We start from the raw sequence: 128,690 nt of genomic DNA on the forward strand, positions 1-128,690 counted from the left end.
ACTGTCTTCCATCCTACTGTGTTTATGTGTGTGTGTGTGTGTGTATGGGGTGCATTCTTATTAGGGAGAAATTTCCTAAACCTGGTCACACTAGCCACCAACCTACATGCGAGGCCACCTCCTCTCCACTTTTATGAAAGAGCTAGTGAACATCTCAGAAATGAATCTGTGGTCACGAAGGTCCAGTATGGCTTCACCAAGAAGTCATGCAGACTAACCTTATTTTCTTTTTTGACAGTTACTTAACTGATAGATCAGTGTCATGCTGCAAAAATAATTCACCTAGATTTTGGCAAAGCATTTCATAAAATTCCTTGTGATAATCTTACAGATAAGATGAAGAGACAAGGGCTATATAATAATATGACTACATGATCTTGGAACAAGATGAATGGCTGGACCCAGAGAGTTGTCATTATCCAATGTCATGTTGGAAGAAAGTCTCCAGGGGAGTGCCCCAAATCATCTCCTCATTGCACTTTTAGCAAAGCAGATGACCCCTTGGATAGGGGATTCTTGTTCTGGTTTAAGTTGGACTAGATGACCACTGAATTTCCTTCTAACTCTGAAATTCTATAATTCTATGAAATGTTCTTGATGAAATCATATAGGTTTTTGTGATCACTACTTCCCTTTCTAAATAGTCACCAGCCATCCCTTTCATAATCTATGCTAGAATTTTCCCAGCGAAGTCAAGCTCACTGTCCTATAGTTTGCAGACTCTATTCTTTTCCCTTTAGAAAATCATGTTTTCCTTTTATCAGTTGTACAGAACTTCACTAACTCTCTGTAGCATTTCAGAAATCACTTTTTATGATCATCTCTGCATGTCCTTCTGTACCCCACACTGTATAGAGAGACAGTGTAAAGGGTACTGGCTCTGTCGTCAGAAAACCTGTTCAAATCCTACCTCTGACACTATCTTTGTGACCTTGAGCAAGTCACTTGATTTTCCTAGGCCTTTGTTTCCTCTGTAAAATGAAGGGGTTGGACCAGATGGCCTCTGAGGTCCTTTTCAACTCTAAATCTGTGATTGGCAAAGATGGGTCATCTGGACTGGTGACTTGAGTTTATGAAGGGTTCTTTCGCCATATCCCTACTTGTCCTGGGCACCAATGCCGTATTAATTATTTTTATAATCCAAAGATCATTCTTCTTGGCAGAGAAAACAAGCAAAATAAGAGTAAATCTGTTCTGTCTTCTTACTTTTATCTGTTCTCACCATCCTATTTGCCCCAAGCAACAGCCCTAATTCTTCTTTGATTCCCACCTTTCCCCCAATATATCTAAAAATCCCTTTTTGCCCTTATCCTTACCTTCCATCCTCATCCTTATATCATGTTGAGCTTTAGCACTCCTGATACTATCTTACCCTAACATCCCATAACTTTCTATTCATCTACTATTACCTGCTCTTGATTCCACCTTCTGCCTTTTTTTAACCTAATTGGGGTTAAGTGACTTGCTCAAGGTCACACAGCTAGTGTGTCAAGTGTCTGAGGTTGGATTTGAACTCAGGTCCTCCTGACTCCAGAGTGGGTGCTCTATACCACCTAGCTGCCCTGCATTGTTCTTTTTTCAAATGTATGTATATAACACATACATATATAATAAGGGAAAAACCAAATTTAAGTATTACTGAATTCAAGGCACCTTTTTATCATTATGTATTTTCTCAATCATCAGATAGTAATAACACAACTACCATCAGCTAGGCAGAGCCATAACATTTTTTATGTTAAAAGAGGGCTATCGTCATATGTCATAGGTTCTAGACCGTAGATTCGGGGAGTTTAGGGACACCTAGTGTGGGAGTGAGGAATTCTCTTTGATCCACAAGTCTGATGACTTTCACCTGATGTGTTACTTCTGACCTGTTTGTTCTTTTCTGTCATAAATGAACCCTAGGAAGCACATTCATATAGCTTGGTATGCTGACCAGGGGAGAAGAAACAGGGCTGGGAAACCATCAAAGAAGCAGTAATTACAGATCAAGCGTAGGTCTAAACCTATGGGAAGGGGATAGGATTGGGGATGGGTTGAGGGGGTTTTGCTCCTTAGGTTGGGATCTAGGGATTAAGAAGTAATAAAAGATGAAAACCTTAGGGCTGGGGGACAAGGATGTCCTGAACCAGACTGAGTCTTTGTTCATGGAATTGGGGGCATCACAGCTTACTCCTGCAGAGTAGCTCATAGTCTACCAGGGATCAAGAATACAGCAAAGACTGAAACTGATCCGTGCATTTAAGAAATACTGACAAAGTATAAGGGGTTTGAAAATTTCAGAAAAGGACAAAATCACTTAATGATTGGAAGAGATCAGGAGGGCTTGGGGGAGGAGGTGGAGACTGAAATGAACTTTAAAGAATAAGTAAGACTTCCCGGACAAAGACAGTGAGGGATAAGGTGCAGCCTGAGCAAAGGTAGTAAGGCTGGAAAGCATAAGGTGTGTTCTGTTCAGTGAGCAGAAGGAAGCTCTGTGTTTTGCTTTGTTTTGTTTAGAGTGTAAAGTCTAATTTACTACAGTGAGATATCTCTGAATACACACTAGCACTGTTTAGTTACAGTCCAGCTTAAGAAGTGAGGTTTCTTTCTTAATACTTAGCTTAATCCCCAGGTCAGTTTGGTTCTTTCTCAGACCCCTGATTGTTGACAAAAGCAAAGTCTTTTAACAACTTAAAAAGACTGCCTCAATGCAATGACCAGCTGTAATTCCCAAGAACTGGTCCTCCCCACCTCCTGACAGAATGGTGATGGCTTCAAGATGTAGAATGAAACATACATTTCTGGACCTGGCCAACAAACAGGAATTTGTTTGGCTCGACTATGCTGTTTGTTGCAAGGGTTTTTTTTTTCTTTTAAATGGGGTCAAGAGGGTGGGAACAAAAACAGAAAGAGAGAAAGGGAATGCTTGTTAATCGAAAAGTAGAAGTGAAAAAAAAGTAAGGTCATTGAAGGCTGATTTTCCAGAAATAACCCCTGAGGGTGAGGCTAAAACAAGAATAATCCAGTTTGGCAGGTCCAAAGAGGATTGAACAACATGTGAATGATAACAATGTGGGTTAAGCCTGGAAAAGTTGGTTGGAACCAGACAAAGGAAGCAACATAGCATTTCCTGCCTTTCCTACATAGAGAGGCTGAGTTTCAATCCTTCATCTGATTCTTAAGAACTGTGTGACCTTAGGCAAGAAATTACTTAACTTCTCAACCTCCATTTCCTCATCAGTAAAATGGAGATAATATAGCACTTACCCGTGGGCTGCTGGGAGGATCAAAAGATTTATCTTTGACATATGTACAGCCTTTGTAAACCTTAAATATAAATGTTAACTTCGACTATTATTTAGGAGGCCAAGGGAGCCACTGAAAGCTTTTAGGGTGGGGGAGTGAAGGAACCAGATCTGTGCACAAAAGATGCATGAGAAGGGTGAAGGGTCCTAGGGCATCGTCTGCTCCAAATCACTAAGCTTGGACCACATCCCTATGCCGCTGGCGGGAGTATCAACGGTTTCTGTGTCTATCTCAGCCTCCTTCTAAGCTCTGAGCTCCATGAGGACGGCTCTCATTTACAAATGTTCCCCTAGCCCAGGGCCCTGTCCACAGCAGGTGCTTAAGTGAATGAAATCTTAAATCTTAAATGAATGAATGAATGAATGAGGTTGACGGGACTAGTTGGGAAGGCTCGAGCCACAGACACTGACACACGTGGTGGTGACGTGAAGGCTTTAATCCAGGTCCTGCCTGTGAGAGCCCCCAGGTCAGCGTCCTGCGCCACGGCCCCGCAGGCGGTCCAGCCGCCGCCTTAGGTCGGGGGGCACCTTAGCACCTGAAGCCAGGAGCTCTCGAAGCCGCTGCTTGGGCGTCTTGCTGAGACGGAAATGGCAGGGAGCGGGTCCCTCCTCAAAAGAGACTCGGCAGGGCTTGGTGGCCGAGTGGTATCCCTCCGCGCTGGCTGTCACCATGTAATCACCCGGTGTTAGCATCCGCCAGTAATCCCCTCCTGGGGCTGGGGAGGGGAACAGAGGCATATAAAATTCTAGAGCTGAAATAGAGTTAATGACTGCCAGAACTGATCCTCTCTCTCCCTGAGACACCTGTGACACCCCCCTCTTACACACCCAGAATCCTACCTGCCCTCCTGAGTCTTTCAGGGTTCCACCAAATCATTCCAAGTCACTCTCTTACTTCTCCAAGGCTCTCCTCAAGATCCCACTGAGCTAGCCCCATCTGCCCTTGCCATATTCCGAAAGACTACTCTCAGATTTGGAACTTCCTCTGGTGAAAAGCGACACTCACCCTATTCTGGGGGCCTTCCAATAACTAGTCAAGGTCCTTCCTTCCAAACTTTGGAGTCTTAGCTCCCCCTCAATGCTGGAACACTCCAGCCCTAGCTACTCTCAGGCTCCCAGCTCCACAAGTCCGGCCCAAGCCTAAGTGACTCCTTCAAACCCAAAGTTTGATCCACATTCTAGAATTCCTTAGTCATTCCTTAGGGTCTCTCCCCACCCCCACCCCCAATCAGTCTCTTACATCTTTCCAATTCCACCTCCCCTCCCCCATTCCACAGGATTCTACTCCAAACTAAAGTTCTCCCAACCTAGACCCCTTTATTCCCTGGAAACCCTCAATTCAGCTAATTACCTTCCGCAACCCTCAGGACCTCCCCTAACTCCCCAAGGTCCCCACAACTTCAAGGATGGGAGATCCTTTTTGGCTTGGGTTAGGGTGAGAAGGAGGCTCCTAGTCTTGACTTACCTGTGGTGATATCATGGTTGATGCCGTCCACTGCGATGACAGCATCTGGGATGCCTTGCTCTGTGTCTTTGTCTAACACAAGCCCTGAAATGCCCATTCGCACCTGGGATAGGCACAGACACAAGAAAGGGCTCAAGTCCCACTACTCTTGCCCTTTTACCCCCTAAATTTTTCCAGTCTTCAATAGGGAGTGGAAAGAGAGGCCACAGCTGCCCCAAAACCCAAGCCCCTCTGTGGTGGGTGGGGATCAGAGATGGTGACTGGGTGTGACCAATCCCTGCTCACAAGTAGGGGTCAGAGATTAGAGTGAAACCTGCTCCAGGTAGGTGATGAGGGCATCTTTGTTGTTCTCCCACTCCTGGGGCAGCTCACTCTCGTGTGGGAACTTGTCACAGGAGAGTTCCACTGTAACCTCAAAGCAGTTTGTGTGGAGGTAGCTGAAGTCATTCATACCTGAGGGTCAAGGGTGATGTTACTCGGGGGCTTCACACTCCAGAGATCCAATAACACCAAGGACAGAGGTGTGTCATGGAGAGCCAGTGACTCACATGGTTAGGAACACCAACCAGTTACAGGGGGAGGGGGCTTCTCAGGGCAAGCCCTGGTACACTTTAGGGAGCACAGTTGCATGGGAAAGGCTGTTGTGGAGTAGAGTTGGAGGCTTAAAGGATTCTGGGGTACAGGCACAAGGTTATATAACTCTGGGAAGGAGAATTCACAGGCCAGAGGCTTGCACACTGCTGGGGATACAGGGTATCTGGGGTAGGGGTGGGGCTCACGCACTCCCTGCGACTGAGTGCCATTGGGCACCATTGATGATGTGGCCGTGGTGTGAGAAATCCTCGCTGTGGCACGGCCGGCGGCCTGGTTCATTCATGGCTCGGCTGGTCCCTGCATAGACAGTGCTGAGCCAGCGGAATACAGGGTCATCAGGTGTGGGAGTGAGCTCACGGGCTTCCCAGGGTGTCCGAGTCATATCAAAGGGATAGGATACCACTAGCTCTCCGCCATGTAAGTTGGCACTCAGCACAAATGGAATCCTCTGCATCCAGTCAATCACAGCACGAGTCTCTGGGGCCACCTACAGATAGAGGTCAGAGCAAGGTGAGAGGCACTTCCCAGGAGCGTGGAGGTGGCTGCTGGAGTGTTTCTGGGTTGTTACTGAACATCTTTAGGTGGTCATTGTGGGGTGTCCCTGCTTATTACTGAGCTGTTTCTGAGTATCCCGTGGGGTAACTGTCACTCACTGTGGCATTGGGCATTGTGTAGTAAGCCGGCAGTGGCAGGTGGTGGTTGGGGAAGGTATGGGGTACCAATCCATCATCCTCAGCTTCCCATAAGGGTGTGTTGAGGTCAGCAAAATTATGGTTCAGGTCAATGAACTGGCGGGTCCATCGTCCCTCCGCCCACCCAACCAGCTCTGAGCCCTGTGAGATAAAACAGAATCAGAACACTCAAAAAAGCATAGGTGACCTTGGAGACTCACAGACCAGGGCAGGAGCCTGGTGCTCTAGGCTTAAATATGACAGTCAAGCCACAAATGTGGCTACTGGGGGTCACATAGGATAATCAGGACCTGGAAGTCAGGAGTTAGGGGTAAGACTCTGGTGGATGGGTTACCCTGTAGTTTAGATGGCTCATGGAGAATAATGGGGGTCAGGGGACTAGGGGACCAGGAGTGAGACATTGACAACCACCCCTGGTGATTTCATGGTTATCAGGGCTTATGGAAGGGGATTGGAATCTAGGAGTTGGGGCTCAGGAATTACATATGGCCTTAGGATAACTTGAAGATGTTAGTACACTTGAAGGTGAGCATGATTTCAGAGTCAGAGTCACACCTAGGGATCAATTGTCTTGGAGTCATCAGGGAAGCCTGGGATTTGGAGGTTAAAGGTAGGGGGCATACCCGTTGGTAAGCTATTTCATAGCCATCGGGGTTCATAGAGGGCAGCAGGTGGATGCGAGTCTCAGTGAGAAGCCGAGTCACCCGAGGGTTCCCACGGAGGAATTCAAGACACAAATATTGCATGAGCAGCAAAAGCAGTTCCCTGCCAAGTGCCTCATTCCCATGCATGCCAGCTACATACCGCACCTCTGGTTCTCCTAGAGAAGGTACAATCCATGAGGAGACCCCTAGGCTCTCAGAGTGGGGATGAGAAATCACAGCTCCTGCTTACCTCAGGCAACCCTCAGGGAGAGATAGGATGCAGAGCCCTCCCATTCACCTCAGAAACCCCTGGGAATCTGATGTGAGCTCCCAGACTCCCATTCACCTCTAACTTCCCCTGGGAAAACAGATTCACCTGCCTGCTCTCACTCTTTCATCTCTGATATCATCTGATGTCTCCATCAGACTGCTTTTTACACACATATCCCATGCCCCTCTATCACTCCCTCAGTCCCTTCCATACCTCTCTTCCCCTGCCTCCCCACTTTCCTTTGACCTTGATTTCATAACCACTGGAGCTTTGGGGACCTTGGCTTGTTTGATCCTCATCTTAGTATTCTCCCTTTGACTCTGATCCCCTCCCTACTCATTCCCAGGGTCAAGTAGATGCTGACTCACCAGCATCTCTATTATCTGTTCCACAGTTCTTGTGCAATCCAAACTTAAGGGTGGGATTATAAAAAGGGCTCTTGTCTGGTAGTCATATGATCAAAGAATTTGAACTGAAAGGGATTTAAGGGCTTCATCTAGTCACCCAGAGTTCTGGAACTTGTTTTTGAAAAAACAGATGATAGATAGAAAGATAGACAGATAGACAGACAGATGATACATAGATAGATGGGTAGATAGACAGATAGATGATACATAGACAGATAGATAGATGATCCACAGATAGATACGTAGAGAGATGATACATAGATAAATAGAAAGATAGATAGATAGATAACTGTATTGCAGCACAATTCATTTCCTTTGTAATTTATCTTGTCTATTTTATTTTATGCATTTAAAAAGATTATTCTGAGAAGGGGAGCATAGGCTTTACCAAAGGGGACCATGACTCAAAAAAAGATCGAGAACCCCTGATCTAGCCACCTCTCTCATTTTATTGAGGAAGCTCAGACTGAGAGAGAGAGAGAACTGAATTGTACAGTCACATGGGTGGTAGCAGAACCAGGCTCCAAATCTGGAGCTCTTCACCTCCCTACTTCAGGTGTTTGAATCCTGACTCAGTCAGTTTCCTCTCTCAGGGTCTCGGTTTCCTCCTCTATAAAATGGGCACAGTAATCCATGCTCTGCCTGTCTTCCACGTCTGTACCAAATACAAAGTTTGGACTGGTCACTTTCCTAGAAAGGCAGATTCAAGGACTGAGGCAAAGCATCCCTGCTTTCCAGGTTACCAGGGAGAAGAGCCCTGAAAAAGGTGTTTAATAAAGGAGAAGAAATAACGAGTAGGAAACATTGTTGTTGTGAAGTGCAAATGGGTTAATAAACGTCAGGTGCTTTGCAAAGCTTAAAGCCCTATGTAAATGCCATGTGTTTTTATTTCCTTTTTCAAAAAGAGAAATGAAACTGCTATATCATAGCCAGAGATACATAATATAACTAGATTTCAAAGGCCCAGATGCTATCTTTGTGCATAAAATGGAGTGACATGGGCTAGTAGAATTTGGTGACTGGTAAATGATTGACCCAAAGTGTAACCATTCATATAGCGATGTGGATTTGGAGGGAGGTCTCCAGTAAAGTGCCACAGGGATCTGTGCTGGGGCCTGTCCTGTCTTAGCTTTTTATCAATGACTTGGATGAAGATATAAATGGCACGATTTTCAGAATTGTAGATGACACAGAGCTGGGAGTCATGATCCCTAAAGAGCTTGCCAGACTAGAATGATGGTCTAGATCTGACAAGATTAAATTTAATAGGGACCGATATAAAGTGCTATACTTGGGTTCAAATAGTCAACTTCAGAAGGATAGCAGAGATTTCTGTATGAAAAAGATCTTGGTGTTTAGTAGATTACAAGCCCAAAATGAGCCAGCAGAATGATATGGAAGGCAAAAAAAAAAAGCCTACAGACTTGGGGAATGGGGTTCAAGGGGCAAAAATATGGCAGCTTGGACTAGAGGGATGCAACTAGAAACAACGGAGCAAGATCACAGAGATGTTTTGCCTTGACATCAGGAAAGATTACTACTCTCCAAAAGTGGAATAGTTGGCTACATGTTAGGAGGGCAAGCAAAACCCCTCATCCTAAAGCTGGCTGACATGTTTAGATGTTCAGATGTGGGTAGATCTAGACATCATCTGAGGTCTCTTTCAGCTTTGCTATTCTGTAAAGCTCCCTCTAGAAGGTTGTCATGGGGATTATTTCCCTGAGCCCTGTGTCCATACCTAGCTCATGTTCACCAGGCTGGTCGGACATTTCCATCACATAGAGCTTCAGGCCCTGGTGACTTTTCCCAATGCTGTAGACACGAGTGATATTGGGACACTGCTCATTCACCTCCTTCATTAGCTGTGGGGGTGGTGGAATAGAGGAAATGAGGTATGTTAAAGGAAGAATCTGGGAAGGGGAGAGGGAGGATCAGGGTTCAGGGGAGTCTCTGACCTTTCTCATAGCCTTGTAGTTGTGATGGCGGAAGTCCAGGGGGTCTGAGGATCCAAGCTGAGGCTCCCGAGGGAAGAGCCCGTTGGGGTCTGAGTAAGCAGGGGAGACCTTGTCACCAATATCCTACCTGGCTTTCCTCCACCATTAATCCCAATGATCTCCAGGACTCACTGTCCTGGCCCCATAGCCCCCAGCCACAACTTTCCCCTTCCTCTATTTCCCCCAACCACTGCTTCTTGGACCTCCCATTCTGCTTTGTGTCCACTCCCTGGGTCTTCACCTGGGAGCAGACAGGCTAGCACCTCAAGGCGGAGGCAGGCTGCACCTCCATCTAGCCAGGTCTGGGGTAGTAGCCTTATGTATCGGGCCACCTGAGGCTGAGACAGCAGTGCCAGCACTGGTGTGTCAGGGTCCGAATTCCCAGGGAACACCTGAGAAGGAGAAGAGTCATAATCCATTCCCAGGGAACTCCCACTTTAGAGACCTCTGGGACCAGAACAACACTTTGCCCAACACTACCCACACCCAAAAGAGCCTAGGACCTCAGCACTGGTCTCTGAATTGATCTGTTTCTGTCTTTCCATCTCCCTGTCTCCCTTTAGGTCTTCATAGCTGTTTTTATCTCACCATCTTCCTGCTTCTCTCAGTCTTAGCACCTCCCTCTGTCTAGCTTTGTGTCATCTCTCTCTCTCTCTCTCTCTCTCCCCCCCACCCCCCACATCTCTCTTCCTGTCTCAGCAGGTGAAGAACAGGGTCTGTCTGGTGCGCATGAAGGACAGCTCTATCCTAAAGGAATGAGAGAGTTGGAAGCCACAGAGGCCTGAGCTCGGGAATGCTGGTGACAGGCTGGCCTCCTCCCATGTCCTTCCCATGCTCACCCCCTCTCGCTCCCATTCACCTCATCCAGTCCACTGCTTCGGTTCTTGGTCCCCCACCAGGTGAGAGTGTCATTGCTGAACTGGACCTTGTAGGAAGTGACCCATTCATACCTTCAGTGGAAGAGAGGAGAAGAAGAAATCCTGAGGCAGCATTCTACGATGCTGTGCCCCAGCTACAGCCAATCCTCCAGAATGCCATCCTCTAGAGATCATTGAATATGGTTTCCCCATATTGAGCCCCAAAGAGAGGCAAAGTCCCACATCTGGGACAGAGCCAGGAGAAGGAACAAAGTGTCCTCGTTCCCAGGCCCAAGCTCTTTCCCAGTTGTAGATCCTAACCTTGAGGCCCAGGCCCCCATAAGTCCTTCTAAAATCATTGCCTGGGACAAAGGTTCCAATGTGGATGTTCTGGCCTGAGTCTGGCCTGCGCAGTCCACCCACTCTTCCACCCCCAGTTCATCACAGCCCAACTAGGCCTGGCCAGTCCTTAGCACCTCCAGATGGAGTTCCGGCCCTGGATGATGACACCGGTGAATCGGGCTGTCCGACCAGCATCCACTTGTAGCCAAGGCCTATCATCCTCTGGCTCTGGGCACCAGGCTCCATCAAATAGATCCCCATCCTCTAAGCCTGACTGCAGGACAGACATCAAGAGAAAGACAAGGCATGAGGGGAGGGGGCAAGAGACTTTGGGAGAGAGGAGTTTCCTTTTAGGGGGAAGGTGTCTGAGAGGGCATTCTCCATGATATTTTTGCTAAGAGGTTCTTTCTCTCTGGGGAGCTCTCTCTGTCTTTGCAGAAGGGTTTACATAGGGCCATCTCTTGGGTGGGCTGCAATCTGTTGGTGGAGGTATCTCTGACAGGGGGGTGAGCTAGGGAGGAGGAGTTTCTGACCTGGATGTTGAGCCTTCCACGATGGGCTCCCAGGCCATATGATTGGCTACTAGAAGCCTGGAGCTGTTCATCAGAGACTCGAAGAGATTCCAGCCCCAGGGGTGGGCAGCCTGTGTAAGGGGAATAAATAAGGAGGGAACACAGGAAGATGGGATCGATAATGCATGTGTTTCTGTCTGTCTTGGCATGAGTCCTTCCCTGTGCTTGGATGTGATAGTGTGCTTGTATCGACCTGTGTATCCAAACACATCCGTATCTGCATGTATGTGTCAGTGTATCTGTGTCTCAATGTTTCCATGTCCTTGAACTGAATGTCCCTCAATTACCAGCTACCTGGCTTGGGATCCTGAGTGATCTCTTGGTTTCCTGGGCTAGGGTGGGTTGGATTCAGCTTCTTCCTCTTCTTCACAACAACTTTTTTCTTCTTGACAACCCGAACCTTGACTCGAAGCACTGGCTTTACTGAGGGAGGAAAGGCAGGAAGGTTGGAAGAGATCCAAGCAGGGCAAAAGCTGAAGTAGATCCCTGGAGACAGACATTCCTCATTCATGATCTTGGTGGGAGAAGGGGGAGGATGAACAATGTATGATATTGTGTCCTCCCTTCCTCCCCTCATACAGAGTTTCGATTCAATTTACCAAACATTTGTTGTTTCTGCCTCAATTCCTTTTCTCTAGTCATTTTTATTCCTCCCTCCCTCTCACCCACCCCTTTTCTGCCTCTATCTCTATCCTACCCTTCTTTTCTCCTTTTTTCTCTACTTCCTCTCTCTCTCTCTGTCTCTCTCTCTCTCTCTCTGTCTCTCTCTCCTGTGTTTTTCTGTCTCCATTTTTCTCTGTGTTTCTGTTTCTCTCCTTATCTCTTCCTCTTTATCTCCTAATCTTCCTTTCCCTCCTCCTTTGTCTGTTTCTCTCACTCTCTCCATGTTTAGATTCCCACGAGAATTTCATGTTTCTCTCCCTCTATCTCTTTCTCTCCCCATCTGCATCTGTTTATTTCCTCTTTGCCTGCCATGCTGAGTCTTAAATCTCTCCTGTGCAAGAGACCCCATCTCTCACCAGTTTTAGGTCTCTTCTCTTTTCAGAGCTTATCTAAGTCCGAGATCCCCAGGAGAGGCAGGGGAGCCAGGTCCAGATGGAATCTCCGATGTCCAGAACGTGGGAGTGTGAATAAGCAAGTATGTGTATGTTGGAGAGAGAGGGGGTGAGAGAGAGAGAGAGAGAGAGAGAGAGAGAGAGAGAGAGAGAGAGAGAGAGAGAGAGAGAGAGAGGGAGAGGGAGAGCATGTGTGTTTAAGAGTTGGGGGAGGGAGTGTGGAAGGTTTGAGTGAGTGGAGGGGGAAGGGGCTGAACCACAGAAGGCTGGATTCCTACAAAGGTCCCTGGAAGTACCAACTGGGCTCAGACTCAGATCTTGAGACAATTGAATTCAATTCAATAAAGAGCTATGGAACTGACCCGACCTCGGAAAAGACCGACCTGAGAGGGGGTCGGGAGTCTCACCTTTCTCCTTCTTCGCCTCCTCTTTGGACCCCCCAGGCCTCGGGGTGTTGCCGTGAGGAGCTCGGAAAGCCGGGGTGCCGGGTCTTGGGGTTCGAGGAACCGGAGTCGTCTGCGTTCCGGTTCGTGAGGTCGGGGTAGCAAGAGCTGGGGAAGTTGAGGACCAAGGGATTCTAGGGGTCAGGGACTCAGAGGTCCGGGGATGAGGGGTAAGGATATTGGGGATAGAGGAAGTTGCGGGCCGGGAGGTTCGGGGAACCTGGAATTTCGGTGGCCTGGACCATGGGGCAGAGGTGGTAGGGTTCGGGGAAATCGCAGGCCTGGGGGTTAGGGGGCCCTGGGACTCCGAGGTCCGGCGGTGGGAAGTTAGGCTGGCAAAGGCTGGAATTGCTCCCAGACCGGGGCTGAGGCGAGAGGTCTGTGCCAGGACGGTCAGGGTAAGCAGGAGCCCCCGCATGGCCAGGGCATGGAGGAGGTAGACAAGGGGATGGGTTGGGGGAAAAGCTGTGTGTTGTCTGTCCGTCGGTCAGTCTGTCCGTCTGAGTCTCCCTGCTGGTCTTGGCTGCTTCCTCAGCCCTGCCCCTCCCCCTTACCCCTGGCCTCCGCCCCTTCCTCCTGTTCTCCCCTTCCCTCTAAGTTGTCCCAACCCAGAAAGTGAGGGGAGGTTGTTGCTGATCCACTTCAAGCTCAGGTCCCTCCCCCGACCAGCGCCCCTGCGAAACGGAGTCAAAAGCCGGGAAACCGAGGCCCAGAACTCGGGGCGGTTCCTCGTGTATTCCTCTACCTTCCCCTACCCCAGCACTGCCAGGAACCTATGGACCGTGAAATCCAGGAGGCTGAGAGTTGGAGGAGGGCGGGGAAGATACGAGGAGGAGAGAAGCTCATCCACGTGCCTGACTGCTATCTACAACTTCCCCACTCCCTCTTTCTCAGGCAGTCCAGCATCTCCCCCCCCCCATATCCAGAGGAGCTGAAAGGGGTGCATAGCCGAGGAATCTCCGTTTCCATCTCCCCGGAGGCTCTATCAGTGGGCGGGACTGTGGGAGGAGTGTGACCCTGTGGGGCCTTGAAGAGGGGGATCTGAGGGATGGGGGAAGGGACTTTGCTTGGGAAAAGACCCTAGGAGCTGAGAAGCACAGTAGGAGAGGCCAAACTGCGGATCCAGACTTGCTGGCTCATAGCCCGACAGTACCCTCCGCCATTTCTGAGAGAATGTTGAGGAGGAAAGAAACTGAGGCTGAGGTGGGAGTGTGGGAGGTGAGGAGCGGAGAGTTCCATCTTTGCTCAGTGAGGGTCGAGGACTGGCGGCGAACACTGGCATCGGAGCTCCCCGGTCCGCTTTTCTTCTCTCCGCCCCCACCATCTGCCACGTTCCCCGTTATGTAACTACAGCTGAGGCTGCAGATGCGGCTGGGAGGGGACCGGGACTGGGCAGATGTGGGAGGGGGCGGGGCAGATGTGGAGGCTGGGGGTCGGCCGTCTAGCTCTGAAAGATCTAAATCCCTCCGCTTTAAAAGTCTACCTGAGCCCAAAGGAATTGTCGGTTTCGGTCACTCTTCCTCCTTTGCCAACCCCGCACGGGTTCCCGTCCGATTCCATAGACATCTATTAAATAGCTATTATGCTAGCGGCTCAGAATACACGCACGGAAACGGAACAGTATCCACCCTCAAGGAACTTAATATTCTATAGTACTTGGGGTGAGTGTGGGGGGCTACCCCCAGTATCTCAAAACTCGGTCTCCTACATCAGACCAGAGACTGAGTCTCCCCACCCAGTTCCGGCCCTTGGGATGCCCCCCACCCCCACCCAATGGGTCACAATAGGGCCAGGGTCGCCCCCCAGGAGCTGGGACCGGACTGGACTGGAGAAGAGGGGCCCGGGCAACTCCAACAGCAGGGGTGAGACTTTGGCCCCTGGAGCGGGGTTGGTTGAGGCTGAGCTCGAGCTCCTGGAGGGTGGAGGCGGCCGATGTGGAAGCCTCTGGGAAGTGGGGGACAAGGCTGAAGATGGAGAGGCTGAACTTAAAGCCTAGAGGAAGGAACTAAGATGGGAGAAAATGAACTAAGACTAGGGGCGGAGAGGAGATTTAGGTTCGGGGTAGAGAAGAGAGGCGGAGTGGAGCTGATCTTGGAGGAACGGGGCTTTATGGATCTCCTCTCCACCCTCCACCCTCCAGCCCCCAGCCCCCAGCTCCTCTATTCCATCTGGGGCTGGCTGAGTCCCGGGCCCCATGGGATCATCAACGGCGGGAATGAACTACAGGAACAACTTAGATTGGGACAAATCGCCGGCGTCCAGCAACACCGATAACTCCCAGGTTTCTCTGCTCCGGAATCTGTGAGTGACGGAAGCCGGTGGTCCGCAGCTCTCCCAGAAGTTCCCGCCCCTACCACCGCCCTCTCCCAGGAGCCCACTTGCCTTTCTAGACCCCCTACCTTGCTCTCTACACCCCCCCCCGCCCCTCAGCTCGCCCATTCCCGCGTGCCCCACCCCTAGTCCTTTAGACTCCTATGGCCCAGCTCCGGAGCCCCCGGCAAGGTTTGCGCCCAGAATCTGGGGACAGAGGAGTAGTTTTAAGAGGGGTCTGGTGGGTAGGTGGGTGAGAGGAGCTCTGGGAGGGGGAAAACTTCGGGGAGAGATTTGGGAGTGGGATTTGAGAAGGGAAGCGTCTCCCTGTCCCCGCTACTGCCCTCTGTCCCGCCCATAACCCACGGCCCCACTCCTAGTGCCTCTTGTCCTGTGTCCCCTCCAGGGATTTGCCGTTGGGGTGCGTGCGGGGTGTGCAATGCCCCCGGTGCCGGGACAGGAGGAGGAATGCTCGGTGCCGGAGATGGATTGAGGAGTGTGCGAACGCGTACGCGATCGCGCAGGAGGACAGAGCCCGAGACCTGGACCAGAACCAAGACTGGGACAGGGACCTGGACGGGGACGGGGACGGGGACGGAGACGGGGACGGAGACGGAGACGTGGACGCGGACGGGGACGGGGACGGGAACAGCTCCACGTGGTGCATTCAGTACCCAAGCCGAGACGGCCACTGCTATATCCAGAGAAGCTCCCTTTCCTCCGAACCCCCTCGGACGAGGCAGCGTGAGGCCTTCGGTTTGCAGTGGCTTGATCCTCTGGAGCTGACCCTGGACGTGACCGCCGGGCTGGCCCTGCTGTCCTTGCTAGGAGGAGAGAACTTCGAAGTGCTGCTGCCGCCCTTGTTCCTCTTCATGATTTACCTGCTGCTCACAAAGCCCCTGGCGATGGTACTGGGCTGCAGGAGGCGATCTCGAAGCCAGACTTGGGGATCGTTTTAAAGTGGAGCTAGTGCACTCTCAGCCCCGAATGCAGGGAAGGTCTCCTCGGAATACAGACCATATCTTCGAATATTGAAGCCCACATCTGGAATACAGGGCCCCGACCAGAATACAGATCCCATCTCCTTAATCTCTGTCCAAACTCCAACAGGAATCTTGGACTGGAAAGCAAACACAGGAGCCCAAAAGACAGCCCAAGTACAAAGGACCCCAGCCCCAAACAAGACCCAGCCTGGAAAACATCTGAACAAAGTAATAAAGGGGCCCTGACTCAGCCATCTCTTGTGTTGCATCTTGCTGGATTGGGCGTGGGAAGAAGAGGGGGGATATCACGTTGTTCTGCTCTGTTGACCTCCAAAGATGGAAAATGGGCATGTGTGATGCTAGGTCTAACTAACCATGTGGATGATACTGATAGTTTCAAGGTTTTCAAAGTACTTTTCTCAAATCAATCCTGAGGCAGGAATTTCACCCAATTTACAGTTGGGGAAACTGAGGTTCACCTATATTAAGTGACTTACCCAGGTGACAAATCTAGTGTTTGAGCTAGGATTTAAATTGCAATCTCCCCAAACTATAGCATACTTTCCATTTAGCTGCCCTGGCATTTTAGGCCTTGTTCCATTCAACTGAAAGGGCAACAGGGAACAAGATCCGAGGAGACAGACATACTGGGTTTAATTTGGCTCTGAGGATCTGGGTGAGGGGAGATATGAATGGGGAAACAACACTCAGATTTGAAGTAAACCACACCCTTTGAGACAGTACACACACTCAGAAGACCCAGAGATGGAAATAAACTGATAGTGTTGGGCAGGTGGAATTGTGTTCATGGCCATTGGGAGGGAGGGAAATCTAGGAAAGCTTAGAAGGAGGAGCATAGCGTGGAAAGAAAAGGACTCTGGTGTGGAATGGAAAAGGGGATGGCAGCAATGGGAGCCAGCAGAGGGAGCAATGGACTAGAAAGAGATTTAGGTAGGTGTATGCAGTACCCACCGAACCCACAAAGTGTTCAGGGAGCTAGCCCTTTGGTCTCAATGGACCCAGCTTAGAGGCCTGAACCCAGAGCCTCAACTCAGTTCCCCTGTATTCTTGCCCCTCTTATTTTTAGTTCCCCAACACAAACAGGAAAGGATCTCAGAGGTCACCTAGAACAACCTTTATCTGAAAACAGACCTTTATCTGGTCAGCCAGCCTTCCATTGATGGAAAACTCACTGCCTTCCGTTTGGGTGTGTATGTATATATATATATATATATATACATGTGTGTATATATATATACATATATATATTTGTATGTATATTCCCTTCAGCTACCTTAATACTGAGGTCTCATGAATCTTACACATCATTTTTCCATGTAGGAATGTAAACAAAACAGTTCAACTTTAGTAGTCACTTGTGATTTCTCTTTCTTGTTTACCTTTTCATGTTTCTCTTGATTCTTGTATTTGAAAGTCAAATTTTCTGTTCAGCTCTGGTCTTTTCATTGAGAAAGCTTGAAAGTCCTCTATTTTATTGAAAATCCATATTTTGCCTTGGAGCATGATACCCAGTTTTGCTGGGTAGGTGATTCTTGGTTTTAATCCTAGCTCCTTTGGAATTGTTTCTTTCTGGCTGCTTGCAATATTTTCTCCTTGATCTGGGAGCTCTGGAATTTGGTGACAATATTCCTAGGAGTTTTCTTTTTGGGATATTTTTGAGGAGGCAATCTGTGGATTCTTTCAATTTCTATTTTACCCTCTGGCTCTAGAATATCAGGGCAGTTCTCCTTGATAATTTCTTGAAAGATGATATCTAGGCTCTTTTTTTGATCATGGCTTTCAGGTAGTCCAATAATTTTTAAATTCTCTCTCCTGGATCTATTCTCCAGGTCAGTGGTTTTTCCAATGAGATATTTCACATTGTCTTCCACTTTTTCATTCCTTTGGTTCTGTTTTATAATATCTTGATTTCTCATCAAGTCACTAGCTTCCACTTGCTCCAATCTAATTTTTAAGGTAGTATTTTCTTCAGTGGTCTTTTGGACCTCCTTTTCCGTTTGGCTAATTCTGCCTTTCAAGGCATTCTTCTCCTCATTGGCTTTTTGGAGCTCTCTTCCCCTTTGAGTTAGTCTATTTTTTAAGGTGTTGTTTTCTTCAATATTTTTTTCAGTATTTTTTTGGGTCTCCTTTAGCAAGTCATTGACTTGTTTTTCATGGTTTTCTTGCATCATTCTCATTTCTCTTCCCAATTTTTCCTCTACTTCTCTAACTTGCCTTTCCAAATCCTTTTTGAGCTCTTCCATGGCCTGAGACCAGTTCATGTTTTTCCTGAAGGCTTTTGATGTAGGTTCTTGGACTTTGTTGACTTCTTCTGGCTGTATGTTTTGGTCTTCTTTGTCCCCAAAGAAAGATTCCAAAGTCTGAAACTGAGTCTGAGTCCATTTTCACTGCCTGGCCATGTTCCCAGCCAACTTACTTGACCCTTGAGTTTTTTGTCAAGGTATGACTGCTTGTAGAGTAAAGAGTGCTTTGTTCCAAGCTTTAGGGGATGTGCTGTTGTTTTCAGAGCTATTTCTATACAGCCAGCTCTGCTACACCAGCATTCCTCCTCCCCCAAGAACCACCAGCCTGGACCTGACTCAGATCTTAAGCAGGTTCTGCATTCCTGCTCTGATCCATCACTTAATTCCTCCCACCAGGTGGGCCTGGGGCCAGAAACAACTGCAGCTGTAGTTCTGTAGCTGCACCACCTCTGCTGCCCCCAGGGTGATGGCTGAACCTCGAACTTTCACTCTGTCCCCCGCAGCTTTTCCCACTAACCTTCTCTGTTGTCTTTGATGTTTGTAGAAGTCTGGTAACTGCCACAGCTCACTGATTCAGGGCGCTAGGGCCTGTTCTGCTGGCTCCTAGTCTGGTTGGTCCTGCCGCCACCCACACTGGGCTCCGCTCCCCTCTGCTCCCAGCTCTGTGCGCAATAGATCTCACCCAGTGACCATCCAGGCTGTCCTGGGCTGGAGCCCTGCTTCCCTCTGCTATTTTGTGGGTTCTGCAGCTCTAGAATTTGTTCAGAGCCATTTTTTATAGGTTTTTAGAGGGACCTGGTGGGGAGCTCATGCAAGTCCCTGCTTTCCAGCCGCCATCTTGGCTCTGCCCCACTGATAAAAAAAATTTTAATTAAAAATAATTGAGATTAGCTGCTACATGCAATAATCCTTGTTACCTTCACTGTTTGTACCTAGTTTGAATTCATATTTATATAAATGACTATTCTAACCCCTTATCTTCACTCTCTGAGTCATCTCAGACTAGCTAATATATACTTCTTACATTGTAGTAATACAAAAGAGGACAATTTACTCAAAAAAGACATGCAGGGTAAATAATTGGATAATACGTTAAATGGACAATACTCAACAGTTAGTACCCAAACCACTGTGTCTCCCAATCACTGAAGATAGAAGTTTGCACATTCAACCTGACTCCAACCCAAAAGCCAAGCAAACAATGCCCAATTTTAGGAATCAGGAAAAAGCAGGTTAATAACTTTGTGTATCTGATGACCAGGAAAGGTGCTTGATTTTGTTGTCTTGGCCACAATCACCCCTCACCTGGATCAGTAAATTTTCAGGGTTCTTAATGGCAACCATGCATGAAATCTATGATGACCAATGGTCACATTAAGGAAGTAGAAAGAAGCATTGAGTCCAGTGTCTGGCATTAGCAGAAAGTGGGGAAAATCTCAGTATCTACAACTGAACTGCCACATTAATTCCCTAAAGTCTGTCATCTGAAGAGTTGCAACAACAGTGGTACTTGTCGCTACTGTGGGTGTGTAAGGCCAATAACACCAGCACACAGTAGGGCTATTAGCACAGGTTTGTTGATCTGCTTTTCTAAGGAAAGCAACTTTAAGGGGTTAACAATCTTATAGTAATTAAACATACATTTATCATTCACTTAGTTCAGGGGGAAAAGTTAGCATCCTGAACTTCAGAGAAAACACAAACAGAAATTATAAGCAGAAATCATATTAGCAGAGCAAAATAACACAAATCAGCAGACAGAGCTTCTAGCTGTCTGACCAAGATATTACATACATAGTTACCAGAGAGAGAGGCATCAACATCTGGGTTTTCAAAGCCAGGAGGATCTTTCATGGCTACCCAGAGTCTTTGTCAGGTCAAATCACAGGACACTCTTCCAGTGAGTGAGCCCCAAGCAAAATGCTAAACTCAGAGTATATATACACTTCTTCAGGGTCAGAGGGCTTCACACCTCTTGTGACCTAATTAGCAAAAAGTGTAGGCCTTCCTACAAACAAAGGCAACACTTAATCAAAGGCACTTGATTGCCTTACTGCTGGGAAGCACTCCAAAACAAAAGACAACAAAAAGTCCCACTTTGCTTGCCATTATAAGAGTAAAAGCTGGAATGTCCGCAAACTTTGGCAGATAAGGCACAGCATCCTGGTAATCTCCTGGCTCCATTACCATTTTCTTTGCCTTCCTTCCTTCCTTCTTCCTCTTCCTTTTCCCTTCCACTCCCTGCTTCAAACTTTGCCCTTCTTATCTCTTTGTCTCATTGTGCAAGTCTGATCTGGGAGCATGGCTAGTCAACCAGAATCCTTCTGGGTGACTTCATGTGGATGGTGGGTTCATTTAATTTGACTGCCACAATTCATTTCATAATGTCTGGAATATGACTGCTATGACTATTTTCCATAACACGTATAAGGATGTTTGCTCTTCCAGATGTTTACAATTGCAAGTGCCATCTTTCTTTTGTGAATTGCTTGTTAGAAAATGTATGTATGGTCACATATATTTGTGATTCCCTTCTGGCCCATTTCATAGACATTCCAATATATGAAGTACTAAATTAAAAGCCCTGAGTGAATATTAGACTAGAGCCTATAACTAGAGCATGCTTTTGTGTCTAGACACAGGCTCAGGAGAGTTAAGAGCTATAATAAATGTTATCTATTTTGATGGATTGTATATGAAATATACTAAAATGGAATAAAAATATATAAAATATAAAAAAATTCAGGCTGGGAACAAATTGAATGTCATATTTTGTTGTTTTTGTTTTTGTTTTACCATGAGACCTGTTGTGAGTTAATGGTTACCTGAGTGAGGTAGGAGTTCTGAGGCTCTGAGAAAGTTTTTCAGAGCCTAGCTAAGACTACAAAAGCAGGTCCTCTGTTTCCATGAGAATGAATCAAACAAACAAAGAAACAAGCAAGCAAACACCAATCATCTGTGAGTTTAAGTCAGACTCTCTCGCTTTCCTTTTCTCTCTCCTTCACCTCTTTAACTAATTACAAAACTCAAAAAAACCTGGGAAAAGAGGTGACAGATAATTCCTTAATGCTTTGTATTTCCTTCAAACAATTCCCTAGAAGGCCTAAGATTCGAGAAAAATGAACACATATCAGATATGGACCTTTCCTGTATAAAAAGAGAATACTAAAAAGCCATTTTTCTCCAGTCCCCTCCAACCAAACATATACCCAGGTCAGCCTGTATATGACAGCAATTGGAAGTCTACTTCAAGAAGCAGGCTAGAGAAATTCTATTATCCCTTATCTCTAGCTTTCATGAGGCCTTGTGTTTACAGTAAAGAATAATCTTCAACACATTTCTTTCAGATATTTAAGGCCATGTTCCTTTTTCTTTTTAAAGTATGGATATTGATATGTCACAAAAATAATTTATTTGAAAAGGTTTTAATGTAGGAATTAAAATGGGTAGGGGAACTTGATAAATTCTCCTTTTCATTTTAAGAAAAATAAATCTTTGCATCATAAACAATGAATATGAAAAATTTGGAGACGCATGGGAAGACTTATATGAATTGATGCAGAGTGAAGCAAGCAGAAACAAGAAAACAGTGTACACAATGACTATAAAAATGTAAATAGAAAGAATAGAAAAAAGTTAAACTGAATGCAGTGCTGTTACATTGATGAAGCTCGATCCAGGAGAAGACATAAGAAAATGCACATCCCCCTTCTCTTCTTTCCAGGGGTAGAGGGCTATGGGTGTGAAAAATCGCATATACTAACAGAATCTGTTGGTCTGTTGCTTAGTTTTGCTAAACTTCTTTTTCTTCTCTTTATTTTTTATTCTTTGTTAATAGGGTTGGCTCCAAAGGCTGAGGGAGTGGGGAAGAATATATTGAAAGTGAATGAGATGTCTATATGTGTGTGTTTTACTGTAGCAGGGATGAACTGTAGTACTTCCCACAGAGTTGGGCATGTGCTCTGGCCTCTTTGTGTGGGGATTTGTCCGCAAGGTTAAATGTGACCCAACAGTTCCTGATTGCTCCCTTGATCTTTATAACTGGGGTTACATCAAAGATAACTGTTCTCAGAGTTAGTGGAATCCTTGATCTCTCTCCCATTCCTAGCAGGCTATAAGAGTTGTAGAAAGGTACCAATCTTCTTTTTAGTTGGCTCCTGTAGGACTTCCTGCATTTCTCTTTTTAGGATTTTCAGTAATTGGGAAGTAGAGAATTCCTTTCTTCTACCTAGTGGCAATTGTAGCTGTAGCCACACAGTGAACAATTTGTGCTTACCTAGGTGAACCCAAGTTCCTGGCTGGTTTCCTCTGTCTCTGTGTTTCTTCCTTGAAAAGAGATCTATATCCAGAAACCAGCAAACCTGGGGGGAAAAGAACATTTCCAACCTTGATGACTATTTTATGAATTTAAGAGCTCTTCTGCCCCTGAATCGGTGCTGGCTGGTCACAATAATCCTTGTAACTGCATAACTTCTGGAGGAGGAGATGACCACCAACAAGAGAATGCTGCAGCTGAAAAGTTTGTTAAAGCTTAAGGTAAGCTTGGACTGGCCAGGAGATCTGAATCTTGCGAGTTACCTAGCGTAGGTCTGAGGTGAAAGCGAAATAATTTTTTTTTTAGCAATCTCACAATATTGTCTTTACCTTTCAGGAGAATATAATGATGGTAACAGGTCTTTCTTTTTTAATGTTTTAAGTTAATGCATACTTTGTGTATGTGCATATATGTGTATTTAAAGCATTTCTTTTGTGGTGAAGGAAATAAATAGCTGTCCTATATCTTACATCTGTTTTGAACATTGTGTATCTTTTCTGAAAAGAGATACTGTTGGGATGGAGCCAAGATGGTAGCTGGAAAGCAGGGACTAGCATGAGCTCCCCGCCGAGTCCCTCCAAAAACCTATAAAAAATGGCTCTGAACCAATTCTAGAACTGCAGAACCCACAAAACAGCAGAAGGAAGCAGGGCTCCAGCCCAGGACAGCCTGGATGGTCTCTGGGTGAGGTCTATCCCGCATGGAGCTGGGAGCAGAGCGGAGCAGAGCAGAGCCCAGCGTGAGCGGCACAGACCAACCAGACCAGGAGCTGGGCGGAGTGTGCCCTAGCTCCCTGAATCAGTGAGCTGTGGCAGTTACCAGACTTCTCAACCCACAAACACCAAAGACAACAAAGGAGGTTAATGGGAAAAGCTGCGGGAGTGGAAGGAGTTCGAGATTCGGCTACCGCCCTGGGGGCAGTGGAGGTGGGGCTACAGAAGTACAGCTGCAGTTGCTTCCAGCCTCAGGCCCACCTGGTGGGAGGAATTAAGTGGCGAATCAGAGCAGGAGTGAAGAGCCTGCTGAAGATCTAAGTCCAGTCCTGGTTGGGGGTTCTTGGAGAAGGAGGAGTGCTGGTGTGGCAGAGCTGGCGCATCCCCCCAGGCTTGGAACATAGTTCTCTAAACTCTACAAGCAGTCATACCCCGATGAAAAACTCAAGGGTCAAGTAAGTTGGCTGGGAACATGGCCAGGCAGCAAAAACGCACCCAGATTCAGTCTCAGACTTTGGATTCTTTCTTTGCTGACAAAGAAGACCAAAACATACAGCCTGAAGAAGTTAACAAAGTCAAAGAGCCTACAACAAAAGCCTCCAAGAAAAACATGAACTGGTCTCAGGCCATGGAAGAGCTCAAAAAGGATTTGGAAAAGCAAGTTAGAGAAGTAGAGGAAAAATTGGGAAGAGAAATGAGAAGGATGCAAGAAAACCATGAAAAAAAAGTCAATGACTTGCTAAAGGAGACCCAAAAAAATACTGAAAAAAATATTGAAGAAAACAACACCTTAAAAAATAGACTAACTCAAATGGCAAAAGAGCTCCAAAAAGCCAATGAGGAGAAGAATGCCTTGAAAGGCAGAATTAGCCAAACGGAAAAGGAGGTCCAAAAGACCACTGAAGAAATACTACCTTAAAGATTAAAGATTAAAGGAGCAAGTGGAAGTGGACTTGATGAGAAATCAAGATATTATAAAACAGAACCAAAGGAATGAAAAAGTGGAAGACAATGTGAAATATCTCATTGGAAAAACCATTGACCTGGAGAATAGATCCAGGAGAGAGAATCTAAAAATTAGTGGACTACCTGAAAGCCATGATCAAAAAAAGAGCCTAGATATCATCTTTCAAGAAATTATCAAGGAGAACTGCCCTGATATTCTAGAGCCAGAGGGCAAAATAGAAACTGAAAGAATCCATCAATCACCTCAAATAGACCCCAAAAAGAAATCTCCTAGGAATATTGTCACCAAATTCCAGAACTCCCAGATCAAGGAGAAAATACTGCAAGCAGCCAGAAAGAAACAATTTGAGTATTGTGGAAACACATTTAGAACAACCCAAGATCTGGCAGCTTCTACATTAAGAGATCAAAGGGCTTGGAATACGATATTCCAGAGGTCAATGGAGCTAGGATTAAAACCAAGAATCACCTACCCAGCAAAACTGAGTATCATGCTCCAAGGCAAAATGTGGATTTTCAATAAAATAGAGGACTTTCAAGCTTTCTTAGTGAAAAGACCAGAGCTGAATAGAAAATTTGACTTTCAAACACAAGAATCAAGAGAAGCATGAAAAGGTAATCAAGAAAAAAAACAAGAAAATGAAAAGAGATACTGTTAATCGATTTGGGGAGGGAACACAGATGTATATTTTCTGAGAGAAGGTTCTATTAATCCTTTTTATAGAGATCTGAGACATGAGACATACTTAGCCTTTGTGTTAGAGGTTTTTTCCCCATGGTCTTATTCTACAAGCCAAAGAGATAGGGAGAAACTTGATTTCCTGACTTTGCAGTTAAGCAACCTCCAAGATGAATCCAGGATCTGTTTGAGTACAGAGTCTGAGCACTTTCTGTGTAAGGACCTCCCCATGCTGTAGGTCATAGAGAAAGGAGAAGAAAATCTTATAAACTTAGAAAAATAACTCTCTTTCCACATTCTGTGGAGCTCATGACACACCAATGGCAAAGGCCATTCAGAGTTTCTCCATAGTGATTAGAACTCTTTTCCCCCAAATTTTTTGGGAGGTATAAACCATAGAGAAACATATGGTCCATGCCTACTTGGATGTAGGTCTCTTACATGTGCTTTGAGAATATTAATTTGGCATCCCTGCAGAGAATAGATTGAAGAATGATGAGTCTGAAAGTAGGAAAGCCAGTTAGAATAATATTGAAATAATCTAAGGAAGAGGTGATGAGGACCCCAAATAATGGGTGGATCTGACTCCAACTGGTCCCCATGACATTAGGTTTGGTATTGGAACAAACTGAGACACTCATAGGTTACCCAACAGTTAACAAAATGTTTAGTTACCATAATATAGAAAGGATATTCAACAAAGACACTGCCACATTTGGCTTAGGTAGACAAGGTCCCCTTGGAAATGTGTCTGGTTGAGGGGAGTGAGGGGACCCTGATAAATATCAGTCCTATCATAAAGCCGTATGAGTAGAGAGAAGGGGAAATAAATTAGAGATGTTGGGGATTAGGACCTGATTGAATATGGGAGTGAGAATGACCAGAATCAAGACTGACTCTGAAATTGTTAAGGAAGATGGAAATGCCCTCAATAGAAACACAGAGGTTTGGAGAAGGGCTAAGATTGAGGGAATTTTTAGTTGTGTTTAACTTATTGAGTTTAAGGTGCTAATAGGACATCCACATAATGCCAGCTATGATGATGTAGAACAAGGTTCAGGAGGGAGACGAGACCGCTGTAAGTAGGTTTGGGAATCATCTGTATAGAGGTGATTCAAAGAGGCAGAATTGGGATTGATATAAAGAAAAATCTTCTGAATAATTGGAACTCTACCAGAGTGGGATGGATTCCCTCCAGAGGGAGCAGAGGCCTTCAAGAAAAGGCCAGATGGCCAAATATGTGACCCAGAGTGGAGGGAATTCTTGTCTGGGCACAGGTAGAGCTAGATAGACCTGGAGGTCCTTTCCAATTCCAATATTCTGAGACTCATATATTGATCCTACTATTTGATAAAGGCCCTAGGATTTTTAAAAATTGATACCTTTTGTCTTTTATCAGTTATATTTTCCAATTATATCCCATTCCTGTCCCCTCCTAGAGAGCCATCCCCTGTAGCAAAGAATTTTAAAAGATGGGGGAAAAATTCACAATTCAGCAAAGCTAACCCACATAGCACCCAAGTATGACATTATGTATAATGTTCTGAATCCACAGTTCACTCCCCCTCCCAAGAAGAGAAGCACTGCATTTTCATCTCTTCTTTGGGAACAAGCTTGGCCATTATAATTTCATAGTATTCATTTTTTCCTTTGTTTTTTCCTTCGTTTCTTATTTCCTTGTTTCTCCTTTCCATTTCCACTGTTGCAGTCCCTGCCTATACTGTTTTCCTTCTGCAGGATTTTTTTTTTAAATTTGAACTGTCTCATTCATATAAAAGCACCAGCCCTGTCCCTTAAACCTGAGATCTCTTCTATCCTGATCCCAGCGTGGTTGCCTTGCTGGAGCTGCCCAGGCTGAGGGAACCATCAAACCATTTCCAATTTAGCAAAGGCTGAGGATCAGGAAGGCTGTGCAGGCTTGGGAGGATGTGGGTGGTGTTCCAGATGGTCCTGGTGTGAGCATGGTGGGGGGAGGGGAGGAGGTTCTAGTGATCTTGGTACGTCCTGCCCAGTTACTATTTTCCTGGCTCTTGTTGTGTCCATGTAGGTTATGTGTGTCCATGTGGGTCTGTCTAGATGTGACTTAGGCAAGAATAGATATCTCTAGAGTCTGTACCCACTGTTCCCCGAGGGAGACTGTTCTTATGAGGAGGAGGAGAAACAGAAGGTTGAGGCCAGAGGCTGGCCGCACAATCTGCCTCACTTAAATCCAATTGAGGTGCAAGTCAAGACATCTCCTGTGGTGTCATGAAACAAAGGCTGAACAGCAGCACCTCTGCTCTCCTTGGAGATGGGGTTAACTATGCTAAAATTATATCTATCTTCTCCCTTAAATATTCTTAGTCTAGGGGAAATAATTTTCAAGTTCAAGATGCAGTCCTGATCACTCTATTCTAATGGGGACAGAGTGCCCCAAGCTACATATCCAAGACTTGACTACCTTGCTGATAAATACCAGTTCAAAATGAATTCACATAGCAAATAGCAAATAAACCCATTGATCCAATGCATAGCAAAATGGAAATCAGAGAAAATATGCAAAGGACAATAGATACCAGACAACCTAGAGCAAATGAGTTCTCCTTTTGGGAGGGAGATAACTCAGCTCAACTAAGAGAGAAGAGGGCCAGATCTCAGCCAGGAAGAAATTCCCTGAAATTTCCAGTATAGTTAAGCTGGGAATTGGGACATGATCCTTTAAGGGTCAGCTTCTCTACATGCTGACTTCCTCCTAGAGCCTTTCCCCCTTCAGAGACCTGAAGAGAGTCTGACATGAGAATTTTCTCCTTTGAAGCTAGAAGCCAGAAGACCAGGTTCTCTCTTCTCTCCAGCTCTCACCAACTCCATCCTTATGCAGGTGAGTAGCACCAAGCAATTAGACTCTAGCAATGAGGATAGTCCCATGCAATGACCCTTTGAACTAGGGGTTACAAATGGAACCAGGGAAATCTTCTTTCTCTATACGTCCCCCCTGCCTCACTGCCCAGGGCTGGGCATGATTGTGGACCAAGCTGGTCCAAAGAGAAATTGGTCACAGCTATTATGTGTTTGTGGGGTGGGGTGGGGGAGGGAGGATGACCTCTGGAGTAGCCCCTGCTCTATAGGTCATAATGCCTTCCCTCTCCTGTGGCAGTGTATGTCCCCAGAATGGCAGGCCCGATAGGGAGGAGGTGAGGAGTGGGAAGGTTGGGGAGGGAGAAAAGGAGCACAGGACTCCACAGTAATGTCCATGTTCCATCAGACCTGGCCCAGAATGATGCTTGCTCCCTGTACTTGGCAAGGAGCTAATCTGGGGTCTCCAGGGCTGCCTGTACCTCGGGTCCTAGCTGTCTTCCTCATAACTTTAGGTCCTACCCTACTTGGGTTCTGACACTGACACCTCTGTCACCAGGGTTCTTGTCTCCCCATCTCTGGTTACCTCCTTCAGGACACCCTATTTCCTCCTATATTCCCAACCCCTTCTATCCCTGACTCTCCCCAGAGATACTCCTCACAAGGTCTCCCATCTCTTTCTTGGGTCTCCAGTTTCTCATTTTTCTCTCCCCCATCTCTGCTTCCCCATCCCTGTGTCTCTATCCCTCTCTCCTAACCCTGTCTCCTCCATCTCTGCCTCTCTACCCCTGCCTCCCCAGCCTCATTTGTCCATCTCTTCTCCAACCCTGTCTCCCTCATTCCTTCCACATCTGCCCCCGGAATCATTTCTTCTTTTGTTATCTTCTCATCTCCGAGGCAGCGTCCTATAATGGGCAAGACCCTGGACTTAAGATTCAAAAGGCCCTGGGTTCAAATCCTGCCTCAAACACTTACTAGTTGTATGACCTTGGGCAAGGCATTATGCCTCATTTTCCTCATCTATAAAATAAGGGATTAGACTCAATGACCTTTAAGGTCCCTTTCAGCTATGAACCTATGATCAATGATCTTCCCATCTCTGCCTTACTCTCCCCCTCATCCATCTCCCCTCCTTCCTCAGGTCACTATTTCTATCTCTTCAATATCTTCGTCATCCTCTTGGGCTTCTCAGCCATGTTTTACATTATTATCTATCCCCCTCCTTCCAGATACCCTTTTCTCTCTTGTCGTCCATGCTGCTGCTTCCTCCTGTCTTTTCTCCTATCTCTCTAACCATTCCTCTGTCTCAGGCTTCAGAAATAGGGGCTTAGTATCCAGGACCCGGGAGGCAAAAGCCCTTTGGACAGCACCCTGGCCATTATCATATCTGGAGTATTGGAGACAATTTTGAACAACACATTTTGGGAAATGAGTCATTCACTGGCTCTTCATCTTTCTCCTCTTACACTCAAGTTTTCCCCAAGATTCTATCCTTAGCTCTCATCTTTCTCTGTCTCTTCCTAGACAATTTCATCCACTTGTATGGTTCCGTTACTGTTATCTCTGCATAGATAACATATATTTGTGCAGACGATACCCATATGTATGCAGTCATCCCTGATCCCTTGAGCTCTAGTCCTGCTGGCAGAGATATTACTAGCAATTTTTGCCTTGAGAAAGTGTTACAAAATAACATAACATCGAATCAACTTTCTAAGACAAATTTGGTTGTTGGGGGGACAGACCTAGGATACTAAGAACTTGTTGCTGAGTAGACCTCTGCCTGAAGGGAAGGTTCATCTGAGATACAATAAGATCTAGCAAACTGGAGAAAGGGGCCACCTGGTAACTTACTATTTTAAATCATGATTCTTACTAACAAGATCCTAAGTGCCATCGTTTCTATGCTCCTAAATGACTATAAATGCTGTCATTGCCCTCTAAATATTGGTACCCTGGTGCAGAACCTCGGTCACCCTGCCCTAGTTACATGTCTCTTCCTGTTGGACATCTTCCACGAGGTTGTTCTTGCAGCAGATCAAGCTCAACCTTAATTCTAACGTTTTCCTCAAACCTTGTCCCAGCTCATTCCTCTATTAGTGCACCATTGTTCCCCAGACAGAGTCAGAAAATGCAGGCAAAGACGTGATGGTGGCCTATCAGGAGCAGCCAAGCTCTTGGCCACAAATCCTCCATACAGACTTAGAAAATGCACCTGACTGAATCCTGATGGAGAAAAATCTTTGCCTAGAGTAGCTCCTCCTTCCAACCCACACCCCTCCCCCCATTATTTCCTTCCTTCAAGACCCAACTCATGGGGCCTTCTCCTTCAGGAAGCCTTCCTTCATAATCTCTTCCCCCTCATCCCCAGGAAAATGATTTCTTTCTCATCAAATTTCTCATGTCCCTTTGCCTGGACTTCTTATAGCTTCTTGGACCCAGGATGAAAAATTCTCCCCACCTCCAGAGAGAGAGCTGATGAGCTCTGAGTGCAGATTGAAGCACATTTTTTTCACTTTCTTTATGATTTTTGCTTTGCTCTTCTTTTTTCAACATGGCTAATATGGAAATAGGTTTTGTGTGACTTCACATGTATGATTGACGTCATATTGCTTGCCTTCTTAATGGGTGGGGGAGCAACAAAAGAGAGGGAGAGAATTTGAAAATAAATGTTAAAAATAAATTTAAAAAAAGATTATAAACTTCCTGAGGGCAGGGCATATGTCTTTGAACATAGTGGGTGCTCTATCAGTATTTTTCTGCTGCATTGAGTTGTTTCTCATTTTCTCTCTCCTCCATTTCTCTCTCCCCATCTCTGTATTCCTGTTTCTACTCCCCTACCTTGGCCTGTTCTGTTCCAAAGGTCATTCTTTCTTGGTAGGGAAAAAAGAAGCAAAATAAGAATCAAAAGTTCTTCTTCTCCTCTCTTGTCTGTTATTGCCTCATTCCTGCTTTGAATGCCTTATTTTTTCACCTCAGAATTTTCCCTAGTTCTTTGCTCTTTTGGGTTTTCAACTTCCTCACGTTTAAAAAAAAAAAGGAATTCTTTTGTGTTCATCCTGTCTTACCCATCCCTATCTCCTATTTCTATTTCCCCAGGATCCCTGTTATTACAGATCGAATGGGTCAAATTGGGGGCCGGGGCCTAGAAGCTGGAGAGGGTCCTGAACTTTTGGAGGGCCATGGTGTGCCTTTGAGGAATTCACTCAAACTCTTGGATGGGGCCCTGGGCCTTGGTATACTAGGACTTGGTGCTCGCCTTGTCCTGGCCCTGGCTGGACCAGGCATGATGCTCCTGCTGCTGTTTCTAATGTTGAGTTTCCTGACCTTCGACCTTATGCTTGGGTAAGGGGGCTGGATTCCTGGGTGTCTCTGTCCCAGAGAGGGTCTCTTTGGCCTATTTCACCTTGGGTTCTCCTTTCCTTGTAGGACCCAGCAGTTGCCTCTGCCTCAAAGACCAATGTTTAGACCTGTTGGCCCAGGAGCAGGGGGTGAAGGCCCCCACCTGCAAGAACCACTGCTCCCACCTGCCCTGAGCCAAGCCCTGGATGGATTCCTGCTCTTCACTGGCCTAGGGCTCCTCTTTGGGGCCCTGATGCCATTCAGTATCTTCAGCCTTATAGTCACCCTACAGGCTCTGGCCTGAAGCAAAGCCTTTGTTCTCCAGCAATCAGCAGGCTAAAAGAGCCTCCTCACAGAAAATACATGAGGATTGACACAGCCTCTGCCTCTGAATTTCCTTTCCAGTGCCTCTAGGCCACCCTGGGATGAGTGGCCTGGAAAGAAGGCCCCGAACTAGTTTTAGGTCCCAGGGTTTGAAAAGCAAAACAGAAGCCTCTTGAGTCAGTGGTCTCTATTATGTTCAGTAGCCTAAACTTTAGACCCTTAGACAGGCATCTAACATCAAAAGTGCTGTAAGGAAGCTGTTGGATCCCTTCTGCCACACAATTAGAATCTTAGTATTTATAGTTCAAGAGGACCTTTAGAGATCATTTGGTCCAAACCTTCTTATTTTATAGGGGAACAAATTGAGAATCAGGGAGGTAAAGGGATTTATTTACCAGGACATGGGGAAGAAGTAGCAAAATTCCATGAATTTTAAGAGTCCAAGAGTTTGGGGTCATGGGTCATGGGGCAGAAGGTATAGCACCTCCCCCCAACTTGGGGGAGGAATAGGAGGTTAGGGAGAACAAGGAGATGCAGAAGCCTGAGGCAGCACTGGCCCTGGCTTATGATCTCTGAGTAGGGAGAATCTGGAGAGAATTCTGTGGCAGGTTCATGGTCAGCCTGCTGACTAAATTAAGAAGGATGTAGGTCAGACCCCAGGCAGGCTTTTCAGCCAGGAAGTGTTTAGAAACCAGGGAATAGGGGAGAGAGGGAAAGAGGGGTGAAATTCCCTTCCTCGGAGAACACAAAAATCACGGAGCAACGAAGGAGCTTAGAGTTCATCTAGTCCAAACCTTTCATTTTACTACGGGAGAAACTGAGGCCCAGAGTAGTCATGACAGTAATAAGCTAGATCTTGGCTCAGAGAACCCCTTCTGTCTGGAGGTTCCTGACAGTTTGTGCTTTCAGTCGACAAAAGACTTTAACTCTTTTTTTTTTTTAAGATATTCTGTCTTTGTTTTGTTTTGCCAAAGAATGCTGGTCCCTGGGCCCTAGACAAGGAAAGAAAAAAAAAAAGACAGAGAGGAGAGCCTGGACTCCAGGGGTCCAATGGCCTCTGTTCTCTGTGGCCCTGTCCTACCCCTCCCCCAAAGCCCGGGTCACAATGGGGCCCCTGGGATAGGGTGGAGATGGGGAGACCCGGAGCCAGGTTGCAGGGGTTCCTTCCCAGCTCTGTATAGGGAGCTGTAGGTGGCGACATGACCAAGGCTGCTCTGCTGGGAGGTAAGTCTAGCCCCACAATGGCTCTGGTGTATTTCTCCCTTTCCATCCCCTCTATAGTCTACCCCCTCTCCTCTCTCTTCACCCTTGTCACCTTTTCTGTTTCTCTTTTCTGTTTCCTCCCTTGTCTTCTCTGTTGTGTCTTCCTGTCCCTTGCCTTGTTTTGACTTTTGTCCCTTCCCATCTGGACCAGAGGAATGCAGTAGATATGTAGATAAGTCTAGATTCCAGCAAAGCATTTGACAAAGTCCCTTATGTGATGCCGGGGGGGAGGGGGGGGGGCGGGGGACCAACATGGAAAGATGTGAGCAACATGATAAAACAGATGGATTTGAGAAGGGGGAGACTCCAGTCATTAAGCAGTCATTGTTGAGTTGGGTTTATATCTCTAGCCAAGTGCCCCAGGGTTCCGTGCTATTTAACATTTTTATCAAGTATGATGATATGAAGTTCAGAGAGATAGCTAACACTGGATGACAGAATTAGGACCCAAAGGGCTCTAAGCAGGCCAAAATGTTGGCCCAGATCTAAGCACATGAAATTTAATAAGAATAAACATAAAGTTCTCTTCTTTAGGTTCAAAACATTAGTTTCTTTAGCGTAAGATAGGTGAGTAATGGCTAGATAGCTAATGTTCCATTGAATCCATTCTTATTTGTTGGGACTCCACTGAGATCCATTCTCATCAATGTGTAGGTCACAAGTCATCCATGCATGCTTATCCTTGCCCATGCCTGTGCAACTCTTATCCCATGTCCTCACAAAGAGCCAATACAGCAAAACCATCCAACGTCCTGGGAGTCCTCTGAGCCCTCATTCTCTTGACATAGAGCTCATCAGTTGACCATATGTCATCCCTTATCTTTACTATGCAATAGGCTCATCTTTTCTTCCAATTATACATTTCTCTTTTATGTAAAATTTTACTTAGTTAGTCTTCAGCAATATACTGGACTCTGGAGGGATAAAGGGATTAGAGCAATCCCATGTCTAACAGCACTTGTAGGAAGATTGCCATGGAACTTGGACTTGAACCATGCCACTGTTTCCATGAGCCTTTCTGTCATCTTTGCCCAGATCAACTCGGTTCTGTTCAGTTTGTCACCAGCCAATCAGCCAGTAAGCAAATATTTAGCATGTACTATGTGTCAGGCTCTGTGCTATCTACAGATACTAAGAAAGGCAAAAAAACAGTCCATCCCCTTAAGGAGTGCACAGTTTAACAGGGGAGATCACAAGCAAACAAGTAGGTACAAACAAGCTATGGACAGGAAAAATAGAAAATAACTAAAATAGGAAGGCATTAACATTAATGGGGATCTGGAAAGTTTTCCTGTAGAAGCTGAGATTTTAGTTGGGACTTAAAGGAAGCCAGGGAAGCCAGGATATGAGGAGGGAGACTATCCCAGAGATGGGATACAGTCAGAGGAATATGCCTGGAGCCAAGAAGTGGAGTGTCTTTTTTGTGGAACAGCCAGAAGGCCAGTGTCTGGATCAAAGGGTAAAGGGCAGGATGTAGGTTGTAAGAAGACTGGAAAGGTAGGAGGGGGCTAGGTTATAAAGGGATTTGAACGCCCAACAGAGGATTTTGTGTTTGATTCTAGAGTGATAGGAAGCCATTGGAGTTTATTGAGCAGGTGAAGGTGTATTCTAGGAAAATCACTTTGGCAGCTGAATTGAGGATGGACCAGAATGGAGAGAAATTTGTGGAAGGCAGACCAACTGGCAGGTTATTGCAAAAATCCAGGCATGAGGTGATGAGGGCCTGCACCAGGGTGGTGGCAATGTCAGAGAAGAGAAGAAGGTGATGACTATGTTGTTCTCTGCCCTGTGATTGGGCCCATCTCTCACCAAAATGGCCTCCAGGCTCACCCCCAAGCCTAAAGTCCACTCTTCAAAACAGCTGATACATATCAGTCTGCAAAAATGGCCTTAGGCCACGGCCTTGCAGGCATTTTGATATTCTTGGAGTCCTGTCTCCAACAGACCTCTCCAGGCTCCACGTCTAATTGCACATTTCTCTTATGACATCTTTTTTTTTTTATTGCAGGGGGGAAGGCAGGACAATTGGGGTTAAGTGACTTGCCCAAGGTCACACAGTTAGTAAGTGTTTCAAGTGTTTGAGGCGGGATTTGAACTCAGGTCCTCCTGACTCCAAGGCTGGTGCTCTACTCACTGCACCACCTAGCTGCCCCTCTTATGACATCTTTAATGCAGCTTCTCTTTTGTAATGGCATGTCACCTTGTTTGTGCCAACCATGTACTCCAAAGACTGGATAGCCCCTTGTGTGGAAAATCCCTTAGTGGCTTCACAATCAAAAGTGTGTCAGAAGTGTGATATGGCAACAAAACAAAACATATGAATACCTTAATGTTCAATTCAACCAACAAATACTTATATTAAGTGCCTACTATGTGCCAAGGCATTGTGCAAAGTGATGGGGAAACCTAGCCAGAAATCAAATAGTTGTTACTACCGTGGGGTAAGGGGTGGATACAGTATGTTAATGCAAAGAACGAAGAGAAAGAGAGCACTCATAGCCTGAAGAAGCAGCCAAGGTTATATGTAGCATGTGGCTCCTGAAATGAATCTTCCTTTGAAGAGGAAGCTAAGGATTCTAAGAGATGGTGATGAGGAGGGAGTGTATTCTAGACATGAATGACAATCCATGAGTGACAAAGGGCCCAGAGGAAGGAGATAGATCAGAGAACAGTTAGGCTGCCCCAGACTGCATTTAGAGAAGGGAGGAATGAGTTATTCCTGTTTTCATTCATCACAGTCAGACCACCTCTGTGATGCCGCATTCAGTTCTGGGTACCACATCATATGAATTGTATTGACGAACAATGTGGTTTTGAGCAATAATTTACAATATATATTATTACCAATGGGATATTGCTTAGAAGTGGCAGAAAATAAAAACACAACTCTTGAGTTTTCACCTCATATCCATCAGTATGATTGTGCCATCAAACATGATATGAAGATTGGCATAATTCGGAGCAAAGTAAATAGAACTAGGAAAACAATGTACATGATCATCAGAATAATGTAATGGAAAACAACATCAAGAGACTTCAGAACAATGATCAATGAAGTGGCCAATTGTGACTTTAGATGACTGACTGCAAAGTATGCCACCTGTCTCCCAATGGACAAAAGAAAGATAATATAGGTCCAGGACATCCACATTTCCAGACATTGCCAATGCATTGATTTCTTTTGCATGATTGTAAATTCTTTTTTTACAACAGAGGTTTCTGTGGGGGAGGTAGAGTCATTAAGAAGTAATAGGGATAAAAAGAAGGAAAAAGTGCATCAATAAAAGTTTAAAAAACAATTAAAAATGAGAAGTGATATAAAGGATATCATAAGAGAGATGTATGAATGGAAAGGGAGGTGGGCTGGTCCTATAGTGAAAATGGGTAGTCTATATACTCCATTGCTATGCGCACAATGTCACAATAGCTAAAGGAAGGCCCCCGCCCAATATATTGAGTGGACCTCCTGGGAAGAACTATTGGGAAGGCACACACAAGTCACATAGGGTAAAAAGATGTAGATAGATTGCAATATGGACAATTGGAGGGAGGACTACATCAAAGTGATCAGAGATCCATCCAATATGGACAAGTTTAGAGAGTATGCAGTTGAGGGTGACTGGTATGATAAAGCCTCTTAAACCAAACCATACGAAACTGGTTGAAGGAAATGGGGAAGACAGAAGAAGCCAGGACCTAGGGAGAATGTAATAGCTGCCTTTGTCTTTGAATTTGCAATGCGGTCATGTAGAGTTAGCATTAGATTTGTTAAAGACTTCCTAAAATCAGGGCTATCCAAATGTGGCATTGACTGCCTCTGGAGGTAGTGAGTTCTAATCTGAAGTCTTCAAGCAAAGTTTGAATGGATGGCCACTTGTCAGAGGTGTTGTAGAGAGAATTACCATTCAGGTACAGTTTGGATTAGGCCCATTGAAGCCCCTTTTAACTCTTATAGTCTATGATCCTGTCCTTTCTCCAACCTCATCTTCTGTCTCCTTCTCAGGTTCATGCTTCTTTTCTCTTGATTCATCTCCCTTCTTCTCCTCTCCCTTCTCTTGCTCACTCCCCTGATATCTATCTCTGCTATCCCCTCCTGGGCCCACTTCTCTACTCTCCTGACTCCTCCCTTTCCCTTCTATGTCTTTGGTCCCTCATTTGGTCCACCCTCTCCTGTCTCCCATCTTTTCCCTTGTCTCCTTCCTTATTCTTTTCTGTTTCAACTTCTGTAATGAAATGCTGGGATCCAGAACCCACCAGCTTTCTTTGAGCAGTTTAGTCAATTTCTAGGAGCCCAACACCCCACAATCCCTGGAGGAACAGCTAGTGGGAGGCTTCTCCTGGTCCTTGGATTTTCCCTACATTCTGGTCTTTCAGGGAACAAAGCCCAGTCAGAATCTGACAAGTCTTCAAGGAAAGATGTACCAGAGCAAACCTAGATTGAGAAGCAAAGTCAATGACTAGACATTAGGTCTAGTCTACACTTGCTTCCTCCCCCTAGCCTCTGTCTCTGACTTCCTTTCCCATTATCTACTTTCCCAGTTGCTTGGGAGCTGGTTCCAAGCTTCTGCCAATGCTTTAAGCATCTGTAGCTACCTCCTCTGCTGATGTAGCTGATACAGACCACAACCCTTCCATACCTTAGTAGTTAGTGCCTTTAGACTGCTGTGTTCCCAAACATTCAAGCACTGGCCAACCTTCTCAGGTGATGAGCCTCTCCACAGTTTGCTAAGGAGGCCTTGCTTTCTTCTGTGCTATCCCTCCCTGATGGGACATTGGAGGAAAACTTTTGAACTCTCAACTAACCCCAGCAGCAACAGGGATCTGGGGTGGTGGTTCTAGGTTAGAAGCCTACAAAAGATGAAGAATCTCAGCCTTCAGCCTTGGCTTCTCAGGCTTCATAGGCTCCTGCCTCAGAGGAAGAACCAGGGAACCTTTGCCCTAGGCCCTAAAGCTTTCACTTTTCCCTCCTTTTCAAACCCCACTGAGCCTTAATCCTCTCTAAGCACTCTGATTCTCGTCTGTACACACAGACACACACATACACACTCACTCACACTACAGATTACATTTTAGATTTGCCTCCAAGACTCTCCACTGACCAGATGTTCCTGAAGGTCTCCAAGTTAGAGATCTTGGACTAAGGGCTGGGTGGTTGGAGGCAGGCAAGGCTCCCAGAAAGACCTTTGGGATTTATCATTCCTGGCTTCTAATGCCAACTGTTCCCAGGCGAGGATCCTGAGAAGAGGACACATGCAGGCCCTTTCTCCAAGCTCCCAGCCGCAGGCCAAATCATGACTTCCTCTTCACACCTGGGCTTGGCAACTGGAACCTCTGCCCCAAGGGGTCCTGGCTCTCTCAGCCTCCTCTACCATGGTGTGTCCAAAAAACTAACGAAACTGCTCCCCCTCCTACTCCTTCAAGTAAGCAAGGGTATTTCATTACCAGAAACTTCTCTCCCCTTCCCCTTTCTTATCTTCTCCTTTCTCTCTCTTCTTCTTCTCCCGGAACCTCACTACTTTGGAATCACTTCCTGTCGCTCCCCAGATACTTTGGGACCATAAACCTCTCTCCAGGGGGATCATTCCCTATGACTTAGAATCAGCCCTTTCCACCCCTTATTCCCATAGGCTTTAGAATCAACCCTCCTCGAATTTAGCGACTCGGATATCACTCAGTTCTCCCTCAAGTTCTTTCAGACACACCTCGTTCTTTACCATTCCCTCCCGGTAGACGCTTTGGGATCCCTCCTCCCTCGGTACTTCGGCCTCCTAACCTGCTCGTCATAGTTTCATTCAGTTCCTCGCTCCTTGGGATCTCTTCCTTTAGATACCTTCGGAACACCGGTCTTCCACTCTAGGAGTTTGGGGATCACAGCCCCTCCCTTTACCCCTCCCCCGCAGGTGCACCAGGTCGATGCAGCGGGCCAGAACCGAGGCGTCAACGGACGAGGCGGGGGCGGGAGAAGGCTTGAGGAATAACTGGCGAAGCTGGGCCCTGTGGCGAACTTGGGAGCAGTGGTGGGAGGGCCCAGGTGGAATTCGACGACGCTGGTCATCCTGGTGCTCTTCGTCCTGCTGGTGGGGGCCCTTGCAGCGGGGCCTGTGGCTGCTTGAATCCGGCCTCTACCTCCTGCTGTCCCTGGGCCTGTGCCACGCTCTCTTTACCACAGGATGCCACCTGCTGCGCTCACTCTGGCCCGTAGTGGCCGCGATGTGGAAGCATCTACTGCCAGCCCTGCTGCTCATGGCCTTGAGTGCGCTGCCCGCCCTGCTTTTTGCTGCTTCCTTCCTACTGCTCCTCTCCACCCTATTCAGCCTGCTGGGGCTGCTGATCGGCATGTCCCGGCCTGGACCTGTCATCAGCCTCAATACCAGCATCGACCCTGGCACCAGGCCCATCTAAGATAAGAGATCACCATCTGCCCCCTAACTGCCCCCAATCCAGCCTTGGCCTTGAACCCGTCCTCCACCCCATCCAATACAAGGGTCGGGCTTTGCCCCCTGCCACCGCCCCTGGCCTGACCTGTCTGCTCTGTCTAGGTTGGATTCAGGAGTCCCGTCGCTCCCTTTCCTTCAGTTTCCTGCCTACTCTGGCCCAATCAAACCCAGGAATGCCCACCCTGCCCAGCCTCTAAGCCCAGGACCTATGCTGTCTTCCTGGTCTTTTGGGTCTCAGAAGTCTTGACTTGCCTCAGTTCCCACCCAATAACCCCATAGCACTTTCACTGAACCCAGGAATCCAGAGCCCTGAATTTGAAGTCAGAACACCTTGGTTTAAACCCTCTGTTCCTTACCTGTGTGACTTTGGACAGGTCACTATATCTCCCTAGGCCAACCTTATCAGTGAAATAAGAAGGTTGGCCTAGGTGATCTCTAACACCCCTTCCAACTCTTAAGTTGTATGACACAATGACCTTTTCCCTTTCCCATGGTCTCAGCCCATCTCAATTCGATTCAGGAATTCACACCCCTCAGCTTATGGTCCATGGCCTCCCATCTGAGCTATACTCAGAAGCCTTAGCCTGGAGGGGCCAGTGAGCTCTGGGTTGGATGGGAGAAAAGCTATTGCTGCCAAGGCACCTTCTTCTTCCCAGAGGCAACAGTGAGGGAAAGGGAAGCTTTAAGGAGGCATAGACAAGATTCTGGGGCTCTAAGAAATCTGGACAGAATTGTGGCATGCCATATCGTGTGCACAGGACCTCCCCATTTAGAGTGAGAAGTGGCAGCAACACCTTCAGGGCCCAATCCAGAGCCCAGTCTAGGACCCAACACTGCAGAATTGAGTGTGAAGGGCTGTGCATAATAGCTAGTATGAGAAATGGAATGTGATGGCCTGGGTAAGATAGACTGGGATGGGGATACATTGGGTGGGGTGGGGATGTTGTTTATGAGGAATTAGGTGTGAGGGTTTGTATACAATGGGAATGGTCATGAGGAGCCAAATTTAAGGAACTGGCAGAACCAAGTGGAAACATGTCCTCCTCCTGTTTCCTTTTGCCAGCCTCCAGGTTGAGGTTATCCTCACCTCTATTTCCTTTCCATGGCTCTCTCTTCCGTAACTTAATTCCCAATGGTCTTCAATCCCATAGATATTCCAGCTTTTGCCCTCATATTCCCAGCCCTATCTACACCAACTCCAATGTAAGCTTAAACCTGAGCTCGCTCTCCTGTTGGTTACTGGGGAGATGGAGGTAACAGAAACAAAGATAAACACAAGATGAAAAGGGGTGAACCTGAGCTGGGGATGGGGGGGCAGGCAGTGAGGAGAGGGGCTAGGAGGGGAAGATACATACATACAGAATGGCTGGATATACCAGATTTCACTGAGTTGCCCCAGAAAACTGATTTTAAAAAGGCAGCTCTAAGAGGTACTCCCCCCATGCAAGAAAAGGGAGGGAGACCCCTAGGTATTTTCCCCCTAGTGCCTTACATTTTCTTAGAAATTTCAAGGTCATGATTACTCCAAGGCCCAGCCCTTACCAGAATATGTGGTGTTGGCCTTGGCCATGTGAGAACAAAGAAGTTCCACTTCTCTGTGTGATTAAACTCTTGGAAGCTATAATAAAATATAGGATCAGTGAATATAGAAATAAATGGTCCCATAGAGCAGGATGCTTATTGGCCTTTGAGGACTTACTTGGTGTTTTAATTTGGGTTTGAGCCAAGGAAGGCATCCATATTGGAGAGAATACTATAAACACCTCAGTCTGTAATCACCCCTGGTTCCTAGAACTCTCAAACACTGAAGCATATTGTAGGGTACAACCTCTGCTTTGGACAGGAGCTAACAGCCTTCAGCTAAGTTGCAAAGCACACACACACACACACACACACACACACACACACACACACACTGCCACCATCACTGGACCATATATGGACCAGAAAGAGGGTGCAAACACAAAACAATTCTAGAAATGTAAAGTGCAGGTAGAGTACCTTAAAGTATATTCCTAGGAATTGGCCATATCTGTGCCTTTGGGTGGAGAGGCATCAAGTCAAGAAACAATCTGTCCAAAGCGACTTCCAAAAGGTCTTTGTGGTTTGTGTCAGTCCAGTCCTCTAGACCAGTGATCTGCAAGCTTATTTGATCACAGATCAGAATCGTCCCCAAAAATGAAGAGGGAAGGGTGTGTGTGTGTGTGTGTGTGTGTGTGTGTGTGTGTGTGTGTGAGAGAGAGAGAGAGAGAGAGAGAAAGAGAGAGAGAGAGAGAGTGCCATTACTGTTCTGGATCTCAAGACTCCAGCATGCCACAGCCAACAGATGATCTAGGGATCCCAGGGTGAGGAAACTAGGTTTGGGGAGGGAGGGCATGGGGAATTTTGCGTGTATAGCTGCTGTGGGCACCTGGGTCCCCGTTAGGTTATAACTGCCCTGAGAGGAGTCCAACCACACAGCCCAGGAAGCCCTGGAGGAACAAATAAGGAACGGTGTTGAGAAGAGTGATGGTTTGTTATAGTTATGTTTGGAGACAAGCTCATGACAAAGTGGAGGGGAAGATGAGATGCAATCCATCTTCTTATCCATTGGTTACTCTCACATCCCTTGGGGTCATGCCATGGTCTCCCACATTGTAAACAATGTGTTTCAATCAAGAATGCATTTCTCCATGGTCTATAAGAGCTTTGGGATGGATCAGTGATCACAGGGACAGAATAGAACCTATGGACATCATGGACTTTGAACTTCCAACATTTCTTCAGGGAGGTACAGAAGAGTTTGGTCCTGTACAGAGAATGTTATCTTCTGGATTTTATTGGTAGGCAGTAGAATGGGGCAGACCTGGCTGATCCAAGGACCAGAAGGATGTGCACAGCAAGAAATCATTTTAGGTCCTGGTCAAAGAAAACGAAGTCCATGCAAGTGGCTTCAGGTTCCTTTATACTTATTAACCACCTGTTTTATGAAGAGGACTATGTTAGACCCTGAGGGTGATACAAAGTTTAGATAAAACATTTCTACCGAGTCTAATGAGAGAATGACACCAAATTTAATTATAAATTATAATACACAATATTAAATGACAAGAGCATGAGGGGGAATGCTGGGAAATGCTATGGAAAGGCCACCAGTGGGAAATCAGGGTGGAGGATCAGGTCTAGTAACAGGAAAACAGCAAAGTATCCCAGCAGGTGGGAGACACAGGGTACTGGGCTATAGGCCTTAGATGGGGTAGAGTAGCAGCCAGTGAGCGTCCAGAACAGAACAGGGCATAGTGCCAGAGTTTTGTCAGAAGCCAAGAGGGGACGTCATAGAGACACCAAATCATAGAATCTAAGAACTGGAAGGGACCTCAGAAAGCACTGGTCATCCAACCTTTACTCAATCGGGAATCTACAATATCCCAGACAAGAAGTCATTCAGTACCTGGTTGAGGATTTCTAGTGGTGGAGAGCTATCTTCTGAAGTAGATTGTTGGGAAGTTTGTTCTTATGTTTAGTTTAAGCTCCTATATGTCTTCCTCTTTTACCCATTGCTAATTAAATCAGATTTGGAAGAGACATCAGAGATCATCCCCTCCTGAAGCATCAATTCCCTCTCTAACATGTGGCCAAAGTGGTGGTTCAGACTCAGTTTAAAGGCCTCCAGTGACAGGGAATTCACTCCCTCCTAGATCATTCCATTGGTGAACAGACCTAATTATTAGGGAGTTTTCCATATAAGTCAAATTCCACGTCCCTTTAATTTCCTCCCATTGATCCTAGTCGTGCCTTATAGGGCCAAGCATAATGAGTCCAATTCTGTTTCCCTATGACAACCCTTCAGATATTTGATCACAGCAATTCGATCTCCTCTAAGTGGCTAAACATCCTCAGGTCCTTCAACTTTGTGGACATCATAATTTCACATTATTCTCCTCTGGGTACCCCACAGCTTGAAAATGTTCTTTATAAAATGTGTTCACTGCGGGGCAGTTAGGTGGCACAGTAGATAGAGCACTGGCCCTGGAACCAGGAGGACCTGAGTTCAAATCTGACCCCAGAAACTTGAGACTATGTGACCCTGGGCAAGTCACTTAACCCTGATTGCCTTGCCCCACCCCCCAAAAAAAAATCCAAGTCATGAACAACACAAAAGTCACTATGACTAATATGGAAATACTTTTCACATGATAGCACATGCATAAGCTATATCAAACTGCCTACCATTTTCAGAAGAGGGGAGGGGAGGGAGAAAAATTTAGAACTAAATCTTGTAAAAATGAATGCTAAAAATTTTCTTGCCGTGTAACTGGGGAAAAATAAAATACTACTAAAAATAAAAAATAAAATGTTGTGTTCAGTGACAAACTCCCTATTCCAAAAGTGTCATGATCAGGACCGAGTGAGGTAGAAGTTCTGTATTCCACTTCCCACCCCAAACCTTGTTCAAGATACTAGTTCTGTTGATGTAGACAATCTCTCTCTTTCTCTCTCTCTCTCTCTCTCTCTCTCACACACACACACACACAATTAACCTTTTCTGGCATCACTGTTGATTCATGTTGAACTTTTTTACATGTGACAATGGTACTTATGAACTTGCTGAGTGTCCCAGGTGATATTTGAGGGGCTACAGTATCAGTAACCTACACCTGACTCGTTTTTTGATTTGTACAAGCCTATAGAAAAGCAGGCTGTCACTTAATTCATTAATTAACCTTTGAGGGAGTGTAGTATATAATTTGGCCACTGGATTGTGCTACAGTCAAACCACAGGCAAGCAGACACATCAGAAGGCATCCAGTGAACATGTGGGGACTTCCCCAAAGGCTGTAATATCTCCATTACTCACCAGAGGGCATTTGCCTACAAGCTCATAGACTCCTTCCTTTTCATAATGTTTTATGACTCCTGGCCTCCAATCTGTATTGATCTAGGCATATGAAAACGAAATATCTCAGTGAATTATGAGAATTATGGAAATCTCTATATGGCTCTGCTCCAATCCCCAAGTGTCTGGAAAAGTTCCCTTTCTGTCTAACCAGCCTCATTCATAAGCCTCAGACAATTGCCTTTTAAATGGTCACATGGCTTATTAAAACCCAGTAAAGTAAAAAAAAAATGGTCAAGAAAGAGACAAGCCCGATCATCTTCCTCCAATCCTCCTTCAGGCTGGTAGATAATGGGAAAGAATAAGAGAAGTGATTGCCTGCTTGGAACCTGCTAGAAACAGTTTTGCAAACAGAGAAGAAAGCAAGGGAAGGGGTATGGAATGTGAGAGCCGAATCTCCTGGCCCCAGTGGTTAAGGTTTCCTAGGAGCTGCTGGTTCAACCTGTTTTGTCTCTGCCACTAAGGCTGGCAATCTCTCTTGCCACCCTTTTGTCTTATGCTTTGGCTCTAGCTGCCTCAGTCATCTCTGCTCTCCTGAATCTGTTCCTGCTCTGCCTTCCTCATGCAGCATTTCGGTGATGGTGACAGCTGTAAACAGGATTTGGGCTCCACCAAGAGTTCTCTGTTTCATCTTATTGGCTCAAAAGTCCAAAGGATGCTTACAAGACTGCCATTTTAATCCAGGCTCTTATGATCTCTCAGGTACACCTCTGCATTAGCCTCCTACTTGGTCTTCCTGCTTCCAGGTCTTTTCCTCTCTAATCCATTTTCCATGCAGATGCCAAAAGAAAGAGAACAGAAGAAGAAAACAAAGGAATTTAATGTTGATAGAGGACCTGAGTTCAAATTTGAAAAAGTTATTTAACTTCCTTAGGCAGTGAGGTATCACAGTGGATAGAGCGGCCAATTTGGAGTCAGGAAGATCTGAGTTCAAATCCTGATTCAAATATTTACTTGCTGTGTAAGCCTGAGTCACTTTAACTCTCTCAGCCTCAGTTTCCTCATCTGTAATAATAGCATCTAACTCCAGGGCTGTTGTGAGGATCAAATGAGATAATATTTGTAAAGTGCTTTGCAATCTTTAAAGCCTTATTTAAATGCTTGCTATTATTAGTTTCCTTATCTGTAAAATGAGGGAGTTGGACTAATTGGTCTCGGAGGTTGCTTCAGTAAGGTCCCTCCAGCTCTGTGATTGCATAACAGCTCCATTGAAGCCCCCACTCAAAAACCTTCATGGTGTCCCATTGCCTGCAAGAAAAAATCTTCTGTGGCAGTCAGAAAAATCTCTGGATTTGGGGGCTTAGCCATTGTTGCAACCAGATGTCTCTGCTCTGGACATGCCCTTTCCTCTTGCCTGGCACATTTGTCCTCCTTCTTTGGAATTCTCCTTTATTAGGAATCTTCCTTGCTTCCTAGCACTATTATGCATATGACATCAGAAGTAGATAACTAATCAGATGAGCCTAAGGGAGACCATGCTCCTGCCTATCAGCTCCTGCCCTTTGTGGAAAATATTATACTATTTTATATCATTTTTAATTTCAACCAGACCCAGAGCCTGAATTAATGAGTAACTGGATGAAGATCCAGGACGTGGGCTTCTTTGTTCTCTCTAAAAGTTTGCTCAGGAAATACCCTTACCTCTGTCAACATGGCCAGATTAGACTGACCCTTGTTAGTCATTAAGGATGAGACCCTAATCCCAAGAGAGATCACCTTGCTTAATATTCTACAGGTATATACTATGTTATGGAATGTAATGAGACACAGAGACGCTGGGCTGTAGTTTCAACCGACTTTTGTCAACATCCTTTACAACTCTGTTCAATTAAGGAAAATCCTCTTGTTGTATCATGGTTAAACTTACATGGGGGTCACAAAAAATGAGGTAATACAGGCTTGCTAGCTCTGCTAAAATAACGTATATAAGTTTTCTCATTGCTTTGTTCAGATAGCCAGAGCCTATGCTCTGACTCCTTGTACGTACAAGTAAGCTAGCCTAGCTATGCTTTAAGGGAAAATAATAAACAATATGGATTTTTCTATCAAATAGCTCTGTTGTTTCCTTCAACCAAATTTTCAGGTTTAACACCTTGCACATCAAAGAGCTACCATGGAGGGAGAGGGAGGGAGAACCCAAGTGGACCTACACCCAACTGGATGAGGGGCTGGAGCCTGGCCCAAGCTGAATTGGGAGGAAAACTCTTATATGATCATTGGTCCCCCTCCTATCCTGCTGTTGTCTCAAGATGGTTCCACCCAAGCCCCAAAATCCCTCCTTGACTAAGCTAAGCATCTCGTGTGAGTGAGTGACATCCTCCTGGACTTTCCTGGGCTGCTGCCTGGTGCTTCTGGCCCAGTATCTTAGTGGTTTCCCCCTCCTCCTCTGGTCTGATCAGAGGCTCAGGCCAGCAAATTTCCTGCCAAGCCTTATTCCTGGATCTCTTCAAAGGCAATGGGCCCCTTGCCAGGAGTCCACCCCACTAGCATCATCAGCCCTGATCCAGCTGACTAAGCACTATCTGTATTCTGTGATCGCTTCGTGAACTTTTGTGGGTGGAAGTGAGGGAGGGGATTTCAGCATCGAGTTGAATTTTTCTTTTTCTTTTTTTCTGGATCATGGAAAAACTATGAGATGCTCTCTTCTGGGAACCATTTAGTCTTCTCCCCCTTGGGAGGGAAAAGAAGTACAGCAGTTACTTAGTGATTAATGAGAATGTGGGAGGATCATTGCCAAAAACCAGAACAGAATTTAATTCAGCATTTATTATACTGCTGCTAACAATAAGAGGATCTCATGCTTGCCTAGCATTTTCCTTACTATTCTTCAAAGGAAGCAGTACAAGCATTATTATTTCCAGATGAGGAAATTATGGCTCAAACCGGTGACTTGTCTAGGGTCCCAGCAACAACAAGTGTCAGCACTACTCCTGACTGAGTCCAGAGCTCTCTCCACCAAAGATGCCAGTGATGGTGGCTTAGTAATATGAGCACCATAGTTCCTATCACCCTATCAGGAGACATCCTGCTTGGCCAAGAAGGATCCTGGGATTGTGGAATAGATTTATAAACTTGGGTGAGAAAGGGGAGGGAGGCAAATCCCTAAATGTGTGGGTGGGGAAAGGTTGGAGTCCTTGTCTCTTCTGCTTCAAGCACTTTCCTTTTAAAGTGATAGTGCATTTTACCAATGAGAGAGAGAACTCTAGAGCTAATGGAGAAACTTATGAGTTAGGGCATTTTGCCAATTTGAGAGGCAACTAGGTTGCTCAGTGGCTAGAGTACCAGGCCTGGAGTCAGGAAGACCTGAGTTCCCATCCTCAAATATTTAATAGCTGTGTGACCCTGGGCAAGTCAATAAACCCTGTTTGCCTCAGTTTCCTCATCTGTAAAATGAGCTGGAGAAGGGAATGGCAAATCATTCCAGTATCTTTGCCAAGAAAACCCCACATGGGATCACAAAGAGTTGGACACAAATGAATAACAACAAAACAAATGAGGGAAAGAGCTCTGGAGTGAATAGAGAACCTTATGAGTTAGACAGGGCATTTTAATAAATGGGCTCAGTGAGATGAAATGATTTCCTAAATGAGGGCAGCTACTTAGTGACAGAATGAGGACTCATACCTTTTTCTCTTGACTCTTAGACCACATGCCTAGGAAAGGTTGTATTGTTAGTGTATTTTTGTTTAATTTGAAGATATTCCCATCCATTAATAGGCCCAGATGACCTGCTTAAATCACATGGAAGCTTCAGTTACATGAAACCTGTGGCGGGGAGGAGCGTGCTGAATGAGTGGAACAAGAGGGGGTGGAGCAGAAAATTAGAGCAGTTAGAGCTGGAGGGTTGTGATGCCCTCTGACCCTGAAGAAGGGTATATATTCTCTGAGGTTGGAATTTTGCTTTGGGGGCTCACTCATGGGAAGAGTGTTCATGGGATGTAGCTAGATGAGATTCTGGGTAGCCGTTGTAAGGAGCCCCACAGCTTGAAAAACTCAGATATCGGTGCTTCTCTCCTGGTGACTATGTGTATATAGCTTTGGTCAGACAATTGGAAGCCCTGTCTGTTGATTTGTGTTAATTTCTGCTTGTAATTCTTGCTTGTAATATCTGTTTGTGTTTTCTCTGAAATTCAGGGTGCTGACTTTCCCCCTGAACTAAGTAAATGATGTATGTATGCTTAATTAAAGTGAGATTGTAAACCCTTTAAGTTGCTTTCCTTCAGAAAGCAGATCAAAAACCTGTGCTAGACTTCGTAACAACCTGGAAAACCTACACAACATAATGATGAGTGAGTGGAGCAGAGCCAGGAAAACGTTGTGCACAGCCACAGATATACTAGATTCCGTGAGGACCAACCCTGACATACTTCGCTCTTTCTCAGCAACCTAAGGTGCAGGGACAACTCCAGGGGACTCACGATTTGGAGAATGCTATCTCATCCAGAGAAAGAACTGTGAAGTTTGAATACAGATTGAGGCGCACTACATGCTCACCTTTTTTGGCTTCTCTTTTGTTTTTGTTTTTGGGTTGTTTTTTTTTTGGTTCTGTTTCTTCATTCTCATGATTCATTCCATTGGTCATAATTCTTCTCCACAACTTGACTAGTGTATAAATTAATTCAATGCGAAGTTATACATGATAGTTATATGAGATTCCATGCCGTCTTGGGGAGGGGAGGGGGGAGGGAGGGGAGAAGGAAAATCTTAACTCAAAATTATGTAGAACCATGTGTGGTAAACTAAAAATAAATAAATAAAATTAAAAAAACCTGTGCTAGCAGCCCTCCTGTGTGCTGGTGTTGTTGGTCTTACACCCCCACAGCAGCTGCTAGTAACATTGGTATTACAGAGGTCTGCAACCAGGCCCATCTCCAGTCATCCTGATCCATATCTTGCTTCTGGATCCATGTGGCCCTGGAGAAGAAAGTGAGACTGGTGACTTTGCACAGCCCTCCCTCACTGAAATACCACTCACTTTTGTTGATCCCAACTTTTGTTGATGATTCAACCATTCTCCCAAATCACCTGGGGCCTGAACTTCAGAATCTTTTGAAAATCATCAGGAAACACTATAAGTGTTAGTTAAATGGCTCTGTCCCCTCAATCAAGACTCTAGAGGTAGCTAGTTGTCAATCACCCATGAGTCCTGCCTACTACATCTGGTTACAGTGGGTTCTGACCTCAGCCTAAAGGTAAGGATCACCACCAATCAAATATCTCAGTTCATGGCCCCACTTATTGGCTGCTCCCCTTTCTTCACAGTGTGTAGCCAAGCCTACACGTATTTTAGCAGTTTAATTTAATTAGAAGGGTAATAAAAGCAAAAGTATTACTTGTGAAACAATGCTGGAGCTCCCCAAGTGGAGATGATAGGAGGGTAGAACATACTCCACCTGTCAAATAGAGGGGGTGACCCAAGGGGTAGCCAAGCCTCCATAAGTAGTACAGGGGGGTGGATTAGATATTCTCTCTCAGTAAGCAACTAATACTGTAGCTTCAGATAGCAGATAGCACTTTAGGAAGTTGTGTTAATCAGAGCAAACACCTTCCCTGCACCCCTCCTTGGCCTTGGTTCCTCAGGGCTCAGTCTAGGATTTAAAATGTAAAAGTCTTATTTGCATACAATATTTCATAAATTTTTCACAAAATTGGCTCATTACTTTGCCCCCACCCAGGACTCTGGGAAAATCTCCAAAAACATACTCATACTTTATTTCCCATTAATACTCTTATCTCCTTCCCCACTTTTCATAACTCAAAAGGAAACACACTCCCATTCTAATTTAGAATACCTTTACTGCAAGAAACTACAATAGCAAAATGAAACTGTAAGGGGAGGCTCAGCATGCTGGTAATTCTGGCTAGCCAGAATCTCCAAGGCCTGCAGCAGCTGATGCTGCTTTAATGTCTAAGTTTGAAGATTTGCTTTTCCCAAAGGAATGACTCCAAAAAGCAGTTGAGAGAGGAGGTGTATAGAGTAGAAGGAGGAGGTTGTGTTTGTCCTTCATTTTTGAAGAGGACCATGACATCAGGGAAATGATGACATGACTTGCAGTTGACTTTGATTTGAGTGAGGGAGGGCTGTGCAAGGTCACCAGCCTCACTTTCTCCTCCAGAGCCATCTGGGTCCGGTGGCCTGATATTCACCAGGATGACTGGAAATGGACAAGGGGGAAGGAGAAGAAGAGTCTTTCTGTCCATCCCCCACCCCCAGCATCATAGATATAGAATAATTGACTATACTTTCACTGCATCCTGAGTGGCTTATTAAGCACTCATCAGAGAATTCAAGATTCAAGCCCTCCCTTCCCCAGGGACACAGTGTGTTGTACCTAGCACCTACTAGTCCCCTGATCTCCAGTGAGCATCTTGCTAACAGGTGTCTCCAGTGTCCCAGCAGCCTCAGCCTCCAATCTCCAGATGCCTGAAAGTGAGAGAGAGAGTACTCCACTCTCAACAGTCAAGTGACTCCCTCCTAGCAGTCTCTCAAGTGGTATAGAATAATGTGATGTACAGTTGCCGAGCAGTCCAATCTGTTTTTTAAAAGTCTCACTCAATGCTACAATTAATGACATTCTTGTCACTTTATAGTGTTGCTTACTTCCTTTCAGCATCTTTCTGCTCCTTTCTGACCTAAGTGGAAACCAGAGCAATAGAAAGAAAGATGTGCATGTATAAACACAGGGCTCTATGCTCACATGTGACATATATGTACATTCCATTGCATTCTTAGACCCAATCCCTCTGAAGGCAGATTGTCCTTTAGGCTGGACTGCCCCTCACCCTTTCTCTCTCTTTCTCTTCTTCTCTCCCTCTCTTTTTCTCTCTCTCCTCATCTCCCTGTGGAAGGGAAGAAGAAATATGGAATTAATTTACAACTAGTTGAAAAAGTGCTGTAGAAATTGCAGTGATTCTCCGAGTTTCACAAGCGAGCAGCACAACAGAATGCCAGCTTTGGGGTCTGAAGAACATGACTCCTCAATATCCTTAACTTTGCTAGGCTTCAATCCATCCCTGGATCCACCAAATTGAAATGGAGTACAGACCAAGTGCACCTAGAGATGGATGCCCATGTAAGTTAGGCATCATCTAACTTACAAATCTAATGCTAACAGTAGTTGTGTGCATGTGTATGGGGGGAGGGGGGAGACACAAATATAGCTTCAACTGCCATTATGTTTTTCAATCTTTTGCTTGCAATTATTTGTATTTGAGAATGTGCATCTGACCTCCTGATTGCCTCGCAAATTCATCTGCCCTGAGGATTAAATATTTGACAACTACCTTGCACCTATGTGGATCATTCCAGCTGGGAAATGTAGCCACAACCCTGACTAATGTGAAAATATGCTTAATAAGATTGTACACGTATAGCCTATACCTGATTGCTTGCCATCTTGGGGAGGGAGGAGGAGAGGGAAAAAAATTTGGAACTCAAAATCTTATAAAAGTAAATGCTGAAAACTAAAATATTCTTAAGTAGAAAAAATATTGGTACCCAAAATTCAACACAATGCTCCTGATGTGGTCTAGCCAGGGCAGAATTCACAGGGACTATCTTCATCTGTTTGGTAGCTATACTTCTCTTGACTAAGCCTAAGGTCATATCAGGTTTTTTTGGCTGTCACCTCACACTGCTGATTCATATTGTGCTTGTAGTCCACTAAAGGTCTCATGTATTTTTCAGAACAGCTGTCTAATCATGCCTCTCCCATCCTGTACTTGTGAAGTTAATTTTTTTGAACCAAAATGTAGGAATTTACATTTATCACTATTTAATTAGTGAGGCAGTGGTACAGAGGAAAGTATATTGTCTCTATGATGGCAAGATACCTCAAATTGATTCAGCCGATCACCTGGAAGGATAAGGTACCAGACACTGAGGTCCTTACTCAAACTAAACTGCCAAACATTCAAACTCTGCTTCAGAAAACACAACTCCAATCGGCTGGCCAAGTTGAATGCAAAACATATGCTTGCCAAAAAGAGTATTTTATGAAGAACACACACGGGACAAGTGTTCACATGGTGGTCAGAAGCAATACAAGGATACTCTCAAGGTCTCTCTCAAGAACCTTGGAATTGATTGTGTGACATGGGAGACATTGGCATAGGACTGCTCAGCAGGGCATTCCCACATCAGAGAAGGTGCTGTGCTCTATGAGCAAAGCAGAACTGAAACAGCTCAAAGGAAACACAAGATGCACCAGTTTAGAGTATCCATCCCAAATGTTCACACAGACTATTCATGCCCAACCTGTGGTAGAGCATTCCAAGCTCGTATTAGCCTGATCAGATACATTCAATCTTGACTCAAGCATAGTGATGCCGTTTTGGTTCTCTTCGAGAATGAAGGACAATTGCTCCTATCACAAATGGGATCTCTTGGCAAAAGAATATGGAAAATTTAGTCATTTTAAAAGAACAATTCTAAATTACTTTCCAGAATGGTTAAACCAATTCAAAACTTCTCTAACAGAGGATTTGCTTATCTTTCCACAACCCATACAACATGAACTTTTCCCATCATTTATCATTTTTGTCAATTTGTTGGTTATGAGATAAACCTTTAGAGTTGATTTGATTCACACTGCTTTAATTATAATTATTTTTGAGAAATATTCCATATAGGTATTAATATTTTATAATTCTTAGTCATTGCATCATATATTTAGAGGTGGAAGGGACCTTAGAGCTCTGTCATTGAGTCCAACTCCCTTATTTTACAAATGATGGAACTAAGTGTAGTAGCAATTTAGATTTGAAGATCTTTCCCACCCATTAATAGGCCATGTGACCTGTGTATGTCACAGAAAGCCGAAGTCATATGTGGTGGGGGGAGCTTCCTGACAGGAAAAAGAAGTTATGTCACAGGAAATGCAGTATGGCTGCTAATGGCTGCTAATGGCCACCCTCATAATGGTTAGAACTTAACAGACTGACTTAGCTGTACTGTGAGTTTGTCTTTGGGAAGACCACAGCAGGGGGTCTGAGAGGTTTTGGGATGGTGAGTTTCCAGGCTGTGATATGATGTTTGAAGTTCCTTGCTGTTATGATAAAGTAGGCTAACTGGCTATGGGAGCTGACCATTTGGTTATGGGATATGATTCTCTGTTGTCTGAATAAATGTTATACTTCTTCCACTTTCTTTATGAAGTCTCTCATACTTTGTGATACAGAAACACATAGGTATTTTGATAATTATCATCTACATTGTTATTATTGCCTTACTGATATACTAATGCACAGTGAGGTTAAGTGATTTGTCTAAGGTAAGACAAGTAGTAAATGTCAGAAGTGGTATCTGCACCCAGGTCTCTCTGAGTTCCAGACCAGCATGCTACAGGATGCTGTGTAGCTGCTGCTTCTTTTGAGAACTGTTTGTTCATATGTTTTAACTGTTTATCCATGACTTTTAGTCTTTGTGTTAGTTTCCTGGATATCTTGGGTATCTGAACTTTGTCAAAGATATTTGATGTAAAGATTTTTTTCTCCAATTAACTGCTTGCTACCTTCTTTTTACTTGTATTGGTGTGGTTTAATTGCTACAGTTGGACTTAATAGACCAGAGTTCAATGAACTTGAGAATAGAAATTGCTTAGGACAGAAGTTCTTCTTTGATAAGAATTGCTAGGAAAGGGGCAGGTACGTGGCGCAGCAGATGAAGCACCAGCCCTGGAATCAGGAGGACCTGAGTTCAAGTGTTGTTTCAGACACTTGACACTTACTAGCTGTGTGACCCTGGGTGAGTCACTTAACCCAATTGCCTCACCAAAAAAAAAAAAAAGAATTACTAAGAAAACTGAAAAGTAGTTAGATAGAAATTAGGTTGAGACCAGTATCTTACTCAATTTGGATCCATAACTTTAATATTAAAGGTCATAGTATAAAAATACATGAGAACCAGACCAAGTACTTTTCTTTTTTTAAAGAAGTTTTTCAATTTCATATAATCAAAATTATCTTTAAAAAAAATCTTCTGAGATCTCTTATTCCTTATTTGATTAAGAATTCTCTCCCTAGCCATACATATGGAAAGGTACCTGGTATGTGTTAACCCTGAAAATACCAAGGAGATCACAGAGATTATAGCAAAAGCTTCATACCAACTATCAACTCTGAAAAGTAAAATAAGATACCAAAGAGCTCATAGAGATTATAGGCAAAAAGCCTTCTTTATTCTGTTGGAGGAGGGAAACAAGACACACTGGAATTTCCTTGATTTCTTCATAATGCAGCAAACATCAGCAATTTAGTTTCTAATTCCTTTGCTTCTTCAAAAACCAGCCTGTTCTTAAAATTCTTGGTTCACATATTGCTGAAGGCTAGTTTGCAAAACTTGCTGGCATGTGAAATGAGTGTAATTGTTCAGCAATTTGAAGATTCCTTGGCATTGTCTTTCTTTAAGATTGGGGCATAAACTGATCTTTCTCAATCCAGTGGCTACTGTTGAGTTTTCCAAATTTTCCGGCATATTGAGTGCAACACTTTAACAGCATCGTTTTTTAGGATTTTAAATAGTTCAGCTGGAATTCTATCACCCCCATTAGTTTTATTGTTAGCAATACTTCCTAAGGCCCACTTATTTTCATTCTCTAGGATGTCTGGCTCTAGATCAGTAACCGTATCATCATGATTATCGGTGATGTCGAGATCTTTCTTGTACAGTTCTTCTGTATATTCTTGCTACTTCTTCTCAATCTCTTCTGCTTTCAAGTCCCAACCATTTTTGTCTTTTATCATGCCCATTTTTGTATGAAATGTTCCCTTGATATCTCTAATTTTCTTGAATAAATCTTTTGTCTTTCCCACTCTATTATTTTCTTCTATTTCTTTGCATAGCTGATTTAAGAAAAACTTCTTATCTTTCCTTGCTGCTCTGGAATTCTCCATTCAATTTGATATATCTTTCCCTTTCTCCTTCCTCTTTCGCTTCCCTTCTTTTCTCAGCTATTTGTAAAGTCTCAGTCAGATAGTCATTTTGCTTTCTTGCTCTTCTTTTTCTTTGGGATATTTTTTGTTGCTGCCTCCTGTATGATAACCTCTGTCCTTAGTTCTTCAGGGACTTTACCTATCAGATCTAATTCCTCAAGTCTTCTCATCACTTCTACTTCAATTTTGTAAAGGATGTTATTTAGGTCATACATGGTCTGATGGTTTTCCCTACTTTCTTCAATTTAAGTCTGAATTTTGCAATAAGAAGCTCATAACCTGAGCCATAGTCAACTCCAGGTCTTGTTTTAACTTACTGTGTAGAACATCTTCCCCTTTGGCTGTAAAGTATATAATCAATCTGATTTTGATATTGACCATCTGATGATGTCCATGTGTAGAGGTGCCTTTCAGGTTGTTGAAAAGAGTGCTTGCTATGACCAGAGAGTTATCTTGACAAAACTCTGTTAATCTCTACCTTGCTTCATTTTTATTCCAAGGTCAAACTTGCCTGTTATTCCAATTATCTTTTGATTTCCTACTTTAACATTCCAATCCCCTATGAAAAAAAAGTGACACTTTTTCTTGGTGTTATTTCTAGAAGATTTTGTAGTTCTTCATTGAACTGATCAACTTTGGCCTTATTAGCATCAGTGGTTGGAGCATAGACTGGTGTACTGCGATGTTGAAAGGTTTGCCTTGAATTCAAACAGATACCATTCTTGTCATTTTTGAGATTATGCCCCAGTACTGCTTTTGTCTCCCTTTTATTGACTATGAAGGCTACTTACTCCATTTCTTCTAAGATGTTCTTGCCCATGTTAGTTTATGCATTGATCACTTGAATTAAATTCATTCATTCCTATCCATTTAAGTTCGTTGATATCCAAGATGTCTACGTTTAATCATTCCATCTTGTGTTTGACCATATCCACCTTACTTTGGTTCATAAATCTTATATTACAGGTTCATATGCATTCTAGATCTCTACAACATAGGGCTTTCCTTTTGCCACCAGACACGTCTGCAACTAAGCTTCCTTTTGACTTTGGCCCGGCTGCTTCATTAATACTGGAGCTGCTTGTAGTTGTCCTTTACTCTTCCTGCGTCGTATATTGGACACCTTCTGACCTGAAGGGCTCATCTTCCAGTGCCACATCCTTTATCATTTTAAAACTGTCTGTAGGGTTTTCTTGGCAAAGATACTGAAGAGGTTTGCCATTTCCTTCTCCAGTGAATCACCTTTTGTCAGAACTCTCCACAAGACCTGCCATCTTGGGTAACACTGCATGGCACAGCTCACAGTTTCATTGAGCTACACAAGCCCCTCCACCATGACAAGGCAGTGATCCAGAAGGGGATATGGAGTTGTGGGGTGGGGTAATTAAAAGATCGAGCTCTCAAATTATGGTAAAATACGTAAAAAGTAGAAATGGGTCCCAAAAATGGCCTGAAGAAAGGACTTTTAATCATGGCAAATTAAAGGCTTTGAGATTAGACTTTCAGTAGGAGATAAGGAGGTTAGCAAATATATTTGCCTTTTTTTTATTTTGGTCTGCTTTTATTTTTGTTTTTTTGTTTGTTTGTTTTTGTTTCTTTGTAAAATGATCAGAAAAATCTTTGTCTTAAGTCCTGTTTAGTGTTGTTTGTAGCTTCTGCTACCTTGAAAGATTTCTAAGGGGAATATGCAGCCAGTCAGAAAGATTGCTAAATGCTGCAGCCAAAGAGTTTAGAATGCTGGGGAAGATTAATGAAGTTTCATAGTTACATTCTTGAAACATGCCAAACTCTCTGTCCCAGTAATCAGGTACTAACTCCCACTTCAGGCTTTCAGCAGGAGATTAGGTTAAAAAAAAAACTGAACTGCTAAAAAAATCTTAGTAGATTTTGGAGGTTTGGAGTTTAAGGAGATTGGAGATTAATCATTAAAGAATTTGAGGATTAATCATTTTAATATTGCAGGGGAGAACTACTGGGACTTTGTGTAATTCCAGGAACTCACTCCCTTCTCTTAGTCCTATCTGATAAGGAACATAGCAGAAGCTTAGCATATCTTAGTGAGTTTGGGGTACCACTCTGTAGAATTTTTTGCAAAGAAAAATAAGAATTAAATTCTTCAAAAGTTTTAGGGTAAATAGCATTTAGAGCACTCTACGCCCCCTCTCCCAGATTGATAGAGCTACTATTTTAGTGTAATGAAAGAAGGCAGGTATTTTGAAAATAATCCCAGAGTGAAGAAGAAAAAAAGGCAAGTGGTTTGCATTTTAAATTTATTGGAAACTTAAAGAGCTGCCTCATGTTAACCCTTTCTTGACCATGAGAGAAAAGCTTGTTTAAATTGGAGTGACTTTAAAAGGAGTAATATTTAATTAAGGATTGGGAAGAGTGATTTAAACTGAAAAGGAGCCCATGAGGAGTGACCCCCCTATCCTACCCCCAATATTGCCTGGGCATATACCCTAGAAAGATATTCCTGATGATGGGATGGGAGGAGGGGAGGGAAAAAGAAACTAGAAATGTCTTTTGGTAAGACTGAAGTAGAACTTCCAAACCTTTATATAACAAACTTAATTGTTTAGGTAAAATAGAAGGTCACCAAAAAAAATTTAGAAAGGAACTGCATTTGTAAGTTCTTAGGAACCCAAAAACAATATTATAATTAATCAGGGTTAGATAATATTTTGTGCTAAATTGCAAAAGAGTAACTCTATGGAATAAAGATTAATTATTTAGATCAGGGGTGGGGAACATGTGGCAGGTTCCCTACCCCTGATTTAGCCAGTTCGAGATATGATTAGGAAATACAGTACCCTGTCCCTGAATGACCATGGGGTGGGGGAGTGGGAGGGGGAACATATTCCCCAGTCTTTAGAATCTCAGGAGCTCCAAAGCAAGAGGATGGGAATGGGAGGCTGCTACTTGGAGCAGCTGCCTACGTTTGATCTGGAGTTAAAATTGAAAAGCCTCAAGGAAATAGAGGGTGGGGCTAGGTTATGAACATGAAAAGAATTGATTTGGCTCTTTGGGTGATGTTTGAAAAAAATTAATAAAAAGTTTGTGGAAAGGTGAAAGAGCTACCAGGAACTTTTAAAAACAAGCTAATTTCTTTTTGTGGTGGCAAAGAACTGGAAATTGAGGCACTGCCCATCAATTGCGGAACAACTGAACAATCTGTGGTATATGAATGTAATAGAATACTATTGTGGTATAAGAAATGATTAGCAGGCATATTTCAGAAAAACCTGGAAAGATTTACATGAACTGATGCTGAGTGAAGTGAGCAGAACCAGAACATTGTACACAGTAATAGCAACATTGTGTGATGATTAACTATGATAGACTTGGCTCTTCTCAGCAATACAGTGATCAGAGACAGTTCCAAAAGACTCATGATGGAAAATGCTGTCCACATCCAGAAAAAGAACTATGGAATCTGAATGCATACTATTTTCACTTTTTTTTGTTTTTCATTTTTTCTTTCTCATGGTTTTCCCCTTTTGTTCTGATTCTTCTTTCACAACATGACTAATGTGGAAATATGTTTAATATGATACATATATAGCCTATACTGAGGGAAGGGAGTGGGGAGAAAAATTTGGAACTCAAAATTTTACCAAAATGAATGTTGAAAACTATCTTTATGTGTAATTGGGGGGGAAATACTATTAAGGAAAAAAATGAGCTAATTGTTCACTTCAGGCTCTAAATTTTAAAGTATATATATATATATATCTAATAGCCCTGGAAAATTGAGATTATGGTTCTGTGGTTGTAAATCCAGACTTGATTTGATTGAGATTTGTCTTGCAATTAAATTATGATGTGGTGACATGGTGTGCCTATTCATTGTGGTATCAAATGAAAAAAAGGGGGCGAAAATGCAGGGAAACTTGGGTTACACTCAGGTCTCAGAAATGTATTAGCTGTGTGTTCTTTAGCAAGTTATCTTATCTCTGTATTTCAATTTTCTGATCTATAAAGAGGTAAATAAGAATGGTTCCCACCTCCCAGGGTTGTTGTGAGGATCAAATGATGTAGTGATTGTGAAGTGCTTAACATAGTGCCTGACATATGGTAAATACTAGATAAATGTTGACTATTATTATTTCTTTAACTGAGTATAATTGACTTCCAAATGTATCTAGTATGGAAATTCAGGCTTTGTGTTAGTAGTAAGCTCTCAAAATTGGATTAAGGATTTTGTGTATAAAGTTGTATTGATAGTTGTAAAGAAAGTTAAATTATTTTCCCATTTTAAAGTATATATGATCATTTTAAAAGACAAAAGGGTTCATTTTACATGTCAGACCCTCATTAATTTTTTAAAGATTCTTATACCAAGTATGGTTTTTAGGTAAAGATAAAAACAGCATGTGGTATATAAAAATTGAAATTCTCTAAAATCTCAGGTGAATTATGGATTCCTAATTTGATATTCTTCTCATAGCTCTGCTGTTAAAAGTGTTAGCTCCATAAGGCTTGAAGTGGTTTTTGCCCCATGAATTAGTTTTTGGAAAACCAAATTTAGATTGGAAAACCAATTTGTACCAAACTGTATTAAGTTTTGTTACTGGCAAATTTTAGCAGAATTATCTAGGAATCTCTACAAGTGATTTTGGAAGCGGAGAAACAGAGTTTTCTTTAGAGCTAATCTGAGAATGAGGCCCATTCCAGGATGTCCAAGAGAAGATATTTCCCGGGACCAAATGGCTACATGAGACATCCGGGACTCAAGATAAAATGTGCTGATTAAATTGACATTGGGAGTGCATTACTAAGATACATGGAGACTTGATGTTATTTAATATTGATGATCGTTGTATTGCTTTGGCCTTTTGTTTCATGGTGTCTATATTTGCTGAGTTTTCTTGGTACCTTGATGACATGTAAATCTCCCCTCTCAAAATCAATCCATTGTGTGAGAAAAGGACCCACATGTACAAAAATATTTATAGCAGCTCTTTTTGTGGTGGCCAAGAATTGGAAATTGAGGGGATGTCCATCAATTGGGGAATGGCTGAACAAGTTGTGGTATATGAATGTAATGGAATACTATTGTGCTGTAAGAGATGGTGAGCAGGTGGACTTTAGAACAACCTTCAAAGACTTATATGAACTGATACTGAGCAAAGTGAGCAGAACCAGAAAAACATTGTATATAGTAACAGCAACATTGTGCAATGACTGACTTTGATAGACTTAACTCCTCTCAGCAATACTAGGATCTAAGACAATTCCAAAAGATTCATGATGGAAAATGTATCCACATGCAGAGAAAGAACTATGGAGTCTTAATGCAGATAGAAGCATACTATTTTTTCTCTCTTTTTTTTTCATTTTGTTTCTTCTTTCTCATGGTTTTTCCTTTTTGTTCTAATTCTTCTTTACAACATGACTAATGTGGAAATATGTTTAATATGATTGTACGTGTATGGCCTATATAAGATTGCATGCTGTCTTGGGGAGCGGGGGGCCAAGGGAGGGGGAGAAAATTTAGAACTCAAAATCTTATAGAAGTGAATGTTGAAAACTAAAAACAAATGAATCAATTTTTTAAAAATTAGTCCATTGTGAGCTCTGTAAGTAGTTTGAGATGTAGCCTGACTTAGTTTACCTGTAGAATCTATTTAATGAGGTTTGTAAATCATTGTTATTGTTCTCAGACTCTATGTTAGCTGTTGTACTAAGCCATGGGAAAGGATGCTTCCCAGTGGTCTCTTCTTGATTTCTAATGTTGATGATGCACATGAGCACATTAAAATCTGTATCAATTTGGCTTACAGATAAGTGATCCATGGAGGGAGTGGGCTGGCCTCCTCCCCCATGAATCAAAAGGGGGAATTGTAGGGAGTGACTGAACCACAGGGACTCCATCTTGTGACTCAGTTCTGGAGCTAGCTTAGTTCCCTTTCTATTCATTTATAGGTCTAGTCTAATTTCTGTCTTGTGAAAAAAAACTTTATTCAATTATGGGAATTGTGAGAAAACTTTGTTGCATTGTTTGAACCTAGCCCTGCTTGGCTGGGAAGCTGGACTATCCCTGCTTGTTGCTTGGAGACCCCTAACTAAGAGCCTAGGTTATGCTGACCAGAAGCCTTGTCAGATTGATACAAGAAGTTTTCTCACAATTCTCTGTCTCAAGCAGTCCATATGTCTTATCTGAAAACTGGCTCCATACTGGTTAATCAGTTACTCTTTCCTTGTTCTTTTGATTGAATATGGACACTTGGGGGAGAGTAGAACAACTCCTTTTCTGATTTCTAGAACCTGTACCTACTTGCTCTTTCCCTCCCAACTGGGAAAGCTCCTAATCCTCCTCCAATTAGAAATCAGATCACCTAATCTTGTATCCTGGTTTATATCCTATTAATTATTTTCTTTTAATGCGTAAAAACCTATCTCCCCTGTATTCAAGGTCCAGTACCAAGCTGAAGAGGCCTGGTCCTAATTGGTAATGCAATTGGCCTGCATTGCTTAATTAATCAATATGCTCAGAAGCTCAAATCTGTATTTCTTCAGTTATGTCAATCAGTCTACCAATCATATGACCCAATGTCTTACTACAGGTATAAGGAAGGCAGCAGTAAGCCAATGTAGATCTCTACTGTAGTCAGTCAGTCAGTCAATGGTCATACTAAAGGCCTACTATGTGCCAGGCACTGTGCTAAGTGCTAGGCCTACAGGAGTTAAAAATGGATGGGGAGACAGCCAGCAAATGACTATGTACAAATAAGATATCGACAGAATAAATTGGAGTAAAGGCACTAAAATGAAGGGGTATCAGGAAAGTCTTCCCGAAGCAAGATTTTAACTGAGACTTAAAGGAAACTAGGAAAAGGGAAAAGGAAGATTTAGCATTTATATAGTACCTACTATGTGCCAGGCAATGTGCTAAGCACTTTACAATATTACTTCATTAAAACTTCACAACAGCCCTGGGAGGTAGGTGCTATTATTATCCCCATTTTATAGTTTAAGAGGCTGAAGCATACAGAGGTTAAGTGACTTGCCCAGGGTCACACAGCTAGGAAGTCTCTGAGGCTGGATTTGAACTCAGGTCTTCTGATTATGGCCAGGTGCTTTCTCTAGTGAAAAGGCCTGGAGTTTCAGAGGTGGAGTATCTTGTTTGAAAAACAACAAGGTGGGAATGAGTAAGGTATAAGAAGACTAGAATGTTAGGGTCTGTGGGTGGGGGGCAGATTGGGATAAGTAGGTTATAAAGAGATTTGAATGCCAAATAGAGGATTTTACATTAGATCCTAGAGGTGGTAGAGAGCTATTTGGAGTACAGGGGTGGCAGGGTCAGTACTCTCAAGTATACTTCCACTTTAGGAAGATCACTTTGACAGCTGAAGAGAGGATAGATAGAGGGGGGGGAGACTTGAGGCAGGTAGGCCATCCAGCAAACTATTGTAATAGTCCAGTCATGTGGTGGAAGGGTGGTGGCAGGATCAGAAGAGAGAAGGGGACATATTTGAAAAATGTTTCTAAGGTAAAATCAACAGGTCTTGGCAACAGATTGGATTCAGAGATGAAAAAGGAAGAGCAGAAGGTGTCACCTAGCTTGGAAGCCTTGGGGACTGGGAACAGAATGCCACAAGTGTTACCTGGCTACACCCAAGTACCACACAGAGTCCCAACATGTATGCCCTTTACATAACCATGATTACTCAAAACACCTCACATCATCGGACCTGGGGTAGCAAGGAATTACAGTCATTTGTTTTGTTTCGGGTTTTTTTTTTGTTTGTTTGTTTGTTTGTTTTGGAGGGGGGAAGACAGGGCAATTGGGGTTAAGTGACTTGCCCAAGGTCACTCAGATCCTCCTGACTCCAAGGCTGATGCTCTACTCACTGCGCCACCTAGCTGCCCCTATTATAGTCATTTGGTACCCAAGTCCCACTGGCCCATAACTAATCTGACATAAAGTATAGGTACAGTAGGTGATTTTACCATCCAACGTGAGCAACATAAACAACAGTGGCCATGAAAACAATTCATAAAGATTTTGAATGATTGGGACAAGAGAGAACTCTGAAGCTGATAAAGACCTGATTTTATTGGCCCAAGGTTGCAACGGATATATGTAAAAAAGTCTGAGACCTGTTTTCAGTGCGTTCAAAGGAGAATATAGTACTATCTTGTACTGTTTATCCAGAGAACGTAAACATTAGAAAGGCTGGCATGCCTTAGAAAGACTTGAGGATGTATATTTCTTTATATGCATTGCCAGAGTCTCCTCAATTTGGGTTCTTTTAATTTTGATAATACTGCTTTTTGGCAGATTATACCCATTGAGTCACATTTTCATTAGTCTTTTTTTGAAAACAGGAGTACAGATTTTTTTTCAGCATATAGAATTTAAATATATATTAGTCATATTGCAGAAAGCTCCTCTCACTGTACGTTAAATGGAAATTAGCTCAATCAACTACTCTGCATTAGGAACTTAAGCTTTAACAACTTCTAAATAGTAAATCACCCATATTCCAGGCAGGCTGAGAAGACACAAGAAGATGAACAGGGCTAAGGTTTATGTGAGTGGGAAGACACATTCAGAGAGACAATATCAGAGACAGATGGAGAGGCTGCAGCTTACAATCAAAGTACCTCTGGGAAAACAGGAGATCACATTAGAAATACCTTTCCCAGACTCCTCTTGGACTATTCTTTCAGCGGGAAGGGAGATGGTGAACAGTGTTGGAAATCCTAGTTTGGTAGAACAATCAATAGAGTTTCCTAGCCTCCCAACCCTCAGAAAAAGGTAAAAGAGCTTGGAGAAAATGGACAATTGTCTTTTGAGAGCCTTTCCAAGACAGAAATATGGAGGAAATAAAGGGAAAAAATGACTCCATAAAATTACCCTTCTCAAAAGCAGCAGAAGCAATCAATTAACAAACATTTATTAAAGGCTTCATGTGTCAAGCATGAGAAAGCAAGAGGGGAAAGGGGAGGAAAAAGCACAATTCCAATATAAAACCATCTTTCTCAAAACAAGAAGCAGCAAGAGAAAGGACATTAAAAAAACAAACAAACCCTGCCTCTCTTCTCCAGTACAGATGTATTTTTCTCAAACTGCAAAATACACACATAACTATCATAGATACCCTTTAGTTTCCCATGGTAGGGATGGATTTAAAACTAGGCTTTGTTTGAGCCTATCTCTTTCTGTTTCAGTCCATCTGGCCTTGCAAACATTTGTTACTTTTCTACACAGACAAGTTAGATAAATGTGTAAAAATATCATTACAGGGCTCTTAGGTATCTTCTTCAAGGACCAGACTGATTTCCTGGGGGAAGGGAGAGCTTGTTGACAGAACACCTGCAGAACTTACTGTAGATTGCACTCTGCCAAGTTTTGGTCTGGGAACTATGGACTGACCTTGCATAGTTTTTCTGGGCTTAGCTTCTTCATTCTTGTGTAAAGTTTGATTTTAGAACTGTCCATTTATGCAATCAGTTCATACTAAACAAGGGAATACCTTAGTGGGCCCATAGAGCACCAAATTTCTGCTAGCCTTTTCAAGGGAGGGGGAAAAAATGAAGTCTTCAGAAAAATCACACTACAGTGAGCTTGCTTCACTTCCCTTTCAATACTCCCACGTACCCAGCTGAGATAGATTTACAGAACCATAAGATCATATATTTAGATCTGGAAAGGCTCTGAGAGGCCATTAAAGCCAACCCCATGGTCTAATTCTCTTGTTTTTCAGATAAGGAAACTGAGGCACAAAGCAGTTAAGTAACTTGTCCAGGGTCATATAGTGACTAAGTGCCTGAAGTGGAATTTGAACCTAGGTCTTCCTTACTCCAAGTCTAGTATCCTATCCACTGTATAACCCTGCCTCTCCAATGTTCAAAACCTCTATCATAGCTTGAGTATGTCTTTTATAAGAACTCCAGCAAGCAGTCTGCTAATCAGAGGAAGATCATATCCCCTGACATGCACAGGCACATCCAACCAGGAGCCAGAAGACTTCTACAATAGCTACCTCTTAGGAGAAGTATCTTACCATGTATGGCTTCCCTGTCAGGAGCTGTTCTGACCAAGGTGGTGATTTGGAGAGGCAGCAACTCAAAAAAATGCTGGCTTTGGTAAGAATCAAGAACCCTTGAACCACACCTTGTCATCTGCAAGGAGACCTACCATCATAGTTTGTTTGTTTTTTAAATAAAATTCCATTGCTATCTTTTGTTTCTAAATTGCCCAAATATCCCTCATATCCTTCTTCCTCCCCCTCCAGAAGAGCCAATCCATCTAACAAAGATTTTTTTATAAAAAGAAGATTAAAACATTTGGTGAAACTAAGAAAAAAAATCTGACACAATATGCAACGTTCCTTACTCAAGGAGCCCACCCTCACTTCTGAAAAGGAGTGGGCAGCTGCTACCATTTTGACCATACAGTGTTGAGAATGTTGGAAATTCTCAGGTCTGATCAGAAGGCTCAGTGGAGTCCAAATATAGCTTTACCTTGTACTTGCTAATGTTTGGGAGAAATTCACATTTGCCAATTGGTTCACATTTTGGCCTTTTGGAGGATGACGATGATGTGGGTTCTCACAACCAAGACATCTCTCAGTTGAGATCAATTGAACGAAGCCTCTAGCCTAGCTATAATCTCAGTTCAGAAGATCTCATAGAGGGAAAAGCAGTGGTACAATGCTGGAGTTTACTATCAGCAGCTTCACCTCAGGGAGGGAGCCCTATTAAGAAATCTTAGCATCCAAGGAAAACAGAAGATGGTAGATCACTAGTGAGCCTTCAAATATAAACTCTTTGAAGAATCTGGCAATCATCTGGGCAATGAAATAACCCCAGAAAAAAAAGCTAAAGCCCAGCAAATGTGATACATTACAACCATCTGCTTGGTTGGAGTCAACCAAGAGGATATAAGTCAAAAAAGTAGGCTCCAAGGAAGACCAATCTATCAGATGCAGACGTACTAAAAACTTGCAACTTGCAACCGCCGAGTGAACTGAACCAGGTGCCTTACTTCTGCTCCTGGCCACGCTAACCCTGGTTCTGTGTCCCTGCTGAACTACTATGAGGCTCAATGACTCTAGTACCTTGGAGACAGTTCACAGAAGAACCAAGAATGCCTGTGTTGTGGTCCAGATGTACTGTTGGTACCAGATGATGGTCCATATGGAAGCATCTAGATCAAACTTCACATGAAGAGAAAATGTCTTGTTGGTTACCCACCTCTGGGTTGGGTAAGACTGAGATGCCTCTGTCTAGGTATGAGGAAGGGGAAACCACTTTCCTTCCTCATAATGTAGCTATGAAAACCAAGAGAATAGAGGCCACCTGCAAAGCCTGACTCATCAGGGTCTGGAGTTGTCATAATCAGCCCAGGTTTCAGATTGTGCCATCTGTGGATACCAAGGGTACAGAACTGATAGGGGACCAACACAGAGGTGCCAGAACACTAATAACCTGTTAACCAGGTTGTCATTTAAAGCTCCCATGGTAAAGGCAGAAGAAGTTACACATGCCAACAGATGGCACTCACTGATGGAATGAATGTAACCTATAGTTCCATATTGCATGTAACCACTGTGCTTGATTTACTGTACTGTTGTAATGACATTGATGAGATCTATAATTTTCATATTAACCAATATGATATGTATAATGATTATACTTACTATTTAGATTTGTTGGAGCTTCCCTACTTTCCAGGTGACCTTGACTTGGAAGCTGAGTTTACAGCTGACATGCTGCAGCCAAAGTGATCAGTCAGATGCCCTGATACGCTAACAATTCCCATGCTTGTAACTGCCAACTTGCAACCGCCAAGTGAACTGAACCAGGTGCCTTGCTTCTGCTCCTGGCCACACTAACCCTGGTTCTGGCCCCTGCTGAACTATTATGAGGCTCAGTGACTCTGGTGCCTTGGAGACTGTTCACAGAAGAACCAAGAGTGCCTGTGTTGTGGTCCAGCTCTTTGTGGTTTTCACACTTAAAAACCCTCCCCCTGCCATAAGTGAGTGCACCCCCCTTCTTAAGAAGGTAGACTTTGCTGAGAGCTGTTTCCATCACTTTGAACTTACATTTCTGTTTGATTCATGACTCTCCTGTCTCTAGCCTACTTTATTTGGCTCTGGCCAATCACAGGTTAGACTGTTTGGGTTTGGTTGACAGTACCAATACTTGCATTACATCTATAATTTTCTTTCACTCCTCCACCATCTTCTCACTAGCCACTTTGTCACCTGGACCAGAATCCATTTCCTGAACAATTTAACCTTTTAGGTTCTAGAACTCTACCCTGGGGGCCCTGATTGGTGTGTAGCTTTCATGAGACTCATGATATCAGGTCATCTATAGTCATGTTTCACTTAATCCCACCACCTTCTTGCTTGCTGCTACATACTCAGCCTCCATCCCCAACCTCTACCTTCCACCTTTCAGTTCTGAAGCCATCATTAAATCAGTAGTGCCTGGAAAAGGCAGTTCTTCCTGAAAAGGGTGGAATGATCTACATTCTTCTGGTTCTATTCATCATTCTTGTAACTTTCCAAACCAAGATACCTTTCGCTGGCTTTTACTCCCCTATATGAATGTTTAAGAGAATAGTGTTGGAGGAGAACAGTGTGAGAGAATGTGTTGTCTCCTCCTATTAAAATGTAAGCTCCTTGAAGACAGACCCTTTCTTTGATTCTATTTTCGTATCTTCAGTGTTTAACACAATGATTCTCTTCATTTCTCAGCAGGCTGTACTCCAGTCCTTTCTATCATGCCCCTGTAATGGCAAGCAAAGTGGGACTTCTTTGTTTTCTTTTGTTTTGGAGTGTTTCTCAGCACTAAGGCAATCAAGTGCCTTTGAGTCTTGCCTTTGTTTCAATCAAGAGTCTTTGATTGAATTGGGAGTCTTTCATGACCTGCTTATGTCACAGGAAAGCTTAGGTCACATGGGTTTCAGTCACATGGTTGTGATACCCTTTGAACCTGCAGAAGTGTATATGTACTCTGGGGTTAGCATTTTGTTTGTGGCTTACTCACCGGAAGAGTGTCATGTGATTGGACCAGATAAGACTCTGGGTAGCTGTTAAGGAGCCCCCTGGCTTTGAAAACCCAAATGTTGCTGGCTCTCTGTCTGGTAACTATCTATGAAATGTTTTAGTCAGACAGCTAGAAGCCTGTCTGTTGATTTGTATTTATTTGCTCTGTTTATATAATTTCTACTTGTAATTTCTGTTTATATTTTCTCTGAAGTTCAGGGTGCTGACTTTTTCCCCTGAACTAAGAGAATGATATATGTGTGTTTAATTAAATTGAGATTGTAAACCCCTTAAAGTTGCTTTCCTTAGATAAGCAGATCAAAGAACCCACGCTAGCAGCCCTCCTGTGTGCTGGTGTTATCGGTCTTACACAGCCACAGTAGTGGCAAGTGGCATTGTAGTTACAGCCCTGAAACATGAATCAATCACACTGAAACTTCCCTCTCTGAGCCACCCCTAATTGATACAACTTATTCCCTCTGAGGCCAAACAGAAATCTTCTTCCACATGAAGGCTCTTCTAATAATAGCTAATATATCCAAATATTAAAAAAATACCCATAAAACAAAATTAGAGACTAGAACCCTGTTTACAGTGGGGTTGCATTCTCAGGCCATATGCATGCAATGCTCACTACAAGCCCATGTGGAAAAGATTGGGGAGGTTGCTTCTGGGAAGGAAAAATTATGTACAATGGAAGGGGCCTGCTCCAAGATTTGGAGCCTGTGGAGAAATTCAGGAACCGGTTCTGGTCTGCAAGGTATGTGGTGAAGAGGCAGACTGTTGATTGACTCCAGGGAACCATTCAAAAGTAAATTTCTGTCACTTTTGTTAGACTCATAGAGTCTAAATGGGTAGACAAGGAACACTAGAAGTCTCTAAGTGGGGAGAGGGCCCTTGGGCTTTTATTTCTTCATAAGGGCAGCTTTAACAGTGATCAGTAAGTACGTTAGCTTGCTGTTGCTTCTGCTCTATAGTGCTTCCTCTTTCCTGGTTTAAATGGAGTGCTGAGGACAGCTATAACATTCTGAGCTTTATAAGGTCAAAAAAGTGAGTCACTAAAGTCTGAGAGCTGGTATTCATGTTGGAAGCTGGATAATACTTAGCACAGTGACTGCCACGTAGGAGGTACTTAATAATGCTTGTGATTGGGAAGCAAAGTTCTAAGTGATCTGTTTGACCCAACATAGTGAGAGAAATTATTATTTTTTTTCTTGTATTGATAACTAATTATTGAATTAAGACCAAGATTTCCCCCTTTTCCACTTCCTTATCCAAAAATCAACCAGTGTGGGAAATCCTTCTCAAGGATTTTCCCAGCCAGGATGGCTAAGATCTAAGTAAAGACAGTAAAAGAAATTCTAAGTTTAGGCTCATGCGTAGATTCCTGCTCATTGTGTTTACTCAGACAGTTTGGGGGGTGGGGTGGGGGATGGGGTTGTTTATTCTTACTTTAGTCAGACAGGTGATATGGAAGTGATAAGTCTCTTTGACTAAGTTTTGGGACTTAGCATCACTCACCTCAAAACCCTCATTGGAATATAACTCACCTCTCCTTATGATATTCATTCTCTCTTTAATTGTTGACCAATCAGAGTTGATTGCCACCCTTAGGAACACCCACTCTTCCAAAGGCATATAAACTGTAAGCCCACCACCATGAGGAGTCTTTGGCATTTGAGAGTTCCACTGACCTCTTTTATTAACATCATGCTAGTCTTATTAATAAAATGATTAAATTACCCAAAAACTATGTCTCTCGAACTTTTTAAACATCATAATAGATTGAAAGCAGCTAGGAGGATATCAACAGCAATTTATCAGTTGTGTTTAATGCAGAAGTGAACTTGATGGAGTGAATGCTGGTTAGAAACTTCTTTAAGTCCTGTTTCCCCAAGGACTGGAGTGATATAAGAGAAGAGTATGCCTCCAGATTTTGGAAGTAGGGAAAAGATACTTTGTAACTTCTGTTCCTGTTAAATCTCTGCAGTAAATATCCTTTGGTAAAAGCTAATTTGTGTTAATTGGCTTAATGGAACTGGAGTGCTAATCACTGGCTATTAACTTTGGGGATAACACACCAGAATGAAGGCCGGAGGGTAGCATTAGAGAAAGATGCTCCCAATCCCTCAGGAGAACCTCTAGAATCATGAAAGGAAAATGCAGCTAGCCTTGTTCTGGGGAACCCGACTTACCAGTATGAGCATGACTTGGGATGAGGATGCCTTAAGAGTATCTAGGCAGAGGATGTTAGAATGTTTCCTCTATAGTAACTGTGAAAATGTGGGAAATTTTTAGATATTTGTCAAGGGGAAGGAATTATGACAAAGTAGATGAATTTGATTAAATAATAAAAATAATGGTCTTTGCAAAGCTAAGAGTACACATACAGAATAAGAGAGAGATTGATTGGAGAAGAATATTTGCAATAAACACTAAAGATAAAAGTCTAACATCCAAAATCTATAGATTTGACACATTTTTTAAAAATAAAAGTAAGATCCATTCCACAACAGATAAGTGATCAAAGGCTATGAACAGATAATAGAATAGATAATAGAATAGAAGAAATAATAACTATATATAACATCAATATCTCTTATTAATCAGTAAAAAATATAAACTAAAGCAAGTTTGACATACTATCTTTCACCCACCAAACTGGCAAAGATAGCTTAAAATGATGTTATTAAATGCTGAGAGGGCTATGAGTCAGTCAACAAGCATTTATTAATCCCTTACTATGTGCCAGGTACAGTGCTAAGTACTAGGGATAAAAAGATAAAAATGAAAATCTCTACCCCCGAGGAGCTTACATTCTAACAGTAGAGACAATATGCATGCATGTAAATATATACATAAAATATACTAGTGACTGGGTACAGGCTACGGGAACCCACTAGAACTCTCCCTGCACCTTCCCATTAGATCTGACATCGGCCTGAGGCTAAAAGCCTTTCATTATTGCAATGCCCAATTCTCAGTTACCCTTAAAGGAGGCTAGCACTCCATTGTCTGCTACTTCCCACCCTCAATCCCATTCTCCAGGCTCCAGGCCTCCCAACCTCTAGTCACCCCAGCCTACTGGCCACTCCCGTCATGATCCGTCCTGGACCCCTCCTCCAGTCACCGCAGACTACTTGGCCACCCCTAGATCCCTCCCACAGTCTTTCTGTATATAAGATCCATCTCGTTTCCATGAAAGTGTTCAAGTTCAATCTGGTCCACCTACTTTAAGATTACAAATGTTCAGATTCCCTAAGACTCTACCCAATATGGCAGATCTTTAATAAACTTTGTTTTTCTTTGGCTGAAAGAAGGCTTTGTTGAGGTCAAGGAACCATATGTTGAGGTTTTAGTAGGGTACTTGGGACCCCAAAATACTGACACACTGGGTCCTGCCGAATGAATTCTACCCAAGACTTCTTACAGAGAACAAAAAACAAAGTTTATTAAAGATTCCCCATATTGGCTAGACTCTTATGCCAGCAGCCAGATTGAATCTAAACTGTGCTTGATTGAATCTGAGCGCCCTCATGGAGAGGCAAGCAAGATGGATTTTATATGCAGAAAGATTGTGGGAAGGTTCCAGGGGTGGTCAAGTAGTCTAGGGTGACCAGAGTAGGGTTTTCGGGAGGGTCTTGAGAAGGAGTCTAAGGAGGATCTTGATGGGACTGGGGTTGATGAGGGTTTGGGGTGAGGGGTGCTCGACACCCCAAAGTGTGTCGGGTCCTGCCGAAGAATTCGACTCAAGCTTTCTCAGCCAAGGGAAAAGATAAAGTTTATTAAGAGTTAGCCAAACAGGCCTGCCCCAAGAGATCCCACCCCTTGTGACGCCTGTAAGGAAAGCGGGCCAGATCACTCTGAGCTAGATTGGATCTGACCACCTTCATGGAGGCAAGATGGAGATTATATACACAAAGGTTGTGGGATGCCTTAAGAGTATCTAGGCAGAGGATGGTCTGAGGTGACCAGAGGAGGGGTCTAGGGAGGGACTTAAGGAGGAGTCTAAGGAGGAGCTTGAAGGAATTGGGACGGGGTCAGACTCCAGAGTGGGGGAAATAGCTGAAGGCTATATGGAAATGACAGACCATAAAGGGCTGGGGTAACAGAGCTAGGGTATAGATATTTTGATCAGGACTAAGGATGGGAAATAGGATTTAAGGGTGGGAAACAGCTGGACAATAGAGGACTGGGCAAGGTAGGCATTTGGGCTTAATGGTTATAGCCTCAGGCCAAGGCCAGATCAAGTGGGAAGATTCAAGGAGAGTTCAAGGGTGCAAGGGGTTCCCAGAGACTGTGCCCTCATCAGGGTGACTTAGAAGTCAGACTCTGGGAAGCAAGAGAATAGAATTTTGGTAGGATCAAGGGTGGGAAGTAGTCTGAGGCAATTCCAAGGTAACAGAGATTTGGGCCTAGGGATAATGGAAGGCTTATGGCCTCAGGTCAAGGTCAGATCTAGTAGGAAGATTCAAGGAAAATTCAAAGGGATTCCCAGATTCTATACCCCATCAGCTTGAGTCAAATTCATTCAGACAGGACTTGCATGGTGCTATTTTGGTGTCCCTGCGCCCTTAAACCTCAACACTAACATCTGAAAGGACCAAGAAAAGCTGCTAAGAAGAGGTGCCACTTGAGTTGGGCCTTGAAGAAAATCAGGTCTAGTGCTGAGGCTAAAGCCAACCACGTTGTTGAGGCTCCAGAAGAAGTGACCTATGTTAGTTTCTTGCCTTTACCTGGACATATTGTTTTCTTTGGTTGATTTCTGGGAATGCCTGACTCCTCAGTAGGGAACAGAGTCCCCTTTTTCACATTAATTGCTTCATCACCTATACCTTGGTGTTCCAAGGGAAATGGTTAACTATAGAGTTGCTGATCTTAGAAATAGTTATGGGCTTGAAAGTCTAAAGGTTTTTTTCCAAAAAGGGGAACAAAAAAAGGTACAGAAATAGATCAGGTATAAGATAGGTGATTTATTCCTACTCAAAGAAAGTAATGATAATGTAACCAGTTACTTGGCATGATACAGATGATGAATCAGTAAAAGAAACTGAGAAAGAATGGTCAGATAAGTAGTAAGGAAAACCACAGAGAAAAGTTAGTAACTAGGAGAACATCCTCAACAGTGTTTAATATAGCAGAGAGGTCATGGAGAATAATGCTTGTGGGTGAAAGCAAGATTAAGGATGTGACCACTTTTGTGTTGTGCTTAAGTTGAATGGAGATATAGGTCATGAGAGCTGAGCAGACTGAAGTCAGAGTATTTAAGGGAACATCAGCATGTATGCCAAATCCCTTAGTATGAAGGCAAACATTGGATTAGAGAGGGTGTACTGGGAGCCAGGCACTGAACTAGATGAGAAAGGAGGGGAAGTTTGGCTGGGAGATAACATACACCAGAATCTGGATTAGGTGCTAAAATTTTAACTTTCATTATTATTTTTATCATTCTTTTCTTTTTAAATTTTGAATTCTAAATTCTCTCTTTCCTTGTTACCCCCTTCCCTATCCATTGAGAAGGCAAGTAGTATATCAATTATACATGTGAAATCACATAGAAGTACTTAAAACCATCAGCAAACATTATTAGTAGTGGGAATAAACTAGAAGCCTTCCCAATAAGATCAAGAATGAAACAAAGATGACCATTAACACCAATATTATTCAACGTTATATGAGAAATGCTAGCAATCACAATAAGAGAAGAAAAAGAAATTAAGGGAATTAGAATGGCCAATGAGGTAATGAAACTATGTCTTTTTGCAGATATGATGATATACTTGGAAAATCCTAAAGAGTCAACTAAAAAGTTTCTTGAAACAATTAATAATTTTAGCAAAGTAACAGGATATAAAATAAACCCACTCACCCATAAAACCCCATAAGAATAGATAGTAAGAGGTACTCCATTTAAAATAATTGTAGACAGCATGAAATACCTGGGAGTGTGCCTGCCAAGACAAACCCAGGAACTACATGAGCATAATTATAAAACACTTTTTATACATATAAAATCAGATCAAATAATTGGAGAAATATTAATTGTTCATGGATAGGCAAAGCAAATATAATAAAGATTACAATTCTACCTAAACTAATCTACTTATTCAATGTCATTCCAACTAAATTACCAAAATATTATTTTATTGAACTGGCAAAAATAATAACAAAACTCATTTGGAAGAACAAAAAGTCAAGAATATCAAAGGAATTAATGAAAAGAAATGTAAAGGAAGGAGGTTTAGCTGTACTCAATTTTAAACTATACTATAAGGCTATATATTATAAACTATATTATATTATATATATATTATAACATGTATTATATATCGAAACTATCTGGTACTGATGAGGGTTTGGGGTGAGAGGTGCTCGACACCCCAAAGTACCGACTCGCCGGGTCCTGCCGAAAGAATTCGACTCAAGCCTTCTCAGCCAAGGGAAGGGATAAAGTTTATTAAGAGTTAGCCACACAGGCCTGCCCCCAAGACATCCCACCCCTTGCGACGCCTGTAAGGAAAGCGGGCCAGACCAATCTGAGCTAGATTGGATCTGACCACCTTCACGGAGGCAAGATGGAGATTATATACACAAAGGTTGTGGGAGGGATTGAGGGGTGGTCTGGGGTGGCCAGAGGAGGGGTCTAGGGAAGGACTTAAGGAGGAGTCTAAGGAGGAGCCTGAAAGGACTGGGATCAGATCAGACTCCCGGGTGGGGGAAATAGCTGAAGGCTATATGGAAATGACAACCCATAAAGGGCTGGGGTAGCGAGCTAGGGTATAGATATTTTGATCAGGTTTAAGGATGGGAAACAGGATTAAGGGCGGGAGGTCATTGGGAAGACAAGATTAAGGGTAGGAAACAGCTAGACAATAGAGGACTGGGCAAGGTAGGCATTTGGGCTTAATGGTTATAGCCTCAGGCCAAGGCCAGGTAGAGTGGGAAGATTCAAGGAGAGTTCAAGGGTTCAAGGGGTTCCCAGAGACTGTGCCCTCATCAGTACCGGCTAAGAAATAGAAAGGTGGGGATCAGTGGAACAGAGTAGACATACACTACATAGTAGTATATGATTATAGTAATCTTGTGTTTGACAAATGTAAAGATTTAAGTTTTGGGGATAAGAATTCATTATTTAGTAAAAAAAAAAATTGTTGGGAAATCTAGAAAGCAGTCTGGCAGAAATTAGGCATAGACCAATATCTTACATCATTTACCAAGATAGGTCAAAATGGATACATGGACTAGATATAAAGGGAGATATCATAAGAAAAATAGACCTAAGAGTCAGTGGCTTTTGGGAGGAATCAGATCTTGGTGAGGTCCAAAGGGTGGAAGGAGTAGGAAAGAGGTCTAAAGTGAGGGGAAAATTTCAAATTAAAGTGTGGGAGTTTCAGAAAGCACAGTGGAAGGGGTAGATAGATCTGGAGTGGGACATTGGGGTATGTGGTAGAGCTGAGCTTGATTGGAATGAGAAAGCAGGTGGCAAGGTTTTAGAAAGGGAGGTTTCTTCTTCACTGGTTTGGGAGTTAGTATCATAGGTTGTGTTTGTCCCTCGTTCTCGAAAAAGACCATGACATCAGGGAAATGATTACATGACTTGCAGTTGACTTTGATTTGAGTGAGGGAAGGCTGTGCAAGGTTACCAGCCTCATTTTCTCCTCCAGAGTCATCTGGGTCCAGTGGCCTGATCTTCACCAGGACCACTGATGATGGCCCAAGATGCTTTGGGAGACCCTGGCCCTTTTAGGCTAAGGTCTTTTCAGGTTCTCACTTTGCAAGTCCTGTCATGTCATCCTTTCCCTGATGTCAGGGACAAACACAACCTCCCCTCCCCTCCCCTCCCCTCTCCTCTCCTCCACAGAAGGCTACCTCCAAAACTTTGGGTTTACTGGCTAGATTCCTATCTCAAAAACAAAACCTTAAACCCAACTCATTCAGGAGCTCTTAGTTTGGACAATAGGTCCCTGCCCTCCTAGCACAGAATGAATGTAAATAGTAAAGGGTAGCTGTTTCTCTTTTGGCCAGGAACCCTGAGGGTCTTCCCCTCCCAATTAGATTTTTTTTTGAGGTTTTGATTAAAGGGGCCTTCCCTGGATTAACTTCTTAAAGATTATTTCAGGAATGAGGAGGGTAACTGGAAGGAAAGTTTGCTGATTATTAGGGAATGAGTGAAAGTAGGGACTGGGAATGACCTCCCTGATAACAATCTAGTCTCTCTTTGCCTGCTACAATGCTTGATGCCTGTAGGGGTGGGAAACACCTCTAGGGCAAGGTGTTTCTCACCAACAGGACCAGTGGTCTGGGTATAGAAACTATTACCCTGCTGGTAGAGATATGAATTGGTACAATCATTTTGGAAAGCGATATGACGTTATTCATTAAGAGCCACATCTCTTTTGATCCAGTGATTTCACCAATGGGATTCTAGACTGTGGTGGTAATAACCATAAGTTACAATTTGGAGTCAGGTCAGGAAAAGCTTTAATTCAAGGACACAGAAACACATAGATATGGGAGGCCTCTTTATGAAAGATATCCTGCTGCATAGAGCTTGAAGGGGACTTCTTATGTTTTCAAAAAAATCCACTTGTTTCTCTCTGCATAAGCCTTGCAGGCAAGCTTATTTACACTTAGTCTGGCTGCAGAGCTTCATGGTTGTTTAGCCTACAACAGGATTATCTGTTTCTTATCTAAGCAGCAAAGACATTGGTGGGGTGTGCTTGAGCACAAGGGAAAAGAGTTTTGGGACTTTTCAACCTCTCTCTTTGATTGGGAAAAAGATTTAGTCACTTATGTTAGAAGAGAATATGGGTATACCTGGCCCCTTTCCATTTAACTTCACACATTCCCCTTTGAAGCCATATCAGCTTCACTCAGAGATGTCCATTCATCTCCAGTAGTTCTAAAAACACAATTAGTGCTTAGGGTCTTCAGAACAGGAGTTAGGGAAAGCAGCTGGTTGGTGATATCCCTGGCATAGTAGGGAACTTTGATCATGCCAAGGGAGGTGAAATGATTTTTGTCCAAGCCTGTAGAACAAAAAAGAAGCCTAAAATAGCCATGATTGTCAAGATTAACTCTTGGATGAGTTTGCTGACCCAGGAGAAATTTTCCATATCAGGTAATATGGACATGAGGTGATGGGGTACAGTGTTTGGGAGCCCCCTTGTACTTTCCTGGATTCTTCCCACTTGATGAGGAGTTTGCCTGAGGCTATAAGCCTTTCATTATTGCTAGGCCCAAATCTCTTGTTACTGTTAACCTAGCCTAGCCCTCCATTGTCAACTACTTCCCACCCTTGATCCTATCAAAATGTCTATGCCCAAATCTGTTACCTTTAAACTAGCCTAGCCCTCCATTGCCTCTTATCTCCAGGTAGCCTTCAGGTACTTCCCTCCCTTAATCCCATTCTCTTGGTTCCTGAAATCTGATCTCACTCCCCACCCCCCATCAAGATCCTCCTTAGACTCCTCCTCAAGACCTGCCCTAAACCCCTCCTCCCATCATCCCAGAACCACCCCTAGGTCCCTCCCACAGTCCCTCTGTATATAAGCTCATCTTGCCTCCATGAAAGTTCTCAGATTCAATCTTCTTCAGATTCAATCTGGCTGCTTCTCAATATAAGCATCACAAAAGCTCAGAAGCTCAGACTCTTTAGAGTCTAAACCATTTGGATGATATTTAATAAACTTTGTTTTTCTTTGGCTGAGAAGGCTTGAGTCAAATTCATTCGAGCAGGACCTGCCTGGCATGTTGGTATTTTGGGGTCCTGAGTACCCATAAACCTTATCCTATGGCTCCCTGACCTCATCATTGTTCCCTAACCTCATCAGAGGTACTAGCCCTTCAGAACATGGACATTTTGGTTGCTGAATGGTGCAGAAAAAGAACATTTATATAAGGAAAAGTCCAGCTTGAGAAGAAACACAGCTTCTCAGATAAAATGTTAAAAGATATAGACTGTTTTGAGGACTGAGAGACAATTGCTCCTGAGGTAAATCCTGAGAGGAACTGTTTAAAGGCAGAGCACTGACTGAGTTAATGACGTCTGCAGTATATTAGATCCATCAGTTCATTTGCATGTCACTGTTCCAGCATTATGAAATATACAGATGATAAATTATGAATGAAATAACTGGGAACTGTGGAAACATTATATGAGGCCTGCTCAGCCCCAAGGGGAAAGTGGATTTTTGGAGATTCACATTATAAGAGAAGTTAGAGATAGGAAGTATAGGAAAATATCTGATGGTGATAGAAGCAGGAAAGGACGATAAGCACAGGAGGCCAAAAGAAGACTTGCTTACAAAAGACAGAATACAGGAAGATGACAAGCACTGATCAGAGGTGTGAGAGGAAAGATACACAGGTGTTTTGTTGGGATCTGAGTTGTTTGGAAGAAAAATATTGCTTTGCTGGGAGCGGATTGACTGGAGAAAGGATTGCCCTCTAGCGCCATCTATAGTCTAAGAGAGGGTAAACCTTTCAGAGGTTTACCTTTGTGGCTCTTTACTGCTCTCCCTGGTTAGTGAGGGAAAAAGTCAGGCAGAACCACAGAATTCAAGACTTAGAGGGGATCTCAACTGCCATCCAGTCCAAACCATATGGAAAGGAATTCCTACCATAACATACCCAGAAAATGGTTGTTCAGACTTTACTTGAAGATTACCAGACAGAGGGAACCCATCACTTCTCAAGGCAAGCCATTCCACCTTTGGACAGCTCAAATGGTTAGGGATTTTTTCTAGCATTGAGCCTAAATTTATCTCTTTGGAACTTTCACACATAGCTCCTAGTCCTGATCTATACAGCCAAATGGAACAAATATAGTCCCTCCCACATGATAACTCTTCAAATATTTGAAAACGCTATCATGTCACCCTTGAGTCTTTTCTCCAGGCTAAACATGTCTTCATGTCATGTACTTAAGGTCCTTTACCACCCTTGTTGCCCTTCTCTGGACAATTGCCAGCTTATCAATGACTTTCTCAAATCATGGTGCCCAGACCTGAACACAATACTCCAGATAAGGCCTGATAATGAAAGAGAACAGTGGAATTATCACCTCTTTATTTCTGGAAATGATGCTCTTCTTAATGTAACCCAAGACTACATTAGCTTTTTTGGTTTTCATATTATCCTGGTTTTCAAAATAAATGTGGTCTATCCATACCTTCCTGAGTTTATATTAGTAGAGTTGACTTTTTTTTTAACCCCTACTTTTTAATCCCTACTGAAATTTATCATGCCAGATTTCAGCCCAGTAGGCTCTAGACTGTCAAGATCCTCATGGACCTTGACTCAGTCATCCAGTGTGCTAACCATGGCTCCCAGCTTTATATCTGCTTTGTTTAGAGAAAAGACATGAATTTTCTGACAGTCGACTGGGTAAAACAGAACCTCATGCTACTTAGAGTTTTATAGGGAAAGGATGCATGGACTTATCATCATTTAGAGCTTCAGAAGAAGAAATTCCTCAGAGCATATCTGAGAGAGCTTGGCAGTTCCTTAGCTCAAGGAAAATGCATGTTACTGAAAGAGGGCAACACTTTCTCAGAACTCTCCCAAGGTTGGCTGTGTGCTAAAAGATCTTGTCACTGCTTCAACGCGTTTACTCATTAGAAAAGCTGGAAAGACTAGAAGGGGAGCAAAAAACGGAGAAGTAGTTTTGTCCAGCAGGTGACATAGCTATATAGAATATTCCTAGAGGCAGCTAGGAGGCCCAGTGAATAGAGTGCTAGGCCTGGAATCAAGAAGACCTGAGTTCAAATCCAGTCTCAGACACTTAGTAGCTATGTAACCCTGGGCAAATCACTTAATCTTTGTTTGTCTCAGTTTCCTCAGCTATAAAATGGGAACAATAACAGCACTTACCTTCCAGGGTTGTTGTGAGGATCAAATGATCACATGTAAAGGGTTGATATATAAATGCTTATTAATATACCCTTCTTATTCATAATAGAAAGAACTGAAAACTACCTATGTGTCCAAAGATTGAATGAATTTAATATAGAAATGCTACATAATATAACATGATTGTGCCATAAGTAGCAAATACTAAGAATATAAGTAAATGTAGGAAGAATTAAGGGAGTGGATGTAGAGTGTTAATGATGGGGCTCTTGGGTGCTTGTGCTTAGACCCTAATTCTGACAGCCTCTTCTTGGGTTCCTGTGCCTGAATCCCCATTCTGAAATCCATCTCTCCCTTGATTCAAAGCATTGGCCCTAGCAGTTTCTCTCCAACTCAAGGGCAGCATTCCTTAGCAAAATACTTATCTTTCCTCCTGATACTATGGCCAGCTGTGCCTACCTATAGAATTTATTAGTTTAGACTCCCTATGTATCGCTAATTGGCTGTGCACTGGGACATAACAATATTTACTGCCTACTGGCTTTACTGATGTGTATCCTAGACATAGTCAAATGTATACTCCCTTACATTAATCTTGACTAACAAGACACTTGATGGAAGTGAGCTGGGTATCTTCTGCTAGCCCTGACCTCTTTCTGACTTAGTGAGGATTCACAGTCAAAAACCACACCTCCTCCTAGCCTCCCCACCTTGGGCTATTTCCCAGTGAACTCTGGGTAATAGGCCTTCGCAGTAGATACTAAAAGTGCATGTTCCTTTAAGATCTAACCACTCCTTAACCACACCTTGACCACTCCCTAATCCCACCCCAAAACAACTAATCAAGACACTTGACACATGTTTCCCCCCCAAATGCCCTGTATAAGATATAATTGTGTCCCCTCTCGATTGCAGGTTCCCTAAGAACTCTTGCCTGCTGCAAAGCATAACAATAAACTTTTGCCAACTTGACTTAAAGATTGCTTGGGTCTGTGAATTCATTCCAGATGACCTTGCCCTGGGAACTTAGGTTTGGGATCCCTGAATCCTTGTGTTTTTTTCCCCCTCAACACTAAAATCAGGACAAATAGAACAGCAAACATACTCATCAACTAGAACAGAGAATAACAATCACAATAACAAAACCAGGATAAATACACAGAAAAAAGTTTAGAAGGGGACACAGACACAAATAGGTTGATTTTGCTACCATGTTGTTAATATGTGTATTTTTAAAAAGTGAACTATAAATAACAGAAGCTTATGGTTTCAAATAAATCATTTTTCCCTTTTGTTCTCATTTGAAGAATTGAATGTGTTTGTCAATGGAGACTGAATATGATAATTTTTTAAAAAGGCATATATTGTGTGTCCCCAAGTCTTTTCTCCTGCAGGTTAAACAATCCCATTTCCTTCAACCAAACCTTAAAAGTCATGGAATCTCATCCTTTCACCATTCTGGTTGCCATACTGTAGAAATGCTTCAACTTGCTAATGTCCTTTTTAAAATGTAGCATCAACATATATAACCTATGTCAAATTCCTTACCATCTTAGGGAAAGGGGAGGGGAGGAAGGGAGAAAATTTTGGAACTTTAAATTTTATATTAAAAAATGAATGTTGAGAAATGCAAATCAAAAGAACTCTTAGGTAACACATCATACCTATCAGATCGGCTAAAAGGACAAAACAGGAAAATGATAAATGCTGCAGAAGATATGGGAAAATTGGAACACTAATGCATTGTTTGTAGAGTTGTGAACTGATCCAACCATTCTGGAGAGCAATTTGGAACTATGCCCAAAGGGCTATAAAAATGTGCATACCCTTTGACACAGCAATACCGCTTCTAGAGCTGTATCTCAAAGAGATCAAAAAATTGGAAAATGACCCACATGTACAAAAATATTTATGGCAACTTTTTTTGCAGTGGCAAAGAATTGGAAATTGAGGGGATGCCCATCAATTGAGGAATGGATGAACAAGTTGTGGTATATGAATGGAATACTATTGTGCTATAAGAAATGATAACTAGGCAGACTTTGGGAAAACCTGGAAAGACCTGTGTGAACTGATGCTGAGTGAAGTTAGCAGAACCAGGAGAACATTGTACACTTTAACAGCCCCATTGTGTGATGACTAACTTTGATAGACTTTGCTCTTCTCAGAAATTCAACTCTGAAAGACTTATGTTAGAAAATGCTATCCACATCCAGAGAAAGAACTATGGAATCTAAATACAGATCAAAGCATACTATTTGGTCTCTCTTTTGTTGTGGTTGTTTTGTTTTTTCTTTCTTCTGGTTTCTCCCATTCATTCTAATTCTTCTCTACAACATGACTAGTGTAAAAATATGTTTGATAAGAATGTATATGTAGAACCTTTGTCAGATTGCGCACCATCTTGGGAAGTGGGGGAGGGAAGGGAGGTGGAGAAAATTTAAAACTCATAAGCTTATGAAAGTGAATGTTGAAAACCAAAATAAATTAATTTAAATACAAAAAAAATGTTAAAAATTGTCTTTACATGAAATTGGAAAAAAATAAAATGCTATCTACTGGAAAAAAATTTCATTTCATACACACAAAAAAAGTTTGAGATAAAAAAAGAAATAAATGGAAATGTGGTACCCAAAACAATGCATAATACTGTTGATGGAGCCTGCCCATACCAGAGAAGAGTAAGTCTTCCATTTTCTGGAGATTTTTTTCTTAATGCAATCTAAGATTGGGAGGGTTTGGTTTTTTGGGGGGTGGGTTATCACACTATTGACTCATGCTAAACTTGCAGTCTACTAAAAACCTCAGATCTTTTTCAAGCAAATTAGTATCTAGCCATATTTCCCCCATCTTTTACTTATGAAGCTGTGTTTCTTTAACACAAATAAAATTATGCAATCCTTGCTGAATCACCTTTCTGCTTTACAGTCTGTACTTGTCTCCCCCCCTCCCCCACCCTCGCAACCTTCTCTGAATTTTAGAATGTAAAGAGAAACAGAAGTATTGAAATGGAATAAACTCAGGTAGACATGAATGTAAAGGACAGCTGTCCATGGCAATACTCTGATCATGTTTTATAAAAGTACTTTTTAAGGCCAAAACAGTTTTTTGCCTAACTCTTTTGGGAAAATAGATCCAGGAGAGATAATTTAAAAATTATTGGACTACCTGAAAGCCATGATCAAAAAAAGAGCCTAGATATCGTTTTTCAAGAAATTATCAAGGAGAACTGCCCTGATATTCTAGAATCCACAGATTGCCTCCTCAAAAAGATCCCAAAAAGAAAACTCCTAGGAACATTGTCACCAAATTCCAGAGCTCCCAGGTCAAGGAGGAAATATTGCAAGCAGCCAGAAAGAAACAATTTGAGTATTGTGGAAAAACAATCAGCATAACACGGGATCTGGCAGCTTCCACATTAAGGGACCAGAGGGCTTGGAACATGATATTCCGGAGGTCAATGGAGCCAGGATTAAAACCAAGAATCACCTACCCAGCAAAACTGAGTATCATGCTCCAAGGAAAAATATGGATTTTCAATAAAATAGAAGACTTTCAAGCTTTCTCAGTGAAAAGACCAGAGCTGAACAGAAAATTTGACTTTCAAACACAAGAATCAAGAGAAGCATGAAAAGGTAAACAAGAAAGAGAAATCATAAGGGACTTACTAAAGTTCAACTGTTTTGTTTACATTCCTACATGGAAAGATGATGTGTATGATTCATGAGACCTCAGTATCATAGTAGCTGAAAGGAATATGCATATATATGTGTATGCATGTATATATGTATGTATGTGTTTATGTGTGCATATATATGTAGGTATATATATATATATTATATATACATGTATATATAGACAGAGGGCACAGGGTGAGTTGAATATGAAGGGATGATATCTAAAAAAATAAAATCAAATTAAGGGATAAGAGAGGAATATATTGAGAGAGGGAGAAAGGGAGAGATAGAATGGGGTAAATTCTCTCTCACATAAAAGTGGCAAGAAAAAGCGGTACTCTAGGAAGGGAAGAGAGGGCAGGTGAGGAGGAATGACTAAATCTTGCTCTCATTGGATTTGACCTGAGGAGGGAATACCATACACACTCAATTGGGTATCTTACCCCACAGGAAAGAAGGAGGAAGGAGATAAAAAAGGAGGAACAATAGAAGGGAGGGCAGATGGGGAGGAGGTAAAAACAAACACTTTCGAAAAGGGACAGGGTCAAGGGAGAAAATTCAGTAAAGGGGGATAGGTTAGGAAGGAGCAAAACATAGTTAATCTTTCACAACATGAGTATTGTGGAAGGGTTTTACATAATGACACGCATGTGGGCTATGTTGAATTGCCTGCCTTCTTAGGGAGGAGGATTGGTAGGGAGGGAAGAGGGGAGAGAATTTGGAACTCAAAGTGTTAAAAACAGACATTCAAAAACAATAACAAAATAAAAGTTTTTGCATGCAACTAGGAAATAAGATACACAGGCAATGGGGTATAGAAATTTATCTTGCCCTACAAGAGCAGAAGGGAAAAGGGGATGCGAGGGGAGTGGGGTGACAGATGGGAGGGCTGACCGGGGAACGAGGCAACCAGAATATAAGCCATCTTGGAGTGGGTGGGAGGGTAGAAATGGGGAGAAAATTCGTAATTCAAACTCTTGTGAAAATCAATGCTGAAAACTAAATATATTAAATAAATTAAATATAAAAAAAAAGAAGCGGGGCATAGACCAGTATCTTACACTCTATACCAAAATAAAGTCAAAATGGGTTCATGATTTAGGAATAAAGGCTAGCTCTGTAATCAATTTGGGAGAGCAAGGAATAGTTTATCTGTCAGATTTATGGGAAAGGAAAGAATGCATGACTCAACAAGAGATAGTGTTACAAAATGCAAAATGGATAATTTTGATTATGTTAAATTGACAAGTTTCTGTATAGACAAAGCCAATGCAACAAAGATTAGGAGGGAAACAGAAAATTGGGAGAAAATCTTTACAACCAGTGTCTCTGATAAAGGCCTCATATCCAACATATGTAGGGAACTGAGCCAGATTTATAGGAATACAAGTCATTGTCCAATTGAGAAATGGCCAAAGGATATGAACAGGCAGTTTTCAGAGGAAGAAAATTGGAACATTGTTACACTGTTGGTGCAGTTGTGAACTGATCCAGCCATTCTGGAGAGCAATTTGGAACTATGCCCAAAGGGCTATAGAAATGTGCATAACCTTTGACCCAGCAATACCAATTCTAAGGCTATATCCCAGAGAGATCATACAAGTGGGAAAGGGACCTGTATGTACAAAAATATTTACAGCAGCTCTTTTTGTGGTGGCAAAGAATTGGAAATCAAGGGGATGCTCATCAATTGGGGAATGGCTGAACAAATTGTGGTATATGAATGTAATGGAATACTGTTGTGCTATAAGAAATGAAGAGCAGACAGACTTCATTACAACCTGGAATGACCTATATGAACTGATGCTGAGTGAGGGGAGCAGAACCAGGAGATCATTATACACAAGTACAGACACACGGTATCTGTAAGGACTAACTTTGATAGACTTGACTCCTCTCATCAATGCAAGGTTCAAAGACAGCTCCAAAAGACTCATGATGGAAAAAGCTATGCACATCCAGAAAAGGAATTATGGAATCTAAATGCAGATTGAGGCAATCTTTTTGTTCTTTTTTTTCCTTCTTTTTTGGTTTCATTTCTCCTTTCTCATGATTCATTCCATTGGTTATAATTCTTTTTTACAACTGGACTATTATGTAAATAATTTCAATGTGAAGGTATATGTAAAACCTACATTGTATTATATGCCATCTTGGGGGGGAAGGGGGAGGAGAGGGAGGGAGAGAAAATTTAGAACTCAAAAACTTGTGGAACTGGGTGCTGTAAGCTAAAAATAAAAAATGAATTTATTTTTAAAAAAAGAAAATATATATGCTATAGAATACATTATAATATAATAGATATTATAAATATATTATATAATATATAATAAATTTAACATGTAACTTTCAAAGCTGTCTTGTTTCTCTTTGATTCTCCCTTAGACTTTGAAAGTAAAACCTGGGTCACTAGGATAAGCTTGGACATATTGTATACTCAGCTAGTAGTTAACTGGCAGGTTCACTTTGTGCAGGTTCACTTTGAAGCCATATGGCACAGATCAAGCTTTGGGCATCACCTTGTCACTCATTCACACAAAACCTGACTGCATGAGACCCATAGTGTTTCATAGCACAGAATTGCATTTATATTCATGTCAATGAAATTTTATCTTCTCAGATTCAGCTCAACCTTCTAGTTTCTTCAGATCTTTTCACATTCTGACAATGTTATCAAACATGTTGGCTATCTTTCCTAACTTTGCACCATCTGCAAATTGGATAAGTAAGACATCAAAGCATTTATCTAAATCTGTTGCATAGGATAGGACCAAGGACAGATCCCTGGGGGATCAGTAGGGACTTTTTTCCACATTGACATGAACCCATTCTTGACTATGTTTTGAATTTGGACATTAGGCCATTTTTGAAAGTACCTAACTTACTATCATAAAATCCATGCCTTCATCTTGTCCATAAGGGTAGCATGGGAGATGTTATCAAATGATTTGTTGAAATCCATATATATTAAGGCTATGGCATTTCCCTCATCTACTCTTTAAAAACTGACTGCTAAAGGGACTGATTTTCTAACCGATGGATGACCTGGCTGACTTATCTCCTGGAGAACAGAGTCTCTGATCCAACCCAAGAGTTATCCCCCACTCCCAAACATGTATACATATAAACACATGGTTTGTTCACCTACCTGGGTCTCTGCCTGTGTTTTTCCTCATGGACAAGACTACAGGTTGAAAGTATGAGAGATTTAGTAGAATGTAACTTAGAGGTCATCAGGTTCAACCCTTTAGTTTTACAGGTGAGGAAACTGAGGCCCGGAGAAATTGTCAAGCAGTAAATAAGCATTTGTTAAGTACCTATGATATGTTGGTGAACCATACTGACTCCATCTTGTGACTTAATTCTGGAACTAGCTCAGTTCCCTTTCTGTTCAATTATGGATCTAGTCCAATTTCTGCCTTGTGGGAAAGCTTTATTCAATATAGGAAGTGTGAGAAAACATTCTTGCATTGTTTGAACCTAGCCCTGTGTATCTGGGAAACTGGACTGAGTCTGCGTGTTGCTTAGAGACTCTTAACTAAAGACCTAGGTTATGCTGACCTAGTCATATTTGAAGATTGATGCAAGGAGTTTTCTCACAATTATGCATTTCAAGCAACCTATATGTCTTATCTGAAAACTGGTTCTATACTGGTCAGTTACTGTTTCCTTGTTCTGTTCAGTTGAATACAGACACTGGTGGGGAGGGGGGAAAAAGAGAGAGAGAGAGAGAGAGAGAGAGAGAGAGAGAGAGAGAGAGTGGTGGTGGTGGTGGTGCTGTTGTTGAGTCATTTCAGTCATGTCTAACTCTTCATGACATCATTTGGGGTTTTCTTGGCAAAGATACTGGAGAGTTTGCCATTATCTTCTCTAGCTCATTTTACAGATGTGGAAACTGGGGCAATCGGGGTTAAGTGACTTGCCTAGGGTCACACAGCTAGGTGTCTGAGGCCAAATTTTAACTGAGGAAGATGAGTCATCCTGACTCCAGGCCCACTTCTCTATCTACTATTCAGCCTATCTTCCTGGGGACGAGTGGGATACTTCTTTTTCTGATTTCAGGGGATTGCATCTGTTCACTCTCTCCCTTCCAACTTGAAAAGCTCCTAGTCTTTCTTCCACTTAGAAATCAGATGACCTAATCTTGCATCCTGGCTCATATCCTGTTAATTTTTTTTAATGTATAAAAATCTCTTTCCCCCTGTATTTGGGGTCCAGTGCAGATTTCACCTTTCACAGTTTTTGGTGAACCGAGCCAGGTCAAATCAGGACAGCTGAACCCCTGGACAACAGCCTTTCAGAAAAAACCCCTTGAGCACTCTGTACTTTTTCTGTGAGACTTCTTTGTGAAAGACTGCCTCCGGGAGTGGACTGTCCTCTGGATTTCAAATTCTTCTGAGCTAAGGTAAGGTTCACCCTTACACTGCTGGGGATGCATTACCCCGACCCTGCTGGGGAAAAGATACTCCCTTTGACAGAAGGATGGGTTAAGAGATACTCTAACAGAAGAGATGGGTTAAGGGAGTGATAGGATTCCTCCTTAGATAAAATTTCTTTTGGCATAAGACCAGGAGAAGAGCATGCTGTTAAATAGACAGACCCCTGGGAAAATTCTTATTGGCCTGAAACTCCCCATATAGGAATGGGAAGGGTGGCTAAAAGAAAGAGCTTTCAAATTATGCTAAAATACATAAAAACCAAATGGGTCCCAAATTTGGTGGCAAATAGTAGGAGATAAGTAGTCTAGCAAGTATGTTTTTCTTATCATTTTGTCCAGTTTTGTTTTTGTTTTTTGGGTTTTTTTTTTTGTAAAATGGTCAGAAAGATCTTTGTCTTGTTTTGCATTTAGTATTGTTTGTAGATTCTGACACTTTGAAATATTTCTAAGGAAAATGCAGCCAGCTAGAAAGACTGCTGAAAAGCTACAGCCAAAGAATTTAGTATGCTGAGGAAAATTAATGAAGTTTCATACTTGAAGCAGTTCTAGCTTCCTGTAATCTGATGCTAAAATCTCTGTCCCCACAAGCAGGACTAACTTCTGCTTTAGGCTTTCAGTGGGAGATTAGGTTAAAAAATTTTAAAAAATCAAGATACTTTCTGTCATTTTAGCCCTAGCCCTGTTGGGATTATAGAGATAAAGCCTGATAACCAAAGAAAGGAAAATGGGGGGCCTTATAATTTGGGGTGCTCACAGGTAATAGTCCTTGGGGAAAACTGAGATTTTTTGAATAATATCATCTGTGATTATAACTCCAGATTTGATTTGAGTTTATCCTAAAACCAAATTATAATGTGGTCTTATTTAAAGTGAGACGTAGCCTCCTATTTGGATAATTGTGGTATCTGACCTTCTAGGGATAAATACACTTGATATGTGGCATGAAGGCAATATGCTTAGAAACTTCATGAATAAAAATTAAAAGTGTAATTGTACTGTCTTTTGAATGCAATTAATATAGAATGTTAAATTGATAGATGAAGTGATAATCTTTGTCAGATGATTCAGAAATGCATTCAAATGAATTGAAGTTATTTGACTGGCAATAAGTTTTGTTTTATGTTTTGAAATTCCATGATATTGTCTCTGTTATTTCTCTTGTATTTCTGTTATTTTTCTTGTGTTGTGATTACGGGGAAATCTATATAAGAAATGCTGTGAATTTGAAAACTGTTATCTGAAGAGTGATATAATTGTATCCTTAGAAATTAACTTCTCTTTTAATCTGGACACTGTTAGATTATGAATTGAACTGTTAGAGAATGGAGTCACAATGTTTAAAAACAGTTATTTTGCTTTAAAATATATAATAATATCTTATTGATTGGAAAAAGGACCATGAATTTTTTTTTCTCTTAACTGTGAAGTTCTTTGGGGATTTACCAGATTCCTTGGGACCTTCTACTTGGGAAGGATCATAAAATCTTATCAGCCTTGCTGGCGGCATGTTGTAAAATAATAAAGTAATGAAGTGACTTAGCAAGAAACTAGGACCTCTGAAGTAAGGTGGTTTACAAGTTTGACTTATAATCAAGGATTTTTGTTTGATAAATTGTTTGGTGATTGCTTCATTCCTTAAGTGCATAGGATCAGGTCTGCACAGCCACCTCTTTTCTAGATGATATGATGATAGATAAATAAATAGATATAGTTATGGATATATACACATAGATTTTTAAAGGGAGAATAGTTTTGAAAATGTGCAGTAATAAAGACAGACAAGTTTTGTTTCAAATTTTATTTATAAGTTTTAAATTTTAATGGAGTAATAAATTTCATTTTGAGAAAAGAAAGATTAGAATTCTCTCTCTAAGAACTAGGTAATATATACGTAATACATACATATTTGCTTCCAAATATTTCTATTTTTTTATTTATTTATTTTTGGCAGGGGGGAAGGCAGGGTGACTTGCCCAAGGTCACACAGCTAGTAAATGTACTAAATGTGTCAAGTGTCTGAGGCCGGATTTGAACTCAGGTACTCCTGACTCCAGGGCCAGTGCTGTACTCACTGCACCACTGTGCCCCTCAAATATTTCTATTAAAAGCAACAATAAAAGTACAAGTAAATGTGATATTCCTGGAAAATATATATGTATATATACATACACACACACACACACACACACACACACACACATTTCTATTTCTTTTGATCCTGAAGGCAATTAAGAACAAGACTGAAATGGTAGAACAAAGTACTAAACATCCTTCAAGTTCAATTGAATATACACAGATGATTTTTTTTCTTCTATTTTTTTTCTGCAATATACAAGCTTTGGTTATATTTTACTAACAAGTTCTCAAAATTGGATTGAGGTTTTTACATATAAAATTGCATTAATAATTATGAAGAAATTTAAAAATAATCTTTCTTGTTTCAAAGAGGGCCATCTCCAGTCATCCTGATCTATATCTGGCCACTGCACCCAGATGGCTCCAGAGGAAAAAGTGAGGCTGGTGACCTTGCACAGCCCTGCCTTACTTAAAAGTCCAAAGTCACAGCATCACCTTCCTGATGTTATGGTCCTCTTTGAGAATGAAGAACAAACAGCAACAATAAAGTCTCTTTCTGATAATATTAAGAGACAGAAAGGTTCATTTTCCAAATCAGGCCTTCATGGATCCTTTTTAAAATTCTTCCTTCAGCCTGTAGACGAAATTATCCATATCAGTTATAGGGTTCAAGTAAAGATACAAAGGACAATGAAAGATAAACAACAATAATAAAGGCTCTTTCTGCTAATTTTAAGAGACAGAAGGGTTCATTTTCCAAGTCAGGCCTTCATGGATCCTTTTTAAGATTCTTCCTTCAGCCTGTAATCAAAATAGATGTAGTGTAGATTGTAAAGTGAGATGTTGTTAGACAGATAATACACAGGAGACACTGGAGGTTTGGACTCCAGCCTCTAACAAGCTTGCTTTTGATTTGGTCAGACAGGAAAGACAGATTCAAAGAGGTTAAGAATAAGCTTTATTCTAGTCTAGTTTTCTCTAACAGTATTGCTGATAACAGAAGCACTACAAACTCCTACAGTATTCCCTAATCACCCTTCTCGTAGTAGCTGGCAAGAACGTCTCAATGGGGACAATCTAGACAGGCACAGCTTGAGCATTCAACCCTAAAGGGTTCCCGTAAATCCCCTCAAGCCTCAGTGGGGGCCAGTTGAGGCAAACACAGATTCCCCCCTCCCAGTCCTTGATGGGGGTCGATCAAGGCACACAGCATCCCAGCTTGTACATTCAACCATAAAGGTTGCCCAACTCACTAACCACTGACCACCTGTTTTATAGGGCATCAGACAAAGAAGGGATATTGCCAGCAATAGCCTCACAAGTTTACATCGCCTCATCCTTATATCTCACTGCGCAGTCGCAGTGGATGTTTACAGTTTCAGCACACATGTTTATATTATTTATCCTTATATAATACTGCGCAAGCATGGTGGAGATGTTTTAAACCATGGGCCTGGGAACTCACATCTAATACCTGGGAAACAGAGATTGTTATGGCCATGAATCCTGGGAAACTGAACTCTAAGAAATAATAACAAAAATCCACTTTACACACACTAAAATCTACCTTACTTACACTAAAATTCACCTTACTTACAGATGTAAAAACTGAAACTTTCTGAACTTTCAGGTGAATTTGGGGTTCCTAATTTGATGTTCTTCTTATACCTCTTGTTAATTTGAAATAAAGAAATAACCCAAACAGCAAAAACTAGGGTCTCTTAAATAAAGTAAGGGAAATGAAATTCAGGGTCACCACAAAGCACCAAGGTGCAAGAGTGTCCACAACGGGTTGGGGTGGGGGGCAACAGTGAGGGAGTCTCATGGGAGGCACAGCCTCAAGAAACTGTTAAGTTGTTTTGTATGACAACTGAAAGTCCATAGGGAAGGCAAGGGAGGCTTTGGGAGTGGTAACTCCTGATTAGAGTAGTGAGCTTTTTTCTCTTTTCTCTTTTTTTAACTGGTTTCCATAGTTCTCTTTTAACTGGTTTTGATTGCCCTCAGGCAATTTATAGCTCTGAGATCAGGCAAGGTCATCTCAAAGTCAACTGTATTCAACACCGTTGTTAATAACATTCTATAATAGTAGAACTGGTTTTTACCACATGAACTGATGGGGGTACAGGCTCTGGGAACCCCCTTGAACTCTCCTTGAACCTTCCCACTTGATCTAGTGTTCACCTTAGGCCATAAGCCACTAGGCCCAAATCTCTGTTACCTTTAAACTAGCCTAGCCCTCTATTGTCTGTTACAGAGCAACTTCCCACCCTTGATCCCATCAAAATCACATTTTCTTGGTTCCTGGAGTCTGACCTCTAGTCACCCCAGTCCCATCAAGATCCTCATTAAACTCCTCCTCAAGATCCTCCCTAGACCCCTCCTCCCATCGCCCCAGAGCCACCCCTAGATCCCTCCCACAGTCTTTCTGTATATAAGACCATCTTGCCTCCATGAAGGTGCTCAGATTCAATCTAGCTCAGCAGATTGAATCTGGCCCGCTTGTCAATACCAGCATCACAAATGGTGAGATTTCTCAAAACTCTACCCAAGATGGTGAATCTTTAATAAACTTTATTTTTCTCTTTGGCTGTAAGAAGGCTTGGGTTGAATTCATTTGGCAGGACCTGGCATGTCAGTATTTTGGAATCCCGAGCATTTTCACTGCCCTGACCTGGGTTCAATTCCAGGTCAGGGAACCATATGTTGAGGTTTTAGGGTTTAGGGGTGCTTGGGACACCAGATCAAGTGGGAAGATTCAAGGAGAATTCAAGGGGGTTCCCAGAGCCTATATCCAATCAGAACTAGTTACTGGAAGATCAAATTTAAGAAGCTGTGTCAGGGCTAACTAAATTGTGTTGAGTCTTATTCAGCATTGCTTAGGGACTTTCTGCAAGTGACTTAGAATCAGAGAAGTAGTTTACTAGGAGGAACACCTCTCCAGAACCATCTTGGGGATGAGGTCTATTCCAGAATTTCCAAGGGAAAATGTTTCCAAGGAGCAGACTGCTACATGGGACAGCTAAGAACCAAGATGAGATAATCTGATTATGTGGACATTTGGAATGGGTCACCAGGAACAAGCTGGATCAAGGAGACTTTGTTTTATTCAATATTGATGATCATAGTTTTCTGATGTTTATGTCTGCCTGTAGAAATGTAGGCATAAGTCCAGTTGAAAATATGTCCAGGGCAGAGACTGATAGAATTTATGAGTGATCAAAGAGAGGTATTAAGGATCTATCTATGATCAAAACCTGGAGACTATTACGAAAATTTTAAATTTCCTTTTAGTATTCAGAACTCAGGGTCCTATCTCCTACAAATTTTGGTTAACTAAAAGTCTGTCTTAATATTAACCTCACTTGACCAAAATCTATTCCATGGGACATGAAATTTTACTTGAGTCTTAAACATTCCTTAGATAAGAAGCTAGAAGAAGAATCTAAACTATCCCTGACTCCTTGGAGACATATAAATCCTCCTCCCCAATTAATCTATTTGTGAACCCTGTAAATGTAGTTTAACCTGTTACCTGACTTAGTTTGCCAATAGATTTTGAGAAAATTTGTTTCCTTAGAAGGTATATGAGATTATCACTGTTTAACCAAGTTTGTTCAACTTTTATGACACTGGAAGAAGTGTTGAGGCTCAGGGGTGCTGGAACCCCCAAATAGCATGGGTCCTACTTGAATGAATTCGATCCAAGCCAAAGAAAAATAACGTTCACCAAAAATTAGCTACATTGGATAGACTTAAGGAATCTGAGCATTTGTGATGCTCCTGAGCCAAACAGAATCAGAGCCCTTGTGATGACAGCCAGAATGAATCTGAGCACCTTCACAGAGGCAAGATGGATCTAGGCGTGACCAAGTAGTCTGGGGTGATGTGAGGAGGGGTCTAGGGAGGATCTTGATGGGACTGGGGTGACTAGAGGTCAGACTCCAGGAACCAAGAGAATGGGCTCAAGAGTGGGAAGTAGCTAAAGGCTACCTGAAGATAACAGGCAATGGAGCGCTAGACTAGGTTAAGGATAACAGAAATTAGGACACGGTGATAATGGAAGGCTTATGGCCTCACACAAATGCCAGATCAAGTGGGAAGATTCAAAGAGAGTTCCAAAGCCTATACCCTATCAGAAGTACAGATCTATCTTCTCTTTAACTATTATGGCCTAGGAGAAATGTACACGGTTGCAATACGTAAAAGAATTATTTATCACTATGATATAATTTTGCCTATAAGAAACCTTGACAGAATCCTCATGATTGTTCAGGTTTTCTCTGAGGTCTGAACCTATGCTTGAGCATGATAGTAAAATCTAGGCTGTTGCCACTAAACTTTCAGCATTGTTATACACACACACACACACACGCACGCACGCACGCACGCACACATGTATTATATTGTCTATCACATGAACTCAGAGAGGAGATATTTCCCCCACAACAGCTTCAAATGCCAAATCAGGGAGTAAAACCATAACTGTATAGCCTTCTTGATATTGAGAAGTTTTCATTTCAAAGAGGTCAATCGTTTAGTACTAATATTAAGTGCCTTTTATGTGCCAACCACTGGATTTTGGTGCTGGGGATAGACAAAAATGACGGTTTGTGCTGTCAAGCATGCATTCTATCTAGAAAATGACATATACATTCAGAAATATATATAGAATACATTGGAAAAAATATACAGTCCATGTGGTATTGGAGGGGGAGAAATACTGTTCATAGAGCTTTGTAAGGGGGTAGTATCTCTAAACTTTTTGCTGATGGTCTTTCATTGTTTCTCCTCTCTCTCTTTCTCTCTCTCTCTCCTCCCTCCTCTGCTTTCATTTCTACTCTTCTTACCTAAGAATTGCTGCATATCCCTCTGAAACTATAGCTCCTGTCTATCTCTGGCCTTCTCTCTGGAGGTACAGTAAGTTTCCCATCCATAAGGACTTCTGGTCAGTTATCATAGGCAGTTGAACATCAACTTAACCAGGTCACTGTGGTCCTGAAATCTGTAGTTCTCCTTGTGTCTATGACATCACTAAATGGTCCATTGTAGCTTACCGATTGTTTGACATAGTTTGGTCATCTAGAAGAACCTTATTGAATCAACAGAGTGAACTCTAGGTGATCAGTCTAGGTAGGGGGAAATGGCGAAAGATTCTCAAAGGGAGGGAGAGGAATGTTAAGAGTTCAGGTTGGATTTCCCCATTTGACAAATTAAACATTTACTGGTTATGGGCAGGGCAGCAATAAAATGTACATGACAAGCCTTGGGGCCATTACTGACTAATTTAGTATAAGTGCCCAATAACAGTGGCAGAGCCAGAATTCAAACTAACTTCTCATGTCATAGTGTATGTTCTTTTCACTATGACTTTCAAAGATGACAGCAAGAATAATTTGGGGGAGGGCTAAGTCTTGGGTTGGAAGATGATGAGCTCAGTTTGGGACATGCTGAATTTGAGGGGTTCTCTCTAGTTCTTTGACATTCTGCCTTGAGGATTGTCTCCCCTGGGGCTCCAAGGGGAGGGCAGGAGCCAGAAGTGTGCCCACAGCTGACTATTATTCATTTAGGGCTGTATGCTAAAATCTTCCCTTTGAGATTACCTCCAATTTACCTAATATATATCTGGGTATATATGTCAATGTGGAAATGAAGGGCCTCAATTCTCAACTCACAGTAAACCAGGAAAACATTTACTGAGAGAAGAGTCCAGCGGGTACAAGAGAAATGGAGACCCCCAGACATGGCACATAATTTACCTGAGTGCTCTGGGAGCTCAAATGCTGCTCGAGGTGAGGTCTGGAGTCTCTGAATTTTATAGCCACTGAAATAGCGGGCTGAATCTCATCATAGTGTTGCAGCTTAAGGTTCACTCCTTTGCATAAAACTCGAATACCGCAAACATTTTAGGATTGGCAAATTTGCATACCAGCTGGGAGGTACAACATCTGCTGCTGACAAGTACAGGGTGTCACCATGGGCTGCTTTAGTCAACTTCTCCATCCAATCGATGTTGGTCTGGAAGCCTAAAATTAGTTACTTTGAGTGGAGGGGTCATGTTTTGTTCTGTAATAAATCGATCACAATCATATTCAAGGTTATAGCATTCTAAACATTCTAAACATAGTTATTTGCTTGTTGTCAAGCCCCTCCCCCCCATTAGATTGTTAATTCCTTGAGGGCAGGGACTATTTTTGTTATTCTGTTACCCCTCTCCCCACCCTTAGCTCAGGGCTTGGCACATACTTACTACATGGTTGACTGACCCCAATGCTTGGGTATGTAGCTTCAATCATGGTAGTCCTTTCAGGATGTCAGAGATCATTTAACCAACTTTCCTTATTTTGTCCCTTAAAAGGTATGTCAGTGGACTGCCCGGAGGTTCCATTCCCAGTCCTGGTTATGGGGTCAAAATCTGGACCTTCAGGCTACAACTCCCCAATTGCACAGTAAGCTCCTGGAGGGCAGGAATTATAGTGCTTTTTTGTCCCCAGTGCTTAGCACATAAGCACTTAGTAAACGCTTTTTCATTTATCCCTTTTGTGGAGAAGGCCCACTGAAAAGAGATCTGCCCCAGGTGGCTCAGGTACTAGGAAGCAGAGCTGGAATTAGAACCCAAGTCCTTCAAATGTGAATGACCTAGCTGTTCTCAGCAACACAATGATGCAAGACAATCCCGAAGGACTTAGGTGGAAAAATGCTACCTATCTCCACAGAAAGAACTGATGGGGTCTGAGTGCAGATCCAAGCATACTATTTCTTTACTTTATTTTTCTTGGGTTTTGGTTTTTTGGGGAGAAGGGGGAGTGGGAGTCTGTGTTTTCTTTCACAACATGACTAACACGGAAATGTATTGTGTGACTGCACGTGTATAATCTATATCAAATTCCTTGCCTTCTCAATGTGGGGGAAGGGGAGGGAGGGACAGAGGCAATTTGGAATTCGAAATTTTTTAAAAAAGAATGTTAAAATTGCTTTTACGTATAAATGGGGAAGAAACAAAATATTAAATCATTCTGCAAAATTCCGACTCCATATCCCTTGGACTTAGCTACTAGTTGAAAACACTGAGTAATGGAGGGAAAAGGACTCAGCCCAGATCAAACAATCCCAGGAGTGGCCCCATGCAATTCCTGACTCAAGGGGAAGGGAACCAGAGAAGCATCCCTCTTTCCCCTTGCCATGCTGTAACTCTGGGTAGGCACATTAAGAGGAATCCTATATAGGCCCCAAAATGTCCAATCCATAAGAAAAAATGCTGAGGCAGAGCTCTGAGCCAATAACCATTTATTAAAGGGACCTGGCCCTCTCTAATGAATAGGAACTCAGTCTTCCTCATGATTGGAATGAAATGCCTCCTTTCTCCAAGGCCTTAGTTTTATAGTGTTTGACAGGATGTTAAAGAGACATTCTAGATGATGCGAAATAAAATACAGGATTTCACTGACTGACAGACCTTTGGTTGACATTGACCCTCCAGATGTATGTGTACCTTGACTCTTCAAGAGAACACAAAGCACAATCCAATCAAAGGCTGATGACAGCCTTGGGCAGAAAATGGTCATAGGATGGGCAAGGTTGATGCCCATAAGGACAAATCATCTATATGAGCAAAAAAATGAGCAGGGCAAAGGGTCACCTGTTGGCCAAACACTCATAGCTGTTTCCCTGTGATGAGCAATAGAGGATAACAAAAGGCAGTGAGGCAACAAAAATAGTTGGGGGATTTTCCATATCATTAGATCATCTCCTTTAAGATGGGCTTGGTCATTTACTCATCAGGCTAAAAGAAAGGGTGGAGGTCTTCTAGCTAGCTTTCTGTGTTAAGCAAATGAACATATAACGTAGTTTAAAGTTCTAAGGCCTAGAGGCCTAATGTAAGAAAGAATCTATCTAACCATATCTAATTAGCCCTAAATATAAGATATATAAAATATGTATTGTTATTAATTATGGAACCACACTAAACTGAATAATGCAGATTGGAATAAAATAAGAATTAAGTTAATCATTTGACACAATCCCTACATTAGGCAGCTCTTCTGGCTGTTCCTCTCAGGGAATTCAAAGGTCTGCTCCTCCCAAAATTGCTCAGGGGGCAGAAGGGAAGATGGGAAAGGATTGTGGAGTTAGGGGAGAAGGAAGGCCTACCCAATGAATCAGGGGAGACTGAATCACAGATTGTTAGAGCTGCAATGGTTCTTAGTGACTGTCTCATTCAAGGGTCAGCAAACCATGGTCTTTTGGGGCCTGTTTGTCTATGACCAGTCAACTAAGGTTTTTTTACATTTTAAAAGTTTTACTGTATTTAAAACTGTAAAACCCATTCTTAACTCATGGGCCCCCAAAACTGTTTTTACTTGATGTTCCTCGGGCTGTACTTGGCCAGCCACTTTAGTTTTGTTGTTCAGTCCTGTTGATAACTATATATCAGGTATATAGCTAATTGAATGTTATGAGCCCCCCTACCCCGCGCCACACCCCCCCCCCCTTCATACTGTGGCCATACTGTCCACTGGGTTTTCTTGGCAAAATGGTTTGCCATTTTAGTGGATTAAGGCAAATGAAGGTTAAATGACTTGCCCAGAGTCACAAAGCTAGTGTCTGAGGCCATATTTGAACTCAGGTCTTTCCGGACTCCAGGTCCAGTGCCAGTCCACTTTACCAATAGAGAAACTGAGGCCCTGAAAGGAAGTCTCACCATGTAACGTGTGTGTGGCAAGTGTGTGGCATATTTGGAAATTGCATAGGAAGCCAGGTCCCCCTAACTCCATAATCAGATCTCTTTCCACCCCATCTGCATAGCCTTGGTCAAGAATCAGAATCTGTCTACCATTGAGGGAGGGGGTCAGGCCTCCTCAAGGAGGCATAGACTATTTGACAATAGTCAAAACTCAAAGAATCTCAAGGTCAGTAAGCCCAGTGGTTGAGGCCATGAGGGAGAGCTGAAGGACAAGGGCCAGGTGGGCCAGGGTACCAAGCAAAGTGGTGGTTGTCTTCTCAAGTTCATGCCAAACCATTCATTAGGGGATAGCCCTAGTCACCAAATCCTAGCCACCTATCCCACTATCAGTTGGGTAGGGCAAGGGGCCTCTAACCTAATTCATCTTTGTCGCTGTTTACTCAGTCATATCTGACTCTTCATGACCCTGTTCAGAATTTTCTTGGCAAAGATACTGGAATCATTTGCCATTTCCTTCTCCAGTTCATTTTATAGATGAAGAAGCAAGGCAAAAACAGTATTAAGTGATTTGGCCAGGGTCACACAGCTATTAGGTGTCTAAGATTGGAATTGAACTCAGGTCCAGACTCCAGGCCCAGCACTGTATCTACCATGCCACCTAACTGCCCCATACCAATTCATCGAGTGCCCCTCAAATGAGATCTAATCAGAAGATTCCGAGATCTAAGCAGAAATTGCAGACAAACTGAGACTTAGAAAGGCCAAGGTCACCTACTGCATCCTGGTCTATCACCATTGGTCTTGACCTTTGTCTTGCCAATGGACTTCGATGACTCTAGGAGAGAGTGAGGCTGAAGATGCTGGGTGGCTCTGCCCCACTCATATCCACAAAGTGTTCACACTTGTGATGTCATCTGTCCTCTTCGAGAATGAAGGATGAACAGCAATCAGAAGTTGTCTTTGATTTTACAAGGTACTACTAAGCATATCTGTGCCCTCTGTGCTGGGCTTTCAAAAATCAGAAGGCGAAGAGAAGGCTCACTACCCCATAAATGAAATTGATTGGGGAATTCCCCTTACACAATTTTTATAGGATAAGTGCATCAGAGAGGTTCAAAGAGGTATCACCTTGGGTGAGGGAAGGAGACTGTTGACATTCCCTGTTCTAATCTCCCTCCCAGCTTCCACATTTTAGCAATGTGCTTCCCAGAATCATAATAAAGGCTCTTGAACAGCATAGGGACTTAATTAACATTTGTTGCAATTAGATATTTCAAAGAGCTGTGATTTTGTTCATGCATGTACTCCTTCCATTGACGGACTGTTACTCCTCTACAATTTGGTATAAACAGTTCTCCAGAACTGATTTGTCTATCCAGCTGTGCCGGTTACCACTGGTATCAGTCTTTCCAGTTATGTCCATGAAAGGACATATGCTATGTGCACAGCAAGGATCAGCCTGTGGCTTAGACCCATGCCCCTTCCCTGGACCAGGGAAGTGGAAAGGAAAGGAAAGAGGAAGACAGAAAGGAATAAACATTCACATAGTACCTACTATGTGCCAGGCACTAGGCTGAGTACTTCACAAGTATCTCATCTGATTCTTGCAATAACACTTCGAGGTAGGTCTAAAAATCCATTTTATAGGTGGGGAAACCAAAGCAAACAGAGGTTAAGTGACTTGTCCAGGGTCACACAACTAGTAAGTGTCTGAGGCTGGATTTGAACTTCCTCATTCCTGGCCCTGTCTCTATCCACTGTGCCATCTAGCTGCTCCTAGCTATAAAAGTCATTTGGCGCAGGATACTAGAAACACTGGACAATGGAGGCCACGGTAGCAGGAAGTGAGGGCCGCATGCCAGAAATAGGTTCTTCTGCCCCAGCAGCAGGGCATATCTTTATTGGTAAAAAACAGGAGATAGACTTGTGAAAATCAATCCATCTGGCTATGTCCACAGGAAGGGCAATCTGCCCATGGCTATGAAGTCAGTATGTCCAGCTATATCCTTGGGCAGGAAGGAGGTCGTTCATTGTGTTTGGCCAGGTCTGGACCACTGTCTACTGGGGCCTCCCTGCCTTGAGCGGCTATAGGGACCATTAGGCACATGACGCGGGACACGTCGCATTACCAGATTGTGGCGCTGTCCATAGTGAGGAAGAGATTGGGCAAGAGGCCTGGGACCAGGTGTGGAATCCAATGCTATATTAAATAAAAAAAAGGCATGAGGGGTCACAAGCCATTGGCTTGGTCACTTACCTCCATTTTGAGACCTTGGACAAGAAGTCTTTTGGCCCTGCCAGGGTAGGGCCCTTTTCTTATCTACAAAAAATGGATCGATCTGACACACCTAGCTACCCAGGCCCCTCCCAGTGGTGTTAGGTGGGTCAGAAAAGGAAGATTAAGGCTGTTACTGTTTCAGAGCCCAGTTCTGCATGGAAGAAAAGGAGAAGGTCACTCTTCTACCTTCCAGGGGCCAGATGGGGACCCTGTTTCCATGGCTTGGGGAGGGAGAGAAAGAAATCACACTTACCGGCATGAGGAGGTAAAGGATCACCGAAGGCTATATAGTTGAGGGGAGAGTAGCCAGGCAGGACAGGATTATCTGAGAAAAAGCAGCTGTCTTGCGGAAGGACTTGAGGTGAAGGGAGGGGTAAATGTAGGGGCAAAGGCAGGAATTGGGCCGGAGGCTGGAACTGGGGCTGGAGCTGCCTATCCAGCCAGGTCAGAGGCCTTTCAGTCTCTCCAGCTACTGGCTCAAAGGAAGGAGGCCTCTTAGTCCTCTGAGATGAACATCTCCGGGATGCAGGCTCCTTAGCCCTATGCACTGGCTGCTCTAAGAAGGACCACTCCAGTGACTGGTGATTCCCACAATGAGGTTCCTCGGCTGCTGGAGGTAGATGTCTCCAGGGCGGCAAAGTCCTCTCAGATGGCTGGGCTGGATGCCTCCAGAATGAAGTTCCCTTGGACCTTTGGCCTGGATATTCTAGGGACGACTGCTCCTCATTCCACTCTCCTGAAATGGGGGAGTCAGTTCAGACAGGGATAGAGAAATCCCCTGGATTCCCCTCCTCCCCATCTCTGTTCCAAACTTCCTTCACTTGGCTCAAGTCCCCTAGCTTTTCATACTGACTTGCCTTTCTCTCCCCCCACCTACATCTTGGGTCTTAGGTTACCTCCTCATTTTAACTGTCAAATTCAATGGCCTTTATTTTAGTCCTTTCTGACCTATGTGCTTTTGACCCTGTTGATCACTCCTTCTGGATAGTCCTAAATCTATATTATATCCCACTCTAATCTCTCTCCAGATTCTAGCACCACATTCCCAACTTCTTGGTAGGCACCTCTATCCCGACAGTTCACCACTATGCCCCTCTCAGTCTAGCCTCGGAGCCACCTTTCACTCTTCTCTTTCCTTCACAATCAATCAGCTGTCAAATCCTGTCAATTCAACCTCCGTGTAACTTCTCTTTCCAGTCCCTCCTCTCCTCTCCATTTAACAATTACTGTCCTACTTCAGGCCCTCATCACCTCTCACCTGGATAACATTACAACTGACATCCTTGACTTTACAGATCTTTTGCACAAGTATTAACACAGCTGTATCTAGGTCTTCTATCCCCACTTGACTGGAAGCTTCACGAGGGTAGAGTCTGACTCTCCATGGCTAGGGTATCCTTCTTAATGCCCAGCCCAGACTACAGTTATCTCTTCCACATCACAACTTTGTCCATCGAAGTTCTGATATATTGTGGGTTGGCATAAGAAATTAAATGGGAATTGCTAGGGGAATTTTGCGGAAGCCTCAGATGACACATGAGGGTCAGCAGATGACACAGCCAATGACCAAATACTTAATGCAAATTTTACAATAAGGTACTGTAAACACCCCATAAAAGAAAAAGAAAAAAATTAATCTTCTCTGGTACAAAGGGAAGGCCAAAAAGTTTTATGAAGATTTTTCGGATGGTGGGGATGTTGCACCCCTGACCCCCTTGATGTGGAAAGGATAACTGTACTATTAGGGATCCAGTAGAGACATGGTGTGTGCTAGAAAGAAAGGCTGAATTCTGGTTCTGCCATTTGCTACCTTTGTGACTGAGAAAAATCCCTTCCCTTCTAAATCTAAATCTTTGGATCTCGCACATCAAGGTTGATACATTGTCTCATGACATCTCATTTCTTACGAAGAAATGGACTCATTCCTTCTGTTCTGGAGGCACTTTAATCCTCCCCTCCCTCCCACCATTCTGAGGAGGTAGCTCACCAAAAGGGATGCTCCGGCGGGGAGCCTCCACCCCCCAGGCCTCAGCCACATGGGCCAGCAACAGCTGTGAGACGTGGCGGTGGGCATGCTGGTCCCAGTGGATGCCATCCAAACGCCGATGCTGAACTGCATGTCGGAAGTGGAAATGCAGGTCGAGCACATCGAAGCGGTGCCCATCTGCCAGCATGGAACAGTAGAAGTTTGCTTCCAACACATCCGCACGCAGAGAGCCCGTCGCTGACTGCAGCTGAGGAATGCACAACAGACTCAGGTCCCTCTTCTCCCCAAAGGCAGGGCTGGCATGGCATAGACACGGATATGAGGAGGAGTGAGGAGAATCTCTGCCATCTCACCTCTGGCAGCAGAAAACCTCCTGTAAGGCGTTCGCCCAGTGGCATGGCCAGGGTCCAGACTAGAAGGCAGGAGGCAGGCAGCACTTGTTCCATTCTTTCAAATAAACATTCCAAGTTTTCCTGGTAACTTCTGATGGCATCACCACCATACCTAGAGACCAAGATACACGTGTATGGGAAGATTCAGTTTTAGGAAGGATCAGGGTGTATATGGGAGGGCACTCCCTATAGGGAACACTTAGTTATCCAAATCTGCCCAACATCTGCAAATGTCACAGAAACAAAAAGATGACAGGTCAAGAGGTTTGTATTTGAATCCCAGAGACCAGGGGATGGGAAAGGGGAAGAAGGCAGCCTCAGTGCCTGTCTACCTCTTTCTCTTCTCACCTGGAGAGGTCCCAGAGGCAGGAGTTTATGATAACCAGATCAGGAGATGGCCCATGCTCTAACTCGGCCAAGACATCCTCCACATAAGCTGAGTAGACACGGGTGAGAAAATAGAATCGTAGGAGGTGGTGGCCTGAACTGGACAGGAACTGGCGGACCTCGCGATAATGAGTCCCATTGTGTAGCTCACCCAGCTGTCCCCCTGCTACCAGCCGGTCCTGCTCGAAGCTCAGCTCGCCCTAATCCAGACATAGATCCGTCAGCCGTACCACACCTGGTCACCCTTTCTCCCCTTATCTCCTGTAGGATCCCCCACTCATACCAGCCAGCCCCGGGGCAGACAGTGGCATAATTCCTTTGGATATGAGACACACTGGTCAATATCCCTACAAACAAGGCCATTGATCCCCTTGAAAAGACTTCACACCCCACTCCCCCACACACACACACCCCTTGCCCAGGATTTTCCTCTCCCCAGGCTGTTCCCTCCAAATCCAGGGGCCTTGGGTCAATCCTTCCTTCCCCGGGGATAACCCTTCACCTTGGCCTTGAGCTGGGCTTCTGTCAGTAGGGAGTCTTTCTGCAACAGAAGTACCAGGTCCTTGTACACAGCCCTCTGGACTGGGGAGAGACATGGCGGAGGAGGCGGGGCTGAGGCAGAGCCCCACACCCTAGAGCCTTCCTCCCCCAGCCCCTCTCCTTGGGGGAGTGAAGGCCACAGATAAGGGCAGATACACTGAGAACAGTGGAGGCCCAGAAGTACGGGGCACAGGCTGGCAGATAGACTTAGGAGGAGTATTGGGGATGCAGCCAAGGGCAGATGGGGGCGGAGGGAAGGTGGAGAGGCAGAGAAAAGGTCCTCAAACTCACTGGAGTCTCCCAGGACAACCACAAACTTGTTGTGCAGCAGCTGCCGGACCTCTGACGACGAGAAATGAACCATGGTGCCTGAGAGTGACAGATAACCAGGCTGGCAGGGGCTGGGGGCAATTGGCTGAGCTCAGCTGGTTTGAAGGAGGTGAGGGAGGAGTGGCTGAGCAGGCTCCTCAGATCTAGAAGAGGAAGGGGGGCTGGTACCAGTGGGGCGGAAGGGTAGAGTCTTAGCTTCTGCACCTCCCAGGGGAGAAGGGGGGATGGGGAGTTGCTTCAGGACCCAAGGGGAATGGAGGGGGGGAGTAGGGGTGTGCCAGAGAGAATTAGACCTTGAGGCTAAGTTCAGCTTTGAGCTCCCTTGCCTTATTGCGGGCTCAGTTTCCCTTTCCGGGGGTGGGTTGCGGTATAAGGGACTTTACCATTGTAATACTTGGTATTACCAATACATGGTAAGATCTCAGTTTCGATTTTCTGACCACCCCTGGCACTTACCGACTTGGAGCTCCTGCTTCACTCGGTCCGTAGCCCTCGGAAGAGTCCGTGCCCCACGTGCTTGGGATGCCCCAGCCCGCTGCTCACCCCTACTTATCTAGCATCAGAGCGAAAGAGAGGGGAGATCCGGGAGGGCCGCCTGGAGGTGGAGGAGAAGAAGGAAGCTGTGAGTGAAGGGAGCAGAGATGGAGGGGGAGGGGGAGGGGGTAGAAGAGGGAGGGGAGGGAAGAGGGGAGGAGAAGACAGGACGGCAGGAAAGGAAGGGGAGGGGAGGGGAGGGGCTTTTTTTATTGCCCCCAGTTCCCCTCCCGCTCTCCACTCTTTTTACTTTCATCGAAATCTAGTTATTCAATTGATCACTAACCATTCTCCGGGGCAGATTATTTGCTTGGGGAGATTATTCGTGGAGAAGCGAGGCTGCCTAGTGCCATGGAGACAGCCCAGGCTTTGCCGTCAGAGGACTTGGATTCGAATCCAGCCTTAGTCCCTGGTAGTTAGTAAAATTGGGAGAATTTTATGATGGCGCGTCTTCACTTCATCTTCCCAAATCTGGGGAATCTTAGAGGGTCGATCCATGATAGATAACTGGGGCTGGATGCAGTGCTCTACCCTCCCCCCACCTCGCACCCTCCCTGCTCTTTACCCCTCCCCTCCTAGATTTCCCACCTGGTCGCTGCCCTCCTCCTTACGGTAAACCTCATTTCCAAGATTCCCTTCACTTGTCATCCCGCCCCCCCATGGTCGTGCGCAGCACATTTCATTACGGTGTGCGCTCAGAAAATTTTATTTAAGACGAACATTTTTGGATGCTAAATCATAAAGGACATTATTTTTATTCATCACACTAAAGAGCCGAAAACGAAACTTAATTTTTTTAAAAAATGAAACAATATAAACTACTAGATTTTTTGGGCTACATTAGCACATCCTGTAAGCGACTTCCCCCTTTGGCCCCACTCACCCACAACCCCAGGAATCCCCAGACTCCAAACTTGGGGCCCTCAGCTGCTGGGGGGAGGGGAAGCTGATGCACGCCCAGGGATCTGACACCTCTGATTCCCCCAGGAAAGGGCAGGACCATTATCTACTCATTTCTTCCAGGACCAGCTTGGGGGTCACCTCTTCCACGAAGCCCTCCTGATTTTTCCCTCAAATGCCCCATAGCACCCCCTGGACGGATTCATAGCTCTTATCTCACTCTCCCTTATATCGATCATAGCCATTTGTGTACTTGTCCCCCGCTATCCGCAGGCAGAGTCTAGGGTCAGAGCTAGCAGTATTGTCTCCCTCCGCGTTACCTTGGGGGCCAGCACACAGCAGGTGCTGAACTGAATTGAATGGAGGGCGGGTCTGGGGCTGGGTGTGCAGAGGTAGGCGGGCTCCGCAGGGAGGGGGTAGGTGGGGGGGCGTAGCCCAGGCCGGGTGGAGGCGGGGCCATTAGGAAGGCGGGGCCAAAGCCATGCCCACACAGGTGATGGCGTCCTCGGCGTCGTCACGTGACAGCTACGGGCGGAAGCGGAAGTTTAGCGGCAGGAAAAAGAGGAAGGGTCGGCCGTTCGGAGCTGACTGGACCCCCCAGTGTGGGGGGGGGGGGGGATCCGGGTGCAGCCATGGATTGTTACACTGCGGACTGGAACCCCCTTGGGGAAGCGGCCTTCTATCGGTGAGCGCGGGTCCCCGGGCCTACTTAGGACTCGCTTCCTCATCCCTTGGGCGACTCTCGAGCGACCCCTCCCATCCGCGTGCAGGGGCCCCTGGCCTCCCCCCGCCCTGATCCGCCAAGAACCCCGGCTTCCTCTCTCCGCATGCACCCCTCACTCCATCACCCCTTCTCTTACCCCTCCCCCACACCCACCCACCTCTCGGCACCTTCCCCACCCCGTTCTGTCCTCTTCTTTCTGAATCCCCTGGTTAACGCCCCTCCCCCATTCCTCCAGCCCACAGATCACGCGGTTGTCAAGGAAGCGTCAAAGCGGAGACTCCCAGGCTGTGTTGGAAAGGGGGCAGGGGTTCTTAATGGACCCCTTCTCAAGAACCATGTTTTCATGTGCATAATTTTTTTTAAAGATAGGAATGCAAAGAAAAGCAATTATATTGAAATACAAACTATTAGAAAAATAAAAAGAAGTTCATTCGACTCCTGAATTAAAGACTATCTTGTCCAACCAGTACCTGAACATGAATTCCTTTTACACTATAACCCAGAAAGTCTTATTCCATAAATACCTTATTGCCTCTAAAACCAAATACAATTTCTTCTTCTTGGCTTTTAAAACCTTTCACGACCTGGCCTCAAACCTATCTTCCCACCTCATATATTACCCCCTTTCCTACTTTCTGTGTTGCAAGTAAACTGACCTGCTTGCTGTTTCTCACCCAGGGCACTTCATTCATCTCCTGCCTCCTGCCTTCCACTGACTCTTGTCTCCCTTGGCTTCAATGCACTCTTACCAGATTTCTTGTTTCCTTTAAAATTTTGCTCAAGCACCACCTTCTTTGTGAAGCCTTTCCTTATCTTCCCCTCCCCCCCACACCATTTTATCTTTCTATGTTTTGTAGATACTTATTTACATACATGTTATCTTCTCCTATAGAATGTAACAAGAATTGTTTCATTTTTGTCTGTTTATCTTTAGAACCTAACACAGTGCTTGACACAGTAGCCATCAAACAAATGCCTGTTGATCTGTATCTGGAGAGTGGTTGGTTGGTTCAATAGCTTTTGGTTATAGATTTCCCGTAAGGGGACAACCACTACCTTCAGAAGCAGTTCATTCCACTTTAAAGGATAATTGCTAATTTTGAGGAAGTTTTTCCTTATAATTGAGATAAAATCAACCTCTGCAAAGTTTGCCTATTATTCCTGATTCTATTCTCTAGGGCCAAGAGTAATCTTTAGTCTTTGTTTTATATCACAGTGAGGTATAGTCAACCAGTATTTATTGAGGACCTCCTATGTGCCAGGCACTGTGCCAAGTGCTGGAGCTACAAAGAAAGGCAAAAATTTTCTGCAGCTCACAATCTGATGGGGGAGACAACTTGCGAATAACTATGTACAAACAAGTAACAAACAAAATAAATTGGAGATAATCTCAGAGGGGTAGAAAATACTGCAAAATACTCCATTTGGATTTAGCAGGACCTGGGTTTGAATCTCACTTGTGACACTAGCTATGGGCAAGTCATGTAAATGCTCCAAATGTTAGTTTTCTGTAAAATGGGAATAAGAGTATTTGTTGTGTCTACCTTACATAGTTTGGAGTTTGGGGGATGGGGAGGGGGGAGGGGAAGGATTGCTGTATGACAGTGTTGACTTATGGAGCTTACAGTCTGTTATAACTCCCAGATCTTTTTCAGGTGAACTGCTGTCTAGCCATTCCTTCTCTATTTTGTACTTGTGAAATTTTTTTTTAACTCAGATGTAAAGCTCTGCATTCATCCTTATTAAATTTCATATTATGTTGGGGATTATGAATAATATTGCATGTATTTTCAAATGAATGAATGAAAAAGCATTCGTTAAATGCTAAGTATGTGCCATGTACTATGCTAATTGCTAGAGATACAAGGAGATAATGAGAGACAGTCCCTGCTTTCAAGAAGGTCCTGTTCTAGTAAGGAAAGACAACTCATGTAGGAGGCCTCAACTGCTGAGCAGATGGAAAAGGCCCAGTGGTCCTTAGGGTGTCCTGGCAAGGCATATGTTAGTGCATCTTTTTATAGTGTTTTTTCTAATGATAAAACTATATTTTTCTGATGTAGACCCATTTGATGGTGCCAGGGACTTTGGTGGCAAGGACTTTATCTTCTGCATTTTCAGTAGCTGAGTTGCTGAGGGAGTGAGAGCTGCATTACCTGTAGAAGCCAACACTAAACATCCCCAAACTGACCCCAAGATCAGGGCTTTACAAGATTTTTCCTCTGAATGTTGGCTCTGTGGTTGTGCTAGAAGCAGAGCCCCTTACCCTAGGGGCCACAGCTGTTCCTGGGAGCAAGGCCATGGACTGCCGACCCCGGGGTGGGGAACCTGTGGCCTCGAAGCTATACTAGTATTTGAGGGGAGGTGTTTGAGAAGGACAAATTGTTGGTTTGGGAGGCTTGGTGTTGGTGTGGAGGATGGTGGTAAAGGAAAAATAGGAAATGTTGTAGGGGTAGAATTGAAAAGACTCCTCTACTCTTTGGATGTGGGGTGAGGAAGAATGAAGAGTGGAAATTGATTCCAAGATTAACCTAGGTAACTATGAGGATGGTGGTGCCTTCAGGGGAACTAGGGAAGTTTGGAGGCTGGGAGGGTTTGGGGTGGGGGGAGGGAATAGTGATCCCTAGTATTCTTCTTGCTGTCAAGACCATACTAAGCCCTCACTTGAAGTTGGTCCACACCTGCCTCCTTTGCTTGTCCCAGAATTAAGTAGCAATCAAGGATTATTGTTTGGGGGCCTGGAATCAGTGATTCTCAGAAAGAGAAGAACCATTCAACACTAGTTGTAAGAATCAAAGCCTCTTCATCCCCCTCCAGGTTTCTTGGTGATGTCAGCTCTCCAAGCATGACATTTAGGTTAGTTCAGCTGAAACAGATCAAGTTGGCCTAGTCATCTTTGATGGAAACACAGCCCAAGCAGTAGAGAGGTTGTAGTTGCTGTCTGAGTTTGCTTTACTAAACCTTTTTGCTTTGTTACAAAGGATGCCTTGGTGGTGATATGAAAGCAGCCAGTGATTTGTTGATGGATATTGCTGCAAATCATGCTTATCCACACAGACATTTTATATTATACTTTGAGCACAGGCTCAAGAGTTCCTAAATTACCTCTGGGCAATAGACAAAGTCTTTCCAAGGGCTTATATAGTTTTATGAGAGAAAAAAAATACAATTAGGATTTAACATTTCAGAGATTAGGCTTGCAAAATTTATAGCAGGCAAATGAGGAGGATGGAGGTTTACATGTCGCAGATAGCAGAAGGGGAAAAATCGAATCTGGTAAACTGATACAGGGGTTTGTCTAGCAAATGGTTACCTTAAAACAGAGCCAGAGTGCTTTTACCCCTAAACACTTAATCACCTTGTGCTAAATTGTGCTAAAGCCTCAGCTGGCTTCAGATAAAATGGCTGTGCTGGGCAATTAGAAAAAAAAAACCACCACATAACAGTGGGTAGGGAAGAGAATATATATTTTAAATGAATGTGATATAAAAACAAAATACATCAATAAAAAATTATTTTATTAGTTTGAGCCCTAAGTTCTAATTTCTGGAAATCTTTTTGGATCCTGCCCAGAGCTGATTGTTAAGTTTTCATTGTGAACATTTACACCTCAGAAATCAGCACACTCCTGATTTTGCTTCTAAAGTTCTTGGTGTTAGTAATGCCGCCTAGCTTTGTGTCAGTTAAAAAAATGATAAGCTTTCTATCCCTGCCTTTATCTAGGTCAGTGATTAAAAATGTTTAAAAAGTTTACAGTTAATACAGATCCCTGGGACTTTCCACAGGAGACTTCATTCCAAGTTGACTTGAAGCCATTAGTGGCAGCTCTGCATTCAGCCTTTCTGCCAGTTCTAAATCCACCCAATTGTTCTATCCTCTAGTCTGTGTCTTTTTCTTGTCCATAAGAACACAATCGATTTTTTCAAATGATTTGCCACAATCTAGGGAAACTACATAAAACTTCCTTGATCTGTAACATTGCCAATTTGAGTACGCTCTTCGACAGGTGCCTCATCCATGCCTTCTCATCCTCAATGACTCTTATGCATTACCTGTTATGAATCCCCTAATCCATATGCTTGAAATTTCGTGTATACCAACAGCAACCCCAGGGTGTCTGTCCTTTCTCTCTTTCTTACCATATGGCAGCCTTCTTTTTTAGATCATATATTTCTCTGCTGACATGGTTTATATTGCTCCTTGTGCAAGTCTTGGCTGGTCATATGTTGCCATCTACTCAATCCCACTATGTACCCTTTAGGTGCCCTGTGGATCCTTCTCTACTTGAAGAGTTCTTTGGAGACTGACATTCCATAACTGATAGCCACAAGATTGTAGGTTTAGAGTTGGAAGAAACACCAAAGATCAATTTTAGAAATGAGGAAACAGACCCAGAGAGGTCGAGGTGATTAGTGGCAGAGCCCAGATTCTAGATCAGGTCCTCTATTCCAAATATACCACTTCTATCATTTCCCAAAATGTCTCCCATTACAGTACGAAAGAAAATCATTGTTAAAAAGGTGAATTTTATTCAAGAAAAGACCTAGCATCATTGTAAGTTCTGCAAAATTTCCTAATTTTCAGTTTCAGGCCTAGCACACTATAAGTATGCAGTGACCATCCAAGGTGTACCATACTTGCGCCCAACTCCATGTGTCATCTGATCAGTTTCATGGCAGAATCTGGACAATCTCAGTCTTGATACATCTGTTTTTTCCTGTGAAGATAGGTGGGCCAAATAATTTTGAGGGATTATGGAACTCATTTAGGGAGTTCTGCAGTATTCCAAGGATTTGAGGCCATCCCTACAATTCATGAACAAAGACAGCCAACATCTAGAGACATCTGGAGGACCTTGGCAGTTATAGGGAATCCATCTTCCCTTTTGATTCTGAGCCAGACATCCTCAGTAACAACGATAGGCATGTTTGCTAAGCATAGGACACCTCTTTTTATCCTTCACTTGATATTAGTGATGAGAAGGCTGGTGAGCAAAATTATCTCTTATCTTCAAGGATTTTTTTAAAGTCGTTGATGCAAACTTATGTTTTTTTAATTTTATTTCTTTTATTCTGAATTTAAGAAATAAAACAAGCATTCCTTAACATAGTTGAATAGGAAAAAAAAGATGATTGTACATGAAACTGCAAATCTATTGTGGATGTAACTTTTCCCCCCTTTTTTTCTTCACCTCTTACCCCCCTCCCGAAATGTCTACCATTAGACACAAACGTGTGTGTGTGTGTGTAAAATCATTCTGTTATGTACCAGTACCTGCCTACCCATGAAACTTCTATTATTTTTTAGTTCTTTCTCTGGATGCAAATAGTGTCTTCCTTCATATGTACTGTGTAGACATTCTGGGTATTTATAATGGTCAGAATGACTTAGTCATTCAAAGTTGTTCTTAAAATAACATTGTTATTACCGTATACAGTGTTCTCATTTCACTCTTCATTATTTCCTGCAAGTCTTCCCAGGTTTTTCTAAAATCAGCCAGCTCATCACTTCTTGTAGCACAGTAGTATTCCATCACAATAGCGTAACACAACTTGTTTAACCATTCCCCAGTTGATGGGCATCCCCACAATTTCCAGTTCTTTGTCACTATGAATAGAGCTGCTGTAAATATTTTAGAACATAGAGGTTCCTTTCCTTTTTCTCTAATCAGCTTGGGAAACAGACCTAGTAGTGGTATTGCTGGGTCAAAAGGTATAGGCAATTTTAATAATTCTTTGGGCATAATTCCAGATTGTTCTTCAGAATGGTTGGATCAGTTCACAGTTCCACCAACAGCAAATTAGTGTCCTGATTTTTCCACATCCTCTCCAACATTTGTCGCTTTCCCCTTCAATCATTTTAGCCAGTCTGATAGGTGTAAAGTTATATTTCAAGGTTGTTTTGTTTTGTATTTCTCTCATCAGTAATGATTTAGAGCATTTTTCCATATGACTATAAATTGTTTTGATTTCTTCATTGGAAAACCTGTTCATATCCTTTGACCATTTATCAATTGGGGGATGATTCATATTCTTGTAGATTTAACAAAGATTTTTATGTAGTTGAGATATGAGACTTTTATCTGAGAATCTATCTATAAATCCCCCCCCCCCACATTTTTTGCTTTCCTTCTGATTTTGGCTACATTTATTTAATTTGCACAAATCATTTTTAATTTAATGTAATCAAAAATTGTCCATTTTACACCTTGCACTGCTATCTCTTATTTATTCATAAATTGTTCACCTGTCCCTGTGTCTGATAGGTAGTATATTCCATGTTTTTCAGATTTTCTTATATGTTTACATTTAGGTCATGTATCCATTTTGATCTTATCTTGGTAAATAGCATATGATATTGTTCTATGCTCAGTTTCTGCCATACTGCTTTCCAGTTCTCCCATATTTTACAAAATAATGAATTCTCATCCTAAAAACAAAAGTTTTCATATTTGTCAAAGACAAGGTTACTATATTTATTTTCTGCTATAAATTGTGTATCTACTCTGTTCCATTGATCTCCCTTTTTATTTTTTAGCCAGTACCAGATAATTATTGAAAATTTGATAATTATTGCCTTATAATGTAATTTAAGATCTGGCACTACTAAACCTCCTTTCTTTACAATAGTTCCTTTTATATTCTAGACATTTTGTTATTCAAATGAATTTTCTTATTTTTTCTAATTCAGTAAAGTAATTTTTTGCTAATTTAATTGAGATGGCATTGAGTATATAAATTAGTTTGGATAAAATCATCATTTTTATTATATTGGCCCTGCCTACCCATGAACAATTAATATTTCTCCAGTTATTTAAATCTGATTTTATTTATATAAAACTTTTTTTATAGTTTTGTCTATATAGTTCCTGGGTTGGGTTTGTTTTGGCAGGTGTACTCCCAGGTATCTTATACTGTCTAGAGTTAATTTAAAGGGGGTATCTCTTACTCTCTTCTTGCAGACTTCTGTTTGTGATATATAGGAATGCTGATGATTTATGTGGATTTACTTTATATCCTGTTACTTTGCTAAAATTATTAATTGTTTTAACTAACTTTTTAGTTGAGTCTTTGGGATTTTCCAAGTATATCATCTGCAAAAAGAGATTGTTTTATTATCATCCCCTATTCCGATTCCTTCTATTTCTTTTTCTTATTGCTATTGCTAGGATTTCCAATACAATATTGAATAATATGGGTGACAGTGGGCATCCTTCCTTCACACCTGATTTTGCTGGGAAAGCTTCTAGTTTATCCCCATTACAAATAATCTCTTGCTGATTGTTTTAGCTAAATACTTTTTATTAGTTTAAGGAGAAATCCATTTATACCTGTATTTTCAAGTGTTTTTTAATAGAAATGGAGTGTTGTGCTTTACCAAAAGCTTTTTCTTCACATGTTGATATAATTACATGGTTTTTAATACACTTATTGTTGACATAATTATGTTAATAGTTTTCTTTATGTACATTCCTGGTATATACATTTATATACATTCCTGGCATAAATCCTGCTTCGTCATAACATATAATCCTTGTAATATATTGTTGTAATCTTTTAGCTGGTATTTTATTTAGGATTTTTGCTTTCATTTTCATTAATGAAATTGGTCTATAATTTTCTCTCTGTTTTTACTCTTCCTGGTTTACATATCACTATCATATTTGTTTCATAAAAGGAGATTGGTAGAATCCCTTCTTTACCTACCATTCCAAATAATTTATTTAATGTTGGAATTAGTTGAAATTAAATGTTTGATATAATTCACTTGTAAATCTACCTGGACCTGGTGCTTTATTCTCAGTAAGCTCATTCATGGCCTGTGGATCTCTTTTTCTAAATTAGACCTACTTAGATATTCTTTTTACTCCTTTACTAATCTTTACTAATTATATTTTCGTAAATATTTTTCCATTTCACTTAAATTGTTAAATTTATTGGCATATAATGGAGCAAAATAACTCCAGTTGCTTTGATTTCATCTTCACCCTTTTCATTTTTAATACTAGTGATTTGGTTTTCTTCCCTTTTTAAAAAAAAATCAAATTAAACAATGGTTTATCTGTTTTATTGTGGTTTTTTTTTAATAAAACCAACTCCTAGTTTTATTTATTAATTCAATGGTTTTTAATCCTCAGTTTTATTAATCTCACCTTTAAATTTTAGGATTTCCAATTTAGTGTTTAATTGGGGATTTTAAGTTTGCTCATTTTCTAGGGTTTTTTTCCTTGCATAGCCAATTCATTGGTCTGTTCTTTATTTTATTGAGGCATTTAGATATATAAATTTTCCTCTGATTACTTACTGCTTTTGCTTTATCCCGTAGATTTTGATACTTTGTCTCATATTTGTTGTTCTCTTTAATGAAATTATTATGTCTAGGATTTGTTCTTTAACCTATTCAGTCTTTAAATTTAAATTGTTTAATCTTCAATTAATTTTTAATCTGCATTTCTGTGGTTCCTGATTAGATGTAATTTTTATTACATTGTGATCTGAAAAAAGGATACTTTTATTATTTCTGCTTTTCCCTATAAAAGTTTTACGTCCTAATATATGGTCAGTTTCTGTAAAGGTACAATGAACCACTGAGAAAAAAATGTGTTCCTTTCTATTTCCTTTCAGTTTTTTCCAGATAGTGATCATATTTAGCTTATCCAAAATTCTATTCACTTCCTTGACTTCTGTCTTATTTAATTTTTGGTTAGATTTACCTAGTTCTGAGAGGCGAAGATTCAAGTCCCCTACTATTATAGCACTACTATTTATCTCCACTTATAATTCATTTAACTTTTCTTTTAAAAATGTAAATGCTATAGTATTTGGTGCATATTGGTACAGTATTGATATTGCTTCATTGTCCATGGTACCTTTTATCAAAATGTAGTTAACCTGTTTATCTCTTCTAATTAAATCTATTTTAGCCTTAACTTTGTCTGAGATCATGATTTGTGCCCCTGTCTTTTTTGCACCAGCCAAGACATAATCAGTTCTACTCCAATCCTGCATTTTAACTCTGTGTGTGTCTCATTCTTAAATGTGTTTCTTATAAACAGTATATTGTTGGATTCTGATTTTTAATCCATTCTGCTGTTTCCATTTTGTGGATTAGTTCATCCCATTCACATTCAAAGTTATAATTACGATTTGTGAATTTCCCTCCATCTTATTTTTACTCACTATTGTCTTGATTATTGACTATTGTCCTTCTCAACCTCTTTTTACCCTATACCTATTACCTTATCCTCACCCCCTTACCTTCCTATTCCTTATTCTACCTACCCCTCTAAGAATCTCTTTCTTATGCTGTCCCTCTACCTTCCTAAATCTTAATCTACATACCCTTCAAAAAGTCCCTCCCTTATCTTGTCCCCCAGTCCTCTTATTTCTTTAGAAGTTTAGGAAACTTTTATACTCTTTTTTTTAATAAGTTAATTTACTTATTTTTAGTTTTCAACATTCACTTTCATAACTTTTAAATTTTCTCTCCTCCCCTCTCACCAAGACTGCATGCAGTCTGATATAGGTTTTACATATACATTCATATTAAATGTATTTTCACATTAGTCATGTTGTATAGAAGAATTAGAACAGATGGGAGGAACCATGAGAAAGAAAAAAACAAAAAAAGAAAATAGTCTGCTTTGCTCTGCATTCAGACTCCATAGTTCTTTTTCTGGATGTGGATGACGTTTTCCATCATGAGTCTTTTGGAATTGTTTTGGGTCCGTGCATTGCTGAGAAGGGCTAAGTCTATCAAAGTCAGTCATTGCACACTGTGACTGTTACTGCATACAGTGTTCTCTTGGTTTTGCTCACTTCACTCAGCATCAGTTCGTTTAAGTCTTTCCAGGTTTTTCTGAAGTCTGCCTGTTTATCATTTCTTACAGCACAATAGTATTCCATTATATTCATATACCACAACTTGTTCAGCTATTTCTCAATTGCTGGGTATCCCCTCAATTTCCAGTTCTTGGCTGCCACAAAAAGAGCTACTATAAATATTTTTGTATATGTAGGTCTTTTTCCCATTTTTATGATCTCTTTGGGATACAACCCCAAAAGTGGTATTGCTGTGTCAAAGGGTTTGCACATTTTTATAGCCCTTTGGGCATAGTTCCAAATTGCTCTCCAGAATGGTTGGATTAGTTCACTACTCCACCAACAATGCATTAGTGTTCCAATTTTCCCACATCTTCTCCAGCATTTATCATTTTCCTGTTTTGTCATGCTAGCCAATCTGATAGGTGTGATATGGTACCTCAGAGTTGTTTTGATTTGCATTTCTCTAATCAATAGTGATTTAGAGCATTTTTTCATGTGACTACTATGAGCTTTAATTTCTTCCTCTGAAAACTGCCTATTCATATCCTTTGACCATTTATCAATTGAGACTTATATTCTTTTAGATGTATATGTTGTTCCTTCTTTAATCCAGATCCCATGAGAATAAAGTTGCAGCACTACCGGCCCTTCACTCCCACCTGCTGCTTCTATAGTAGTTCTTTCTTTTCACACCCCATAATTGCTCCTTTTTACCTTTTCCTGCCCAATTTTGTTTTTTAAAATCACCCCATCATGCACAACTCAGCCCCAACCTTTAAACTTTACACAAATCCCTTCCCTTCACCAGGTCTCAATTTTTTCATCTATAAAATAAGGAGATTGGACTAGACAGGCTTTCAGGTTCCATTCGATTCTTAAATCCTATGATCCCTGCCTGCCCCAAAGGAGTGTCAAGAAACCTCAACAAAGTAATAGGCAAGAAAACCCATAGCAGATTATCCTGCACTTTGCACATGAGAGGCAAGTTTCATATTCCTGCCATGCCATCCTCTAGGTAGGCTCCTCTCAGGAGGCAGTTGGACTGGTAGTGTTACTGCTTGTCTATATGTGAAGGAAGAAGCAAAGGAGGGGTTCTTGAGATCCTAGGATTCAGGGCTGGAAGGGACCTTAGACACCATTCATTCAACAAACATTTATGAAGTACCTATTACTGTAGAGCTCCGTGCTAGGCACGGGGGGGTCCAAAGACAAAAGAGTGTCATCACTAGGGTAGTTTAAAAGAAAGGATGTTTCTTATATATTATATATGCATATATTATATTCTTATATATTGTGTTTTTCTATAGCAAAGGCAAAACACTCCCTGCCCTCGAGGAACTTACGTACTACCACAGAGAAACAACATGTACTCAGATAAGTCAGTGCAGTTTTTTTTTAAGATAACTCTGATTTCATTGGTACTTCCAATAAGGAAACTACCATGTAGATAGCAGATTGGCACCTATTCTGCCAACTTAGTTTTAGAGTTCTGTGGACCTGCAAAAATGTTTATAGCAGCTCTTTTTGTGGTGGCCAAGAATTGGAAATCAAGAAGATGCCCATAAATTGGAGAATGGCTGAACAAGTTGTGGTATATGAATGTAATGGAATACTGTTGTGCTATAAGAAATGATGAGCAGCCTGGCTTCTGAAAAACCTGGGAAGGCATATATGAACTGATGCTGAGTAAAGTGAGCAGAACCAGGAGAACATCATACATAGTAATAGCCACGTTGATAGACTTACCTCTTCTTAGTAATGCAAGGATCTAAGACAACTCCAAAAGACTCACAATGGAAAATACTATCCACATCCAGAAAAAAGAACTATGCATTCTGAATGTAGATCGAAGCATATTATTTGCTCTCTTTTTTTTCTTTCTTGTGATTTCTCCCATTGGTTGTAATTCTTCCTTATAACTAATGTGAAAATAGGTTTAATATTAACGTATATGTTGAGCCTTTATCAGTGTACACACCGTCTTGAGGTAGGGGGAGGGGAGAAATGGGGAGAAAGTTTGGAACTCAATCATATGGAAGTGAATGTTGAAAACTAAAAATAAGTAAGTATATATTTTTAAAAATAGAGTCATGTGGACCCCTGAGAGTTTAAGTGGTTTGTCCATGGTCACACAGCTGGAATGTCTCAGAGGTAGGCTTCAAATCCAAGTCTTCCTGGCTCTAAAACCATCTCTATTATGCCACACTAACTTTCAAATATAAAGTGTGTCCAAATAAATACAAAGTATTGGGGCTGGGGGGGGGTGGGAACATAAAACCACAAAGAATCAAGAAAGGCCCTTTTTTGGAGTGAGTACTTGAGCTCAACCTCAAGAAAGAGAGGTGTTCCAAGAGGCAGAGACAAGGAGGGGAAAACCTCTTGGCATGAGGCCCTGCTCACACAGAGATGGCAGAAAGTTGGCAGTTCTGGGCAATGGCCAATAGACCAGTTTGGCCAGAATGAAGACTATGGGAAAGGAACTGATGAGAAATCAGTATGGGAAAGTAGATTGGAGGCAGATTGGGAAGGACTTCAAATGCCAGAGAGAGGATTTCATATTTCATGTTTTATTTGAGAGGTAATAGGGAGACCCTGAAACCTTTTGAGCCAGGATGTGATGTGGTTAGTGCTTTGGAGAGACTGGCTATAGGGAGACCAGTTAAGAGGTGGTACAGTAGTTCAGGGGAGAAGGCTTAAAGCAGGGGAGTGGCTCTGTGGGGTAGGAGAAAGGTAGGAGAGGTATAATCAAGATTAGGCACTTGACTTAATGCAAGGAAGGAGGGAGAAGGAAAAATCAGCAATCATTCTGAGCTTGCAAACCAAAGGACAGTAGTGTTCTCCACCAAAACAAGGAGGCTTGATAATGACATGGATTTTATAGGGATTTTGAGCCTGTTGAGTTTGAGATGCTTCTGGGGCACCCAGGTGGAAAGATCAAACTGGCAGATAGAGATGTGGGCCTGGGACTCAGGAGAAAGATGAGAGTTGATTGTATAGTTTTAGGAATGAGCTGCGTGGAGATGGTGGTCAAACCCTTGGGAGCTGAGAATACCAAGGAAAAGATACAGAGAAGACACCAGGGTCCAAGACAGAATGCTGGGTATACCTTCACATGGAAGGGCAGGAATCTGATGGGTGATCTTGCAAAGGGGGCTGAGCGCAAGCAGTATGGCAGAAAAGAAGAGAGCCAGGGATGAGAATTGCCCTGAAAATTCAAGAAGGAGAATATATAGAAAGAGAAACTGCCCAGAAGGGCCCAGCACTGCACAGATGTCAAGAAGGAGAAGAAGGAGCTGCTGAGCAACGTCTGCTGGACAGTTCAGAGCTCATCCGTCATCTTAGTGCAGGGAGGGGTCAAGGGAAGTGAGGACAAGGAGGCAATAAATAGGGACAGATTTTTCTAGGAATTTGTCTGTGAAAGGATGGAGATCAAAAGTGAGGCCTGAGAGGTGACGTGGCTTGAGCTAGATCACACAGATCATCATCCTCATCCTCACCATCAGATTACCAGCTGTATATAGTGATTTAAGATTTGCACAGCACTTTGTACTGTTGTTTCATTCACTCCTCACAACACTCCTGTGAAGTAGGTGACGTGATTATCCTCATTTTACAGTTGAGGAAACAGAGGCCAACAGATAAAATGACTTGCCCAAGGTCACATAGCTAGGAAATGTCTGAGGCCGGATTTGAACTCAGATCTTCTGGCTCTGGGTGGGGTACTTCCTAAAATAACTCTTTACATTTATAGTGCCTTTCTTTTTAGCTTTAAAGAGCTTTTTTTTTTGCAGCCTTGAGGCATGTTGGTCTTGTTTGAGCCAGGCAGAGCATAATTCAGAGAGCTGAGAACTTCAATATTACCACCAGTAGTAATGGGCAGTATAGTAGCTAGAGTGCTGGGCTGGGAGTCAGGAAGACCTGAGTTCAAATCCAACTGCAGACGTTTTCTAGCTGTGTGATTCTGGGTGAGTCACTGAAGCTTTGTCTGCCTCAGTTTTCTCAATTGTAAACTGGAGATAGTACTAACACCTGCCTCCCAGGGTTCTTGTGAAGATCATAGGAGAGAATAGTTGTGAAGCATTTAGAAGAGTGCTTAGCATGTAGTAGGTACTATAGAAATGCTTATTCCCTTCTTTTCCTCCCCTTGCCCCACATCTGGGGTAGCTTTTTCTCCTGTCTCTTTGGTTGCTTTCTTCCATGTATGAAGAGCCATTCTATCCCAGGCAAATTCTTCCCTCTGAGAAGGGGAAATCCCCTTGGAGGGCAGGTCTGAATTGACTCTTCTGCCTTTCTCCTTAGGTGGTATCTGTTCTCACCTGGGTCTCTCAGCCTTCTGTTCTCTAGGCTTACCCAGGCTCCTCCTGCTGAATCTTGTATCCTTTGGAGTCTCTTTTATGAACTCTTTTGAGCTTAGTAGACTCAGGGAGTCTCCTCCCCCAAGCCTCCTGCCCTGACACTGATCTTGGCCCTTTTCTGTTTATGGCAGGAAGTTTGAGCTATACAGCATGGACTGGGACCTGAAGGAGCCCCTCAGAGACTGCCTGGTGGCTGCCGCTCCTTATGGGGGCCCAATTGGTATGGGCCATTCTCTTACAGAGCCTCCCTTGTCCCGTTGGGTTTTGTGGGTCTTTTTTTTTCCTCCATCCCGAACCCCATAGAGCCTTTCTGACTTTTCAGCCTTGGGGAGATTGTGTCGTGGGAGGGGGTAGGTCCAAGGGCAAGGGCATGGGGGTGCATCTGGGTGATATCTCCCTTTCCCCAGCTCTGTTGAGGAACCCTTGGAAGAAAGAGAAGTCACCCGCCGTTCGACCATTGCTTCAGATTTATTCCTCCTCTGGTGTGGCTCTCGCTAGCTTGTTGGTATGCTTCTTATCCCCAGGGTGCTCCTTGCTCACTTTCTTGTTGTCCAGCTCCAGCAGATGGGGACCCGTGCACCCTGCCTCCCTCCCCGATGCATGTGTATCTCTTTGGTTCCACCCCTAGCCTGTGCCAACCCTAGCCTAGGGTATATGACCATCCCCTCCCACCTCCCTTGGGTTCCCCAGGATTTCTCCCCCTCCTGTACCTGTTCCCAGAGAGCTCCCCATCAGCCATGTTCACATTCTTGGTTGCCCCCCCAACCCAGTGGAAGAGTGGGCCAGTGGTGTTACTGGGCTGGTCGGCAGAGGAGGAGCTGCTGTGTGTACAAGAAGATGGCTCTGTGCTGGTCTATGGGCTGCATGGTGACTTCCGAAGACACTTCAGCATGGGCAACGTAGGTGTGAAACACTGAGACTTGTGGCGGGGGCAGGAACAGGCTGGGGCTGGTAATGGCTGGGGTGGGGGAGGTGTTGGCCAGATTCGGGCTTAGGGGGAGGGGTGTGGGTGGAGGGGTGTTGGCTGGGGCAGAGATAGGCTTGAGTCCTCGTTACTACAACTACTAGATTGGGTGAGTCTTCCAAGACATCCCAGAGACACTATTAGCCAAGTAACTGCTTCTCCCTGTCTCCCTCCCCTTGGCCTGTCCAGGAGGTACTCCAGAACCGGGTTCTGGATGCCCGGGTGTTCCACACGGAGTTTGGGTCAGGGATCGCCATCCTCACTGGTGCCTATCGCTTTACACTCACTGCCAATGTAGGTGACCTCAAGCTTCGTAGGATGCCTGAGGTTCCAGGTACCTCCTCTTCAGATGTTGGGTGCTTTCCACTGTGTCCAGCCTGGATGTGTGGGCAGTCTGGGACAAGGGGGAGGCAGACGTGTCTGCTCCTGATAGGCCGATGTATTTGATGAGAAACTTATGGGAATGGATGCTAGGGTATGAGGCCCTGCCCCTTTACCCTCACTTTGGCCCCTGGAAACTCAGTCTCCCCAATGCTAATTTCTCTTTCTAGGGCTCCAGGCTCTACCCTCATGCTGGACAGTTTTGTTCCAAGACCGAGTGACCCTTGTGCTTTTAGCCATTGGTCCTGACCTCTACCTGTTAGACAACACAGCTTGCTCAGGGGTGGTGAGTAAATAGAATGTACTTTATGTCCCTTTCAGAGGCTGCAAGTACGTGGTGGGGAGGGCCAGAGTAAATGACTGCACACAAGCACATTGGCACCCTGTGTCCTCATGAGATCGGGAGGATTGGTGGTATTCAAGGGACAGTTAAAAGCTGGCACCTCCTCACTTGGGGCTGGGGCCCTTGTGCTATGCTTCCAGGTACCCCCTGGTTTGGCTCCAGGAGTAGGTGGCTTCCTCCAGATGGCTGTGTCCTTCAATTATCGGTACCTGGCATTATTCACTGACACGGGCCACATTTGGATGGGCCTGGCTTCACTTAAGGTGAGCCACAGGGACACCCTAATTTCTGGTCATCCCTACCCCAGGGCTCTCTAGACCACTCTTTAGGAGCCATCTCTGGGGCGCTGAGGGGGGAGGGACTACTAGGAGGTGAGGAACACTAATGTCATCCATGACCTATCCCAGGAGAAGCTGTACGAGTTCAACTGCAGCATTCGAGCCCCGCCAAAGCAGATGGCCTGGTAAGGGGGAGGAGGAGAGGGGCTGAGATGGCACCTAGAGGGAGGCTGGTTGCTTACCTTGGGTCCTAGTGCAGCAGGGGTAGCATGAATTGTGTGACCTCTGACAAGATATGTCCCCCATGGCAGGTGTAGTCGTCCAAAGGGCAAGCAAAAGGCTGTTGTGGTGGCCTGGGAGCGGCGGCTTCTGGTGGCTGGTGATGCACCCGAAAGCATCCAGTATCCTCAGGGCTCATCTTCTCGGCATTTATTGTGGGAGGATCCTGGAAGGTTGAGGGTGGTTGAGAACACATTTCCCTTCCTTGATCCCCTGAGTTTTGTGGAGGACCCTGCCCCCTTCCTTTCCTGCCCTGTTTCCCTTTTGAGCCTTCCTTGACATACTGAAGGTTTGTACTAGAAGAGGATTCATACCTAGTGCCTGAGCTGGACGGAGTTCGGATCTTCTCACGAAATGTCCATGAGTTTTTGCATGAAGTTCCAGGTGAGGGCTGTGCCTAGGTGGGAGGGAAACATCCTGGCTCTTCATGGGGAGAAAGCCCCAGACTGTAGAGTGTGTCCTGGGGCTTCTGTGAGAAACCAGGCCTAGACTGTAGACTGAGAGCACCAGGAGAAAAACCATTCTCCAGGGGGCAGTTACAAAACTACATCCAGCTTGGAGCCCTGTGCTGCCCATGTGGTGCTTAATAAATGATTCTTGACTTGACAGGGTGAGGGGAAGGTAGCCTCTGATTATAGGGGGAAAGGCACAGTCTGGTTTGGGAGTACTTGCTGCATGCTGAGGAGAGAACAGAGCTGGGTCTCTATCTGAGGCCCTAGGCACTGCACACTCACCATCCTTTCCCACATCCACAGTGGCCAGTGAAGAGATCTTCAGGATTGCTTCTATGGCTCCAGGAGCCCTTCTGCTAGAAGCCCAGAAGGAATATGAGGTGAAATTCTGACCCCTTGTGACCTCCCCCAACCTCCCATGTTAAGTCCCACCATCTAGCACTAGGACTTGTCTCTAGTATACAATAGCCAGGCTGGGCAGCTTTCTCCTGATACGTGTTGTGTGGCTGGAGGCACCTGGGGACAAATACTTGTACTCAAAGTGATGAGGGGGAGTAGGACTGGAAGGCAGTGGAGGCACTCTAGAGACAGGTTGTGAGGATGAGGTCTCTCCCATCCAATAAGATGAAGGCTGAGCAGACCTAGGAAGAAGTCACAGAAATTTCCTCATGGTCTAGACTTTCCTCTGGGTTTCTCTAGGAGTTGGACAGAGAAAGTCTTAGGCTGATGTCCAGGCCATCCCACCTCACCTCCATCGCAAGGATGTGAAGGCAGGAGACTTGTGGCCCTGGAGAGGCTCAGGGTACAAGAGTTCTTGAGTATGGAAATGTTTGGACAGATCCTTTTTAGGGAACTTGGGAACATAGCTTCATTCATTCCTAACATGTTAGGATGGCTGCCCACTCCCTTTGTTCTCTTGCTGACTCCCGCTGGCATTGGGGGGCTGTGATCAGTGATCATACCTGCTTCCTAGTCACTGTCACCACTTGGCCCCTCTTTAGAAGGAAAGCCAGAAGGCAGATGAGTACCTCCGGGAGATTCAGGAGCGGGAGCAGCTGCCCCAGGCCGTTCGGCAGTGTATCGAGGCTGCTGGCCACGAGCACCAGCCTGAAATGCAGAAGAGCCTGCTCAGGGTCAGTAGGAAGGGGGATGGGGAGGTGCTGGCTCACTCCACCAGCCCGGCCCCTCTCATGCACCTCCTGTCCATCCCAGGCAGCCTCCTTTGGAAAGTGTTTTATTGACAAGTTTCCGCCGGACACCTTCGTGCGCATGTGTCAGGACTTGAGGGTGCTCAATGCTGTGCGAGACTATCCCATTGGAATTCCCCTCACCTACACCCAGTATCCAGGAATGTGTCTCTGATATCCTCCTCTCCCAGGGACTGGGAGATGCTGACATTGTCCTATGGGGATCCCCCTCTATTAAAGGGGAGGTAATGGTGGAGGGGTTGTCTCTCGTTTGGCTCCTTACCTGTTACCCAGATACAAGCAGCTCACTGTTGAAGTTTTGCTGGACAGGTAGGTGATGGGGCAGGCTTCTGGGGAGCATTTTCCACTCTAGGGGATGGATTGTTAGCTTCTGGGAAGTCTCTTCCCCATATGCCTTTTTCCCCACTTCCTTCCTCACCCCAGGCTAGTGTTGCGACGACTCTACCCTCTGGCCATCCAGATCTGCGAGTACCTTCGCCTTCCTGAGGTTCAGGGCGTCAGTCGCATCCTGGCCCACTGGGCCTGTTACAAGGTAGAAGAAGTCGGGCTATGTCAGGGAGTCCTGAAGCACTTTGGCAGTAGGTAGAAGGAAGCCAAATGTACTGTGGGAGGTCCTGAGAAGTTTGAGAAGGAAAGCAGAGTCCCAGGATCTGTTGGGGGCGAGGGGAGGTCTTGATGACTCCTCTCCACCCCCTCTCCTCATCCCCAGGTGCAGCAGAAGGATGTGTCCGATGAGGATGTTGCTCGTGCCATTAACCAGAAGCTTGGGGATACGCCGGGGGTCTCCTACTCAGACATCGCTGCCCGTGCCTATGGCTGTGGCCGTACTGAGCTCGCCATCAAGGTCAATGGGGACCCTCCTCTTCGTCTCTCACTCCCCATCCCCCCCCCCCCACGCTCGTTTCCCTTTCAAGCTTTACTTCTTATGCTTACTTCACCATGGGGAGGAAAGTATTGGATTGCATGACTTTGGGGCTCTGTTTCCTTATCTGTAAGGAGAGGGGATGGTACTAGCTGCCTTCTACTTCCCTTGTCACTGGGGGAAGCCCTTGATGGCTGCTGCCTTGCCACTGTTCCTCAGCTCTGAACCTGCCGTCCTATGACCTCTCCCCACTTCCTTCTGCTCTGTCTCCCCAGCTATTAGAGTACGAGCCGCGATCTGGGGAGCAGGTGCCGCTTCTGCTGAAGATGAAGAGAAGCAAATTGGCCCTGAGTAAAGCCATTGAGAGTGGTGACACAGACCTAGGTGAGACCTCTGGAGGGAATCCTGGGCATGGGAGGTAGTTGGAGAGCCAAGCTTCGACTTAGCTCCCTCAGGATTTGTAGCTGGTGACTTGGACAAAAGTTGGAAATAGTTATGACCAGGAAGTCTTCACTAACTCCACTCTTGGTTCTGGCCTCTGGAGCTAGTGCAGCCCAAATTCTTATTCCTAGGGCCCTTGGGTTCATTTCCTCTCCCAAATTACCAGGGCCCCACATTAGGCATTTGACTCAGTTCTCCTGCTGTCCACAGGAGAGGCAAATGTCAATCTGTCAACCTCTGGGCCTCTCCTGTAGTGGTGGCAGGTTGGGAGGAAGCATCTAGTGACTTCTTCCTGGCCTCACAGTGTTCACAGTTGTCTTGCACCTAAAGAATGAGCTGAATCGTGGAGATTTCTTCATGACCCTCAGGAACCAGCCTGTGGCCCTGAGTCTGTATCGACAGGTATGTGAGGGGAGGAAGGGGAACATTTGAGTGTGATGCTTATGGCAAACCTTGACTGGTTCTGGCTGACAAGCCTCACCCTGATTGGTTCCCCAGTTCTGTAAGCACCAGGAGCTGGAGACACTGAAGGATCTTTACAACCAAGATGACAACCATCAAGAGCTTGGCAACTTCCACATCCGGGCTAGCTATGCTGCTGAGGAGGTCGGGGCCTTGGGCTGCTCCTGTGGAAAAGGGACATGAGTCCTGTCCAGGGCGGCAGTGGGCAGCTGTCCAGTATAGTTAGTCCTTAGTTCCCAGAAATGAGGCCCCAAGAGTCCACCAAGGATCTGTTGAGATCCCTTTCACCCACATGTGACCCAGAGAAGAGTTGAGGTGCAGTCACTAGGTGCTAGAGAAGCTGAAGAGGGGAATGAGGACCTGGCTGCAGGGTCAGAGAATGGAGGCCATTTGGAGGAGGAGGAGCTGCTTTGAGATCATCAGGCCCTGCCCTTTCCTCCTACAGCGGATCGAGGGAAGAGTGGCAGCCCTTCAGACTGCAGCTGATGAGTACTACAAGGCCAAGAATGAGTTTGCTGCTAAGGTTGACAGTCTCACCCTCCTCCCACCGCCCCCTTGCCCCTCACTCCTTCTCTAACCCAGAAGCCCTTTTGTCAGGAAGTAGTGTTCCAGTCTTGGCTGTGTGACTTCCTGTGTGAATGGGCGAGTCTCCCTTTCACAGCCTAGTTTCCTCCTTTAACATGAGGGGGGTGGACTTGGCATTGACATCCTGGGACCCCCAGAGTGGTCCCTGCCCTGGGAGGCATCCGGTCGTCCCTGCTTGTTAGTTTTTCCCTCATTCCTCCACACACAACCCTTTACTTTTTCTCCTCCTCCCTGTGGGGGTCTCACTGCCCTCTGCCCTTCCAGGCCACAGAGGAGCAGATGCGGCTCCTGCGGCTCCAGCGGCGCCTGGAGGATGAGCTGGGCGGCCACTTCCTGGACCTATCCTTGCATGACACAGTGACTTCCCTCCTCCTCAGTGGGAACAACAAGCGTGCTGAGCAGCTGGCCCGGGACTTCCGAATCCCCGACAAAAGGCACGACTGGATCCTGGGGCACTCCTCCAAATCCTGCTTCTGACCCTCACCTCCTTAGGGCTGCCGGTGATGTCCGTCTGTTTCCCTTCCCTCTTCCCCCAGGTTCTGGTGGTTAAAGCTGACTGCGCTGGCTGATCGGGAGGACTGGGAAGAACTAGAAAAGTTTTCCAAGAGCAAGAAATCACCCATTGGGTATCTGGTGAGGAGGGGCCTCCCAGTCCTTACCCCTCTGCCCCCCACCCCAGAAGAAACTTATCCTTTCTTTACCCACTGCAACTCAGGGCTGCCCTTGGAAAGCTCCAGGGGTTGGGGGGAGGGGAGAGGGGGTGGCCAAAAGGACCCTCTCCTGGAGAAAGGGGCTTGGAGCAGTGCAGGGCTAAGCTGGGTCTTGAAGCTAAGTCCTCCCCTTTCATTCTCCCTGAGCCCTTTGTGGAAGTGTGCATGAAGCGACGCAACAAATTCGAGGCCAAGAAGTTTGCTGCCCGAGTGAGCCCTGAGCAGAAAGTCAAGGCTTTCCTCCTTATCGGGTATCTTTGGGGTGGGAGGGGGGGAAGAGTTGGCAGGGTCTGTGCACAGAGGGAGAAGGGAGAGGAGGCCTTTGTTTATCTCTGACTGAGAGACTGAGGGTCAGAGGCCTGGGGAAAGCCCTGGCTTGACTCCCCTCCCTCCACTTCAGGGATGTGGCACAGGCTGCAGATGTGGCCATTGAGCATCGCAATGAGGCGGAGCTGAGCCTCGTCCTGTCCCATTGCACCGGGGCCTCTGATGGAGCCACAGCTGACAAAATTCAGCGTGCCAGGGCCCTGGCCCAGAGGAAGTGAGGAGCCCTCCGGCACACTGTGAGCCTCTCTCAGAAGTGGCTTTGAAGGCTGGGGGAGCAGGGTGTGGCTGAAGCTGTAAATAAAGTCTGAATACTTCACACTCCTCCTTGCTTTGCTTCTGTCCTGATTGCTGGGCTCTGGCCTCTGTCAAGATCAAGCTGCAGCTCTTCAGGGGACTAGAATCATTGGCTTCTTCCTAGATCAGGGAACTGGGGTCCAGTCCCCACATGCATCACAGTCCCCTCTGCTCCCAGATTGTTTGGGATTCCTGCGGCCTTTTCTTCGTCCCTCTTTGATACATTTGCTTTTCAGCCTCAGTTTCCTTATCTGTAAAAAGCA

General features: G+C 43.5%; 6 protein-coding genes across 7 annotated transcripts; 4 read left to right on the forward strand and 2 right to left on the reverse strand.

Moving 5' to 3' along the window:
- Nucleotides 1–3,758: 3,758 nt before the first annotated feature.
- CPXM1 (carboxypeptidase X, M14 family member 1) lies at nucleotides 3,759–13,044 on the reverse strand. Its single transcript, XM_036764665.1, has 14 exons — nucleotides 12,591–13,044; nucleotides 11,423–11,551; nucleotides 11,090–11,199; nucleotides 10,691–10,830; nucleotides 10,217–10,307; nucleotides 9,599–9,749; nucleotides 9,319–9,407; nucleotides 9,102–9,225; nucleotides 6,665–6,861; nucleotides 6,003–6,182; nucleotides 5,539–5,836; nucleotides 5,069–5,208; nucleotides 4,756–4,858; nucleotides 3,759–4,006 (listed from the first exon to the last, which is right to left on the reverse strand). Exons 1-14 carry the CDS (start codon nucleotides 13,042–13,044, stop codon nucleotides 3,759–3,761), a joined length of 2,454 nt encoding a protein of 817 aa, XP_036620560.1.
- Nucleotides 13,045–14,453: 1,409 nt separating this feature from the next.
- Nucleotides 14,454–16,173, forward strand: LOC118853012. 2 transcript variants are annotated; one of them, XM_036762805.1, is made up of 3 exons: nucleotides 14,454–14,488; nucleotides 14,767–14,927; nucleotides 15,343–16,172. In XM_036762805.1, exons 2-3 carry the CDS (start codon nucleotides 14,821–14,823, stop codon nucleotides 15,893–15,895), a joined length of 660 nt encoding a protein of 219 aa, XP_036618700.1. In that variant the 5' UTR covers nucleotides 14,454–14,488; nucleotides 14,767–14,820; the 3' UTR covers nucleotides 15,896–16,172. The 2 variants fall into 2 exon arrangements, with proteins under 2 accessions (XP_036618700.1, XP_036618701.1); XM_036762806.1 differs by having other exon boundaries at nucleotides 14,454–14,927; nucleotides 15,343–16,173.
- An 11,457-nt stretch (nucleotides 16,174–27,630) lies between these two features.
- On the forward strand, nucleotides 27,631–31,334 carry C6H20orf141 (chromosome 6 C20orf141 homolog). Its single transcript, XM_036762638.1, has 3 exons — nucleotides 27,631–27,713; nucleotides 30,788–31,033; nucleotides 31,118–31,334. The coding sequence occupies exons 2-3, from the start codon at nucleotides 30,810–30,812 to the stop codon at nucleotides 31,332–31,334; spliced, it is 441 nt and encodes a 146-aa protein (XP_036618533.1). The 5' UTR covers nucleotides 27,631–27,713; nucleotides 30,788–30,809.
- A 1,136-nt stretch (nucleotides 31,335–32,470) lies between these two features.
- Nucleotides 32,471–40,739, forward strand: TMEM239 (transmembrane protein 239). Its single transcript, XM_036762507.1, has 2 exons — nucleotides 32,471–32,578; nucleotides 38,518–40,739. The coding sequence occupies exon 2, from the start codon at nucleotides 38,531–38,533 to the stop codon at nucleotides 39,017–39,019; it is 489 nt and encodes a 162-aa protein (XP_036618402.1). The 5' UTR covers nucleotides 32,471–32,578; nucleotides 38,518–38,530; the 3' UTR covers nucleotides 39,020–40,739.
- A 59,729-nt stretch (nucleotides 40,740–100,468) lies between these two features.
- On the reverse strand, nucleotides 100,469–105,352 carry PCED1A (PC-esterase domain containing 1A). Its single transcript, XM_036764455.1, has 9 exons — nucleotides 105,328–105,352; nucleotides 104,964–105,102; nucleotides 104,469–104,546; nucleotides 104,140–104,219; nucleotides 103,599–103,837; nucleotides 103,212–103,362; nucleotides 102,859–103,105; nucleotides 101,125–101,607; nucleotides 100,469–100,793 (listed from the first exon to the last, which is right to left on the reverse strand). Exons 3-9 carry the CDS (start codon nucleotides 104,539–104,541, stop codon nucleotides 100,621–100,623), a joined length of 1,446 nt encoding a protein of 481 aa, XP_036620350.1. The 5' UTR covers nucleotides 104,542–104,546; nucleotides 104,964–105,102; nucleotides 105,328–105,352; the 3' UTR covers nucleotides 100,469–100,620.
- A 1,115-nt stretch (nucleotides 105,353–106,467) lies between these two features.
- Nucleotides 106,468–128,454, forward strand: VPS16 (VPS16 core subunit of CORVET and HOPS complexes). Its single transcript, XM_036764373.1, has 24 exons — nucleotides 106,468–106,626; nucleotides 120,973–121,061; nucleotides 121,249–121,346; nucleotides 121,612–121,740; nucleotides 121,995–122,139; nucleotides 122,357–122,472; nucleotides 122,670–122,792; nucleotides 122,937–122,992; nucleotides 123,119–123,208; nucleotides 123,376–123,470; nucleotides 123,842–123,918; nucleotides 124,540–124,671; nucleotides 124,751–124,878; nucleotides 125,020–125,055; nucleotides 125,170–125,278; nucleotides 125,456–125,590; nucleotides 125,884–125,992; nucleotides 126,354–126,451; nucleotides 126,548–126,655; nucleotides 126,957–127,034; nucleotides 127,361–127,530; nucleotides 127,633–127,729; nucleotides 127,954–128,057; nucleotides 128,207–128,454. The coding sequence occupies exons 1-24, from the start codon at nucleotides 106,574–106,576 to the stop codon at nucleotides 128,349–128,351; spliced, it is 2,520 nt and encodes an 839-aa protein (XP_036620268.1). The 5' UTR covers nucleotides 106,468–106,573; the 3' UTR covers nucleotides 128,352–128,454.
- The last annotated feature ends 236 nt before the right edge of the window (nucleotides 128,455–128,690 follow it).

The sequence above is a fragment of the Trichosurus vulpecula genome, chromosome 6, assembly GCF_011100635.1.
Source record: "Trichosurus vulpecula isolate mTriVul1 chromosome 6, mTriVul1.pri, whole genome shotgun sequence".
Taxonomy (NCBI): Eukaryota; Metazoa; Chordata; class Mammalia; order Diprotodontia; family Phalangeridae; genus Trichosurus; species Trichosurus vulpecula.

Coding starts and splice junctions, on each gene's coding strand:
- CPXM1 (XM_036764665.1), bottom strand. CDS start 13,044: ATGCGGGGGCTCCTGCTTACCCTGACCGTCCTGGCACAGACCTCTCGC. Junction 10,308..10,690: donor GGCCGGAACTCCATCTGGAG/GTGCTAAGGACT, acceptor CTTCCACTGAAG/GTATGAATGGGTCACTTCCT. Junction 9,226..9,318: donor ACTACAAGGCTATGAGAAAG/GTCAGAGACTCC, acceptor CCACCCCCACAG/CTAATGAAGGAGGTGAATGA.
- LOC118853012 (XM_036762806.1), top strand. CDS start 14,821: ATGGGATCATCAACGGCGGGAATGAACTACAGGAACAACTTAGATTGG. Junction 14,928..15,342: donor GTTTCTCTGCTCCGGAATCT/GTGAGTGACGGA, acceptor TGTCCCCTCCAG/GGATTTGCCGTTGGGGTGCG.
- C6H20orf141 (XM_036762638.1), top strand. CDS start 30,810: ATGGGTCAAATTGGGGGCCGGGGCCTAGAAGCTGGAGAGGGTCCTGAA. Junction 31,034..31,117: donor ACCTTCGACCTTATGCTTGG/GTAAGGGGGCTG, acceptor CTTTCCTTGTAG/GACCCAGCAGTTGCCTCTGC.
- TMEM239 (XM_036762507.1), top strand. CDS start 38,531: ATGCAGCGGGCCAGAACCGAGGCGTCAACGGACGAGGCGGGGGCGGGA.
- PCED1A (XM_036764455.1), bottom strand. CDS start 104,541: ATGGTTCATTTCTCGTCGTCAGAGGTCCGGCAGCTGCTGCACAACAAG. Junction 103,838..104,139: donor AAGCCCAGCTCAAGGCCAAG/GTGAAGGGTTAT, acceptor TGTCTGGATTAG/GGCGAGCTGAGCTTCGAGCA. Junction 101,608..102,858: donor CCGCCGGAGCATCCCTTTTG/GTGAGCTACCTC, acceptor CCCCCATTTCAG/GAGAGTGGAATGAGGAGCAG.
- VPS16 (XM_036764373.1), top strand. CDS start 106,574: ATGGATTGTTACACTGCGGACTGGAACCCCCTTGGGGAAGCGGCCTTC. Junction 124,672..124,750: donor TGCAGAAGAGCCTGCTCAGG/GTCAGTAGGAAG, acceptor TGTCCATCCCAG/GCAGCCTCCTTTGGAAAGTG. Junction 126,656..126,956: donor CTAGCTATGCTGCTGAGGAG/GTCGGGGCCTTG, acceptor TTCCTCCTACAG/CGGATCGAGGGAAGAGTGGC.